Consider the following 143,207-nt stretch of genomic DNA (forward strand, 5'->3'; position numbering starts at 1 on the left):
CAATAGGCACCTCATGAAAGCATGCAATGTAAGAAAGATTTTTTAATAATTTTTGAAAAATAAAGGTTTCATCATAACTGTTTAGGGTACAGTTTCGCATCTAAACATAACTTAAGAAAAAGTATCTGATCCATAGGATAAAATACATTTGTCTGACATAAGACTATGATCTCTGTTGGTATTTGCTCTTCATGCTGTATCACTGCATGCTCCTTACCTCTCTCCTCGTGCTGTATCACTGCATGCTCCTTACCTCTCTCCTCGTGCTGTATCACTGCATGCTCCTTACCTCTCTCCTCGTGCTGTATCACTGCATGCTCCTTACCTCTCTCCTCGTGCTGTATCACTGCATGCTCCTTACCTCTCTCCTTGTGCTGTATCACTGCATGTTCCTTACCTCTCTCCTTGTGCTGTATCACTGCATGCTCCTTACCTCTCTCCTCGTGCTGTATCACTGCATGTTCCTTACCTCTCTCCTTGTGCTGTATCACTGCATGCTCCTTACCTCTCTCCTCGTGCTGTATCACTGCATGCTCCTTACCTCTCTCCTGGTGCTCTACATTCGCAGCGAATCGGCCTCAGTAACGCATGGATTCACAATAAAAGATAAGGAACATGCTATTATTTATGTACTTGGAATATTTTCCATGCCCCGGGAAGCCACATCTCCTTCTCCTCATCCTCGTCTTCTACACATGAGGCCTAATAACACTTGGGGGGGGGGGGGGGGGGGGGGAGGTAGCTTTCATGGAGTGACCCCTCTCGAAAAAACAACACAGGGAAGGGAATAAGGAAAGGAATAAAAGAATATGGGTGAGAAGCAGGTGAAAAAAGCATTTTACAGGATTTTTCCAATAGTTCTTTTATTCCGAAACAGGAAAACAGTTCACACTGTCAAACAAGCCAAGGTTGGTCAGCAACTCTCTCTTTAACAAAATGCGACAATTCCTGCCAGTTGCAGTTGGTCTAATCGATTGATCTGAATCACTTTGAGCAACGTGAAGGAGAAGCATGGGCTCCAGGTAGGTGGCAGATCAATCGGCCAGCTGTTCTCTTTCTGACCATGGCTGTAGGTTGTAGTCTAAAATAGCCGGTGCTTCACGCCGTCCCTGAGGAAAAGGTTAATCTTATATTTTTTCATATGTTCTTTTAACGTTCTCTTCACAATTACTCCTTTATTTTACACGGTTTACTTATGCTGTTAGGCTACTTTGTGCCAGTTTGCTTGGCAGTGACACAACCCTGCCAGTCCAGTGTTATAAGAAAGCTGAGCAATGTGAAGTGTCAAAGGAGAATAGTTTATTACAGCTGGGGTGGGGGGCAACTTTGTCTATCCTAAAAACTGTCGGTAAAAATGCAAATAACAGACACGTTGCTATAATCTACACGCCCATGTGAAAAAGAAAGTACACCCTCTTTCAATTCTAAGGTTTTCCGTATCAGGACATAATTTTAAAAAAATCATCTGGTCCTTAGCTGGTCTTAAAATTAGGTAAATTCAACTTCAGATGAACAACAACACATGACAATTTACACTGTGTGACTATTTATATACCAAAACTAAGCCAAAATGCAGAAGCAGTATGTGAAAAACTAAGAAAAATTACTGCTTCCATGGGAATTAAGAGTGTAAGTAGCAGCCAGGTGCTGCTAATCAAATGCACTTGATTAACTGATCATCAGCAAGTGGGACCATCTCTATAAAAGCAGAAGTTTTGGCAGTTTGCTGGAGCATTCAGTTGTGCGTTAACGCAATGCCAAGGAGGAAAGACATCAGCAATGATCTTAGAGAAGCAATTGTTGCTGCCCATGAGTCTGGGAAGGGTTATAAGGACATTTCCAAAAAAATGGAAGTCCGTTGTTCTACCTTGAGAAAGATTATTCACAAGTCGAAAACATTCAAGACAGTTGCCAATCTTCGTAGAAGTGGAAGTCCCAGCAAATTCACCCCAAAGTGAAACCGTGCAGTTATCAACAGAAATCACAAAAAAAAACTCAAATGCTACATCTCAGACTTTACAGCTACAGCGTATCGGCACAAACACCTCATACCAACTGTCAAGTATGGTGGTGGAAGGGTGATGATTTGGGCGTGTTTTGCAGCCACAGGGCCTGGGCACCTTGTAGTCATTGAGTCGACCATGAACTGCTCTGTATACCAAAGTCTTGTAGAGTCAAATGTGAGGCCATCTGTCTGACAGTTAAAGCTTGCCTGAAATTGAGTCATGCAGCAGGACAATGATCCCAAGCACATCAGCAAATCTACAACAGAATGGTTGAAAAAGGAAAGAATCGAGGTGTTGCGATGGCCAAGTCAAAGTTCAGACTTCAACCTTATTGAAATTCTGTGGCAGAACTTTGAGAGCCGTGCCTAAATGAATGTCCGCAAGCCTCAATGCAATGAGGCCAGATTTTAAAATTCCTCCACAATGAACTGAAAGTCGTATAGAAAAAGATAACTTGAATTTATCGCTGCTAAAGCTGGTTCTACAAGCTATTGGATCATGGGGTTTAACACATGGATTCTCCATTTTGGCTTCATTTTTGTTAAATTATATGGCGGAATCTGCTGTGTGTTGTACACCTTTTAGATTTAAATACTTTTGGGACCTGGTAAGGAACAGATGATTTTTTTTTTTTCATCCTGATGCATAAAACCAAAGTACTTTCTTTTTCTTTATCATGTTATGAAATGAAATGTAACTTCGGGAAGGTTTATCTTCATGGCATCTCCAAGTTTTCAAGACATTTTTCATTCAAGAGGAGAACTGAGTGTAAGTTTCAGACTAGCATCAGCCATCCCCATAGACCCAATGCTCCTCGGCCTGAGAATGTATGTCATTCATATTATCCTGTACGTTGTTTCTCTGCCTGGGATTATGTAATGTCCCTGGTTTGTTTGTTGTCTTGGGTCGACGTTCAAGTTTCATTTTTGCAGTCACTGTATATTACCTTAACTCATTCAAGCCTCATTCAAGGACGGCTCACCCCACCCCACCCCACCGTTATGACCACATAAGATTAAATTCAACAGAAAAATTACTCAAAAAAATGGAAATATACTTTTTATATTTACACTGCCATAACTCTAAGATTCAAGAATATGACTCACGCCATTGATCATCAATCAGCCCTAAAACACCAAACCATTTCTAATACTTTGCTTTATTCAGCTACAAGTACCTCTGATTCAACTAAATTTTGCATTGAGAGAAGCCCTTAATTTGCTGAATCAGTGGTGCTGGCTCATGAATAGAGGAAATATGTGGACCTGGCTGGGAGTCCCATAAGTCTGGCTGAAATCCTGGGTTTAGTCAAAAAAAGCCCAGATGGCAATCAGGAGTCGGTATCCTTGGTTTCTTTCATTATAAATTTACTTCCCCCAATTACCGTTTGTCTCTGCTTAGTCTGCAGAAGTTGCGTGCGATATCTGTGTTCCCAAAGAAATTTACAAGTATCCAAGTAGGCAGTGTTATACTAGTGTGACCAGATAACCATCCTAGTCGGGGAGGACACTTGGAGCTAGGACAGGATTTGTAAATACCATTTCATTTAAAGGGACCCAGATTTCACATAAGCACTGAGCTCATGCTGCGCTGGTCCGTCTCCTATAACCATGCATTGTTGCTAAAGTATATGTGAAACAACTAGAGTCTTTCAATCAAGGAAACAAACCAGTAAAAGCACAAGAGCTGAACTATTTAACCAAGCACAGGTGTCATGTCCTGTCCTGTCCAGTATGTATACCTGGCCCTCCTGTTTCCACCCTGGGTAAGACCTCTGATTTGATTGTCTGCATAATGTATGCATAATGCAATATTTTAAAATAATTTATTGTCAGGATCAGTCCCTGCCCTGTCCTTTGTTATTTCCCTGTTTTGCCAGCAGGTGTCGCTGCTCACCCCGATCCTATTGTTTTAGTGCTTAGTGATTGTTAATAATCTTCACCTGTCCCTTGTAACTCTCAGTCCTAGTGTTTGATTAATTAGTAAAGGCCTACACCTGTCCCTCATCTAGCCCTCCTTAACCGGCATGTATATGTGCCACCCTTGCCTTTTTGTCCTGGTAGTCTTTATATTTACTGTGTGCCTTGGTTGTGATTTGTTCGTTGACTCTGTGTGCTTTTGCCTTCCTTGTGTGCCTTGGTTAGTCCCAGTGTTGTTTCCTGCCTCTGTTTAGATCCCCTGTGGTCCTTTTGTTTCCTGTCCTGCTTTTGAAGTGGACTTATAATAAAACTCCCTGGACCACAGCGTCAGCATTGGTTGTGTTTTTTTGATTACGCTCCAATGTAACAAAGTCCAACTGCCACATTTTTTGTGTAATGTTACTGTGTGGCTCAGTGGGCTAAGCCTGTGTGCCTGTAATTAGCAGGTTACTGGTTCAAACCCAGCCTCAGCTTGTCTGCGGATCCTTGAGCAAAGCACTTAACCCCCAGCTCTCTGGGCGCTGCCGTGGGTGGCTGCCCTTCGCAGACAGCTTACTCAACAACAAAGAGCACAGTGAGGGAGGCGTAAAGACAGTTTCCCATGGGGATCAATAAGTTATTGATCATTATTATATAATTTCATAATAGGCTATGTATACACACACACACACACGTACAGTACCAATCAGAAGTACCCATAGAAAGATTTATTTTGACTATTCTCTACATTTAGAATAATTATAGACATCAGAACTCTAAAATGACATATGGAATTATGCACTGACCAAAAAAGCTAATTTCACTTTGTCTCAGATGGTGCTGCCCGAAAGTAAAATCAGCCAGCTAAGTCTGCCTGCTCACAAGTTAGCTCCTTAGGTTCCCACCTGTGATCAGCCAGCTAAGTCTGCCTGCTCACAAGTTAGCTCCTTAGGTTCCCACCTGTGATCAGCCAGCTAAGTCTGCCTGCTCACAAGTTAGCTCCTTAGGTTCCCACCTGTGATCAGCCAGCTAAGTCTGCCTGCTCACAAGTTAGCTCCTTAGGTTCCCACCTGTGATCAGCCAGCTAAGTCTGCCTGCTCACAAGTTAGCTCCTTAGGTTCCTACCTGTGATCAGCCAGCTAAGTCTGCCTGCTCACAAGTTAGCTCCTTAGGTTCCTACCTGTGATCAACCAGCTAAGTCTGTGTCTGCTCACAAGTTAGCTCCTTAGGTTCCCACCTGTGATCAGCCAGCTAAGTCTGCCTGCTCACAAGTTAGCTCCCAAGGCTGCCACCTGTGATCAGCCAGCTAAGTCTGCCTGCTCACAAGTTAGCTCCTTAGGTTCCCACCTGTGTTATCTAGAGGCGCGGCCAGCTCAGCCTACACAGGAATTTTACTCGTATACACTCCAAAAAACTTTTTTTTCAAAGTCAAGATTACATTTGACATTTGGGTCCTACAATTTCACATTTCCTGTTATTACTCAAGAATATGAATGCTGAAATAAAGTAAAAAAAAAACAAACAAACAATTGTGTACCTTAATGTATTACAGTGACAATAGCAATTACGGCTATTTATGTAACTCCCCAGGGCAACTTGAGTAGCTGAACGACTGATTAATTTCAATTATGTAAAAAATTGAAAAAGGAGTCACATTTCCATTCCCACGAATGCACCACCACCAGCCGCTCTTCCTCCAGCATGTAGTGAAGTATGGGACCATTGTTCTAGCGAAGAAATGCACAAGTTCCCAGAACAGATCTCAATACGCCGCTCTCCTTCACAAATAGCCTCTTGTGGAGCAACGTAATTATTCTTAGCGCGAGGATGAGCATCAGAGCACTGCAAGCTTCGCAAACGTAGATGAGCTCAGAATCTGATTGATGGCATCACAATGGTACTTCCAGTGGCACGAATATGCTGTCAGTCAGAGGCATCGCCAGATAGCAATAATAGCTGCACTAAATAAAATATGTGCCTGAAGTTCCGCAACTCATGTCTTTTTCACTTATTAAATTATTTACATACTGTTCCTCTTCCCTCATGCTTCAATGTATATGTGAGCAAACGAGAGGCAGACCCTGTAGTGCAGGAGACAGGTAGTTAACTTCTGTAACCAGGGACAACCAAAGCCAAGTCCCCAAGCCAAAATCGTAGTCGGTTCGGATGCAGGAAGTTGAAAGCCGGAAGGGTCAGTCCCACGAGCAGGTACAGGACAAGACGACAAGAGGGGAGGATGAGCAGAGGAGACCGGACAGGTTCGCAGGAGAAGGCAGGCAGGCAGGGAAGGTGGGAGCGAGCAGGCAGGCAGAACAAGCAGGCAGGATGAAGGAGGTAGGGATAGCGGGGAAGACAAAGAAACGCTCAGTATGGCACATATCTATGGCAACGATACTTTGCAGCGTCAGTTGTTAGTAAGTCCTTAAGTTAGTGAGTCAGTTGTAAGAAGCGGAGGCGGTCAGCTGTCCCTGTGGTTGGTATGTCCTGCCCTTGTGGGCGTTACAGTTTATATGTATACAAAATTCACAACACAGTGACCACAATATATGTTATATCAGGGCCATATGCCCAAACACATTTGAGATTAAAGAAGGTCGTAGTCATGGAATCAACATTACTGAGCAAGGCCGTAAATAGATATCGGGTGGGACATTGTGAGCACTTCTGAATATTGGTCGGGGGCATGTCCCCCCAAATATATATTATAATTCCCGCCTTGGGTTAGAGCTTGAACTGGGATTTCACGCTGCATTTCAAGTACAAATTGGCAAAGACACTGCCCGGTCAATAACAAATTCACCATCTGAATTTTTCTTGGACCGCCTTTAGCTTAGATTATGCCACACACATTTGTCATGGCATTGTTTCCACGGGCTTATACAACATCTCACCCTTTATTTTCATCCGGATTTGCATTCATTTCTCACCGAGATCCTGTATTAACAAGTGAGTTGAACCACTGCATAGAGCCTCCTTCAGCACATCCCAAAGACCTTCAGTGGGGTTAAGGTCACGACTCTATGGTGACCAAGTCATGTGTGAAAATGGTTCCTCATGCTCTTTGACAATTCGAACCCAATGAATCTTGGCATCCTTGTTCTGGGTTATGCCCATGCCAACAGGGAAGAAAGAATCCATTGCTGATGGATGGAGGTGTAACCCGGCCAGTCAGTAGATTCAGGTACTCTGCTGATTTTACTTTATTGCTGTATAATGTTGCTGAGCTGTAATAATGATCCAGTCATTGGCTCTTAAGTATTTGCTGATTATAAATTCAAACAGTGACCTTTTTTTTTGGCTGGGCAGTGTACATCGTAGCAGTTCATAACCTGGTTCTAAAATTGCTTAAATTAAGCACAAAGGCTTTTGCTTCAGATCTGAGAAGTAGCATTGCTGTTTTACCTTTGAACAAGAGGCTCAATCAGATTTTCCCCAGTAACAAATATACAGCTCTATAAATGGGCAAAGACTACAGCATGTTGGACATGGCTATTAGCCAAACAACAGGACAGCAACGGGCAGAAGTCGTTCATTTCTTCTGATGATACTCATTTGTGTGTTTTGTTGAAATCCCAAGACTCTGGACAGGATAAAGCATTGGAAATTGGATGAGTGGATGGATGCTTCGTTGAACTTGGTCAGTTTATGACATGTACACATCTGGAGCTCAGCCAGATCTAAGAAATGCTAATTTGAAGTTTAGTTATAGGACAGAAAAGTCAGAGGGTATGGCTGCTACGATGTACAGCTCTGATGCTCTCCAAATATGTCAAATAACATTGATTTTATAAGTAGCAGAAGGGAGAAAAATCAAGGAAATTATAAAAAAAAAAAATCCAGAATGCATTAAAATGCTTGGTTACAGCTTGTTTACTGAGCACTAGAAGCAACAGTGTTTATTTTTTGTCTCTGTGAATAAAAACCTTTTCTATTATAATATGGAGAATTTATTTTGTCATCTATTTGGATAGTGCTGTGTGGTAAGGGGAATAGCAAACTTGACAATGGCATTCAGAACAACACAAGATTTGGTGAGAATATCACAGACTTCAGCCAGCAGATAGCAGGCGGAAAATGTGGTTGGGACAGCCAATGACAGTGTCAGCCTCTTGGAACCAGTCACCTACCGGTACCAGCTCCTCTAAGCCACAGTTATATACTCCAAAATAAATAACACCAGGCCACCTTGCTGGGTCAGTAAATTGAAGGCCACCAGATCTTGTTCGACCTCTCCTCACACACCGCCCTGTGCTTCCCCTCTCAGTTCCTGCTACAGAATAATTACCTTTTCTTGGCACTGTGTACTATTTGCCAGAAGCAATGTCAGATAAAAACAAAATCTTATACTTTTCATAGATCCTATTGAAGGAATGAATACAGTGTGGGACATAGAAAAGGAGAAGAAAGAATAAAAATAACATTAAAAAAATCCTACTATATCAATATAACCGTGGGAAAAAACATTTGTAAGTGGCTCTATGACAACCTACTGCCCAATACAGCCCTTGTTAAGAGTTTTCAGTGAGTAAAGCAGAACTGTAAAGCCTGATATATATGGATTCTTTCAGAACCACAGAGACCTACTTGAATTTCTTCTCTGCCACGTAAAGCGGCAGTGAAATTGCTCCAAGATTAAACTGGCCGAAGCCTGTTTTTAATGCGCATATATTCCGCCTGGTACTTGCCCCATGCGTCAGGGTTGATTGTTCACCTCGATCGTGAAGATTTCAAAGCTGTCTATTCAGAAAAACTGCAGTAAAGCTTCAGGAGTTCTTTAGTAATTAAGTTCAGCATTATAGGAGAGACCGTTTTGCATATTGACATTAAGACACGTGCTCTTCAATCATGGATAAACCAAAAATAGTGCTATCAACATCCCCAAATTTCAATTCTATATAAAAACTGCAAATTATACCAAAATCCTGCTATCACAGTACATCACACTAAGAGCATTTGACTGGTTTTTGTTTCAAAACAAATTTGGGTTCCACTTATCACAGCTCTTCCCTTCGACTGCTGGAACCCTGGATGAGAGCTTCTCTCTTCCTGCTCCTTCTGCCCGGTTTCTCTGCCTTTCCCTATCTTCTGCTCTAGCACTTACCCTGGGGGGGGGGGGGGGGAGGAGGTTTGAGTGTTGCTGTGGTCATTGTGTATTCAGGAGACCATCTATACACTCAAGAACATGATCAGATCAACTGAATTTTCATGTTTCTTTGGTCGCTTCTCTCTCCCCTCTGCGCTCCAACCAAATCCTAAACCAACTTCTTCCCTCATTATTCATCTCACATTTTCCCTTTTTCATCTGTTGCAGTTCCACCTGTTCTGTCCACCACTTCAAAATCCCCCAGCACACAACTGCTGCTAATCTGTACATGACCACAATCCCAATGACTCCTTTCCCATCTCTCCTCTCCTCCATACTGATTGGAGATATTTTCAGTCGCAAGCCATAGTTGTTTTCTTGAATATTCGCATTGGTATGAAGGCATTATAGAGCATTTGGAGACACATGCTCTCCCTGTATTTTGATTGGGTTTAGGGTGGAGTGGTGAATCAAATTAATACCAGAACACATTTAATAAGATTTAATAAGATTTATCCATTTCCATTTTCTTTACATATGCTAACATCAGGAGTTGTAAAAATAGGTTTGGCTTGAAAATGCATAGTTCATTTTTGGAAATGGGGGCGGCATGGTGGTGCAGTGGTTAGCACTGTTTCCTCACACCTCTGGGACCGGGGTTCGAGTCTCCGCCTGGGTCACATGTGTGTGGAGTTTGCATGTTCTCCCCATGTCGTCATGAGGTTTCCTCCGGGTACTCCGGTTTCCCCCCACGGTCCAAAAACATGCTGAGGCCAATTAGAGTCTCTAAATTGCCCATAGGTGTGCATGTGTGAGTAAATGGTGTGTGAGTGTGCCCTGCGATGGGCTGGCCCCCCCATCCTGGGTTGTTCCCTGCCTCGTGCCCATTGCTTCCGGGATAGGCTCCGGACCCCCCGCGACCCAATAGGATAAGCGGTTTGGAAAATGGATGGATGGATGGATTTTTGGAAATGAAATCTTCCCCCAAGCCCCTAGTGTTAATCACCCAGTGCAACACTGGACCAGACTGGTGCCAGTCCATGGAACCCTTGGGTTAAGCAAATTGGTGTGAATTATGTCAGTGTGCATGTATGCGCCCTGTGTTCACCAAGCATCCTGTTCAGGGTTTGCCGCAGCTGTGTATCCTGTGCTGACTGGGACAGGCTGCAAACTACCCAAAACCATGCACAAACATTTAAAAGATGGATGGATGGAAGTTAACAAGTATGACGGCTGTCCCTTTATATTTATTCCCTCTGAGGAGATAATAACAATCTGCAGTGTTTCAATCAGACGCTGGCAATGCGCTCAGTCTTATGTGGAAACTTAGCCTCCGGAGTCAAGGCTCTTTGAACTCAGTCACATATACCTGAATCACAAGCCCCAGTGTTTTATTATTCAGAGAACGGGCTGCTGTCTCCTGGCCAAAATGGAACAGCTAAAACTCACGGAGTGAAGGACATTCCAAAAAATTAAACTAACATAAATAAAACATAAAACTAACATAAATACATAAATTGATTATTTCAGTTCGGGAAAAACAGGATGAGTAACTGTGGGCAGACAGGAAGGCTAAGGCAGTTCTGCCAGGCTCTGACCCTGCCCTATGTGTCTTGTTCCCTTTTGGCCAGCAGGTGCTGCTGGTCATCCTGCTTTCCCCCCCTTTCTGTCTGCCATTCAGCCCCTAGTATGTTTCTGGGCTCCCTCCACTGGTGTGTAGAGTGATGGGCTCAGAGGCTAAACCTCTCAAGTCACTTCCAGAAAAGCACGCGAAGCTCTGTTTTTAAAATATCTCATTTATTTTCTTTATAAAATAAGACGGTGATTAATACTTTGTTCTCAAATTCAATACTAAAACTTGACTAATTAAAACATCAGGCTTAATGTTACAAAAAGACGTACAAAAACAACATTTCAGCACCTTTTTTTTTTTAGATGGACATGCAAATCACTTTTTATAACAACAGACACAGCAGATGTACAAAGACGCAGAAACACATTTTCCTACCCAGTAATTGCCGAATACATGCATGCAGGTGGTAATCACCCTAATATGGCTTATGCACTGCAGTTACACTCCTGTGCTCCTATGTGAGGAGAGTGCTGGGTCAGGCGTTCCATCAGCACTGATGCTAATACTAACGCTCTCATCAGCCAGAACAAGTCATCACCCCAAGGCCTGAATGGAGTGTGCTTCCCCCTATCGGTGTACCGAAAAACAGGAATCAGAAATGCTCTGCACAAACTGACCAGTAGGTCTTCAAAGAGGATTCATTAGCAAGGGCAGGTAGGAGCACTTTGACAAGACAAAACAACAACTTAACGAACCTCGAATGTAAAACTGCTTCACGGCAAGACAGACATCCGCCAATACATGACTCTTGTTTGGGATCCTGCATTGCTGGCTGAGTCTGATACACGTGAACACACACACACACACACACACACACGCACACACACACACACACACACGCGCGCGCACGCATGTGTGCAACTAAACCAGTGAGTACAAAGGCATTGGTTTTGTTACACTTTCAGATGATTAGCTATTTGGTCTCTAGCCAAAATCAACCTTTGGCACCTTATTTGGGGTTTCTGACAAACTCATTAAGAGCTGAGGGGCTTAAAAGGATTAATGGTCTTTTTAAAAATTGTTTAAAAAAAGATTATTGCACAGAAGTCCACTCCTTGTTTTCCTTATAGTACAAAGACCTACTGTACAACACACACCGAAAGACAGATTTATGCTGTACTGTCAGTTCAGTAAATAAAATAAATAACTTTAATCAAATCACTGACTGGGCTGTTGAAATATTCTATAAAAATTACTGGTGATTACTGAACTAGGTTTTGAAAGAGTGCATGTCGAGGAGAAAAATATATATGACTGATGGGAAAGTAAGTGACACAAAATAAATAACTGCTTCAATGAAGGGCACCCCACTATTTTAAACAAACATTTTTCAAATAGTCCACAATGATTTCCTGACATTCTTGACAGATGATTGGAGGACAGAGCACAGATCATCTTCCCTTCCTGGGGGACACAGCTCCTGCAAATCATAAAACAAGTCAGTTTCCGAGATATTGTCCAATCCACCAAGTCTCCAGACCCTTATACCTTCCTGTCAATTATCTCTCCTCCTTCTTGGTAACCCATTATCCAAGCTCTCTCCTTCTCCCCATATATGCATCTCATTCTCTTCCCTCTCATTTTCCATCCCAGCTCTACTTAGTTTCCCATTATAACCAGCTACGTTTCTATTCCCTGCTGTACCAGGGCTTCTCTGCTTTCCATATATACCCACTGACTTAGATAAGCTAATGGTCAATTACGTCAGTGTAGGAACAGGCCAATGGAGACAGTGTGGTTCTATAAGCTCGTTGAGGAGCTGGTTACGTACTACAGCAGTAACCAATTCAGGTGCACACAAAAGAGCTTTTAAAGGTGCAGTGGTTTGGAAACGATGGGCTCAGACCCACATCACCAATACTGCCAAAGTGAAAAAAGGTTACGGTGTGGGCCTCTGTCTATGTGTAGCTAGTCGAAAAGGGCACAGTTTTGAATATTTTCCCTAACCTGACTTTCAAAGGTCACACCAACATCCAGGTTCATACCAATATAACAAACATTCCAGAATGTAACTTAATCCACCAAAACATAATTTTTTTTTCCTACATGAATGTCTTGTTCATACGCTGCTGCCAAATGCTGGAGGGAAGCTTCTCTTGGCAGCTGCACTGAAATCCCTCTGCAGGTATGTGTCCGGGCGCATGTGGCCTACCTTTGCTCCCCCCAAGGCACTGCAGCTCGCAGTCCTCCGGAGCCAAGAAGTGGTTCTCGTTACCCCCGCAGCCACTATAGACGAAGGGCCGGCAGGTTCCTGCCTGGGTGTTGAAGTACCACCTCAGCGTGTAGTTGGAGCAGCTGCCTTCATCCAAGGGCAGCGAGCATGGCTGTGCTAAGGCTGAGAACACAAAAAAGCAAAATGTGAGACTGTGCTGATGGCTCTGCTACAGCCTGGCTAGTATTAGCCCCAAGGATCATGCAACTCATCCTACAACTAGGGGCCCTGATGGCATGAGTGGCCAAGCAGGCGCGATTCAAATAAAGCCATGAATGAAATCATGCAGAGGGAGCCGTGCTTAGACCAGGAGTGAATCTCAATATGCCTACTTGACCTTACTTTTGTTCTCATGTCATTATGACATTGCCGAGGACCAGTTCTAATACTAACACGAGGATGGTAAAAATCCCTAGATATTGGTCTTGCTCCACCCCAAATGTCAAGGATACATCGGTTGCATCCTCGCTGAACGAGACAACTCCCATGATTCATTGCTCCCCAAGTTTGCTCTTGGGAGGCAAGTTCACAAGACCGATCTTGCCAAGACCACAAGTACAGTCTATGTGTTCTTGGTATTGAGATTCACCCCAGAACTCTGGCAAGACATCGCTTTGTGTGGCTGTGGATAAGGCCTCAAACCAGTTATACCCTCATAGCTGTGCAGAGCAAAGGAGACCAACAATGGAGAGAGACGGGAGGTAGATCCAGGAGGATGGAGATTCCCCTGTGTCCCCCGTCATGTATTTAAACCCAAATATTCAGCAGCATAGCCAATTCTGCCCAGTCTCTTTGGTCATGGCTGATCGCCCAACTCTCTCCCTAATATCCGACCGCCCACCTCACATGTCCAGAACTGCCTCTCACTTCATCCCAGGATTAATGTATGCTCAGGAAGCTGCTCTACACGCTGTCCAGCATTACCACTCCCGCTGAAGGCCATGCTAAGAAGCGATGGATGTGAAACCACAGAACTTGTTGAGTTCAGTCAGCCATAACATCTTTAATCTTCTCCAGAAAGGATCCAATATGTATTTTGTTCCTTCCGCCCACATCAAAAACATGAACTATGGCCCTGATATACCACCAGCTTTGCTCTGACTTTTTCTTACCAATGAATTATCACAGCATCTGAGAATTCTGAAATCCTATCGCTTTTCAGTGGAAAAATCCAGTGATTCTGGTGACCCTACAAAGTAGCCAAGATCTTTGCATGATGTGTCAAAGGCAACTGTTATCTTCACATCTGATGTGGCATGGCCAATTGGAAAGGCGTCGCGATATGTCAAGTCCAACACAAAATGCGACCGCACTCAGACGAACTTCATGAGCATTTGCTTTTCATCCACTGATGTGGCTCTTTCAGACTGCTTTATGATCTTTTTACAATGTCAAAAATCGTAAGTACGATAAACAAAAACTCAAAACCAATAAGACTATTTTTAAGATGCATGCAGATATACATAAAGCAGCAAGGATGTAAACCAGGGGGTCCAAAGAGAAAGGAAACAGGAAGTGATGGCGTGCAAAAGGGAAACCAAACAACAGCCACCAAATAGTAAATTAGCAGGATGAATCACAGTTATTCTGGATTCTGCTATAAAAGGTAAACATGTACTGCATATGGGGTAGCTTTGTGGGTCTGGTTAGGACTGGGTACCGGGGATCAGAAGGTTGATGGTTTAAGTTTGTTGGCAGTGATGCCTCTGTGGGACCCTTGACCCCATTTGCTCCCGGGGAGCTGTGTGCTGGCAAACCCTGTGCACCGACGCCTAAACTTGCTCTCACTTTTCTGTGTCTCATGAAGAGCATGAGACACAATTTGCCCATGGGGATGAAAAAAGTATCACTATTCTATTCTAATACACAATGGCATTCAGTTGGAAAAAAAGAGACAAAGCAATTGCTGTTCTATATTTGAAAATATTGAGGGATTCAGACCACATAAATAATGCCTTAAAATAAAGAGCAGGTTAAAATAAAAGCAGCACTGTCACTTTCACTGAAATGTAAAATGATGGCAACACACATAAATCTACAATGGATAGAACTGACACAAACAGCCCACAGCAAATGCAACAGAAAGTGATTACATGTGTGTACTGTATATATACAGTATTCTATGTACTTTGGTCTAAAATCAGAAGTTATTTCACAAGGAGAAGACCTTGGGCAACTGACAGGGTCAGCTAACTTGCACTTCAAAGGGTTGGAGCTTTATGATGTTCAGATGTCAGTCAGGATAAGAGCAGCTGTAGGATGATCTGCATGGTGACTGGGGGGGGCGGGGGGAGATTTACCCAGCAGGACCGGCACTGTGATCCTTCCAGGCCAGCCACAGCTGCCGGTGCTGACCTAATTAACACCACCGCTACTAAAAAGTACAGAACTCATGGCAGAGGCGGGAAATCTCGACACCCTGGTTTGCCCAGTTAGCCATGCAACCCGCGGTAACTGCCAGCCGTGTAACAATTGATTGGAACCGCACATGCTGTGTTTCCTTAACCAAAGCGACCAGTATTGATACAGTACAGCGGAGAAACACTGGTGCTCACCGGCTCCAGCATCTCTGCTCACATGCACAGCCCCCTCACCCCCATCTTGAGAACAAAGGACACACGCACAGGAGCCCCCCCCCTCCAAGCACCGCGAGGCCATTACCTGCCCCGGGGCTCTCTCTCTTGCGTCGGGAAGCTTCCAGAGGTTCAGCAGTGTTGGCTTCGTCTGCATTGAAAGGATAGCACTCTACACTCAGGACCCAGGTCAGTCCACGGAGAGCGGCTGGGCCATTAAGGGCTGCACCCCCCTGTCCCTGTGCCCGTCCCCCCCACCCCCAGAGCCGAGCAGAACAGGATCAGTTATGTACCGTTTGCCAGTATAGATGTTGGGGTGAGATCAGCATCTTCCTCCTGAAGATCACTGTAGCTCTCAATGGAGTAGATGTGCTCATAGTCGGGGTCATTGGTGTTCAGTACCACACGTAGCTGCCGTCCTGCAACGGGGAGGGAGACGGGGGGACACCATACAGGTCACAGCACCCAGCCACCTCCATGCCGATCATCTTACTAGCAGGCCGTAAAGCAGGCCGAGGGTGACTCGCGGCAGGCAGCATGACATGGTTGTTGGGTCAGCATGACATGGTTGTTGGGTCAGCCCCTTCTGTAGCAGGCATTTTGGAACCACCTCGCAGTCACATGCACCTTAAGTTACATATCCTGAGGTATCGTCCGTTTATGTAATATTCTGCCTATTTTATCACTCTTGGTTATCTTCATTCGAATGTTCTAAAAGGGCAATGTGATGCTGTTTTGGACCTGGACTTTCCAAACAGTTGAAGCTTCCCGAAAACAAGCCATCATCTTTGGGGCTCATCTACCAGAGGGCTGTATGCAAGCTCAGAACTTGATACTGAGAGACTGAACCCTCAATAATCAGGTATCAAGATATACAGAAGATACCTACAACATATGAGCTGTGGGGTTGTGCCAGGTCAGATTTTTGGGAAAGGTTGTGTTACCACTGTTTCTCATTTGTGGTGTTTTTAACAGTAGGCTTGAATATCCATGCTTAGAACTCCTCACCAAAACAGCAATTTTTAAGTATTTCATTGTCCTGGGGGGTATTCCACAAAGCAGGATTTTTTTGCTTAGCCGGATAACTTGTCAGATTTAAGGTAGTCTGGGCTAAATGAAAGTGAATGAAGATAACGAAAATATAGCCCAGATTAACTTAATCCAAGAAGTTATCTGGCTAAGCGAGAAAGCGGCATACCCCCCAGATCTTCCGATTCCTGGCTGTCCTTATAATTGGGAATTCCCTACGGAAACTCCATGCTACACATTCCAAGGGGTGGGTGCTAGTTGCAGAATTTCCCAAACTTTTCCACCCATGCGCAAACAGGGATTTCCAGAAGGTCAGACTGTATCAAGCAACAATGTGTTTCCTTGCACACAGCTAGCCAGGTCAGCCTGACAGCAATACAGGGCACAGAGGAAGAGAGGCTCGAGGACAGATGGACAGACTCACCCTCCTCATCCTGCTGAGACAACTGCCGCTCAGGGATGGGCCTTACCCTTACAGACTCGACCGACGTGTGGGACAGAGAGTCTGGGACAAGACCTAGGACAGAGTGGAAGTATGGAACCAGTACCAAGGACCAAGGACGAAGACTGGAGAAAATGTCATATAAGTAGAGAAATACACGCATAACACACCAGAGATGTCAATATACACACAAGACGACCATTGATTGACTCAGAGAAATGCATTCATGCAGGAAGACTGTTCTGCATAAGACACTGACTCTTGAAGCAGCCAGAAGACAGACTGGACAAGGAGATCAAACCACATGCTAGAATCTGTAAGACCCTAAAGTATCCATTCTCTCTTCCCCTCAGAAGGACAGTGGAAAACAGGAATAAAGTTATCTTTTAGGGCTACCATGCCTTAATGATTCAAGCTCTCAAAGTATCACTGAAAATAGAAAATTTCAATTTTGAACATCAAAAGTGTCTTCTTTGCTAAGGAATACTTGACAGGCTAAGCGCTATTCCGAACGTTATTTAAATTTAGAGCTGACCATGTTTGCGCAGACTCTTGATTTGCACATTTTTAAATAAAGTCTGGCGTTTAGCGTCAGCATCTCTTGGAAACCTGGGGAAAGTGACACTTGACATCATGATATCTCATCGGTAGCAAAACTCACAGACTTTTTGTATTTAATAAGCATTTTAGTGGGTAAGTCTGAACTCATACTCAGGGTATTGACACAGATTTACTGTTCCACACTGCCAGGCCTACAATTAAGGTCCCCCCACCCACCTCTCACGCCCCCCAGGGAGCAATACTTACCTCCGCAGGCTGAAAGACAGGCGGGGAAGAGAAAGCAATATCAGTGACATTGATATTTGACATCGTGTCAAAAGATGGAGCCAATCGGAAACTATATCCAAGACACATGTGTGAAGGCAGGAGCAAGTAATTACCATTTCCTGTTACTGAAAAGTTCAGCATCTCCAAGACGACATTTAAACTAGGGCAAATCTGCAGTGCTTGCCATAGGATTTCATAAGTACTTCACACATATGAGAAACATGACTTCACATGCATTATGGAAATATGTTGCAGATTATGGTAAAACATTCATAAAATTACATTTATTGAAATGATGGCAAAAAATACATTTACACTTAATATCCTAAATACCTGGTTGTATCCAGGAATTAACAGCTGAATTTGTATTTGACAGAAATGAAAATACTAGATTTTAGTGACGCTTGGAGAAAAGCTGTACAGAAGTAACTGACTGTATGCAATTTTTTGCTTTCTTAATTATCTCCATCCGGAAAGAGAGTCTGGTTGAACATGATTAAAAAAGGTTTCATTTTTCTACGACTCACCGCAATGCCGGGCCATCTCTGAGCGGACATATGCACGGATCTCATCTTCCTGGAGGATGAGTGATGCAGACAGAGAGAGAGGGAGGGAGAGAGACAGAAATCAGAACGACAGTCTCTGCTCAGAGAGGCACATGGTGTAACCCAGCACGCTCTACTTGAAACATCGCTTGGTTTGCCAGAGCTTTGGGTAGCACTGACCGTCATGCCTGGCTTGCCTGGGTCTCCCTTGGCGCCATCCAGACCGATATCCCCCTAAAATACAGGACGGACACTTCACCTGTCATTGACAGCACACTTGGGACTCCTTTGAACAGGACATCAGGCCTGTAATCCTGTAAGCTACTATCACAACCATTCTTGAATACAAAAAAAACCATGAATAATAAAGCAAACTGTATTCCCACCTGAACACGAATCTTCCCTTATTTACCCGCCTAATAAATACTTGCTAAAACAGCTTTAGGACCTGTACTCTATGCATCCCATCAGTAAGGTTTTGTTTTTTCTACCCGAGGTAGGCACACGGACCCCAAATATATGATAACGCCGCAAAAGTCAGTTGACACTGTTCCACAGGGACAACTAAGAGAATGAGGGGAGCAGAGGTACGGTGGAGCTCACCGGTTCGCCCCTTTCTCCGGGGATTCCTGGGATGCCTCGGGGTCCCAACATGGCCGGGCCAATTGGCCCACGTTCACCCTTCGAGGACACAATAATTCATCAACATCTGTACAGTGCACTGCTGCAGCACAGCAGGGTTAAAACAACGCAGTATGATCACAATGAAAATACAACAATGCAACAGCCAAGCGGGCCGTACCTTTTGACCCTGCAGTCCTTCCGGGCCTTTGGCACCAGCTGGGCCCTGGGGTCCTGTTAAGCCTGAGGCTCCATCTGCACCCACAGGGCCAGGGGGCCCAGGTATCCCTGGGGGGCCCTGCTCAACAAGCCAGAAGGGGAAAACAGCACTCAGCTTCCTGCCTCTCTGCTGGGCAGGAGTTAGTATGGGCGCTGCGGACAGGCTGACACTCACCCGCTCTCCCTTCTCACCCTGCATTCCTTTGGGTCCCTGCAGTCCATCAAAGCCTCTGTCTCCCTGAAATAAACAGTCAGCTCTGTCACAAGACAGCCCAAAGGCAGAAGGCAGGCCTGCACGGATGCATGGAGGCATGTACAAAGAGGCACACATGGCCTATATTTACTTTATTTCCTTCTATTCTTACAGTATTTACTCATGCACCAGTTCCCCCTTTTCATTCATATGCTTCTAGTTTTTCTTTACATACATTCACGTTTAAAATACTGTGACCCTCTGCACCCCCTTCCCATCTCCAGTGTTACCTTGGGGCCAATCAGCCCTTCCTTTCCAGGTGTGCCTGGGGGCCCAGCGGACCCCACCTCTCCCTGTTACAAACACAAAGCTTAACTCAGACCGCAGAACACCATGTGTCCCATTGTCCATTCTTTAATGACGGCAGATAATATTGACCAGTCATCCTTAAAAACTCAAAACATATTGATGACAGGGGCAGCACGGGTTTGCGTGACACCACTCATTTTAAGATACAGGATTTTAAGCAGCATGAATTAGAGGTCAAATATGAGATGGGCTTCAGTCTGGATATTTGGAAGATGCCTGTCAGCACTTGTATGGCTCCCACCTGCTCCCCTTTCCGTCCCGAAAGGCCAGGTCGCCCATGGATACCGGGGTCCCCCTGAGCACACAAAGTCACAAAATTTCACTAGAAACATCCATGAAGCATAGATGTGGTGCGAATCACACACCGGAGTGAGTTATTGGATAGATATTTTTCCACATGATCGTAAAGAGCCAGAATGTCTCTTTGCTTGTGATTAAGCTGTAATCACCAAGTAGAAGATTGCAAGTTCGATCTGTAATCTGACCCAACCATTAAGGATCATTCAGGCCAGAAAACTCATCTCCGTCCCACCTTCTCGCCTTTGGGTCCGTCGGCTCCGCAGGCTCCCTTCGGCCCCCTGTCTCCCTGCCAAACCGAGGGAGCAGCATGGAATTAATCACGGTGTCAGGCGGCAGAGCAGAGGCGATAAGCGCTTCAATAGCAGCTTTCGCTCTGTGATAAACCTGCTTTTCCGCACAGTCGAGCGTTTAAGCTCTCAAACCTTTAGCCCTCGTAGGCCGGAGAGGCCAACGTCCCCCTTCTCCCCTCGCAGCCCTAGCAGTCCGTCTTTGCCCGGTAAACCCTAAGGAGAGATGATAAGTCAGACAGTACAGTCGCCAAACACCCTCCAGCCATCGCAGAATAAAGCGTTGCTTCTCAGCATTCTGGGGGCCCATCGACAATGTCCTCTGCCAATTCGGACCCTTCCAGTGGATTGGTGGGTAGATACTCACAGACTCTCCAGGAAGTCCAGGCTGCCCAGCTTCTCCCTGAACACCAGACAGAACATCAGAACAGCCCCCAGACTCATAAAAGCAATGGCTTCACACTTTTGCCTTTACTTCATGCTGTGTTTGTCCAGTTGGGCTTCCCAAAGTAATACATTTTACTATAATTATTAAACTATTTCTTTTCAGACTGATTTGACAAATGTGGATGTCTATGATATAGACCAAAACAGAGGTTAAATGACCTATTATCAGTTAATTCTTCAGGTATGATAAGCTGCATCGGTCGTAAAGCACTCTCTCACCAATAAGCAGACAAAGTCAGACAAAGACTGCCCACCTTCTGCCCCCCAGGGCCACGTGCCCCCGGGAAGCCCGGGGAGCCCCTCTCTCCCGGCTCGCCTCTCAGGCCCTGGCAGACGCAAACAAACAGTTTAATGACTGACTGCTGTGGAGTGAAACAGTTTGAGTTTCCTGATGATGCCAAGGCTAGAATGATATTATATTTATTCAGAACGCATGAATTCTGCTCAGAAACCTCACATGTGGACCTCACACATACCATAACGTAAATACTTGGAATAACAATGGCCACTGTAGGTATTTAAGAATAAGGTAACTCACCTGCTCCCCTGGTGACCCTTCCTGCCCCTTTAAGCCCTTTTCGCCTTGTGTTCCCTTGGGCCCCCGTTCCCCCTGAAACAGTGAATCATGGTGACCCTTATGAAACTGTGGATGTTTCGTGGGAAGTGCTTATAAAGTTTAAACAGTCCTACACTGTTTCCAAGCAATACGGCAAAGCGTTCAATCCATAGACACCCCAGGAACGTATAAAGAAGACAGGTCTGCATCACGTGGGCCCTGAGGAGCGGCCACTCACTGTCTCTCCTTTGTTTCCTTTCTCTCCTGGCGGGCCGCCGGCCAATAAAGTCTCACCCTATGCAGCAGAAGCCAAAGTGGGATGAACTGCCCATTCAGATACACCAAATACACCACACCAAGACATACACTGCACCTGTATAAGTCTGGGAAACACCCACCTTCTCGCCTTTGTCTCCATGTGAACCACTTTCTCCCTGAGATAAAAGCAGAAATAAATAGACAGGGATACCTAGGTTACTGATCAGGATACATTCTTAGAATTCAGAGAGCTAAACTGAAACATTTTAACATTGAATAAATAAGGATAAGTGGAAACACAAGCAGAAACAGAAGAATATCAGACACTTAATCAATGATATTATTAAATCTGAAGCGATATATGCATTCATAATTTGACATTTTGAATGAATAGCTGGGTTGGTTCATCTAACATCTTCAGCTTTTTGGGAAATGTAACTATCAAGGATCAATTCTCATTTTGTTTTTCGCTCATGAAGTAGCTCTTGGTCGTAGGATATTATTTCCATAACACCCTGCCTATCTCCGCTCATTATATTAGTGATTCAGCTCCGTCATTTGCATGGTTGCTGTGATACTTTTTCCTAGGCTATATGGGTGAAAAGGCAAGAAATTGTCTCTTTTTTTAAATGTAGCCACCGTTGTACTTAATAGCTGAATGCATGTATTTCATAGGACGTGCATCAAAGCACTAAGGAAAGCGCGAAGCTTCCAGGGTTATTGTGTGAAGCTGAAGACTTTAGGGATTTACTGGAGTTGCCCCATTCTGGCAAGTGACAGTTTTAATGAGTGTTATTGAAAGTGCAGTATAACGAAAGAGCTTTGAACGGGACAGTGTTAAGCTAGGCCCTACGGTAATTATATTTAACTATGGGGTGCCACATTGGGTAGCACTCTCGCCTGAAGCCTCCATGCTTACGGGTTCGAATCCAGCCATCTGCTCTCTGCACATGAAGTACGGGCATTGTCCTTGTGCCATGCCGGGATCCTCAGGTACTTCAGCGTCTTCCCACGGTCCAAGGACACACAGGTAGATGAACTGGCACCTTAATATTGTCCACTGTGTACTCGTGGGTGGGATTGTGTGTGTGTTTGTGAGCCCTGTGATATGTCGGCATCCCATTCGTGATGTACCCCTGTCTTGTGCCATCTGGGATGGGCTCCAGGCCACACCTGTGATCGTGTCCCGGTAAACGACTTGTAGATGTACCGATTTTTAATGATATAATTTTAATATCATTTCACGTGGAGAGGTGGCACCAAAGAAAAGGCGGAATTGCAGGGCCGAAAGGCTTTTCTCACCTTGTCGCCTCTCTCCCCCCTGCTTCCTGCAGGCCCCTAAAGAAAAGTTTGCATTTTCACTAGTGAGCACCACAAAGTAAGAGCAGGAGAAACCCTCTCAAACCAAGATGTCATTCAAGGCAATCGCGCTGAGATCACACAAAGACCGGCTTCTCTTCAAGTGACACCTTTCAGCTCTACTTCAGTGTCGGGGGGTAAGAGTTTGTCAGGCAGATAGTCATGTGACTGACAGAGGCTTGAATTCATGCATATATACAGTGAAGGGAGTAGTTACTATTGGGCCTCTTTCACCATCCAGTCCGGCACGACCTTCCTCGCCCTGGAACACAAATACAAAGTGCTTAATACTCACAGTATTCCCTCAAAAACGGCAGTGTAACATAATCCCACCCCGTGTGACAGAAAAACCCCACTATAATCACAAATAGCTTGCCACACAAACAACACTGCAATGGGGCCACAAGCAAAAAAAACACAAACAACGCTGTAATGTAATGAGGAATGTTGGAGGGGCATGGACACCCTGTCAGGGGCCCTTTGATACGTAAAAATCGATGGGGGGCCCAAGGTGACATTCTGTCAGGGTAAGCGGAGCAGCTCTCTACAACAACACCACTGTGACTACAAGCAGTGATGGCTGATGATATAATGTACTTGCGCAGGTATGGATGTTATACACAAAATGACTGATGGATGGACAATTTGTGTCATCTCACCCTCGGGCCTGGGTCTCCCCTCTCTCCCCTTGGCCCAGGCAGACCCACTCCCGTCTCCCCCTGTAAGGAAAAAACACAACAAATGGGGGAAACACATCGTCAGTGTCTGACTCTCCAATTAGAACATAATCTCTGTGACTCACACTGTAAAACTCCTTTAACTCTACCCAGGTTTCAGATTTAGATTACTCTTATACACCGCCTTATACACCACCTTATACGCTGCCTTATACATTGTCTTATATGCTTCCTTATACATCGCCTTATACATCGCCTTTTACATTGTCTTATATGCTTCGTTATACACCGCCTTATACACTGTCTTATACACTGCCTTATATATTGTCTTATATGCTTCCTTATACATCACCTTATACATTGTCTTATATGCTTCCTTATACACCGCCTTATATGGCATCTTAAACGCTGCCTTATATGCCATCTTATACACCGCCTTATAAGCCGTCTTATACACTGCCTTATATGCCGTCTTAAATGCCACATTATACGCCATCTTATACAGTCTTATACACTGCCTAATACATTGTCTTATATGCTTCCTTATACGCCGCCTTATACAGTACACTACCTTATATGATGCCTTATACACTCCCTTACACACTACGTTATACACTGCCTTATACACTGTCTTATACACTACCTTACAGTACATGATGCCTTATACACTGTCTTATACACTCCTTTATACACTGTCTTATACCCTACCTTATACACTCGCTTATACACTGTTTTATACACTCGCTTATACACTCCCTTATGCACTACCTTATACACTCCCTTATACACTGTCTTATACACTGTCTTATACACTACCTTACAGTACATGATGCCTTATACACTGTCTTATACACTCCCTTATACACTCGCTTATACACTGTCTTATACACTCCCTTATGCACTGCCTTATACACTGTCTTATACCCTACCTTATACACTCGCTTATACACTGTCTTATACACTCCCTTATGCACTACCTTATACACTGCCTTATACACTCCCTTATGCACTCCCTTATACACTGTCTTATACACTCCCTTATACACTCGCTTATACACTCCCTTATGCACTGCCTTATACACTGCCTTATACACTGCCTTATACACTCCCTTATACACTGCCATTCCGCTGCCTTTCTTCCGTCAGACTGGCATGGTCCTGGAGGTGGGCGTCATATGTGTCATCAAAGCTGCATGAGGGGCCTGGAGAGAGCGTGTCTTACCTTGTCCCCTTTGTGCCCCGGAGTCCCAGGAACACCCTGTGAGTGACAGACAGACACAGCCTTTAAATTCCTAACAAGCACAACTAAAGAGAATCTACTGATGCGCAGGCTTCTCCTGTCCTGGGCCTCTGCTGGTCCTGCCCAGATCACGAACCTGAGTCAGCTGCTTATCTATATTCATGCGGGTAACTTGGCACCAGGTGTTCAATATTTCACTGTTTTGGAAAAAAGGCAGTAATCCACTGCAGTGGCGATGCATACCGACGGGCCAGCAGGTCCAGAGGCTCCTGGAGCCCCAGGGTGTCCGTCCTTTCCGGGGAATCCCTGAGGCCCCTGAGCAGCACGTAGACAGAGGGGTGGCATGAATAAATCACTCGATCAGACACACACACACACACACACACACACACACACACACACACACACACACACACACACACACATAGAATACAGAAGCAATACGCTCTGTGTAATCAGATTGATTGTACCCTGAGCACTTTGTCTTTTTGTGTTAGATGGCTGAATCTTACTGAAAACATCCTAAAAATGCCTAAGAGCTTTAGCCGGGGGACTTTCTTACCTTCACGCCGGGGGGCCCAGGAGGACCAGGCTGCCCATTCTCGCCCCTTTGCCCAGCAAGGCCAGGACTTCCTGAAGGACCCATTGGCCCAGGAGGACCTGGAAGACCTGGCGATCCGGGATCTCCCTAAAAAAGGTTTACATGTAAAAAAAAAAGCAGGAACGTCACGATGAAATGTGAGTATGACACACAGGAAGAGCCGCAGCATGTGAGGGTTCAGGATCACTCCTCTGTGTGTGTGCGGGAGCCCTGAGATGGATGGCCCCCCCAGCTCGGACGCCCCTGTGTCCTGCCTGCATTTCCGACCAGAATCCCAGTCACCCTGCACTGGTTATGCGCTGTTTAGAAACGGATGGGCGCAGCGACCAGCTAATGATACAGTTTCTTCTGTACAAGTACTTTCAGTATTTGTAGATTATAACAAGCACCATTATATCCCCGTTATCAGCGCCAGAAGCCAAGAAACTAAAAAAAAAGGATAAAACAATGCAAACCGGTGACAACATTATGAGCTTGTTTTCACGTTTTGTTTCCTCTGGCATTTTCTTACAGCTTCAAAAGCACACTGCAACACTCTTCCCTCTGCAGCAGGCTATTTCAGGTCACTTTTAAAGGGATAAAACTTTAATTTACTTTTTAATTTACTTGTGCAAAATGACTAACATAAACCTTTTTTCCCCCGCGCCAGTAAATCTCTCCGTTGCCATGGGAACCGAGGCTGTCATATCTGCAAGGTCCTTGAAGCGCTGCAGACGGCAGGCAGCGTCACCAAACGGTCACAGCTGTCGTCGGCCCAGGCTTGCGTGGGTACTGTGCCTCCCTGCCTGTACCGAGAGGCGCTGGTGCGCTACCCTGCACTGATGACGCTGAGCGTCAACGGGCAGTACCCCCCTTGTATGGCTGTGCGTGTGTGTGTGTGATGCGCTGGACTCACCTTCAGTCCCAGGGGCCCTAGCTGACCTTTGGGGCCCGGAAGCCCGATTCCGTGCTCCCCCTGTAACAATAAGAGGTGAGTTTTTAAGAAAAGAGGTCATTGCCACTGCCTTATAACATCCCAGAACAAAGACAGCTCAATACATCCTGAGGCTTAAATAGCAGCTAATTTTTCACCTGCCAGTAATCTGCCTGCACTGGAAGATCAGTTTAACAGCACAGAGCAATTTATGAAACGTTCTTTCAGGCCATCTCTGAAAAAAAGGACTCAACATAGTTCTATATCCCTAAATTGGACATCAGTTGCAAGAATGTGGTACAGAAAAAGGAGGGAGACAGGCACAGTGCACATTGGACAGAGAGAGAGTAAACTGTACCAAGATTCAAGCTGATCCAGAAGGTGAAGGGATAGAAGTCCAGTTTAATTGGTGGAGGAAAGGAGAGAGAGAGAAGACAAGATGAGAGAAGCTCAAACGAATACCGCACGGCCGAAAGCGAAGAGGGAAGGCAAGGGAAGGGAGGGCGCGAGGGAAGGGAGGGCGTGAGGGAAGGGAGGGCGTGAGGGGAATCTGGGCCTCATACTTTGTCTCCTTTGTGCCCAGGCTGACCTTTTTGTCCCTGTGAGACACATAAACAGAAAAAAGAAAGAGAATAACCAATCAGAAGGATAGCTAAGACACTTTCAGCAGGGGCTCCACCCCTAAAAATGCTGCCTGTTTTCTGTGGATGCTGCTATTACAGAACCTTCAACAGCTAAAGATAAACGACAGTGACGACTGACGCGGCCCGCGATGAGACTTGATGCGAGGTATGTACGCTGACTTGCAGAGCGCCATAAGCTGAGATACTAATCAGATTACAAGTGCGTGATATTCCACAATCAGTAAATCACTCACATCCTCTCCAGGTTCCCCAGGATCTCCTGGGACTCCCTGTAACACAGAGAAGCACATCACATTGCAGCACTTCACGGTCAGTCTTATGGCACATCTCCAGTGTGCATTTTGTGTACTCACTCTTTCCCCCTTGACACCAGGCAAACCCCTGTCTCCTTTAGGACCCTACAAGACAATGCATAAATATTTTGCAAGACTATTTTGTGGTCACCATTGAAGTGCTTATTTTTATACAGCTGGCCCTGTACCGACTCGCAGGAAAACACTCCAAAATCGTCAGCAGTGAATCAGGAAGTCAGTCATAACCCTTTGATCCCGTGACCCCCGTCTGACTCTTCTGACTCACCAGTAATCCAGGTAAGCCCCTTTCACCAGATTTTCCCGGTAGCGATTCACCAGGATCTCCCTACGCCAAGGAACAGAAAGAAGATTTGCTTCACTGCAAGAAGCAGCTGCTTATCTAGTTTATCCAGCTGCTTGTGGCAGAAATGAGAAATGAGGACTTTCCACGTTAACGCTGACCATGCAAGGCTGGAGCTTCTGAACCAGATCGCTCATGTTTTTGTTTTGATTTTGTCCTTAAATGAGTAGACCTGCTTCATCCGACCAGCATACAAGCCTTACAACAGCTGCCACACTCTAAAGTCACATACAACAGATGGGTAAAATTACACAATAAGGACTCATATCGCCACAGTAATGCAGGTAAAAAAGCTCTCCAGGAAAATGTGTACTCTATAATGAAACATTTCCTGCAGCAGATTGTTTAATGACGGCTCCCGTTTATGCCCTGTGTTCTTCTCCATCCCCCGACGTGCGATTTACTTTCAGACTCCAACACAAACACTCCACCATGAAGTCCTCTTAAGGAGCTGGCTCATTAGCATCGATCGCATTTCATTTGCACTGTTTCGCCACTTGCTTCGCCACACTGGGGGAAATGATCCTTAACTCACCGGCTCTCCTTTCTCACCAGGTGGTCCAACAACAGCCTGCAGGAAGGAGACACAGAGGATACAGGGAAATCACTCCCTTCATTCAGACAGATCCTCCTCTAAAGGGCATAGTACATTCCGGATAAAGTTCTGCTGAAAAACATCTAATGATTCATGGCATCCATACTCTTTTCTGAGGACTTATATTTTTAATTACGCATTTCTTATAATGCTTCCTTTGCAGCTCCATGGTCCATAAGCATTTCGCTGCTACAGAGCCATCGTTCTTGGTGTGGTCATCCGTCTCTATGCATGCTATTTTATATTTCCTCATAAATGCCATACACTCTGGCTTCCTGCTACACTCGCATATTTCATTCCCTCCCCGCATGAAGTGGAAGACATGGAGATGTTCATGGTCAAATATTATCTGAATAGGAGGCCGGCCTGCCAGTTAATATGGGCATAAATTATTCGAGATCCATTCATATGACTGAGAGGACGTATGTCATTCTGCAACTGCCTATTTGAGAGCAGCTGTGCCGCGAGTGTCAAGTGTTGACTGGGGAACAGAATAATAGATCCAATCATTAGTGGAGTGAACAGTAGCTGTAGCATCGCTGATGGTAAGAGAAGTGGAAAAAGTGGCTAAATGAACACAGGCCACTGAGAGACTTCAGCTCAGCGATGCAATTCGCACTGCGGCCACCTGAGCACAGGCTCCCCCTGCTGTTCACACATGGTTTTGGTAAGTAGGCAGACAGAGGTATGGGATGAAAAGAGCCTGGAGAGATATCTGGAGGTGCAGACACTAGACCTAGGGAGGGGGTCCCACTTGGTAAGTTTAGCGTGATTGTCGATGGCCAGCTAGGGGGATACCCCTCGGTAAGTTACACGTGATCATTCATGATCGAAAAGTGGGAGGGGGGAACTTTCGATCATTTGGGCAAAAGGGGCAGGTGTTCAGGCACCTTCAGCCTCCCCCACACACATGACTAGATGACATCACTAATTTACAACAATCCCTGGGGGGTGACTGTCACCATCTGAATGGTCCATCCATCCACCTGCGTTTGGTAACGCAGGTGACTGAGCTGTAGGAATGCTAGTGTACCATATCAGAAAAAAACAGTATTTTAAGTCGTACTTTTTCTATTATCTTTTGCATACAATTTTTACAGTCATATTGATCAATCAAAATTTTTTTAAAAACTGAGCAAAATTACAGTTTCAATATATATCACAATACATGACAAGACTAGCAAAGATGATGACTTAAAGCGATACCTAACAGTGTTAGACTAACACACTTTGAAGAAAAATTAATGCCCCAGCTAATCCCTTTACACAAGTCATTGCACTTAGAATCTAATTTGGATATCTGCTTTTATGTCGGACGCATCTGGCAAAATGCATTTAATCAAAGTGAAAAGGGAAAAGAATCAAAAATGAAGTTCTGAAAGGGGCTGTAATACACTGATAAAATGCACGTCCCTATGGCCAAGGGCTTTACTTTCTGCTGTAGTGTGAGGAATAAGATGAGAAATATATTAAACTGCTGAAAAAGGTGTGTGGAACGTAGGAAGTGTCCCAGGGCTGGGCTGTGTGCCGTGGGTGAGTGACAGTTATACTCTCCTGCACTGTGAGCTACTGTCACAGTCAGTAACTCCCCCCCCGCCCCCCCCCCCCCTCCCTGACTGGCCACCGGTCCACTGCATCAGGTCTCCACGCAAGATGGAATGTTCCTTTTAAAAACGAGCGACACTGACTGACAGTCACTGTTATGGTCAGAGCACTGGGTGAATGACATGAACTGTCACCAGTCAGAGGTGTCCAGTAGACTATGGACTTTTTGTGTTTCAGTGGTGGCCTACGAGGAGTTTCCAGTAGGTGGCAGCACTGACTTTCATAGAGCAGAGGTCAACAAAGAAAAGGCACAAGAAAAATAGTCGTATTTGTGGTTATACACGCTTTCCCGCATATATACATATAACTTATTACTGAACGAGCACACAGACTAATTCCAGTGCACAAATTTGTGGAAGGAAATCAACCAAACACTGGGCGAAGAAGAGAATTCATTCAGACCAAAAAGACAACATCTGCCCTCTGCTGGTCTGGTGGAATATAACTGCTGTTCACCAACAGTGACCATCTGCATACACAGTCAACACGAGCCTGGACCGTCATGGAGCGCAGTAAAGTGAAGTATGAACTAGGCTTCATTCAAAGGAGACCAGAACAGGGCAAAGCTGCAGGATGCAGATCCAAGGGAAACTGAATCTGAGCGAATCACTTTTGACAGCACACAGATCAGAAGTGAATGCTGGAATACACCACAAATAACTTCAGAATACTCTGCTAACCTAACTTACCGGTCCTGGGGGGCCACGGTCTCCTTGCTCACCCTTCAAACCTGGGGGTCCTCCAGGACCAACAATACCCTAACATACAGACAGATACAAAGAACAATTAAACATTAATATGGCCAGTTACACTCCCCATGCTATGTGAAGAAAATAATCGCTAGATCTAAAATTTAAGGAAACAACAGAAGCCTCCATGAGCTGTAATGCACATCCAGGACGTTATATAGATACTCGCATACAAATCTAACACTGGAAGAATCACCTCGTTATTGGACTTCCACCCCCCGTGTTTATATGCGGATTTCTCCCTCCATCTTTCCCTCCTTCTTAGTGTGTACTCAGCCACATCATGCTCACCTGTTTTCCAGGCAGTCCTGGGGTTCCCTCCTTTCCCGGTACTCCATCTCTTCCCGGGACGCCCGGTTTGCCAGCTTCACCCTGCCAAGAGCATAAAAGCAGTGCTTACCTGACACATGAGCATACTGACTGTGAAGGACGGACCAGAGCCGGACTATAGAGAATTGCAGTGCAACACCCATATTTCCCCTGAACAAACAACGCGTGACTCAGCCGAGACGGAGGCCGCTGAACATCACTCACCACTTGTCCAGGCAGTCCTGGTGAGCCTTGTAATCCCTGAAGCAGAAACAGCGTGAATGTGAGAACGTCACCAGTGCTTCATGTATATTTGGAGGTTTGCTGAGTGATGGGGTGCCAAGGTGTTTGCTTACCGTGGCCCCCGGGGACCCAGAAGGTCCAGGCAGTCCCATGTTGCCCTGAGGACCAGGAGGCCCCTGCAACAGGAAAGACAATGGGGAGCACAGTCATAAATGCCCTGAACTCAGATAAACATAAAAGCAAAGTGTGGACGTCAGGACCGGCTTAGCTGCCACTGCAAACCCTAAAATCTCACCTGGATCCCGACTCCAGGCTCTCCCTGATTACCCTGCAGTTGACAAAGACGAGCACGGTGAGAATAAGACAATGCACTCTCATCTTGTTTTTCTGTACATGAAACGGGAAGCTAACCTTAATTCCTGGTTGACCAGATACACCAATGTTCCCAGAAGGACCCTGTGAAAACACAAAGTATATTGTTACATTGACATACCAGTTGGTTACGCTGAGCATCTCTGATACTGTAAGACATGCGTATGAGAGTTCATGCGCGTGATTATGTCACTGCAATGTGCTTGCATGCAGTCTGGCTGTGTGGGATTCTGTAATTTCATTGTGCAGAACTCACGGGAGGTCCTTGGATTCCAGGTTCCCCAGGATTTCCCTGCAAAACATGACCCCAGTTCAGCTTTTGACTCATTAACTTGCATATAAAAGAGAGACACAGACAATGACATACACAATCTAGCTGTGAAGAAAGTAATGGACGCATACAGACAGTCACACACACACACACACGATGAAAGCACCAAATCACGGTCTGCAGGTTATTACCACAGTAAGCTAAGAATGCAAGACTGAGCCAGAGCAGCCCCAATTAAGAGATCAACCAAGCATGTGAGCGTGAGAGTCTACATTCCACAAGACACTCATGTACAAACTCCGAACATGTCCGAGGACTCCACAAACACTGGCAGTTTCTCAAGAAGTTTCACTGACATCTTAAATCCACCCTCCTTTAGCATGTTTATTTGTGAGGATCTCTCCGCTGACCCCAGGGGCAGCTGGGTAGTCTTAAGTAAGAAATTATGATTCTCTCCAACTCAACTTTACAACACTGCCTCCTTCTGAACCTTAATTCTGCAGTCATTGAGCTACAGTTTTTTTGTCCTTAGTCATCAGGCTGCCTGCATATCACATCCAATGATTCCTCAGTTAGCAGTAATGTGACGACTGAGGATGGTTTGGACCTAGATTTTCCTTACAACGCTATATATATAATTATATATAATACATAATGCATATATGATTAAATTCAGCCTCTGGGAATATGGTGAAAAATTGAAGATGCTGTAAATAGTTTATGAGCCGGCCTCTCGGCTAGCCGTTTCCCTGACAGTCTGAAATGTTTGCTGCTTGCTGGGCGTGACACCTACCGGCCTTCCCAGTGCTCCAGGGAACCCGGGCGAGCCCTGGAAAAAATGAGCGGGGAGCATGGAGATGCGGGGGCAGGGGGGTTCATGGAGGGATTGAAAGACATAAGATGGAGAAGGGAGATTCGAAGAGGTTCGAAGGTAGGGGAAAGAAAAAATATTTGTAAAGGTTTGGAACAATAATAATTATTCTTTGTAGGTCAACGTTTCTCAAACCCGGTCCCCGGGATGACCAGACAGTCCATGTTTTTGCTCCTACTGGGAGCTGGGACTGTCCAGGGATCATCAAGCACTGGGTTGAGAAACACCGCTCCAGTTAATTGCTAAGGCCAAAGAGAAGCCCGAACACTCAGCAGGTCTTTCAGTAAGAGCCGGTAAGCAGACTGTCCTACTCAGCCGCCCGACAATGAGGCTGCAACACTGGGCTACTCACTGTTCGGCCTTGAAGACCAACCTGTCCCTGCAGGCCCGGCCCAGGGAAGATGAAAGGCATGGCCTTCAACTCACAGTCTTTCAAAGCCCCCCCTCCCCCTTTTCATATTTTAACTTCTCTGAAAGGCCTGGCTGTCGCATCTTGGCCACCAAGTTCATCTTATTCCCACTGCAGAGTGATTCCTAAACACTCTCTCTTCACATGGGGAAAGCTGATCTTTAATATGCTAACATACCTGTTAGACTGAATAAACTTTAAAGATGAGCAGTGGAAGAAAAAGTATTCACGATCATGCACTACCTTTTCGTAGTCTACAAAATATTATATTTTAAATGATCATGATTAATATACAATCTTATCCATATTAATAAAAATGTGTATTAACATCACAAATATGTATGTCAAGAAAAGCATTCTGATTAAATAATCTTCTTGGCACTACAGTAAAATCCCGTTATAGTGGACTCACTTATAACGGAATATCGTCTATAACGGACGAGGTCCGCTGGTCCCGGCCGTGCGCCTTTAAGAACATGCAGAAAAAGCATCGGATATAGCGGTCTCGCATATAGCGGAATTTCGCTTATAACGGACAAACAATTTGGTCCCCAGGGCCGCTTTTAGCTGTAGTTTTGTTCAGCTATAACAGACATGTAGGCTCTACCTACAAGGCGTGTGGCGTGCCGGTGATATCCAGCGCAGATGCGTAGCCGGGATTATTAATAGTCACGCATCTGGTCAGGTGAAGTTGGATAACTACATGCACAATATAATAATCTATACCTATATAAGTGTGTCTGCTGGGGTGTGGCATGAGTAAATGGGCTCCTGTAGTTGTGTTCTGGCCATACAGAACTCTGGATATAACAGATTGTTTTGCCAGGTCCCTTGAAATCCTCTATAACTAGATTTTCATGTACATATTTTTGCAATTCAAGTAATTTACTGTAAGTCGGACCCACACAACCCCCCCCTCCCCTCCTCACCGGTTTTCCATCCACTCCTGGTTTTCCAGGCTCTCCAGGCGGTCCCTAAAAACACAGGGAATGCCAACATCAATCACAGCCAAACTCACACAGCGGTGACTAAGAAGTGGTATTACGTTGTACACCGCTGGTCTGCCCATCTGCTCTCACCGCGGGTTTTTCATCTCCATTCAGCAGTCACGTCACATTCACAAAAAGTGTAATGCATCCAAGGTGACTTACAGGACTAGATGAATTACATTTCAGGGTCAGAAGTATGTGGGAAACTGGATTAATCTCCAACAAATACCACCAACAGAATGGGTGGCTGTACAAGAGAGGTTAGTAACTTTCCGTTCGGCACCATCGTAAGACGCTATCTTTCCAACAAGTCAGTTCACCACATTTTAAAGCTTCCCTGGTCAACTGAAACTGAAGTGATATAGAAATGGAACCATCTGAGAGCAAGTTCAGTGGCAAAGAGGCAGCCGCACAAGCTAACAGACAGGGACCGGATAGCCCAGCATCAATACCCATCCTGAATAGCAGTAAATCCCACCAGCTATGTTCCAACACGTAACAGAAGCCTTTCCTGGAAGAGTATTTACTATTATAGCAACAATGCGCTGACCAACTTCATATTAATACCCTTAGTTTCAGCATGATATGAGCTGGTGTCCACATAGGATACGTGACCAGTGCTGAGTGAGGGGGGGGGAAGCCCACACCCTGAATGGTCATACCCCCACCTGCACAGGCCACATCTCTAATGCCACTAGACATTGTCTATTAATCAAATTCAAGGACTTACCAAGAATCCATCATGTCCCTTTTCGCCTCGGTCACCCCTGTCCCCCGTTTCCCCACGAAGCCCTGGGACACCCTAAAGTAAGAAAATAGCATCATGCACACATCTGTAGCAGCATCTAAAGAAAGGCCAGCAAGTTTCTGGGCGCACAGACAACGTGAAGCCACATGCGATTTTCCCAACGCTGGCGGTTAGGGAGCACGGTTGGAAATCCAACCATCTTCGTAATCTATTCATGGTTTGTGGAGGACCTGAGAGCATGGACCATCCCAGAGAGCATAGGGTGTGTGACACCCTGCAGGGGACGCATGTCCATTACAGGGAACGCGATTCGATCATTTAGAGACATCAAGTCACTTAAACTGCCCTTTGAACAGTATGAGGAGACTGGAATCCTCAAAGGAAAACAACGCAGACTCCTCATACAAAGAGCCGGGATTCAAACCCACAACACACTGTGAGGATACAGCGCTAACCTCTTAGCCATGTTACAGGCCACGAGAAAAAATATGGAAAAACAATTATAAGAAACAAGAAATATGGAGAGATCCGTACCTGGTCCCCTTTAGGGCCGGCCACACCTCTGTCGCCTGGTTCACCTTTCAGCCCTTTGGGTGCCAGTGTGTTCATGTGCTCCTTCAGGAATTGTGATACATCCACCGGTTCACCCTGAGAAATAGGACACACACTGTTATAGATCAAGCAGAGCAAACACATTAACAGGGAAGACAGACACCCAGCAGCGAAAGGGAGAGCCATCCTCCATCCGTGCTCATGGAGGAGAATGTCCTAGTGAAGCAGCGGAGCTATTCAGGCTGCACTACCAGTCTGAAGACGCAATCAAGGCACTGGGCGTTTGGGGATCAGGGCTAAGGTCGGCAGGCCAGCCATATAAATGCTTGTCGAGCTGTATGTGAAATTCAGGAATAATCCACTGCAAAAAAGCATGTAGATTTGGGGGATCAGGTGATGTCAGGAGACCTGCTCTTCATTCATCTGTCATTCATAAAGGTTAGACAGCAGTCATCTCTTTCCTCACCAAATGACTTCACTCGCTCGCACTTTCACTACCCTTTTTTGCACAAAGGCCAAAACCACGATGAAGTTCTCAGTCCTATCTTCCCATCAGGTCTCTTTGCCTTTGTGACAGAAGAGAATCTGCACTGGGACTGCGAGATTGTAAAGGTTACCTTGGGTCCCTGAGGACCAGTCATCCCCGGCACCCCTGGCTTGCCCTGGAAAAGGAACAAAGGAACAGAAGTTAAAAATGAAAAATGAATGAATGTGTACTATTCTGGGATAGGACTAATAATCCTTAGTGGTTAATGATCCATTTGCCTATTCATCTTCCATATCTCTATCATATATCTATTCCACACAGATGCAGTGTTTTTTTTAGTCACACATGTTGTGTTGGTGGGGTAAACTGGATTTTATTTTTAAGTTTTTTTTTTTTCACGGAGAAGTCAGTTTAAAACGCTACATATGAAGTACAGATCTCAAAATCTAAGAGTGTTATTAAGTACGGCTAGCAGCTGCTAAGATGGGATGTCAACAGGGCAATATGTGCCTTAAAGTCTCCAGTGGCTCTCCGCATGAATGCAGTGCCCTCCAGAATTACTGGCATCCATCCATCCATCCATTTCCACACCCACTTGATGGTTACCCTTAGAAAATAAAGGCAAAATGTCCTGCGAAAAAAGTCTTAACTGCTAATCCTCTTTCGTTCAAAATATTAACAAAATAGAATGGTTAATTACAAGATACCAGCTGAGAATCTTTCCTATAATGCTTTATGAGGACACTTGGCAAGAGTTCTGAGCCCTTTCCTTCATAGAGAATCACTCTAGATCCTTCATATTTCGAGCTCCACACTTGTGGAGCCATCAGCTGGTCCCACGGTTTAGGGGACTGGAATGGGTGCCAATAATTCTGGAGGACACTGCATATGAAAAAATGAATGTAACCAGGTCAGTGATGGGGCACATTATTTTTTTAATGATCAGTATTCCTGCACTAAATGCTCTAATAACATTTGTATGTTCATATAACATGTAATAACATATAAAAATCCCGAAATATAGGAGGAAAATAGAATGGAGAGGGAAATGTGGAACATGAAGGTGTTTAATATTAAGATTTTCACATAAATGTGAATGTGCCACAGAAATTAAGAACAGACTAATGAAAGTCGGCTGGAAACAAACTGAGTGATAATCATTTGTCTATATAAGACAGAATGATGGTGGTACTCACAACATCGCCCTTGGTCCCCCTTTCTCCGGACTCTCCCTGAATGTAGCATGTGATGTCATTGTTACATGATAGCTACTCATAACAATAATAATTACAATAACAATAATAATTACAATAATAATAATTACAATAATAATTACAATAATAATTACAATAATAATTACAATAATAATAATAATAATAGATCTGCAGACGCCCTTTTCCTTCCCACCTTTTCCCCCGGCCTCCCAGACTCGCCCAACTCGCCCGCCCGTCCTGGAACTCCAGGAATACCGGGCTTCCCTGGCTCCCCTGCTTGTCCAGGGGGCCCCTGGGGGCCACGCTCTCCGATAGCCCGGCCTGGGGATCCTGGGGGTCCCTCTAGCCCCCGTTCACCCTGCTCTCCCTTCATGCCTCGCTCACCGGGCACGCCACGGAGCCCCTGGTAAAAGAGTCATGTGACACAGCCATTCAGGCACAGGGTGGGCCCGAACACACATAGCATCCTTCAGGTGGCTATTGGGCCGCTTACGTCCATCCCAGGAGAACCACTCTGGCCAGGATCACCCTTTGCTCCCTTCTCTCCTCTCTCTGGGGAACTAAACGTTATGGCAGTTTGTTTATCCGTTATAGACTTCAGGTCCTCAATCTGCACAGAAATAACGACGTGCTTGAGGCTGCTGCTGTCCGAAAAAAATCACCAACAATCTGCCATCTGACCACAAGGAAAACTTGGTGAAAACAACGTACCCTGATTTTATATTGCAGGAGAGCTTCTCTGACATCCTAAAAGCAAAGAATAAAGCGTTTTTCAGGAGGAAAACGGAAAACAAAGAGCTGGAAATGTTCTGATATAGAATATTGTTCTCGTTACTCTGTCAAGTAAATTAGAGGCGCCACTCTTACCGCTGGCATTCCAGGTTTGCCTGGCATTCCGTCCTCGCCCGGGTCTCCCTGTCAGGCACATGGAAAAGAGACGGCCGCTTTACTCCATATGTGAACAGCAAAGAACACGGCGAGCCCAACAACCTCGTCCCCGGGTCTCTCTGCTGGTGTGAATCTGGCAGAGAGCTGCCCGAATATGCTCTCACCCCAGTCGGGCAGCAGACTTACATGATCGCCCTTTGGTCCTATTGGCCCGTTATCTCCCTAGGAAAGCAGCGAGAGGTCAAATTTAAACAAAAGGGGAAAATTGTGGGTCTTTACACAAGACACAGGCAAACTTATATAAACCGACAGGCTGGACAGACTCACTCTGGATCCTACCGCTCCTGGGATTCCAGGCACTCCCTATATAAGGGAAACACAAAAAGACTGAGACAGAAGAATTCCACTACAAACAAGCCAGAGCCTGAATTTTGGGGTGTAAATACTCACTGGGGTCCCCGGTGGGCCTTGGGGTCCGGGAATAGGCACCTCTGTCCCTTTCACATACACCACCTAGGAGAGAATATGGAAGACGGAGGGATGTCCGCAGAAAAAAAGTCGAACGTTACACTGCAACCGCAGGACACACATAGACACACGCATGTTTGTATTCATGTCTTTTTTTGAGACTCTCCATTCATTGCTATGGGATAAATCCTGATCCCAATGACAATCCTAACCCCTACCCAGCCCGAACATTAAGCATAATTAATCAAGCAAAATACAAGACTTGGCATTTTTAGTTTTTTCATTGCAGTCACAGATTTTTATAAAATTCAGTTTCCCCTTGGGGGGGACGAAAAATGGTCCCCACAATGTCAAAATACAAGGCTTTTATAACTTTGTGGGGACATTTGGTCCCCACGGTGTAATACATACATCAGTTACACACAGAGTGGGAAACAGACATGCAGGCTCACCTGACCCGGAGGGCCAGGATTTCCGGGGGGCCCTAGAACTCCAGGAACACCAGGAGAACCCACTGCCCCACCTTCCCCACGATCTCCCTTCTGTCCATCCCGCCCCTGGAGCAGACAAGCACCAATCAGACCATGGATTAAGATTCCATGTTTGGTCGCTCAGATATGGCGGTTCTAACATGCTATAATATAACACTGTATGTATGCAACATATGGCCGTCCATCTTCCCACCACTTACACAACAACGTGTTGTTGGTTCATGCATATATAATTCTACAAATTAAATGAAGAATTTTCCAGAATGTGCTAATGAGGATGCCCTTTAAACTTAAACAGCAGCTTAATGTAGTGGAGGGGGGAAAGCATCTGAAAGACACTCACATCTCTCCCCGGCGGACCACCATCTCCCCTTTCTCCCTGCAGCAAGACACGCGGTTAATTTTTATCACTTTGGGATGACATGGCTCTAATACATGGGGCTGGGTGGAGACGTAGTTTTCGCAGCCATCTGACCTTCTTGCCGTCCTCCCCTGGTGTGCCGTCCTCACCCTGCGGAGAAACAGGGACACGAGGCGTGTCATGCAGGACCAGAGCTCTGGAATACCGCCGTCGCGGAGTGTAACATGGAACTATGGGGTTTCTTTTTGAATGCTAAAGGTCTGTAGTCTAGTCAGCAGACCTACCATCCTCCCTGGCGTGCCCGGCTTTCCATCGTCTCCGGGTTTTCCCTGCAGAAAAGACGAGTCAGGGGGAAACTGAACTCACTAGAAGCGAAATGAAGCACATTAGAGGCGTAGGACGTGTAGCGCATGCAGTAGCCGAGGGGCCATTGAGTGCAGGTGTATGTGCATGAGTGTGAGTCTCACGGAGGTGCCGGGGGTCCCCGAGGGGCCAGCTGGTCCTGGGGGGCCTTGCTCTCCTCTCAAGCCTGGCAGTCCCTGGAAAGCGGAGAGGAAAGTTAGAAAGGAATGCTCAGACGAGTTATACAGGTCACATCTGCAAATGCTGCATGGGCTACAATATGAAATCATGCAGAAAGGAAACTTCTTATGCCCTATTATTGAATGTGATATGAGTAATACAGGTAAAGAAGTATAGATGATTCAGAGCTGATTTTAAAGTACACTTACATCTCTCCCTGGATCCCCTTGCTTTCCTGGATCCCCCTGAAGCATAAAGCCATTAGAATAACTATGGTATTAGGTCAAAAACACAATTTGGCATAAACCACGTACATGCTGCCGCCTGGGTCTAGAACCTAGAACCGTTCTTCAGCAAAAGCTCTATTCTAATCCCCTCTGTTCTCCTGCAACTCTTGGTACTCCTGCAGACTCATCCGGGTTTAACCATGAAGCATGGCTTCACCAGCTCAAGGACTCGACAAGGCTGTTTGATCCCATGCGGACAGAAGAGCAGGTGGCACTGACCCGTTGGCCTGGAGGCCCAGATGGGCCCGGCTTTCCGTCCAGTCCATTGCGTCCATCCAGCCCGGAGGCACCTCGCTCACCCTTCACAGGTAGACAGTAACAGAAGGAGGCGATCAGCTATTATAACAGCAGGGCTGCCAGCTCATAAAAAGTACATGTGTTCCTTCTCTTCTTAGGTTTCTACACATTAGCCTTTTTATAATGAAAGATGCTTTATTTACCCTCGTGGGGAAATTCTCTTTACACCTCTCGCAACCTGCTTTCGGTAGGTGCGAGCAAGCTGGCTGCAAAAGGCAGCCACCTAGAGAGCTGGGGGTTAAGGGCCTTACTCAAGGACCCATAGATGTATTGAGGCCAGACTTAAACAAGTGACCTTCTGATAACAGGCACAGAAGCTTAGCCCACTGAGTCACACGCTGCCCTCAGGTCATGTTATAACCAGAACACTTAAGAGCTGCAGACAGTAGGTTCAGTTACAAGCAGATTCTGGCTCTAATAATTATTCTGCCCCCTCCTTGTAAATATCTCCTCCACTGAGGAGGGCTGGGTAAAGTAGCATAGGGTACTATGCAGTCTAGATGACACCACAGCCAGATCAAAAATCAGGATTGTATTATGATCCATTAGCTAGCTTTTGAAATTTGTGTTGGGTTCTAAGCTTCACTAAGAGACAATCCCCTTGACTCTATGCCATGTGATATAATGCATTCGGTCAAACTCCAGGAGGTGATGTACAGGATCCCCCTGCCACCACGCTGAATGGCCTCCTACTGCATGTAATCCCACTGGGAATCAGGATTGGGAAGCAGGACCCCCTGGAATGGTGGACAGCGAAACCGGCCCCTTCACAGCTCAGGAGCCCTCAGGAGTAGATACCTGTTCTTAGCATCTGCTACGTTAATGATTATGGTCATAGGTTGTGTCTTCCATGTTTAGGAGTTTCTCTATTTATCTACAAATTAATATTTCATGACGTTAAACGGCAGAGCAAGTTACCATGGCGATTTAACTGGTGCTTTACAGTCTCCGCAGTCAACAACATCCAGTTAGTCTTAATGGACTAATTACCTTGTTTGGACTTGCTTAATTGCTTGGTTTGCTTCACTGGTTGAGTCATTCTGCTGATATTATTCAGTATTTTTTATTTTTAATGTTTTAAGTTTTCCACTTTTTAACAGTCATTTCAAAGGCATTGGGTCAAACAGTATTTCTTATTTTAGAAAGTCCTGTCCCATGTTGTTAATCTCTACTGCCACATTATAATGCGCCGCTCTGCAGTTTCCGAAGTTAGTGTCCATCAGTGAGCTGAGGAGCACGAGCCACATCTGACCTTCTCCCCTGGGGATCCTCTTTCTCCCGAATCGCCCTGAACAGAACGAGACAGAACAGGAAACACATCAGCTACATACATACAAAGAGAGCCAGGGTGACAGCCAGATAGGATTAAGACTGTTCACTCACTCTGGGTCCTGGGGGGCCCCTCGGTCCCTCAGCACCCTAAAGACACGGAGAAGAGAATGACAGCACATCCCCAGCATCACTAGCCAGGTGCCTCCAGAGCAGCTGATCTCACAGAAGCATCTTAATTACTGTGGTCTCCAGCACCAGTATTATCCAGGGTTCGAATACATTTTTCAATATAAAATATTCATCCATTTATCCATGCATCCATGTTTAAATCACTTTGTTCGCCGTTTCGTAATGGTACGGCCCTAGTAACAAGCAAAGGTGCACATCAGTGTATACGACTCACTAATTACACTTAATGAAGCATAACTCAATGAGGACACACATATACTGAGGGCCTTCCCAGAGAAACAAGCTGACTCACCGGCAGCCCACTGGGCCCCGGAGGTCCCGTCTCCCCCCTCTGGCCTTTGCTTGCACCCTGCCGGGACAAAGAATGACATCATCTTTCATCAGAGACAAAAGCACCATTAGCTTGTTTCATCCTGAATGCTTTGTAATCGGGCAGCCCCTCCCCCGTCTCTCCGAGGGGACCTCGCCCTATATGTCACATCCTTACTTAGCAAAATAACACACGGAAAGAATATACTGACTGGAGTTTATGTAATTCTGCACGAGTTTCAAAGCTCGTTAAGGCAGGTGCCATGCGTCCTCCTGCACCTCCGCACATTGACAGGCCTTAGCCTTGACCAGGCTAATAATGCTTCAGAGATCCCAAGGCAGGTGTTTTGAAGACCTGCAGTGTTGGATGTTTTGATAAGGCTGTCGGACTGGGTTATGAGAACTCTACCAGATGATGTGTGAGACCCGGCAGGGGAAGTGAGGTTAGTGTACAGAGAGATGTGCGTGCCTGCGGATGTCCACCAGCGGTGTCTGAAAATGTAGCTGTCAGAGATGTGATACAGGCCAATGTAAAGGGACAGAACATGCAGACTGCACTGTAAAATACAGATCACACTGTATAATGGATCAAAGATGCAGACTGACTGTAGGACTGAGATACAGACCACATGGTATAAATGGATCAAAGATGCAGACTGCACTGTAGGACACAGATACCAACCACATGGTATAAATGGATCAGGGGTACAGATCACACTGTATAATGGATCAAAGATGTAGACTGCACTGAAGGACAGATATAGACCACATGATATAAATGGATCAAGGATACAGACCACGGCATACAAATGAACCAGAAATGGTAGCATTTAGTCCTTACCTCTTGCGTTTTTGAAGGCACCAAATCCTCTACCTGAGCCAATAAAGGAGGGGAAACAGATCAGTGAGAAACAGGCTTGACACAGGGGAGGGAAATGAGCTCATACACTGTAGGGCTAAGCAAGGAGGCAAGAGAGAATCGCCAGCTTCACAGAGATGGGGATAAAACAGGACAGCAGTACCTAGAAACAGACAGATTTTGGATATAAAGCAACATATTGCGGAAGCTTCCCAGTACAGTTTTACTTGCTTAATCGAAGCCTCTACTTCCCTCTTGCCATAGATTTCTCTTACATATGCTACATTGCTCATGGTTTCAGGGTTGGGCTTTTCAAAAACGTAGCACCTGTTTACATGGATTGTAATTATTCTCTTTAAGTCATTATTAGAGTGAAATAGAAGCTCACCACTTTCCCTGGGGGTCCAGGGGCACCTGGAGGTCCCTGAAGAGAAAGGCATCCTTTTAGCATTTTATCTAGTGCTGCCAATGCCCATGACCAGGCAGTGATGGGCTGATTGACGACATTACATCATCACTTTATAAATTCTGTGGAAAACTACAGATCAATCTGCGGGCCGCATTTTGTAATGAAGTTAAGAAACATACAGTACATCCAGAAGCTTCTCGTTCTGTTAAATTACAAAGTTCCAGAAGGGATACGGAGGGGAAAAAAGTGTAGTTGGGGAGAAATATTGTCTCCATTTAAAGTACAAAAGGTAATTAATGTACTATTAAGTATAAAGCTAAATGACACAGACATGTCCAGTAAAATGTGCATTAAGTATTAAACTGTGTGGAACAATGTACACCATGTAAGTTTAATATTATGTATTTTTATATGTATTTATTAATAACTGCACTGTGTTCATTCACTGCTAGTGACTGTAAACAAGACAGCTTCACACATGCAACTTGAACACAGACATAAACACTGAAATATTAATTAAATTTATATTAAATTAGTATTCCTCGCTTTTGTTATATTGTAGTCAGAAAACTATTGTAGTGAATATAAAGCTAACTTTACCCTGGTGTTTGAACTGAACCCACTTTCCATATTGATCTGCATGTCCTTTATACTCATTTTTTCCGCTGTAATATCTTTTAACAAAGCCACCAATACTCAGTTTTCTAGATTTGCTTATGAGCAAATTTTAATTGATATTTCAATGTTTCCGTGTGCACTTCATGGTGGCCAAGATTGACACATTGATACGGATATCTTGATCGTTAACAAATATCGACCAATGTTGATATGTTAACCGATATTGGTAGGCATATGGATTGCATGCACGTATTTCAACTGCATATAGGTAAAGAATATGGACTGTGTGCAGGTATTTTGGATGTGTGTAGGTGGATTGTATACTGTATAGGTATGTGAACTGTGTGCAGGTATTTGGATTGTATGCAGGGTGTTTGGATTCTATGTACTGTAGGTACATGAACTGTGTGAAGGTATTTGGACTGTATGCAGGTATTTACTATTCACTTTTCACAGCATGGCCAAAAGGGATAGGGGCTGCATACTTCATGGTTGGGGAGGCTGTGGAGCATGAGCTACAGTACATGTGGTGTGTGCGGAAGGTAGTTCTGGGCCCTCTCACCTGACTGCCCCTGTCTCCCTTTGGGCCTGCAGGTCCGGGGCTGCCCTGTGGATGCACAGAAGCACACACATGAAGACAGACAAGGGGAGATGAGTACGAGGATATATACAAAATACAAACAGCAAGACAGATGAAAGAAAACTGTATACATAGACGAACAAAGTGACACAGTGCTTTTGACTGGATGTGTATGTTTAAGTATTGCTTAATTTTTCTCCCACGGTCAGAAGCACGTGCTTAGTTGTGGATGTTTGTAACTTCTGAACATTTTAATACATATCTGAGCTATCAAACTAGTGACCACTATTTCTGCAACAATGCATCTGTGATTGTTAATATGAAAACAATGCTGATAACAATAATAAATGTTTTATTGTAATTCACACATGCAGTGTATATAACAATGAAATCTGCGAATGTCATCTCACATTACGGCCATGTTCCCCGGGGTCTCCTAGGTCGCCCTTTTCACCCGCACGTCCTGGCTGGCCTGCCAGACCCTGCAAGAAGAACAACCAAATCACAATCCAATACACTGAATCCAGAGTTAGTAATGGCCTGAGCTGGGGATGCACATTTTGTGACACCCATATGCTATATGGAATGTGCTTCAGCTTCAGCAACCTGAGTCCTGAGTCTCCCATATAAGCCTTGCCCTCTGTCAAACTGACTCTATGAGTACCTGTACTGAGTGTCGAATGTGGGTCCCTCTGTCAGGCTTCAGAGTAAGTACCTGTGCTGAGTGTCGAATGTGGGTCCCTCTGTCAGGCTTCAGAGTAAGTACCTGTACTGAGTGTCGAATGTGGGTCCCTCTGTCAGGCTTCAGAGTAAGTACCTGTACTGAGTGTCGAATGTGGGTCCCTCTGTCAGGCTTCAGAGTGAGTACCTGTGCTGAGTGCCGAGTGAGGGTCCCTCTGTCAGGTTTCAGAGTGAGTACCTGTGCTGAGTGTCGAATGTGGGTCCCTCTGTCAGGTTTCAGAGTGAGTACCTGTGCTGAGTGTCGAATGTGAGTCCCTCTGTCAGGCTTCAGAGTGAGTACCTGTGCTGAGTGCCGAGTGAGGGTCCCTCTGTCAGGTTTCAGAGTGAGTACCTGTGCTGAGTGTCGAATGTGGGTCCCTCTGTCAGGTTTCAGAGTGAGTACCTGTACTGAGTGTCGAATGTGGGTCCCTCTGTCAGGCTTCAGAGTGAGTACCTGTGCTGAGTGCCGAGTGAGGGTCCCTCTGTCAGGTTTCAGAGTGAGTACCTGTGCTGAGTGTCGAATGTGGGTCCCTCTGTCAGGTTTCAGAGTGAGTATCTGTGCTGAGTGTCGAATGTGGGTCCCTCTGTCAGGCTTCAGAGTGAGTACCTGTGCTGAGTGTCGAATGTGGGTCCCTCTGTCAGGTTTCAGAGTGAGTACCTGTGCTGAGTGTCGAATGTGGGTCCCTCTGTCAGGCTTCAGAGTGAGTACCTGTACTGAGTGTTGAATGTGGGTCCCTCTGTCAGGCTTCAGAGTGAGTACCTGTGCTGAGTGTCGAATGTGGGTCCCTCTGTCAGGTTTCAGAGTGAGTACCTGTACTGAGTGTTGAATGTGGGTCCCTCTGTCAGGCTTCAAAGTGAGTACCTGTGCTGAGTGTCAAATGTGGGTCCCTCTGTCAGGTTTCAGAGTGAGTACCTGTGCTGAGTGTCGAATGTGGGTCCCTCTGTCAGGTTTCAGAGTGAGTACCTGTGCTGAGTGTCGAATGTGGGTCCCTCTGTCCACCCAAACTCACCCTTAGTCCTCTCTCGCCTTGTTTTCCATGTAGCCCAGGTTCTCCCTGCAATCCAAATGTGTGTTAATGCTTGACACGTCTGCACAGCCCGCAAATTCATTACAGGTATGTGTCTATGACAACAACAGCTCATTCTGCCAGACACTGGTGACAGTCTGTAATTATATCATCTGCTTCTAAAGGCACTGAACTCATCCTGGCAAGGAGGAGAGAGAACACTTACCGGCGAGCCTTCATCACCCTTCTCTCCTCTTTCTCCCTGCAGCAGGAAATACGTGGATTATTCTAGAGGGTAATTGGAACACTGGACAATGTTATCTCCAGTGACACGGGGCAGCAGTGAGAGAGTCTGGGGATGAAGGGAAGTCAGGACCGGGGAAGCTCCAGCTGCAGTGACAGCAGTGTCCGGGACTGCAAAGCCCGCAGTGTGCGGTCAGGGCTGACTGGCGACAGATCGTTACTATGGCGACAGCGAGGTCAAGCTCCAGCGGGCAAAACGGACCTCCTTTCCCTTCGGTCCAACCGGTCCGGCAGATCCTGGCCTCCCTGGCTCTCCGCTCTCCCCTTGGTCGCCCCGGTCACCCTGCAGGCCCCAAATACGGCACAAATACGGTTGATCGGCACCACTGACATTCACGCAAACACAACAAACAGGCATGATGCACCAACCCCCCGAAGAGAGGAGGGTGCAAGGATGACACTAAACTGCAGATGTTTATGCATCCCTGCCAGCTGCCATGGGGCACCACAATGCCCCAAGGTCGGCATCAAAAATCATATCTGGAAAAAACATTCAATTTAATATCATTTATATCGGATTGAAAAGATAATCAGTGGTGTCACCCATCCCAAGTCTGGCTGAAGGGTCGTTTTTATATGGGCTCTGTGTTTTGATGAGAGGGTGTGACTTACACCTGGTTTAAACCGAATATCTGCACTTAAAGCTACAGTACTTGGAGTTAGTTACCATGGCAGAATACCCCATTTAAAACTGAGCGAAGATTTGTAGTATGTAAAACTCAGAAGTAAATCTCAAGAAACCTCTCTAAGTCCATAAAGTTAATTCATAGTACGCCCCGCTGATCTCTTATGCAGCAAATAAAACTCATGGCAAAAAAGATTTTCCTTGGTCTTTACTATATATATATGCACAATCCTAGACTGAGCCATAACAGTAATTTCACCTGAAGCGTGGCAGGTTACAGTACTGGACGCATAGCTTCTCAGCAATTTCTCCAGTCACAGAGTTCCTTTTACCATCCAAAATGTTTACAGACACATTATCCAAATGACATCTAAGTTAAGTCCAACTGATTATATACTGTAAAGTTACCGTTTTGAATAAACACACATAGACTCTCAAAAAAACCACATAAGTGAAGGTGTCAGTAAGTCAAATGAGAAAATCATGTTACCTTGCTACCTGTCTTTCCAGGTAAACCAGCATTCCCCTGGAAAATAAACATGTTTAACACAGTATACAGAGAACCCAGAATAAAATAATATTATTATGTATTATAAATCAGTCCTTCAGCTAATGTCATTTTGAAAGGACTTAGAAAGACAAAAAGGCAAGACAAAATTAAACACATAACAGTAAAAAGAGATTTATCCAAAATCCAAATTAAAATAATTATAATGAAAAACCATTAATATCAATCATAGTGCTGACTCTCAGCCTGTGCAATTAGACTGTGTCAACGATATTTCCCCCCATCATCCTCAGTCTCCCATCAACTGTGCCGACACCCAGCGGTCGCTAAATTTAATTCTTAAAGACACATTATCCTGCCTTACAACAGAGCAGCTGCATGTAACTCACTCTCTCTCCTTGTTCCCCTTTCTGTGCTGGAGGACCCGGGGCCCCAAATCCAGGCTGCCCCTGATGGAGGACGTTCATGACAGAGATTAGGAGGAACCAAAAAGTGCATTATACTAACACAAAGAAAACAGTAATCAGACAAAAATGGCAAGCGGCATATACAATACAGGACAGCTATGTACAATCTACATACAGAATTTATACAGTGCATGGAGAGGCTAAAACTATCTGTATCGCCATTAATTTTACTTATTCAGGAAAGTGTTTTATTACTATCCTACATGAATAGTACTATGCTAATAGTATGCTATGTGTATTTTACTATCCTATTATCATCTATGTATACATTACTAACCCATTACTACCCTATTACTGTCCTATTACTGTCCTTCATAATCATCACTATCCTACTACTATATATTTGTACATTATTGTCTTATTACTATCCTACATATACAACCCCAATTCCAAAGTTGGGAAGTTGTGCAAATTGTACATAAAAACAGAATGCAAAAACATGATTTGGAAATGTCATAGACCCACATTTCATTCACAACAGACTATAGAAAACATATCAAATGTTTAAACTTAGACATTTTGCTATTTCATGTCAAACACTGGCTCATTTTGAATTTTGTGACAGCAACACGTCTCAAAAAAAGTTCGGACAGCGTTTATAAGAGGCTCGGAAAGTTAGTGGCACAAAAAGGTGACAGATGGAGGAACGATTTGCAACCAATTAGGTCAACTGGCGACAGGTCAGTAAAATGACTGGGTATAAAAAGAGCATCTTAGAGTTGTAGTGTCTCTCTGAAGTAAAGATGGCCATGGTGCTATGGTGACAAATAATGGAGCAATTTCAGAAAAAAACGTTCCTCGGTGTATAATTGTAAAGATGTTGAATATATCATCATCTACAGTACATAATATAATCAAAAGATTCTGAGAATCTGAGAGGGACAAGGCTGAAACACCATACTAATAACCAAACCAACCCTTAGGCAGCACTGCATCACAAACAGGCATGAACCAGAGGAAATCACTAAATGGGCTCAGGGATATTTCCAGAAAACACTGTCAGTGAACGCAATTTGCAGTGCCATCCGTAGATGCCAGTTAAAACTCTCTCATTCAAAGAAGAAGCCATATTTGAACATGATCCAGACGCACCAACGCTTTCTCTGGGACAAAGTTAATTTAAAATGGACTGGAGCTAAGTGTAAAATTGTTCTGTGGTCAGACGAATCTGAATTTGAAATTCTTTTTGGAAACCAGGGACACCGTGTCATCCGGACTAAAGGAGAAGGACCACCCAGTGTGTTAACAGTGCGCAGTTCAAAAGCCAGCACCTCTGTTGGTATGGGGGTGCATTAGTATATATAGCACGGGCAGCTTGCATATCTGGAAAGGTACCATCAATGCTGAAAGATATATCCAGGTTCTAGTGCGAGATATGCTCCCATCCAGGCGACATGTCTTTCAGGGAAGACCTTGCATTTTCCAACATGATAATGCCAAACCACACACTGCATTAATTACAACATCATGGCTTTGTAGAAGGGTCTGAGTACTGAACTGGCCTGCCAGCAATCCAGATCTTTCACCCACTGAGAAGATATGGCACATCATAAAACGTAAAATACGAGACAGAAGATCTAGGACAGTTCAGCAACTAGAATCCTGTATCAGACAAGAATGGGACAACATTCCTCTTCCAAAACTCGAGCAACTGATCTCCTTGGTTCCCAAATTACAGTCTGTTGTTAAAAGAGAGGAGATGCCACACAGTGGTAAACATGGCTTTGTCCCAACTGGCGTGTTGCTGCAACGACATTGAAAATTACCTTATTTTTTCCTTAAAATGATGCATTTTCTCAGTTTAAACATTTGATATATTTTCTATGTTCTGTTAGGAATAAAAACAATAAAAGTGTTTTTATTTACAATTTGCACAACGTCCCAATAATTTTGGAATTGGGGTTGTACTTTACCATCCAACTATCCTATGCTTTCATTACCATCCTACTACTGTCCTACATGTACACTACTATACTATACAGACATTACTGTCCTATTACTACAGTACCTGGGCGAGTTCACGGCATTGTACCACATATTGACGATGTTCCCTTACAGCCCTGGATACCAACTCACTTTTTCCCCTTTGTCCCCGCTGTCACCCTTTGACGCTTTGGGTCCCTCTGGGCCTGGTAACCCCCGGTCACCCTGAGATGGGAGAAGGGAAGGTCAGATGTTTAGATGGCTTAAGAACTATCCTGTACCTCCAAATGCAGCTCCACGCTGCCCCATAACAATTGGGCATTTCAAACAGGATCTGTGTTGATGCACATAGACTTGTCTCTTCCTTATGCTGGATACTAGGTAGTAATACAGCCTGTAAAGGAAGCTGCCACACAAAGACTCCATAATCTTCTTGTTCACTCCTCCTCCCATGTGCTGCTGAATCACATCTGACAAATCCTCTGAGGGCTCAAGCCCCCAGCTCCTCAGCGCCAGGGACATTAACCCGGGCCTCACTGCCGTACATCCTGCTGGCTGACAGGCCACGGCCGGGCTAGCAGATCACGTACCCGATCACCTTTGCTGCCTGGAGATCCTGGAAGCTGGGAGGACAGAAACATTTGCTCAGCTTATTGGCCGATGCCTCCAGCAGCACTGAAGCGTGTAAATGTTCATCGATTAACTTGGCAAGCGCTGTCAGGATGAGATACTCACGCCTTTTCCGGGCTCCCCCTGTGCGCCCTCACTTCCCTGGCAGAAAAACAGAATGAGAGGCACAAGAATACGGGTCAAACAAAGCAGATTAACAGGCTTTACCGCTATTCATTTGCCCAGCTGTCCAGCGCATTCAGGAAAACTTAACTAACACCGTTGTGCATGAATCTCCATTCAGTTGGATGCTTATTAAAAATAATCTGTAAAGCACCTTGCTAAAAGGTGACATAACCTCTCTTTTATTGGATTTATGCAGTCAGGAGCACCTCAACCAGGTCTGTAAAACAGAGCAATATCAAGTCTTACAGGCTTAAAGATCAAGATCCCAAATCATGGATGTGCAGCGTAGTACACGCCATACTTGTGGCTAGCCTGAGACCTGCCCAATCACCACAGGGAGACCAGCGCCCCCTATTGGGCTCTTGGGCCCTCCCGTTGGCATCCCGTTGGCATTCCTTTTCACGCTGTGGCATTAATGTACCAGCTGAACTCCGGCACTCAAACCACAGACACTTGCAGTTTCCAACAGGAGGAGTGATGCTCGTCTCTCTCACCTTCTCCCCCGGTAACCCGTTGGTTCCCGGCAAGCCCTGGATGTGAAGAGAAGCAGAACGCCGGTCACCCTGAGAGGCTGAGAGGAGGAACCCGGCCGGGTGCAGCCATCTTCGAACCCTGCATTAGCCTGACTGTGGGTTCCCAACCAAACATGTTTAAAAGCAAGGGACCACTGCTGTTTAGCTAACCGAATGTCAATATTTTATTATTCAATGAAAAAAAAAATCCAAAATTCACTCGTTGTTTTTGAGACAAAATTCACTCAGTGTTTTTGCAGAAAAGCTAGGCTTCTTCATATGTTTGTTACAACTCAGCCAGTCGTCATGTAGTCCAGCAAAGAACATTCATAAAATTAAACCCAAATACATAAGTCCACCGAAATCATCTTGAAAACGTATTCTGTTGACTGAGTGAATTCTGAAAATTTGTCTTTAAAAAATATATGACACTTTATTTTCCTCATATAGTAGATTTACTAGTATAAAGACATCTTAAAGACACGTTTCCTACTCTTTATGCAGTCATTTTCTCTTGCTTCTGGGTTAACTGCTCCTGGGACATTAAATCTCTGCGCTGTGTGTGAGTGATGAGCTGCTCAGTCACTTAAAAAATGACTTTAATATAGGTTTCAAAAGAGCAAGACTTGACAGTGAACTGCCATAAAGCATTGTTCCTCAGTTTCTCTATATATGTGTCAGAGCAGAAATGTCGATTTATATTCCCCTGATAGTGAATCTTGCTCACCCTGAGACCTGGAGCTCCGGCTGCACCTGGTTTGCCTGTCTCCCCCTAAAAAATAACCAGACAGACAGGCAGACAGACAGACAGGGAGGCAGGCAGGCAGACAGACAGGTGGACAGGCAGGCAGGCAGACAGACAGGCAGGCAGGCAGACAGACAGACAGGAAGACACAGACAGACAAACAGGCAAGCAGACAGACAGGCAGACAGATAGACAGGCAGACAGACAAGCAGATAGACCAAAAGGCAGACATACAGACAGGCAGGCAGGTAGATATGCAGGCAGACATGCAGGCAGACAGACAGACAGACAGACAGGGAGGCAGGCAGGCAGACAGACAGACAGGCAGGCAGGCAGGCAGACAGGAAGACACAGACAAATAAGCAGACAGACAAACAGGCAGAAACAGACAGACAAACAGGCAAGCAGATAGACAGGCAGACAGATAGACAGGCAGACAGACAAGCAGATAGACCGAAAGGTAGACATACAGACAGGCAGGCAGGTAGATATGAAGGCAGACATGCAGGCAGACAGACAGGCCGACAAACAGTTACACAGGTAGGCAGACAGGCAGCCAGGCACACAGACAGGCAGCCAAACAGACAGACAGGTAGATAGTCAGAAAGGCAGACAGACACACATACAGAAACACACAATGCACAATTTGAAAGTAGTAACTGCACCTTTAACACATATGGCCTTTTTGGGACAGCGTTACAGTTTTTTGTTCGTCTCTAGGCCATTAAAGTAGCCTATTGATGATCCACTTATAGATCAAGGTCTTACTGTAAACGGTCAGGCAGGCACATGTTGATATTTCACAGCTGAGGACCATGTGCTCTGAATAACATCTCAGCCAGTGAAGCAGAGTGTTTCACACTCAGCATTTAAGAGCAGTTCCTACCTTCTCCCCTACGGGGCCAGACGGTCCTCTTTCACCCTGCAAAAGTGTCGCCATTAGCAGAGGTATGCTATGCTATTCACCGACAGTGTCTACTCTGCAGTGGTCGACATGTAGCAGACACTTCAGTCTAAAGCAACATATTAGTGAGGGTCTGAGAGCAGAGTCAGGTTTGAAGTAACTGGGGTTCAGGGTGTTGCTCAAGGGCCTAATGACATCACTCTGCCACTAACGGGATTGTAACCAGTGAACTTCCCATCACAGGCCCACACACATCCCCACAAAGGCCCACCTAGACACCTCCCACTCCAAAGAATTGTACTTCTCATTCAAACACGTGTATATTACCGGAGCAACTAATCAATATAATGTCTGACACAAAGCAGAGGAGTCCAGATGAGCAGCATACTCACCCTGGTGCCCTGTGGCCCAGGCTCACCTGCCTGTCCCCTGTCACCCTGAACAGAGAGAGGGAGCAGTATGTCAGAGTCAGGGCCGTGTCTCATCTGCTCAGTCGTTTATTGTTGCATGTACAGAATCTGCATCACATGATGCTTACCTTGCTCCCTATCTCCCCTGGTGGCCCCCGGGGCCCCTGAAACAGATACAGCACCATCACTACAACCAAACACATTATTGGCATATCGTCAAACTGACCAATCACAGCCCCGATAAAGGCCTTCAGAAACCTCCCACAGCTTCTACGCAGCGTATCTTTGTGCTAATAACCAGTTAAAACATCTTACCCGGTCTCCTGGCTCTCCAGCCTTCCCTGGAGGTCCCGGAAGGCTCTCACCAACCTCCCCCTAAAAGACACACATTGCTGTCATGGACCAGATGCATGCACTCGCATCTGACTCACACACAAACCCAGACACCGAGATTTAATCCTTGGAGCTTTGACATACCCGATCTCCTTTAGGTCCCGAGGATCCTTGTAAACCCCGAGATCCCTGGGGCCCCTGTGCTCCTGGAGGACCCTGGGCACAAACAAAGAAAGCTGAACAACCATCCTGCCCACTGATATCCACAAAGAACATTCCTATAGAAATACACGTCAGCCAGTATGGCAGGCAGAGACTCGTCCCACAGAGGGCACCACTCTGAATCTGACGAGGGTCAGTGGCTGAAGGAGTCTATACTGGATGTGCCCTCAGTGACGGGACCTGGGACTCACGTGCGACCCTTTCTCTCCTTTCTCTGCCACACCGCTGCCCAGCCCCGGGGATCCCTGAGGGAGATAAAGAGGAAGTCAAGGAGCACAGAGAGCTGCATGGCAGCTGCTGAGCACCCCCTACAGTTCAGTACCAGAAGAGAGCATGACATATGGCACATACCTTCTCGCCTGCGCTGCCCTTCTCGCCTGCGCTGCCCTTCTCTCCCTGAAGAGGGCAGAATTCATATTTAATAAAATCAGACTTATATGGTGCCCACACGGCATGGTGGTGCAGTGGTTAGCACTGTCACCTCACACCTCTGGGACCCGGGTTCGAGTCTCCGCCTGGGTCACATGTGTGTGGAGTTTGCATGTTCTCCCCATGTCGTCGTGGGGTTTCCTCCAAGTACTCCGGTTTCCCCCCACAGTCAAAAACATGCTGAGGCTAATTGGACTTGCTAAATTGCCTGTAGGTGTGTGAGTGAATGGTGTGTGAGTGTGTCCTGCAATGGGCTGGCCCCCCATCCTGGGTTGTTCCCTGCCTCGTGCCCATTGCTTCCAGGATAGGCTCCGGACCCCCCGCGACCCAGTAGGATAAGCGGTTTGGAAAATGGATGGATGGATGGATGGTGCCCACAGTGCCCCCTGCTGATGAAACTGCTTTCCTGCCCTGTGACATTCCACCCCCCTCCCATATTCGGAATACCACAGCGCACTCCCCAGGCCAGCCAAACCTCCACCCACCTATAGGGGGCATTCCTGTTCTGAACAAGCCACTACTGACCCTTACCAGGACACATACACATCATAAACACTTCATTGCTAATTTTATCTGTTACCGCCAATCTCCCACACCCAGCTGAAGATGGTCTGAACAGCAGGGCTGCCTTTCCCCCAGACGGTTTTAGGGGCCAAGCAGACAGATTACAGGGCAGATGAGAAAAAAATGAGGAGCAGGATGACGGGGAAGCTGACAGAGACAGGGAGGTCAAACAGCTACTGAATCATCTGTCTATATTAGTACATGACCCCCTGTTCTCCCACAGTGAGAGAAGATCAACACATCACTGCACACTCCCAAGCAGCAACACATTCACATAGATCCAGAGGGAGCAGATCAGCACCAACACAGCTAGAGAGAGTCACACAGATCCAGAGGGAGCAGATCAGCACCAACACAGCTAGAGAGAGTCACATAGATCCAGAGGGAGCAGATCAGCATTAACACAGCTAGAGAGATTCACATAGATCCAGAGGGAGCAGATCAGCACCAACACAGCTAGAGAGAGTCACACAGATCCAGAGGGAGCAGATCAGCATTAACACAGCTAGAGAGATTCATATAGATCCAGAGGGAGCAGATCAGCACCAACACAGCTAGAGAGAGTCACATAGATCCAGATGGAGCAGAGCAGCACCAACAGAAGCAGCATCGAGTTCAGTAGCTTAGTTGGTTCCTATCACAGCATCTCACCTTGATGGAGAGCCCAGGGGAACCGGGCCTCCCTGGAAGACCATCCTGTCCTGGAAGCCCCGGGGACCCTGTACTGCCTTTGCTCCCATCGATTCCTGGACGTCCGGACAGCCCCTTTAGGACAGCACCACATCACGCGGGGCCATGGGATAACCTGTGCAGTGATATCACGCTTGTCGGAGATAGGCGGCCTCTCACCTGTATCCCAGGAAGGCCTGGTTCTCCTTTCCGGCCCGGTAGGCCACCTCCGACGGCACCTCCGGGGTCACCCTGAAACAGCAGCGGCCCGGCGTCACACTCTACAGAACCACAGTGGTGCACCGCACACGGGCATCACGCCATCACTCACCCGCTCGCCTTTCTCCCCCTTCGGGCCGAGTATCCCTGCCGAGCCCGGCTCGCCCTGTCACATGGAGATGGCAGTGACACAGTGACACAGGCACGTGGTCAGCACCTTGGGTGCACAGTCACGCTACGCTAAACAGTCACGCTACGCTAACTCCATGCCGTGGAGCCCACAGACACTGGGCAGCCCAGTACTGCCAATACACAGGCAAAACCCAGAATTCAGTGGAGCTCTGCTCAGAAACGGCATGAGGAATAACCAGGAAGCACTATCGGAAAGCGATGACAGCGGCTACTTACGGGATCGCCCCGGATACCAGGCACACCCGGCACTCCCTGTCAAACGCAGAGCAGACCGCTGTAGGTGTGGCAAACTCTCAGATTCAAGAACATCAGAGAAGGGGGGCCAGCAGGCCACAGACTCACTTGAACACCGGGGGGACCCAGACTCCCAGGCCGGCCGGGCAGACCGGGGCTGCCATCCAACCCCGGAAACCCCTGGGGAGGGAGAGACACAAGAGGTGACTCAGAGTCACAAAACTGACCACGTTCCCCAAGCATGCAGCCCCGCACTAGTGACGCTCTTGGAGCACCACACTTACCCTCTCGCCCTTCTCTCCAGGAATCGCCTCGCTGCGACCTGGCAATCCAGGGCGGCCCTCAGGCCCGGGGGACCCATTCCTCCCCGGGAGTCCATCACGACCCTGGGGGGGAGGGGGCATGGGAGAAGTGAGATTTTGGTCATGGAGAAGAAATCCAGGCTGAGAAAACTGATCCAAGACAACGAGGCTTGTGAATCAGAGAGCTGATGGCTCATTTCAGGTCCAGAAAGTAAAAATCCAGACCAAGATTTTGCATCAACCAGCCTTCTGAGTATAAAGAGTCACAGTTCCAGAGTTGGCTGAAACAAAATCTTGGTCTGGATTTTTACTTCCTGGACCTGAACTTTCCACCTCTGTCTGAATGAATACTCACCGGCTCCCCCTTGCGGCCATCGCCACCATCCCTGCCTCTCTCCCCCTGGCAAGATCAAGAAAAGCAAGCTAACAGCACATTCGACAGATGGCAGCTGCATCTAATCGGCCTGCATCCACCGTGGAAATGTGTCTACTAGTACAAAGCACGCTCACCTTCTCCCCCCGCTCGCCTTTCTCGCCCTAAGTTGAGGGGAGTCAAGGAGGTGAGAGGCAGCAAAGTGACAGCCGGGTAGTTAGAGACAAGAACCACAAAATGGGTAAGAACATCTCAGAGGAACAGCAGGCAGCATCCACATGGCAAAGGAGACATTAAGCACCGTAAATGATGGGATGGGAGAAAGGAAGGCTCTGCTGCCAGCACTCACCCGAGGACACTGCAGGGTGCAGCGGTCCGGAACCTGCGAAACACACACACACATGAAGGCCCTGGGTGCCGGAACCACGCTGTGACGGGCCCGCTGCTCCCCATCCCCGGACTGCCAGCCTCACCTGCCTGCCCCCTTGGTCCTGGGTAAACCCACACAGCAGGTCGGCCAGGTCCGTGTGCAGGTGGAGCAACTGACCGGCGTCCTGTGCGTACAGGACATCCCGGGCACTGCCGTCAGTCGCCACCTGCCTCAAGTCCTCCATGGCATTGGGACCCACGGCCACCCGCAGCACTGTCACCCCTGGGGGGGCAAGACAAACGGGGGGGTGGAGCTCAGCTGGATAACAACTGGGGAAATACACCAGGAAAAGGGCATACTGGGTCCTGCTTCATCATTGGGGGTTTAAATCCAGCCTCCATTTTGTGTGAGTGTGGAATCTGTGCTGTTCCCCGTGGAGGGCTAATGGTTGGGGATGCACACTTGTGATTGAAAGGTTGCTGGTTCGAATCCCTAACTAGCAAGATACCACTACGGTACCATAAACAAGACAGCCCCACATATGCTGCTCCCTGGGTGCTAAATAACAGCTGCGTCACACAGAGTTTGGAATATGAAGACAGCTGTCAAATGTGACCCATTATGTGTTGCTACACTGTTAGCAGTTGCGAAGAGCACTCAGATCCGGACTGCTAGTGGGAGTGATACCATCATGTGAGATATGGCTGCGGGTTTGAGGAACAGAGCTGGGCCTCGTTCGCTTGTTACCGACGGACCTGCGGCACGCGCTGCATTCAGGGGGCCGACGATGTCATCGGAGGATTTGCCGTCCGCGATGAGAACCAGAACGGCAGGAAAGTCGGGCCTGCGGCCAGAGGCGGAGGAGAGGAGGTAATCTCTGGCAAAGTTCACTGCCAGACCTGCAGAGGGAGACAGAGACCATCAAGTGAAACGTCTGGGCCGGCAGCCGGAAGGGTGCATCGCCATGGAAGGTGCAGGCCAGGGTCGACCGTACCGATGGCGTTTCCCGGCTCCTCGTTGAACAGCGTGGATGAGATCTCCCGCAGCAAGGTCTCGTTACTGTTATGGTGGCTGAGGAGGAAGCCCACCTTGGGGCGGGAACTGTACCTCACCAGCCCCACCTAGAGGGTACAAGGGGAACTCCGCCAGTCAGACACAATCTCCTTGCAGGAACGACGCAGCACCCTCTGCTCTGACATCAGTGTTGGGGTGCGGGTGGAGAGATTCACCTGGGAGCCGTGAGGCCCGATGGAGGGCAGCGATCTCACCACTCCGCGCATCAGGGACAACACTGGTGGCGCGAGGCTAGCCCGGGTGCGAGAGGCGGGAACCAGGAACACTATGTCCAGGTGGCCGTCCACGCAGACTAACAGAGTGAAACATAGGGATAATGAGAGAAAACAGAGGAAGAACAAAACAAGCTAATGAGCAGAAAGATGGACAAAAAAGGTGTCCGGTTGGATCTACCAGGCAAATCTATGCTTCCTTACGTTGTGATTATAAAAAGAGAAGAGAGGAGAGAAGATAAATTGGCAGGTGGAGGAGAGAGAGCAGAAAAGGTACAGAAGAAGAGGCATTCCTCACATGTGTGGTCCTCGACGGAGTCCTCAGGACCTAAATCGCTCCCAAACACGGGCTGGATGGCGAAGCGGTACTGGTGGCCCAGACGTAGCCCGGTGACCCGGTACGATGTGGATGAGCCCGGGAGTCGGACTGACTGCCGGTCCCCTAGATCTGGGGAGGGAGAGGGGTAGGCAGACCAACACAGAGTAGAAATTGGTTTTGTAAGTTAGATAAGACTCTGTATGAGTGGAACAGACAGGAAAGACGGAAACAGCGACTGCAGGACCCCGGGCACTGGGGCTGTCTTCCGGAGGGGGGGGGGGGTACCTGACTCACCTCGATCCTCTGTCCAGTGCAGGATATACTCCGTGGCACCAGCCACCAGTACCCAGTTCAGCCGGACAGAGTCCTGGGTGACGTCGGTCACTCGCAGCAGCGTCTGGGGGCGCTGGGGGGTGACGGTTTCCGTGGCGGCTGTTTGTGACACATAAAAAGGGAATAAGTACCAATCAGCAGAGATCTGCAAGTGGAAACAAGCAGCATCAGGGTGAGTACGACAGGGAGACCAGCTGGCGGGCTGGGGGGCACCTGTGTGGGCCGTCACCACGGAAGGCCGACCCTCCCGGCCCTGGACGATGGCAGCCAGCCGCACGTTGTACTGCCTTCCCGCCTGCAGCTGTAGGATGTATGACGTCGTCTCCCCCCCAACCAGGAGGCTGGACTCCTCCTCGTCTGCAGGAGCAGAAATAACATGCATCTGATTGATCAATTCTAGTCCAAATCAGGAAATGGAACTGGAGTTGGAATTTAAGTCTCCCTGAAATTCGAATTCAATTCCCCGTAGCTCTTCTCCCTATCCCAACTCCAGTTCCATTTCCTGATTTGGACTGGAATTGGTCAATGCATTCCACAATGGCCCCAACCCGGTGTATGGATGCACTGAGAAATGCATTGAAAAAGCATCACTAACTTTCCATATGGGTTAAAGTGTCATGTTGTGATTAGAGTTTTCCCCATATAATTGAATGGAGAGTCCCCACCAGGTACAAGCCTGTGTGTTTATGTGTGTGTGTGTGTGTGTGTGTGTGCGTGTGTGTGTGTGTGTGTGTGTGCGTGTGTGTGTGTGTGTGTGTGTGTGTGTGCGCGTGTGTGCACTCACCTTGTGAGGACCTCCAGTAGATGCGATACCCCGAGGCAGCAGCCAGCGATCTCCAAGACAATCGTAGCGTCCCTGGGCTGGACGGCAGCACCTGGAACCCTGTGACCCTGTAATCAGGCTCTGCCGCTGTGTGGGGAACACAGTCACAGAGTAAGAGAGAGAGAGTGAGAAGAGAAGAGAAGAGAAGAGAAGAGAAGAGAAGAGAAGAGAAGAGAAGAGAAGAGAAGAGAGAAATCTCATCAAAACACATGTAACCTTGTGGCAAAACACGAATCTCCTAGTTCCTTACACTGATACTGTACTTCAATTCTACAGTACTCTTATACTGTACTCCAGTTATCACAATTAATACTCTGATACTGCATTTTCTACTCTGATACTGTACTGCAATACCACACTGTATACTCTGACACTATATTCCAATATCACAATATATACTCTGACTGGTACTTTTTTAATTGCTGGGTACTTTTTACTCTAAAACTATACTTCAATACCACACTCCGTACTTTGATACTGCACTCTGAATGTTGAGACTATACTCGCCAATCTAATACAGTACCCTGTAATGTGAATTCTAATTCTGTAACCTGGTTCTGTACTCTATGCTTGTACTCAATTGACCGATGGGCAGATGGTTGTCTACATATACTGAGAGGGGAACTCACGGGTGGTCACCCGGATGCTGACCGGTGAGCCCTCTCGATTCTGGACCAGTGCCACCACCTGCACTTCGTACTGTGCTCCTCGGTCCAGTTTATCCAGATCCACCTCTGTGACATGACCCCCCACCATATGACTCTGCACTGCACCTCCTGGGGGAGGACAGATGACACAAAACAACGACATCCAGTCAAAACGGTCCATTCGAACCACACAGTCTGGATAGGCACCAAGTTTACAGGAAGATACCTGAATGCAGTCATGAGCTACTGTACTTTACCATCAAATGGACCATAGCCGGCCACTTACCGTCAGTGCGTCTCCAAATCACCCTGTATGCAGTCGCACCTTGGACGCCAACCCATGACACTCTCACAACCTCCCCATGGGGCTCCTGCACCCGTAAATTAGTCACTGTTCCCACTAAAACCTTGGCCGAGTCTGAAAGAAATAAGACAGACCAACAGCAAGTGAGCCTGCTGTCAGTAGGTCCGGGCAGGCGTGAGCTTGGGCAGCACTGCTGGGACCGTACCGGTTTTCACATTCAAAGTTGAGCTGGCCAACTCCCTGGAGCCAACCAGGGCAGACACAGACACTCGGTAAGCAGTGTTTTCTTGGAGCCCTTCAATCGTGAAGGAAGTGACATCATTTCCCACCACGTGTGAGGACTCCGTGCCTGTCCACATGGCAGGTGAAAGACCAAAAAGACAGAAGAATGAGAAGAGCATGGATTAGCTACAGCTGCTCACAAAAATCAAGAAAACTGCACGTCGTCTTTAAAACACCAAACAAACAGTCACCATCTACTCTTGAGCATCAACAGAGACTGCCGGTACTGTAAGCGGCATGCGTACCATCATCACGGAACCAAGTGATCTTGTAACCAGTGGCCCTGGACACCGGGTTCCAGGCCAGAAGGATCCTGTTAGCATAGCTGGCCAGCTCTCGTAGCCCTGTGATGGTGCCGGAGACAGGGTTGGTCTTGGTTGAGACTGAAGCAGCTACCCCTGTCCGCTGCCCGGAGATGGGGACGACGCTCACAGCCAACTCCTCATCCGGCTGCAGCCCCTCCACAGTGAAGGTGCTGGAGTCGGGTCCCAACACCCTTGACTGCTCTAGCGCTGGTTCAATTATTCACAAAGCAGGTGGGTCACATAATGTTACCTTGGATCTGGAAACTCAAACCTCTCTTGGGGAACTCTTAAGCCTAACAACGTACCATTGCCTGGTTTCCATGTTACCCTGTATCCTGTTGCTCCAGCAACCCCCGTCCAGGCAATCCTGATTCTTCGGCTATTGACGTTAGTCACCCGCAGGTTGGTCACTTGTCCCAAGACTTGCTCTGCCCACAAAGAAAAGTTAGCATTCGAAATAATGAAGAAAGATAGGGCAGTGTCCATCCGCCCATCCATCCATCCATCCATCCATCCATGACTGTTCATCTGGCATAGTCACAGTGAACATAGAGCTCATCCCAGGATACACCAAACAAAAGCAAGAGACACCCTGCGTGTCATACCTGCAGCACTTAAAACATACCAATTCATCAGCAAAAGCCCAGTTCTACCAAAGACTTTCATTAACTTTACAGCTAATGACTAGTGGAATTCTGGCTGTTCTGTCCCTCCTTCCATGTCTAACCCTAACCCTCCATTCTAAGCCTATTGTGGGCTAGTTTGAACACAACTGTCCCAAGTGTACTAGTGCATCGGCACAGAGATCAAACAGGCACACACACAAATACACACACAAAGCAAACCACCTTGAAATACCCAAGACTACCCCAGCCTGGCAGCTGCCTTTAGGGACGCATGCTGTAATACAGAGATAGACTCGCACCTGCTTTTATGGTGAAGGACACTGGCTCCCCCTCAGTGTCACCAACCACCGCTGTCACCTGGACGTCGTAAGACACGCCATCAAGCACATTGTGCAGATCAAGGGTGGTCTGGTTGCCAGGTACGTCTCGGGATTCCTCAGTTCCAGCTGTGTCGGCAGAGACTAGCTGTCATTTAAGTGATTTTAACAACTGGCAACCAACAGATAACAGAATCATCAGCTTGAGCTCCCAGCGCCTGTCAGGGCTCTGTGTAGATTCATGTGCAGCTTGTGCCAGCTACTGACCGCATGGCTTGGGTCAGAGATTAGAACATAAAGGCAAAATAACTTATTCGTCTTATCCATCAAATTGTTCTTACGATTATACAGAAATGCCAAGTGAATGTGTGCTTAAGGAAGCTATAAGGTTATGAGTGGACAAATTATGGTCTGGATGTTTGGATAGCTGTCTAAGGTCCTTCCTGAGGATCTCACTTTTAGTGTTATGAATCACAATACGATACTGGGTGGCCCCAGTGACTCCTGTCCAGCCCAGTCGGACGGTGCTGCCCCGAGTCTCAATCACACGCAGGTTGGACACGCGGCCCACAGATGGATCACCTGCAAACACAGACTGGATTACAGAAGCAACATACACATAGGCAGTCATTGGCCACTGAATGATACTTCCTGTATAAACTCCGCCCTCTCCATGGGGATTACCTGAACCATTAAGGCAGTCCTTCACAACTGACTCCACAAATTTCCAACGCACCTTTAGGGAAAGTGGACACAGGTGTAGCTTCCTCACGACCCTCGTACAGCGTGTAGAGAGTGATCAGGTACTCAGTACGCGGCTGCAGTCCCGTCAGGTCATGGCTGGTGGTGCCCCTGGGGAAAGACCGGCTCTGTACTCTGCCCCCTGTTGATAGCAAAGAAAACAGCAGGGAATGAACCACAAGAATAGGCCAAAAAGGAAAAGCATGAGGGTAAGAGTCTCACCATCCGTTTCTCTCCATTCCAGGCGGTATCCTTGGGCAGAGCGAATAAGTTTCCAGGTCAGGAGGATAGAACTTGGCCCAGTGGCGGTGGCTCTCAGAACCTGCTGTTCTGGTGTCTCTGGAAGAAATTAAACACGTCATTTAAAGTTCAGCGCATGATTTGCCTTATAGTTTTAAACCGTACCGTGTTAAACAGCTCTCTGCCTCGCTGGTTAGGAATCTGCGCACACGTCCAGAAGGTTGCAGGTTCAAATCCCGTAGCCATAGTAATCATTTCACTGCTGGGCCCTTAATCAAAGCCTTTAATCCCAATTGTTCCAGGGCCGCTGCATAAATGGCTAACCTTTGCCTCTTCTCAAGCTTCTCCCTAACCTGTACATGTGTGCGTGTCTCATTGTAGAGCAAGACGGAACATGTGAAGACTAAAATTTCATTGTACTTGCTACCTGCTCAATTTCAATAAAGAATTCTATCCTATTAAGAAAGAGAATATAGGTTTCCATCCACACATAAACCTCTTAAGCCAACCATTCAGACAGCTTCCTGACCAGAAATTCACTCTGCAGACACAGACAGCCTACATCTGTCGGTTTTTGCTGGATTAGATCCAGCACCTGGGGTGCCTGTCAGACTTATGCTAAGCCCCCAGGGCTGGTTTTGGGCTGCAGGAAGCTGGAGGAGGTTCACATTTTGTCTTGAGTTGGACCAATTGTCCAGTTGAATGACAATTTAAATTCCAAGTAAGAACATTGCGGCTTGTTTCTGCTTCATATGGTGAGTCATTTTGAGAGTGATTTCCTGCAGCTGTGTCTGCGCTCTGCTCCAGAAATCAAAGAGAGGAGAACATGCACCATGCGGCGCCCAGGCTCTCCGCAGGATTCCCAACTCGTCCCGTCTGATCCGAGACGGGAGCGGCCATCATAGACACACAGCTGTGTGCTTCTGGTGAAAAGACATTTCATTCACAAGCGATAAAGAGAATGTTATTGCCATTAAATTCATACTGCAATCATTTCTCAAACATTACCAAAACACATGTATATGACGAGAAACATTTACTTAATTTTTTTCCCCGAGTCATTGATTTTATGGGTTTGACATTTTTTCGAGGGTAAATGTTTCAAGCGTAAACTCAACTGGAACTACACCAAGGGTCCAGCATCCCTTGAGGTCTGCAGAACATAGTGTGAGGAAAGAACCCGAGTGTTGAAACATCCATAGACAAATCAGGAGCCAACATTAGCTACTCGCACCTCTTAGGCTAAATCTGTCCTCATAAAAAGTAAAGGAAACCGAACAGGATCTCCTCACTCCCCCTCAGTCTTAAACCCTCCCTGCCTTCCTCTCTACTCCCTTTGCCAAGATACGAAGAACTTGGCTGAGAAATATTTTCAAAAGCATTCCCCGCAGTGGCTATATTTAACCACTTCAGAAGATCCTGCGACAAAGTGTTTCACTCAGAAGAAAATACATGTCAGATGAGAGAAAACAGCCTTGCAGTAATTAAAACAAAACAAAATATACTGCCACCACTTCCCCTTCCAAAAACACGTCTTAGCTTCTAAACCCCTATTCTCGCCCAAATTGTGCCAATATGCCAGACACACATTGTGCAGTTTCATATAACATATGTTCCTTTATTTCTGTACTATTTTTGTGCTGATGCTGGTATAGCTTTGCGTGACCGTGCCTGTTCATATTCGTGTGTGACAGGGTGTGTCTGCACTTCACACGTATTTGTGTGCATGAGTGTGTCTGTATATGCGTCAGCACTCGTGCACGCACTCGCATCAGACCCGGAAATTCTGAACTTAGTGAACCGATTCACGCTATCAACAATATCACCAGATACATACTTAGGTATATTCATATGACCATTCATTGCTTCGTTTTTTCTAATTATTGCGTTATTTATTAATACAGTGGCGCATATTACCATTTTTTATACTTTCTATTTGCACTGTTTTTCATTTGCACTTCGTCATTGCTGTCGCAAACTTGCATGCAGGTTTTTCCACTCATCTGCGTAAGTGATGTGGAAAATACACCCTTATGCAAATTAACTGTTGTTAATTTGGGTTAGAGCTGAGTGGATGGACAGAGGAGGCACTGTGCCCACGGACTGGCAGGCCTGCTTGGGTGGGGTTACAGCTGAGTCGATGGACAGAGGAGGCACTGTGCCTACAGACTGGCAGGCCTGCTCAGGTGGGGTTACAGCTGAGTCGATGGACAGAGGAGGCACTGTGCCTACAGACTGGCAGCCCTGCTCAGGTGGGGTTACAGCTGAGTGGATGGACAGAGGAGGAACTGTGCCTACAGACTGGCAGGCCTGCTCGGGTGGGGTTACAGCTGAGTCGATGGACAGAGGAGGCACTGTGCCTACAGACTGGCAGGCCTGCTCAGGTGGGGTTAGAGCTGAGTGGTTAGACAGAGGAGGCACTGTTCCCACTGACTGGCAGGCCTGCTCGGGTGGGGTTACAGCTGAGTCGATGGACAGAGGAGGCACTGTGCCCACTGACTGGCAGGCCTGCTCAGGTGGGGTTAGAGCTGGGTGGATAGACAGAGGAGGCACTGTGCCCACAGACTGGCAGGTCTACTTGGGTGGGGTTAGTGCTGGGTGGATAGACAGAGGAGGCACTGTGCCCACAGACTGGCAGACCTGCTTGGGTGGGGTTAGAGCTGAGTGGATGGACAGAGGAGGCACTGTGCCCACTGACTGGCAGGCCTGCTCGGGTGGGGTTAGAGCTGAGTGGATGGACAGAGGAGGCACTGTGCCCACTGACTGGCAGGCCTGCTCAGGTGGGGTTAGAGCTGAGTGGATGGACAGAGGAGGCACTGTGCCCACAGACTGGCAGGCCTGCTCAGGTGGGGTTAGAGCTGGGTGGATGGACAGAGGAGGCACTGTGCCCACAGACTGGCAGGCCTGCTCAGGTGGGGTTAGAGCTGGGTGGATGGACAGAGGAGGCACTGTGCCCACGGACTGGCAGGCCTGCTCAGGTGGGGTTAGAGCTGAGTGGATGGACAGAGGAGGCACTGTGCCTACAGACTGGCAGGCCTGCTCGGTGGGGTTACAGCTGAGTGGTATGACTGTGCTTCAGCCATCTATGTATGTTTCAATTGAATGTTCTGGGGGTCGGGCGGCTCCCCATGTTCCTCTGGGTTCTCTGGTTTCCCCCCACAATCCAAAAACACGCTAAGCTTAATTGCAGTTGCTAAATTCCCCACATGCGTGAATGATGTCTGTGCCCTGTGATGGATTGGCAGCCCATCGCTGTGTTATTCTCGTACAATTTTTATCAATCCACTAGATCCTAAATCGAAATGCAAGGCGATCAGTATGAATTCGTGTGACTGTGCTGTCCATCTTAACTGTGCATAGTCTGTCTGCATACCGAGACGACAACTTGTTTAAATTAATTTGCACAAGGGTGTAAAGTGATGTGGCAAATAAAGAGATGTGATTTGATTTGACATTGGGCTGTGTGTGTCGCGTGTTCCTCCGAGCCCCTGTCCGCAGAGAGCCCAGCATACCTATCTTGAAGCGGGTTGTGGCTGCCGGACCCTCGGTGCCCTCGTACAGAGGGAGGATGGTGACGATGTACTCGGTGTCGGGCTGCAGGCCAGACAGGGTGTGGGACTCACTGTCCCCCGGCACCTCCAGGCTCTCCACTTTGTGACCTGAACCCCGAGGGAGGAGGGAAATGAGGAGGGAGAAAACAGCAGGAGGAGGAGGTGCTCCATCGGACAGCGAGGGTTTGGCCCCTTTTCCAGACTTCCCATCCCCCTCTAGCACCATCTGCAGGCTGTGGTAGAGATAGCGCTCACCCGTGAACGGCCCCCAGACCAGGCGGTAGGCCCTGGCTCCGCCCACTCCTCTCCATTCGACCTGGACGCTCTGTTCCGACACGGTCTTCACTGTGAGGTGTTGCACAGCTTCCAGGCGCACTGGGGAAGGACACACAGACAAGACAGCCCAGTCAGCGGCCTGCAAACCATCACCGGGCATCGGAAAGTCGTCACGGGAGGCACTGGGCAGCAGAGAAGTGCTGCTGACCCTGAAACAGTGGGATGTCACTTCCTTTACATTGAAACATTTCTTTAGTAAATAGATGAAAGGTTAAAGGTTCATGGTTCATTTCTATTCATTTGTACACACGTTTAAGTGGGGGTGAATGACAGCCCTCCTGACTTTCTTGTTGAAGAAATGGCAGTGAAGTACATCACTGACCATCAATCTGAAGCTGAGAACCAGTCACACACCAGCTGGGTATTTTCTCTCCCCTCTGCGCTGTTTGACTTCTCTGGGTTCAACAATGACCAGATCCGGCAGCGGTAAGCGGTACGGAGGGCCAGTACTCACGGGTCCGAGAGGTGAGGGTGGCAGGGGCACCAGAATTGCGGGGGAAGAGCGGGTACAAGTTGAGGACGTACTCCGTGTCAGGCTGCAGGCCCTCCAGGGTCACCGAGGTGGAGTCTGCGGACAGGGACTGCTCCACCAAGCGGGACGCCTGCAGCCCTGCAGATAGGGCGACGAGTGCGGAGGCTGGGATTTAGGATGACATCAGGCAGATAGGAGGCGCTGAAGAGGTGGGAATGAGGAAGCACACGCAAAGGCGATATGGAGAGGAGGAGGCGCAGTGCAGAGTGCGTGCTGGACTCCTGCCTGCAGGTTTAGTGTCTGAGCACATGAATGGTGTTGTAATGATTATTTCCCACGATGTGATGTGTCCACAGTCAAAAGACAGATAACTGAAGATGAGGAAGTGTTGGAACCCACCTGGAATCAGAACACGTACACAGACACACTCACACACTCTCACACACACACACGCACACTGCCACCATTACAGCAATTAAAGCTGATTAAAGTTCTGCCTGCCTCGCTCCTCGCCCTCTGTCTCCCTGTTTTTGTCTCTGCCAGCTTTTCATTTCCTGCCTTGTGAGTTTTCCCTGCTTGTTTCTGTCACTCCTGTCACTGCATTCTCACTTCAGGTAGTTCCATTAAACACGAGTCACTTTATTTGCAATGGAGAAAACTCCATGTCAGGAAGTCTGTGTCTGACTGTATATCTATGTGTACCTGGCAGCTCCTGTATGTGTGTGTGTCAGACTCCACCTTAGCCCCGGGCAGCAGGAAAAAAAAACAAGGCAGGTGGGACTGGGGGGGGGGGGGGGGGGCGTGGTGTTAGCGAGGTCTGGGGGGGGGGCATGGCATTAGTAGGGGCTGGGGGGGCATGTTAGCCAGGAGTGTCTCTGAAAGACTGAAGGAGTTACCTTAACGACACACAGACTACATTTGCACCTTTTTTACTGAGACAGAGACAAAGAAACTGATATTTGCCTGGAAATGTCTCATCTCAGCTGGGCGGCAGGGAAATCACAGGCAGCTTCATTTTAGTGGTTTTATTTGAGAAGTTATATCTATGACAATTAATCTGAAACAGCCCAAGGCTGGAGCACCCAGGGTTGGATGCCAAAGCATTGCCGGGCATATGACTAAACACACACCAACACACACACACACACACACACACACACACACACACACACGCACACATGCACACTCACAGAATGAGCAATTGAGGGAAATCTGCAGAATACAGGGAGACCATGCAAACTGCACACACCAGTGAGATCCAAAGCCCCCAGTTCCCGAGGCGTGAGGCATCAGCATCACCAGCTGAGGCACACGGAGCCCCTTCCCACAATGCCCCACTCTCTACGCTGGTGCCTTCTCCCTCTTCCCACTTTTTCCTCCATCTGCCTCCCTGCCCCAGCATGCTCTCCGGCTGCCCACCCTGCCAGCAGTCATTATTTAATAGCTGCTTTACAGTTCGCTGGCACTCTGTCAGACTCAGGCCTCCCAGTCGGAACGGGCTGTCCGCCATCTAGCCCTTTACAATCCTAACTGTGTGAAGTTGAAAGTTTAAAAATAGTGCTGTACAATCAACCTCTTGGCAAAAAATGGATTAACCGTTTTTTCAGCTACTTAATTTTTGTGCAATGAACTTTAATGCCCAACTAGCACATGCGTGTCCAGGCCACTTGTGTAATGGGGGGGGGGGCTTCTTACCCTCAAAAACACAACTAACGAGCAAGTATCAGGAAACACTCCCCCACATATAGCATCTTTTCGCCCATCACGACCTGAGGTAATATTACTGTTACATCATAGCATTATATCATTGTTCCCGCAATGTATTACAGAGACAGCAGCATGGTTCAATTTCAGAGCAGCTGGAGTGGACTGCCTTGCTCACCTATGGGCCCGTAGGTGATTCTGTAGCCCTGGACGCGGGAGGAGGGGGCATCCCAGGCGACAGACAGGGAGAAGAATCCTGCCTGGACCTCACGCAGGTTCGACACACTGGGAAGAGGCTCTGGGAAGTGGGGAGACAAGGGGAGTGTGAGAGTGACAGGCCAGTATTAGAGGTGCAATGATTAAACAATTTAGTCGATTACACCTAAAGACGTTTCCAACGATTTCACTGTTGCAGAAAAATATCCATCGTTGCTGGACTTGTAGTCTGTTCCCGTCACCTCAATAGTTAGGTGTAAGGCGATCAAAATAGCTGCCTTAAGTCTAGTGTTTTGATGTTCCGATAAAATCAAAGATGTTTAATATTATCGTAAGTTTTAAGTCACGGCTTATGTAAATAGTGACATGGACATTGTCTACAAGATGTCCAACCCCTCCTGGAGTCTCCCGCATATCGATAGTGGTTATAGTGATGTCATGTATACACTATAGGCTGATACAAAGCGCAGGTGGTGAGTGTATGTGTGTAAGTGTTTCGGTGGTGTGGACTGATTCAGCATGTATATGCTGTAATTTTGCCCTAAACAGCCTCTCATGTTGACTTTCCTCGATTTCACTACAGAAAGTGACTGCAGGACGTAGCTGCCACAGAGTGCAGACAGACAACAGAAAGCACAAAGTACAGAATCCTTACCGTTAAAATTTTAATTTCGATGGATTGTTTGGTTTACTTGATTTAGGCTAAACTGATGTGGTTTTGGTATATTTAATTGCTGCTACATTGCTTATCCTTGGTGTGAAATTTTAACGGGACGAATGGATATTGGATTTTTTTATTTCTCTTTTGTATTAGCAGCCCTAGATCAGTGTTATATTTGTCAAATAAAGCAGCTACATGATAAAAACATTTCAAAATGTCCACTAACGACCAGTGCCCAGTTCTCAGGAACCCCCACATACTGCACATTTTTGCTCCCTCCCAGCTCTTGTACCAGGTATTTGGTGTTCTTGATTGGCTGGAAGCTGGGTGGAATAGAAATGTGGACTGTCTGGGGGGGGGGGGGGGGGCAAGTACTGGGCTGAGAAAAAAACTGCACTAATAGACTTTTTGTTCTCAGTTAGTTACATGTTTAGGAACAAAAGAACGATTTAAATCTGAAACCTATTTGGCAAATGGGACTAAAAACAAAAGCCAATTGAAATCCACTTAATTACTGGAAAGATCCACATTTTAATATACTAAATAAAACAAATATTTCAAATTGCAATAATTTTAACCTCTGAACCATCTGGCAATAACATCCATCCATCCATTTTCCAAACCGCTTATCCTACTGGGTCGTGGGGGGTCCGGAGCCTATCCTGGAAGCAATGGGCATGGGGCAGGGAACAACCCAGGATGGGGGGCCAGCCCATCGCAGGGCACACTCACACACCATTCACTCACACATGCACACCTACGGGCAATTTAGCAACTCCAATTAGCCTCAGCATGTCTTTGGACTGTGGGGGGAAACGGGAGTACAACAGTGCTAACCACTGCACCACCATGCCGCCCCCATCTGGCAAATCTTTAAAATGAAATGTACCAAGTAACAAAGATTCTTCCCCTTTGCCCTCCATCAACGTCCCCGTGAGACGGTAACTGAGTGTTTTCATTGTAGCTGTGAATTCTGGGATTCTGTATAATGGCACGACGAAAAGCTCTCGGGTTGTTTAAACCAGGAAGGAACATTATAAGTTTCAATAAAAAATATTTACTCGTATTATTCGCTTTCCCACTGCGGTTTCAAAATTAATGTATGCAATAACCCAATCAAAGAAATATTAACACATTACGACTTAAAAAGTGCCACTAACACATTCACTTTGGCAGCCCTAACCACAATGAATCAAAATAACTACCCCCCCCCCCACCCCCCCTAGTGTCTTCTTTATAATCCTCATCTTCACCCCCCTTCCTGGCACCACTCACTGGTTGTAGCCTTGGCAGAGACTGACTCTCCAATATTGTTGGGGTACTGGGCAATCACCATCACCAGGTAGTCGCTGCCTGACTTCAGGTTGCGTGCGATGTAACTCCTATGCTCCGCCCCCACCGTTTCCTGTGAGTCATGGTGCACTTGTATTAAACTGTAGATTTCAATGTTTATAAATATAGCAAACTGATAAATATATTTTTCTGCTATTTAAAACACCAATAACATCCTACGGTGTAATTAACATGTCATTTTTATTGGTTAAAAAAGACGGGGCTCACCTGCTGCCGCTCAGCAGTGATTGGGTTCCCTAATCCAGAGAGGGGCGTGTACTGCACAATGTAACCACTCACAGGGCCCCCTGCTGGAGTCCAGCGGACTCTCAGCGAATCAGAGGTCTCATCTGAGAAACGCAGGTTAGAGGGACCGGAGAACACTTTGGATAAAGATGGAAGGAAAGAGACAGAGAGATGGGAGAAGGTATGAGAGCGGCAGCCTTATTTTACAGAATTCATCACATCTGTGAGTGCAACGAGAGGTACCATCGCTGGTGTAGACTCCTCCCGAGCTTTCACAGACGCGAGGAGTCACCAGGGGCAGCAACGTGCCCAGAATCCTGAAATCCCCCACGAAGAAGGAGAAGTTACTCTCGGGCTTGGAGGCCACCACGTTCAGCTCGGCCTGGTCTGCGTGTTTTATACCTGAGAGGAAAAGGACGCGGGAATGCTCGTCATGGAGACGCACAAACAGACTCCTGTAAGTGTGCACATGATACGAGACGCTGCCTGAAAGCCCTGTGAGACAGGGGCTGGATTTAACATTCTGTTGGTCGGACTCCTATTGGCGCTATACTCTTCTATTAGCCAAATGGCCTTCTACGTTCCCGGAATGTTCTTAATGTTCTACTTCTGCTCATTGGATTGTCTTATTATGTTCTTCTTTTGTTTGGAGGATGTTGTGTAGTTCCTTCTCCTATGCTGCTTACCTTTGTACCTGGACATTCACTAGAAGATCAGCTCAGCTGCACTAATGCCTAGTCGACTGCTCGACAACATGTATGCTTGTAATGTCCTACGTGCCTCACTTGTACGTCGCTTCGGATCAGGGTTCGGGCCAAGGAGTTGGAATTGAAATCTCCCTGAAATCTGAATTCAGCTCCAATTCTGTTCCCCGTAGTTTTTTTTTTCCAATCCCAACTCCAGTTCCATTTCCTGATTTGGATAGGAATTTATCAGTGCATTCCGTAATGGTCCCCACCCAGTTTTGGACAAAAGCACCAGCTAAATAAAAATAAATGTAAACGTCCAATGGCTGTGGACAAATCCCGCCCCGATGGTGTCAGAGGGGAAACTGGGGCAGGAACTCACCCACGGCGAACATCTTGACCCCCAGGGTACGAAGCTTCTGCGCTGGCTCCCTCACGTTGTCCTGGGACTTACCATCAGTGATCAAGATGGTGATCTAAAAAAATGGGGAATGGGGGTTGAGCCCTCAGGTGGCCCCTTGCCAAAGCCCCAGCCCCTGAGGTGGCCCCCGGAGCGGCCCCTGACACCCACCCCCCACCTTAGGGATGTTGCGCATGGTGGGAGGACTGAAGAAGTTGTCAGCAACGAACTTGAGGCCGGAACCAGTGCGGGTATTGCCACCCTTGTAGTTGAGGCTCTCCACGGCGTTGATCAGCTCGGAGCCGTTAGTGTAGGTGTCAAAGGTGAACTCCACTCTGGGGGGGGGTCGCATGGCGCACAGTGACACAAAGAGTCAATTAACGTTACAGGACAAGAGCATCCTATTCTATTAATTTTTATATGTTGCCTTTCCTGGCAGGCCCAAACCACTCAACACAAAATCAATCAATACTGTTTCCTAAAGTGTCTACATCCGGAAAAGGACCAGGGACAGACATAGAGACATGCTAACATGTATACATAACACTCAGACATGCACAGAGATGCACGCACACTAACATAAGGGTCCTGACCTAGACGTGTCACTGTACTGCACGGTGCCGAATCGGACGGCACTGGGCCCCACGGCGTCGGCGAAGGCCCTCACGATGCCCGCCATGAAACTCCTGATCTGCGCAAAGTTGGACCGACCGATGCTGGAAGACCCATCCACCAGGAACACGATGTCAGCCGCGAGGACGTTCTTACAGCGCCCTGGGGACGGGGGGCGGGGGAGGCGGAGACAGGGAAAAGAGAGAGAGGTACAGGCAGATATCGCAAAACGAAGTAACAGGAAGCGCAAAGAAGAAATGAAACTAGAAGCACATAGAGGCACAGTTTGTTTATTAATGACAATGGTTTGGGTGAATCCAGTGATAATTTCAATCGACAAAAAACCTACTGCAGTCTCGTGTGAGACAAAACCACCAGTGTGAATAAGAACATTCTTCACACACACTGCCTAAAGGCACAGGGCCTTCCCACAAACTACCCGCCACCAGGGGTACCTTGAGCAGAAGCCTGGGGAAGGAACGACGACAATGCGGCCAACAGGACCAGCCAGCTCCTCATCTTCACGCCCGGACAGCACAGAGGGACACAGCAGAAATGCCGTTTGGCACCCAGAGTTCTCACAAGCCGCAGAGCCGCATCCAATTATGTGCCTTCCTGAAAACACACGGCGGTCCGATTTAACGTCTGCCTGATGCACAGAGTGCACAAGGAGGAACGTAAAGAAAGCGTTACACACTGAACGGACAACCAAACAGACAGATACACCGATAACCGTCCAAATCTCTTATCTGCCTCCATAACCTGGACTAAAAGTTATACTAGAGAGCAAAGTGTGGCAGAACTAACAGCATCTAACTTTCAGCTGACATTAAGGAGGCAAAGCTAACAAGGAGGAGAAGATGGAGTTTAAAGTGGCATCACAGTGAGTTTTGAAAACAACCCACGGTTCACAGTTCACAACTTCATCTTCATGTTGACAACTTCGCTGTTGACAATACTGTTTATCCTGGTCAGGTGTAAGATAGAACCAGACCTCACCGTGAACAGCAAAGTTACACACAGTAAAAACAATATACTCCATCCATCCATCCACAACGGGTCACAGTAAACCTGGCACCATCCCCTGGAGGGACAGCACATGGCTTGGAACACCAGGGACATGATGCCAGTCCATCACAGAGCACACACATGCACACACACACACACACACACAGACACACACACACACACGCACACACACACACACACACATGCACTTGCACACACACACACATGCACACACACACACACAAACACACACATGCACACACACATGCACACACACACACACACACACACACAAACACACACACACACACACACACACACACACAAACACACACTATGGCATTTTTAAGATACAAAGTCGCCTAACTTCCACATGAAAGCACCACAAAATGTAACTGACTCCACACAATCTTCTTCTAACATCTAATCTAACATCTAATCTAACTTCTCTACCAGTTACACATACTCTGATTATTTAAGACATCCCACCTCTCCCAGTTACCTGACACCTGCGAGCAAGGATGGAATGTCCTGGAAACCTTTTATTTCACTGCAACTCTGCCCTCCCAGACGAGGATCAGACAGGGATCCTCGCCATTCTCTAGCCATGGTCGAAAAATCTTACTGCCAACCCCCAATACTGCCACCTACCCCAGTCAGCTAGCACTAGGCTTGGGCAGGGAAGCACTGGACTGCCACAACTTAGCCAGTAGCCCCCACCCAGGCTGCATCTGAAACGGGGGAAGTGCAAAGATCTGCCAAAATGATTATTAGGGACAAATGTGCATATCTTTCTGTGTCGGGACTGGTTAAAAAAATATGGTGTTAAAACTGACTCAGTAAGAGAAGTGAGGATGTAAGGGGTGGTGCAGTGGTTAGTATTGTCGCTTCACACCTCTGCGATTAGAGTTCAAGGCTTTGTTTGAGCTCCATGTGTGCAGAGTTTGCATGTTCTCCATGTGTAAAACCGCACGAGCCTTGTCGCGACCATCAATTTTAGGAAAGTTGGTGAAAAAAAACTCAGTTTTTAAGCCGCATTGCATCACTGAGGTGAAGAAAGTAAAGTTGATGGGAGGTTTTATTTCTCAAAACACAGTGTTTCTACACAGCTGCGACTCAAACAAAGTGCATGAGCACGAGGCCCCCAGCTGCTGACTGACAGGAACAATGTTGGGTGTCTCAGTGCAATCAGGGCTGCATAGAAACACTCGGTATTACACAGAATGGACAGCTAGCAGGCTGTGAGGAGAAGGTTGCTGAATTTAACAAATGTGTTTCGCATTGATATCGGAAACCCGGCCTTTAATGTAGTGCAGGAAAGGGGCACTAATTATTCCTCCTAGCACTAGGCTTCTAAAAAATGAGACGATCCACTTCAAGATGTCTAATTCCAGCTGTGACCTGATTAAACAGTGCAAATAAACAGGTGCTGACTCAGAAGGGGGACTCCCACACAGGGAAGCACACCTGGACCAGATCATAATGGACACATTTCCTCATGTCTGGACGGATGAGCAATTACCCGGCAGGGATGAGAACCAGGAGTGTGGTACAGACTGTTCCGGCAGGAAGCCTTGTGTGGGTGGCATCCCCAATCCCCGATTGGGAAGGGGGGGGGGAGTATACTCCCTGGAGGAGGGGATCCCAATATTCAAGAACCAGTTTATGTCGTACAAAAATAGTCATGGACGGACCAGTGAGCTGCCAGGCGATTGCTTGGCAACTTCATAACTTTTAACTGCTTCCATTTTTTTGTTCATAAGAGAACAGGATGTGCAAACAAGAGAAAAGAAAATTGAAAATATACAGTTTATTCTTGGAAATTAACCAACCGATCTGCAAAAACCCAGAAAATGGACCGGTACTGGTCTGCGGACCGGCTATTTGGAGCTCATGCTCCGGCGGTTTACAGGCTCAGAGTGGATCAAATTCCTGTAGGGAAAAAGGTTTATAAAAATAATTATAAAAGTGTTCATCAGAAAACAAAATACCTGGGATCAATACCAGCATCACCCATCCATCCATCTTCTAACCACAGAACAAGGGGTGGCAGCTTATCCAAGGAAACATGGACATTTTTACGGTACCAAATTGTCTCAGCCACATCTTTCTGAACTGCGAGGGGTCAGGAGAGGGTCCTTGAGGATATGGAGTAGAGGCAGAATTTGAACCCAAACCATTGCGATAGAAAGCAACACTGTACTGAGTCACCATACTGCTCTATGAATGATAGACAAATGCAATAGTCTGGTTTAGGCCCTAGTACTTGAAAGATTAAGAGCAATCTATCATACATCTATGGTAATCCTCAAACAGTTTGTCATGTACTTTATCCCGCATATGTCATTAATATATGCCTGAAGGGTTTTTAAGGAACCATTACACTTGTCAAAGTTCCTTAATCAAGCATTTTAACCTTAAGGTATGACTCTGTCATAAGCAGTCAAAAAAATGAACTGTAATCAACTCCAACTCCTAAGACAGGGGAACTGAACCATTTTTAATGACAGGCTGGATTTTTTCGGTGTGAGAAATGAGAAGCTACTTCACCAAAAGGTGGATTTTTCTGACCCTTTTTTCAAATCACTACAAGGGGGTGCTAATAATTGTGGGGGGGGGGGGGGCTATGTACCTACATATTCCCAATCAGCAACAAAAGACACACCGAGCCAAGAAAGGAGAAACCCTCTGCCTTCCTGAAGCATCTGATCCACAGCCTGAGACACCGACTGCCAAGGGAGCAAAGGAGAGCGGGCAGAAGATGTGAGCACGGCAGCACGGGCGTGACCTATCTCCCTGATCACGAGCATGGAGGAAGGGTGCAGAGGAAGGGGCCAAAGAGAATTAAACAAATCAGATGCACATTCTTTCCCTAAATAATACCAGAGACGCACCATCACTGCACAGCACAAAAAAGGAAAGCACCGCTACTGGGCCCGATCCAGCCCCGAAGCACCCTGCTGTCACATGGGGGTGGACTGGGAGTGCAAGGAAAGGCACATCCTTAAAGAGAGCGGGGGCGAATGCAGGGGACAGATGGGGCACAGAGTTCGGGGGCTGGAGGGAAGGGAGCAGCGGAGGAACACAGCAAAGTTGCAGCCATGTCACGCAACGGGAAAGTCCCCGCAGTCGACGTCAGGACCAGAACAGAGAGGCAGAGCAGGCATGCCGCCCTGAATTATGGGCTGGCGATGGGCCACCCAGTGCACTGAGAGCTCCCTTCTACCTCGCCACCCATTTTTTGTGGGACCAGAGCAGCCAGTAAGGTGCGAAGTAATCGCTTGGCTACGTCTGCCGCAAGTTCAGCGGGATCTGCCCTGAAGAGGTCACCTGACACGTTAATGTGGCGCTAATTAATCCCTGCTCATGCCCCCCCCCCGCCTCGGCGATGACAAGCCCCCTGGAGACCGAGACACAAAGAGAGGGGCAGCACCCAGACACTCCTCGCCAGTCTAAACCTTCCCCTACAATCAGTATTTACTTCTTTTTAATTTATAACCTTTGAACTTGAACACAGACCCTGCTTCTTCCTAAGACCCCCAACCCCATCTTTGACTGTAGAAATGATTACATGAAGGAGAGTCACACAGACAATCCATAGTTTTGTTCTCTAGAGTCATTAACAGCAGGATGTTCTCCCTGCCAAAGTAAGAATTTCGTCTGTTTCCATGACGATGCTACCGCATGTGACACCCTCCCTCGTGATGCAGAATGGGCCCACAGCCGGACACCAGGAGAAAAGTTCAGAGAAGCACCTAGTTAAGCTTTGAGGGTTAGGTGGAGTGAGTCATTTAACTAACTAAGGCATTTTTAATCCCTTAAACTTTATTCGTCGCTATACTGCCATGACATTCAATACCAAGTACAGATGGTGTGCATAAAACACAACAGGCCATGTTTGAAAACCCACATCCCAAGAATACAAAACAAAAAAAAGAACTTTCAAGTAAATGTCAAGTAGTACAACCAAACAATCTATTAAATGGAAAAGCTTTGGCTCTCTGCAGCAGAGGTCTCCCGTATGCAGCGGACACGAGGCTATATCTGCTTGCCGGCATTTCCTGCCCACCTTCCCTGACAGCTGAGTTCTGCGTGGATGCTGAAGATATAACAGATGGCAGTAATGAGCTGGCACTCCTCGTTAGGGCTGATTACGGGAGTTGCAGGATGACGGCACGGGACGAGCACGGCAGGAGCGTAATGCTGTACAGGAAATGCAGCTGGTATCTGTCAGAGGAGTGAGGGAGTGATTACGCACATTCCTCAATCATCTAAATACATACAGGAGGAGGATAAATCAGGATACATTTCCCATATGCCTGTCTATTTCCTTGTAATGTTCTTTGTTTAATCAAGAAAGGCTTTTCGATCATTCCAATCTCTTTCGTGGACATAACACCCTTTCCAGGGCAGCAATGTCTATTTTAAGGTATGGTGACCAAACCTCCACACAATATTCTAGGGGGGGTCTTACCAAGGAATCGTATAATCGTAGCATCACCTCCCTTGACTTAAACTCCACACACCTAGAGATGTAACCCAACATCCTGTTGACCTTTTTTATTGCTTCCCCACACTGGCGAGAGTGGGACATGGAAGCATCAACATACACACCGAGGTCCTTCTCATAATCAGCTACCTTTATTTCAGTGGAACCCATAAAACATCTGTACTTTATATTTCTGCTCCCTGCATGGATTATCTTATATTTATGTATGTTTAATTTCATCTGCCAGGAATCAGCCCAGTCGCTAATTAAATCCAGATCCCACTGTAGCCTCTCTGCTGCTAGATCAGTATCTGCTACACCACCCACCTTGATGTCGTCTGCAGATTTAACCAGTTTACTGTATGTATTGGTGTCAATATAATTAATGTAAATTAGGAACAATAGTGGTCCTAAAATTGAACCCTGCGGTACCCCACTACGAACACAGGCCCACTATGACATTGTGCCTCTAACAACTACTCGCTGCTTCCTGTCTGTTAAGCAGTTTTCAATCCAAGCAGGTCCTAAAATCCCTGCAGCTTTCAGCTTAAGCAAGAGGCGAATGCTGGTATTACATGGTGTTAAATCAGGGCGAATAGTTTTGTTAATTTGAAAAAAAGAATTGAAACAGTTCCAATTAATTTTTTCTAATTAACAAAACTATTCGCCCTGATTTAGCACCATAGCATTTTACCGTTTCAGTACCGTTTTACCATCTAACCCTGCTCCACACGCATAGAGCTGGACCAGAGAGTCAAACCCAACTCCCAGAACTGTGAAGCAAAAGCGCTAACCACTGCACCACCATGCCAACCCCAGTCACAACTTTTATACTGTTACCAGCTCTGCCAGGACTAAGATGGTTCTACATCTTTTTCATATCAGCGGTGGAGAAGGTAAGCACATCTGCAAAGTACAGTACCCAGGGCATACCCTGACTGGTTTGAACTTTTCCCTTTAATGTGACACTACACCAGTCTGGTGGGTCATAAGCAGGGTTGAGATTCAGATTTAGACTGTAATGGCAATTATGCACTAATGCATAAATTAAACGCCGCTGCAGACTCTGCCCCCTAGTGGTTGCTTGTACACCTTACACCTGTGACAGCTTGATATTGCACTTACTGCACACTCATTCTCAATTCCAGAATTTCCCCCAGGGACCGATAAAGTCAATCCTCTAGAACTCCTTAATATCTGCACTACCCGAAATCTAATAATGTGACTTAGTAAAGAAATTGCTAAAGGAGACCAAGGGAATTGTAAATATGTGTATCTGGTTATCAAGATCACCATTCCTATTTAATGGCTTATTATTTCCTGCTCGACCCTTCTGATAGGTCCTACTTAAGAATCCCCACTTTTGTTTTTTGATAGTTAGAGGCAGGTAAAACGGTATCGTGTCTATTTCCATTCTCCTGAGAGTGGGCTAATCCGGGCGGCAGCTGCAGTGCAGGGATCCAGAAGCGGTTCAGCGCTGCGTGAGGAGCAGGCATGCCTCTCGCGCGCGACGTGGAGGAGCTATCCCGTCCCAACTTGCCCATGTCAGGGAGCTGCAGGTTGCCCCCCCTCCCCCTGACATCTCAACCCCCCCTCCCACCACACATTCCGGGCCAGCTAATCACCAGCCAATGGGAAAATGTGCCGCGTGGAGCAGGACACCCTCCTCCAGAGATACTTAACAAATCCCTTTACCATCCCATGGGACTTGACTTTTAACCAACAAAGTCTGCTAATAGCTTTCCTGGCAGACCTGGGCTGGTCCAGGGAATCCACTGAGCCTTAGTCACCTTGCGTGTTGCTTCCTGAGTTTGGGAGCCCAGGTAAGTGAAGGTAACACCCTGTCTGGGCGCAGCCACGTAGCTGCTACTGCCACTGTTGGCAGCTTCTAATGATGGCACAGTTAATACTGATCTAGTCCTGCAGAATTTCTACGCCTTCGAAAGCTTGGCATTAGAAATTCACTCTGAGAAGGAGAGTTTTTTCTTCCAAAGCAGTTTTCATAGTGCAGTCACTCAAATTTACATATTAACACCATTCTTTGTAAAAGCTACTTCTGTGTGTTCAGTTTTATTCTTAATAATAACATTGGAGAGCCTAGGTTGCCCTTTCATTGCAGTATCTTTTGATGTTTTATTTATATATGTTTTTATAGATTGGCGGTTTAACTGTGGTGGCAAGCAGTGGACTCCGACTTAACAGCACCTAATAATAAAAGGAGCATTCCACGCTGGATGGATAAGCAGTGTTTTCACCCAGGGGGGAACTCTGACCAATCAGGCATCTCTGCTTACCGGATGACCCCCAGAACCACGACACGTCCGAACGCATGCACTGCTGCAGACATGCCTCACACCTAAAACGAGGTAAAGGACATTGTGGCCGTATGTGATTATCGAAGTCAAGTCGCACTTTAATACTCAGCATTTCACAAAATATTTTTATATTTTTATTTGGGATTTTTTAAAGTAGCTTTCTTATGATACTGTATTCCACCTCACTGTACACTGCACTCATGTACAGATAACAATACATCTATCTAACCTATACTGGACAAATGTAATATAATGGAACAAGTTAGTAGTTCAACTACTTTCTCTTCCTTCAAATCTGAATTAAAGACATTTCTTTTCCTTAAACATTTCTCTTCTGTCTCTTCCTCCTGTACTGATTACTGATTTTTTTGTGTGTAAAGCGACCTTTGGATTGTGAAAGGCGCTATGTAAATGGAACGTTTATTATTATTATCATTATTATTATTGTTATTATTATTATTAATTCAGCAATAAACAGTATCATATTACATACATAGTACTGGAAGTAAGAACAGCACAACAAACTGGGGGATGAAACATTCGCTGCGAAAAAAAAAAAACAAAAAACTCTCTGTTCTCTCCCAGTAAGGTCACATTTCCACAACAATATCAGAGAGACGCCAAGTAAACCTTTCAGCAGGGGAAGCGTGACCCAGGGTGACCCTCAGTCCGTCTGGGGGGCACACATCACCTATCCTGGCCCTTCCTGACCTCACGCATGTACCCCCCGAAGGCATCTCCCACTCAGAAAATAAATGCCTTCCCAGGAGGTGGATTACTATAATTACTGCACTGTAAAAACTGGGCCCTCTAAATGGGGAGAAAATCCCCCCTCTGCCACACAGAAACACACACACCCACAAAGTCACTGCACAGGTAGCATTCCTAGCTCTGAAATCAAAGCACGGCCGCCTCCTCCCTCCGCTAAATGTGCGTGATGAGACGTCTCTCTGATAGACTCCAGCTGCATTCCCGCCCTGCGCTCTCATCCTAACTCAATTTGCACACTTCGTGCCCCAGGCTGTCACAAACATAGCGGATATAACGAGAGAAATGCCACAGGCTAATAAATATCATTAAACATCCAATCTGTCTATTTTTCAACAGCCACTCATCCAGTTTGCATCGTCGCGATCTTTTTCACAGGACCTGTAACTTCATTAAGCATTACTTAACTACCCTGTGGGGAGTCCCCCACACAGCTGTATTACACAGCGATTCATTAAGCAGGACTGAAATATCGCGGTATGTTTTTATGACCTTGGGACAACAAAGAAAAATCTGCATTAAAAGGACATAATCTGATTATTGTTTTGAAAAAAAAGTATGAATATATAAAAAGATTAGTCTCAATGAAGTAGGCTAATTCTTCAAGTTTTAGCTAATTTAAATTATATTTATATCTATTTATATTTCACAAATGCCTAACTGACATTTACCTTAAAGGCAAATAAGATTTCTCATCATTTAAGGGAGGTTTTGTGGGTTGATACCTATACTTTCATCATTTAGCCTCAACTATCTCTCTGCATAAGATAACTTGAAAATGTATCGCAGATTTTAAAAAAATCACATCACACTATGACCATGTTGACCATGAATGGTAGTTATATGTTTGGTATAAGCCCAGAAGAAGTTGGACTGGATCCTATTTTACGCTAAATTCCCTTGAAATTAATAGGGATGTTTCGCTATCACAGGTTAGTAGACTTAAAGTCATCGCAAAAGCACATGTTCTAACGTTCCTTATGCTGTACTGTCCGCTTGCAGTCATCTGCTCGAGTAAAATGCGATACAGCGAGTGCATACATGTTATGTTCAGTGCATCTTCATAAAGTGACAATCAAATGCACTTATTCCATCTAAGAATACATAAATAGTAAGCGAGTGTATTGCATTTAAACCTAATAAATCATTAGCGAGCGCACTTGGCACCAAGCATCGTTTTTACGGAGCTCCCCTGCAGCCAAACGCGGACCCTCCAGAGTTCATCGTGGGCTACATCCGCGCCCCTTGCCCGGCACACAGCGCACCGCTGCCTCCAAAGCACCTGGGTCACCCATCTGCCTACTCACCTCTGCGCTTCTCCTCTCATACTCCACCGGATTTCTCTCTTCTCTGCGTTTGTCTTATGGGGAACCTGGCAAAAAAAGACAAAAAAAAAAACTTGTGCGTCTTCCCCCCCGTCAGTTTCTGCAGCTTCCTCCGTGCAATTTTGATCTTGGCCAAGAGTCGCTATCGCGATAATAACTCTCGGCTCATTTCTGAATCAGGGCTGCTGCTTCTATTCACGCTGCTCTAGGCAGCTCCGTATATTGGGATTAACCTCTGCGAGTGCAGCCCAGACTTGTTATATGCCTCAAGGGGAGACTTTGTTTGGTCTCCCTCCCTTTTCAGTCTCTTTGCAGCAGCCGGTTCTATTGCCCGCCTTTCTCAGGAGAAAGCAGCCAATAGTTATATTTGTGTTACACACCAGACCGAAGCTAATTTCTTTTTAATTATTATTATTTAGATTTACCCATCATCCCTCTGCTGCGCCCTACGCAAATTGAGTCTAATGCATGTTTTGGTGATCGTCCTGCAAAAAGAACATGTTGAAAGAGTAAATCAGAAGAGTACCTGTTGATATGTTCACATAAAGAAGAATAGTCTACTGACAGTCATTGAGTCGTAATGGGACGCACACTGACCTCCTGTAAAAAAAAAAAAAACCTCTTTGAAAACGTACCTGTGCAATTCAGCTGGCAAGACATGTTTTTATAATTGGGGACCCACTCCCTACCCCACACACCCCCCCAGGGGGAAAAATTTATTGTGGGGACCCCCCACCCACCTCACCTAAAAATCTGACCCCCACAATATTTCTACAACTTTCTCTACCACCGTCTACATACAGTGTCCCCTCCTTGGGTGTGATTATCAGACGCTCACCCGTGTTCAGTAAATAAGCTCTGGGACACACGCTGGTCTCCACACCTGCCTCTCCACATGCTCGTGGAATTCATGCCTGAAGGCCACACTGGCATGAGTAAAACACGCAGCACTCATCATACCTCGCCGTCCCAGCAGGCTCTCGGGGGCAGTCAAACTGCTTTTACGGCTTCCCTGGGAGTGGCTCTGCACACGCCACTCGGCATGGGGGCATGTTACCATGGGTCACCTTTTATACCACGGTCTAACAAATCAGTCAGTTCTGTCACCATGTGTTAGAACATCCACCCATTTCCACCCTGCAGAAATACTGAAATATCATTTCAGCTCCTATTATGTGATATCCGCACTGGAATTCACATAGATATCAGCACTGGAATTCACATAGATATCAGCACTGGAATTCACATAGATATCCGCACTGGAATTCACATAGATATCAGCACTGGAATTCACATAGATGTCAGCACCGGAATTCTTCGGTGTTGTCACATAGATACCTAAAGAATGACTTTGACACAGAGTCCTCCTAGAAATAGACTTTTCATTCTTAAATGATTGTCACATCAGTTGGGGTCTTCAGACATTTTGAAATATAAATTTGCACTGCTTGACATTTTAATTTGCTCAGTGGTCCTTTAGAATCTGTATAAATGTATGTAGACTCGGGCATGTGGCCATTCATTTGCTGGCTTCCTGAACGGCTACACCGAAGCACCTGAATACAGCACTATAAAGTTGTTCAGTGAAAATCAAACACATACCTGAAAGCTGGACGCATTAGGAACTCGTGACCTACGACCCTTTAAGGAAGATGATGGGACTTATAGAAACGATGGGGACATGGAGAGTGATGGGTGTGAGAGGAGATAAAGAAGAGACAGAATGGCGGTAGGAAAATAGAGCTGAATGGCATGGCGACTATAAGCTAAGCTAAAAATTCTCACAAGCACTGATCTCATTTTAAGTTTCGCTTGCTGATATTTAGCATAAAGTTTTTCCCACGTTGTCTTCCTTGACTGCTTATGGGAAACTGCCTGACAGCGAGGCGGAAGGAACTCTTTGCTCTTTGAAGCTGCAAACCAAATGCAAACCATGTCGCGTTTATAAACAGGAACATTGTTGTGGATAGTCCTCGCTCGTCTAACTGTCGTTTTTGTTCATAGTTTGGGTCCAGAGGAAGGGGAGTCTGTCATCTGCCCCCTCTTTAGGCAGTGAAGCTCTCTGGAGATTAGTCTGCTGCTCTCTCTTACAAAGGTGTGATGATGTCACATGGCCGATGCCAGTTCTATAAAGATCAGCAACCCGGAACAGACCCTATTGGTAGATCGTCTTGGCATATACAGCTCTGGAAAAAATGAAGAGACCACAGCAATATTTTCAGTTTCACTCATTTCTCAATTTATGGGTGTGCACTTGTGCAAAATATAAATTTTTTCGCAAACTGCAGTCTGGTTCTCTGTTTTTCATTAATGAAGGGTTTCATCCTTGCTTTATGGGACTTCAGTCCTGGTTCTAGGAGCCTGATACACACTGTCCTAGCAGTGCACTTCACCCCACTAAATGTTTCCCATTCTTTTTGAGGGTCATCCTTCAATTCATAAGGTACTGTTGGATAAGTTAATAATCATCTCTGGCATTGGAACGTCGCTTTTGCCCTTTACCTGGCTGGTTTCAGTTCATTCCGAGTGTCTTCTGCTTAACCTTAGTCTTGTGTACTGCTGTCTTAGAAACTTTGAGCCTGGAAGCAGCCTACCTCACAGTGTAGCTTTCTGGCAGCAGAACCGGGATTAAACCAGGATTTAAAGATGTAGATTTAAAAAAAATATATAGAGTGGTCTCTTCATTTTTTTCCAGAGCTGTGTGCATGTACACTGGACTCTGGAGGGAAAGTGCAGTGTGAAAGAGCTTCTAAGCCACCAATCCATACCCAAGTCACTGCAATGTAACACACTCATTCCTAAAGTGATTTAACAGATACCATCTGCAGGCACATTTATGCTTCAGCAAAGCAGTGTAGGGACGCTGCATACTTGGACACTCCCAATAGTTTTTGGGTGTTTCCCTGTCAGTGAACAGAAATAAACGATGATACTTTGATTGACGATGATGCTGCGTCATTGACATGCTTCACTTCTGGGTCCTTCACTTCTGAGCAGCAGACCCACAGGCGATCAATCCCATGTCATGTGATTTCACGCTCTCTTCTCCAAAACTGCTGAGGAAACTGATCCAGCAACAGAGAGAAGAGGGGTTTCTCTAACTATTGCTAGTTTCTAATGTTCCAAACAGCAAAATTCAATGTGTATTAGAGGGGAATTTGACAGTATTACGCAATGTAAAACACACAGCATTTGGGTAAAAGTAAACATTAATTTTAGTGTATTACATATACATTGTTTTAAATAGAGAAATATATGACATATACTCAGTGATGCATCTGTAGTTTCCAGGATAGGCTCCAGACCACACAACCTCACATAGGTCGTGTTTATGTATGTGTGTGTGTCTGTGTGTGTGTAGGGGGGAGGTCATATGCAAATTACATTGTGGGGACCAAATGTCCTCACATTGTGATAAAAACTGTTATTGGATAATTTTTTTCAGTCCCTACAAAGGCATACTTAATTTTATAAAAATTATGACTGTACTCAAAAAACTAAAATTGCCAAAAGTCTTTTGTTTGGTTACTTATGGTTAAGGTTAGGGCTGGGTTGGAATTAAGGAATAGAAATGATGGAGAGTCCCCACAAAGATATGAATACAAACATGTGTGTGTGTGTGTGTGTGTGTGTGTGTGTATTTATGCATGCGTTAGCAATTAAATTTTCTTTTGCAATGCACAGTGACCAGCCATATCATTAAAACCACTGACAGGAAATGTGAATCACTTTCATTATCTCTTTACAATGGCACCTGTCAAGGGTGCCATTATATATTAGGCAGCTGAGCAGTCAGTTGTGTGCTGTGTTGTATGCCGGACAAATGGGCAAGCGTAAGAATCTGAGTGTCTTTGACAAAGACCGAACTGGGATGGTAGCAACTGGGTCAGAGCATCACCAAAACAGCAGGTCTTCCCAGCATGCAGTGGTCAGTACCTATGAAAAGTGGCCCACAGAGAGATAACCAGTGAACAGATGACGAGGTCATGGGCACCCAAGGCTCACTGACGTGCGTGGGGAGTGAAGACTAACCAGTCTGGTCTGATTCCACAGGAGAGCTATTGTAACACTAATTGCTGAAAGCACTTAGAAAGTGGAGAGTAGGCTGCGTATGCGTTATTTACCTGGGGAAGAGATGGGATTATGACGCACCATGGGAAGAAGGCAAGCTGGCAGAGGCAGTGTGATGCTCTGGGCAATGATCCGCTGGGTCCTGGCCTTCACATGGATGTTACTTTGACACGTACCACCTACCTAAACATTGTTGTAGACCAAGTGCACCCTTTATGACCACGGTATTCCACGATGGTAGTGACCTCTTTCAGCCGGATTATGTGCCCAACCATACAGCAGAAATTTTTCTGGAATGGTTTGAGATACTTGAAAAAGGGTAGAAGGTGTTGAATTTGCCTTCAAATTCTCCAGATTTCAGTCTGATTGAGCTTCTGTGGGATGTGCTGGACAAACAAGAACAATCCATGGAGGCCCCACCTCACAGACTTTAAGGATCTGCTGCTAACACCTTGGTGTCAGATACCACAGGAGACCTTCAGAGGTCTTGTGGAGTCCATGCCTCCACGGGTCAGAGCTGGTTTGGCGGCACGAGGGGGACCTACACGATATTAGGCAGGTGATTTTAATATTATGCCTGATTGGTGTATAAAAGTAAAATAAAACTGTATAAATGTAATGTGTAAGAATGTATAAAGCAATAGTTGCTAATATGAAGAGACCATGCTTTTACAAACAATTCTGCTGCCGGTTGCAGTGCAGATGTTCAGAGTGAGATGAGTTGGCAGGATATTATTTGCCACCAATGGAGAAATCTGGTGCTTTGACATTCATCACCACTGAGAACAAATCTGGGGAGAACATTTTTTTTACGCTTCTGGTCCATACAAGACAAGGTATGTGCTGAGGTCCAGAGGCTGTAGGCTGGCTGGAGCTGGGAATGTCGTGGGCTGGGCTGTAGTTTATAGCAATTGTCTCCTAGTCTTTGCATAAGGCTTTTGTTAATCACCATGGTTACCGACGGAAGCAGGTCAAACAGTTGGCATGACATAAAGGATTTTTTTAAAAGCAGGGAGTGTAAAACTCTGGATAGACAGTTTCTTCTCAGCCTTTTAAACTCAAAGGTTCTCTCCGAGTGAGTGAGTTCTTACTAAGTCTGCTTGTGATCTTTTTCTAATCCTGTACACTTCCTCCTGTCCCTTACTCATACTCATAATAGATTATGAACCTCTTTCCATGCTTGCGGTGGGAATTAAATGTTTGAGATGCCATCCTGGCACAGAATGATGTCCAACATGTCCATCAGTCACATAACATGAAGCTGGGAAAGAAATTTCCATATTTATTTTGGGAGAACGAGATCTCCTTTTTAGGGTTAATGGGCTTTGAATCAATATGACACAATGAGAAAATGTGAGAAATGGCCTGGAATGAGAAAGAGCTGCAAACATGCAAATATGAGTAAGTACTTTGCTGCTACAGGTCTCAAACTGCCATTAGGATACCATTCCAACATATGAAGTGAGTGGAGGACACATCAAGTTATAACCATTTCTGACGAGGGAAAATTACCGTAATTTATGCTGATAATTTCAGTCCCTTAATAACCATTTTTTGAGGGTGAGGTTTCTGGTGCATGGTGTCCCCCAAAATGTTAAATAAGGATTCTGAACAATTCATCTCTTTGTATAGTGTGTGTGTAGAGCGGGCATTTCTTTGGGAGGGGAATAATTGCAATACAGAATGTTTTAAATCAGTTGTCCTAGTATTTGAAGTGCAGTGTGAAATGGACAGCAGTGTTGGGGCTGAAGGAAGCACCAGTAGCCTATAAATACTCATCTGTACTCATCTGTACTCATCTGAGCCTCCTGCTCTACAGAACAGGTGTCTAGTTTACGGTCTGGTCTACTCCTGTGATGTGCATGAATAGATGTCTGATGGACAGAACAAGGAGTCAGATAGAAAAAAAAAATAATGGCAAGAATCAGCACCCATCATGATCTGATCTGGTCTATATTCCCACAACCAGAAAATATTCACAACATACATTAGGAAATACAGTGATGGAGCTTCGGAATAGTGTTTAGTTACAGAATGTAATGGAAACATTCCAGTGGATGATTTTATGTGTTTGGAGACTGTACTGCTGTTATGGACAGTAGGGGGAAATTTATTGAAATTCCTAATAAGATCAGTACCAACATGTACAGTATGTAAGCGCACATGAGGTCGTGCTTGTCATTTGAGTGGTATCACTACAGGCAACCTGCTGACTCTCTTGCTCTGTCTTTCTCGCTCTCATACACACACACACACGCACACATGCACGACACACACACAAACAAGTTTGTAATTATATCTTCGTGGGGACTCTCTATTCATTTCTATGGGAAAAACTCTAATCCCAACATGATAACCTTAACCCAGCCCTACTTTAACCATAAGTAACCAAACAAAATACGAGACTTTTGGTATTTTAGTTTTTTGATTGCATTCACAGATCTTTGTGGGGACCTGAAAAATGGTACACAGTTTTGTAAGTAAATTAATAATACAAAGCACATTTATCAAAATTACACTTTACCATTTCAACCATTCTTTTTCAGCATCATTTTCCTGTTTATTTTACGCAGGGAGCCGGCACACATTATGGGTCTGAGATGTCCGTCTGCCTGCCTTGTTGAATAAAAATCTTTGTCTGGTTTTTTACTTTCTGCACCTGAACTTTCCACCTCTTTCTATGAACTGGATCTGACAATAATGAAGGACAAGAGCGTCCATCCTCCCACCACCATGGTTGGGGGCTGGATTCCTGCCCCTTGCTGTGTGTGTAGAGTTTGTGTGATGGTCCCTTGTATGCTGAGATTCCCTCTGGGTACTCCCGGTCTGGCAGCTCAAAAATGTGAGTTTAGATGCACTGGTTTCTCTAAATTGCCCATAGTGAATGTACGCCAGGACTGGCAGCCTGTTTAGGATGCTGGCCTACCTCCCTCAGACTCAGATAAGTAGTTTTTGAAGATGGATGGATAGAAATCGCTTTCCATCTAAAACGTGGTAGCTACCCTTAGACAAATGGCAGTTTTCTTGCACGTTTGGGCATATCTGTATCTAAACTCATACAGTACAGACATAATCAAATGTGTATGTATGACTGTTCAGACTTTAATTGAGCTCATGAGTCATTGCCAGTCTGCAGGATAAATCTACATTCATGATTCACCTTTTCGTTTAATCTTCTTCCCTCCTGCACCCAGCTACTTTTATATGGTCAAATTAGAGATATACAAGTGAATATAAACTCTAATTATTGTATGAGGACCCAGTAATTGAGCAGGTCAGACGAGCTTGCAGTAACCATTACACAGCTGCACTCTGTACCTTACAGCGATCACCAGCACTTAGATATAAAAGTACCATAGACCATTTCTGAGACTGAGTACAGAGATTGTACCCTGAATGATGTGCGGAAATGCTCCGAAAAGAGTTTTGATTTTTGGGTGTGGGACATTTCAAGGTCAACCGCATGTTCTGTGTGTATTATCTGTGTACTTTGTTGGTGTCTAGCATGATCTCTGTGAGCGTATTTTGTCATGCATGAGTGTGTCTGCTTTGTGGTGCATTCTCTCACTCTTTCATGGGACAGGGAGTCAGTGCATTGGAGTGCTTAAGTTTGCACACTTGAGGTTTTGTTGGGGGTGTTCCTGTACAAAACAAAACAATGCATCACATTTTAGTGACCATTTTGGTATTGTTTTACCATTTCACCTTCACACAACATGTGCTAGTGGCGAGTTGTCATATCACGTGGCTGCTCAGTGGTCAACAGCGACCTGGTGCCCAGCCGTCACACAAAGACCCCACGAGGCTCCCAGCTCCTCTCATTCTGCCACACATAAGCAGCCATCTGGGCTATCAGCCACTGGCTATACTCATTTGCTCCATTCCATATGTGGAATTCAGCTTTTAATTAACGCAACATGAGTGAAATCATCCTATAAAAGGAACATTAGTCAGGGTGTGACTCAGAGAAAGCGAGCAGTGACTCGGGCTAAGGCTCAAGGAAAGAAATCGTAGGCGCTGGGGCCAATGGCAGGAAAGAGCTGATGCCCCTTCGACTTTGACGCATGGGATCAGGATTAGTAAGGCACACTGGTGATAAATGGATTGCATTTATATAGCGCTTTTCTACTCCTACGAGTACTCAAAGCACTTTACATTTTATGCCACACATTCACCCATTCATACACACATTCACACACTGGTGGCAGAGGCTGCCATGCAAGGCGCCAACCTGCTCACTGGGAGCAATTTGGGGTTCAGTGTCTTGCTCAAGGACACTTTGGCGGGGTCAGGAGGAACCAGGGCTCAAACCTGCAACCCTCCAGATGCTGAACGATAGTACTGCCTACTGCACCACCATCAGAAGAAGAGGTTTGATTACCAACTAAGTCTTTATTTACACAGAATCCTAATATTTCAGCTGCAGTTTTTGTCTGTGAGAAAATAAGACATAGACATGTTTTAGACATAGTTGATGAACCTTTCTTGCTTGAAGGATTGGGACAAACATACTAGCAGAGTTGCCAACTTTGGTCAGCTGGCTGGCGTGAGATTTTCAATTCCTGACAAGTCTGCACACACATGCACACGCATTTACATGTATGTAAGAGATTTATTACCTTGTAAACAGTCTGTAGGGTTTGCAAACTGCCCCAATGCTTTTGATGTAGCTAATTTTAGATTTATAATGGAATAATATAGATTTGCAGTAAGATTTCTTATGTAAACGTGAGAGTCTGAAAGCGTACATGTCATGCCAGATGCGTGAGAGTTGGCAGCCCTGTGCTAGGATGTGTGCTGTAAGACTGGGTTGTGGAATTTCTGTGTTGAGGTGATGTCAGGTGATGGGCCCATACAATTACATGGGCTTAATCGCCAATAACATAAACGTCTTTTTTTGTTTCTACCTCAGACAGCACGCCAGGTCTTGCTGAGCCCTCTGCAAACCCAGTGTTTATGTTTCCTTGCCCCTGCCCTCTTTATTAAAGCTTGAATGTCTTTTACGTTTGTCTCTCTCCCTCGGTTTGTTAAACCCAAAATCCTAAAGCCCTTGACATCCTCATGTCATCTGGAGCTCAAGCAAAGCATATCTTGCAAGTGCTATAAAAACTAGATGCTATTATTAAAAGAGATTGATTTGAACTGTGTAGTATTCTTTGACTTCATGGCCCATATGTGCATTATCACATAGCTGTGATAACCTAAAAGTCCAGGGACAACCAAGGATAACAAAGTAGATGACATAGCTGCTAGCCCCTTCACCCGCCCCCCCATCTAATCCTTGCTCCTCCCAAACCCCCATCCGCTACAATTTCTAGCCCCCCTTATACGCTCTCCCAGCTACTCCAAAAAAATCACTGTTGAAAACCCAACTTTGTGCAGCTTGTCTCAATGTAATCAGGTTCACCAGATCTGCGTCAGTTAGCTGTCCTTTCATGTGCCAATACTTTTAGAGTTTCCTGTGTTCACAAGACCAAGCATCTACTGTCACCGCCCTTTCGTTCCTTTGCTGCCATCTAGTGCCTCATAAGGTCACGTGTCTTCTGCATTTACCAGTTCTGCCACTAAGCAGCATTACTTCCATTTTTGTGTGATTTATCTCAATATTTGACCAGTTCCAGATCTCTACCCGTACAATCTGTCTGCGATGTTTGAAAAAGTTCATTCAATTTTAGTGCAACTACTGGATTTTTCTCAGAATTCAATCAGGTCCAGATCTTCACCCACACCATGCATCTGCAAAGCTTTAAAAAGTTCCATAAAATACTTTTTGAGTTATCGTGCTTATGGCGTCTGAGGCTGTCCTTCTCTTTGCTATCAATATGCATCTTTATCATACAATAATCTATCAACAAACAACAAATTAACAAATGACACACAGAGAAGCTGTTTAACAAAGAAAGCAGAAAAACACACTGGATGAGTCTACATAAACTATCTGCCCTTTGTTGGCCTTTAAATTTGTTTCTAATGAAAAGTTTTCCAACTTACATAATGTGACATTTAGGTTTTCAGATCAATTTTGCTGGTCACACTGATACACTTTGCTGGCACTAATCAGCACTGGACGAAGTTTTTTCCAAGGTGTTATTTGGACAAGTGGTGGGTGGGCAACACAAGACCTGTGAATAAAGAAAACAAGAAAGAAGGGTAGAGACTGCCAGAGACCCGAGAAGAATAGGAAACTGTCATCATCATCCTCAGCCATCTCTTTAGCAAATTCCAAATCTTGATTATTTCGTCAGACACCCCCAGCACTGTTAGAATATCTTACACATGACTGCCATCTTCTGGAAGCCTTTGCTCTTGTCTCTCTTTGTTAAAATACCTGCGGGTAATTTCCCAACTGATCTGCATAGAGCAGATGGGGGAAGGTGGGGGGGAGGGCTCAAGCCAAGCTCTCAGCAGCATCACCTTCCATTTAGCTTACATTTTAAGTTCAGCGTAAGCTTAATGTGAAAGAATTATTTCATCCAGGAAGGATCTCATTCAAAATGACTGATAACCTTACAGTGCTGTTTATAAACCTGGACTATCCCTGAAGGTACAACTTTTTCAGAGCCTGAAGCCTTAAGCCTGGCGGCACATTCTCACTGCAATTCCTGCTTATAATACTCACAGTTCACACACACGCACGTGTACACACACACACACACAGGCATGTAATCATATCTTTTTGGGGACCGCTCATTCATTTCTATGGGAAAAATGCTAATGCTAACTATGACAACCTTAAACCCTACCCAGCCCTAACCATAACCATAAGTAACCAAACAAAATAGAAGAGTTTTTGCATTTTTAGTTTCTTCGTTGCAGTCACGGATTTTTATAAAAGAGTTTTTTCCAGTTTCCTGGTCCCCATAAAGTAAAAAAAATGGGTATTCATCACGCTGTGGGGACATTTGGTCCCCACAATGTAAGGTATACCTGGACCACACACACACACACACACACACACACACACACACACACACACACACACACACACACACACACACACACACACACACACACACGGACAGCTCTGTTGCTTTTAATCAATAAGCATTTCATACATACTTTGTCAAATGAATCTTGTTGGTGGACGTTTAGATTTTTAACAAAAAACACCTTAAAACATCATTCCAGATCAGTGCCACTAACAAGGCCTATTTACTCGCTCTATTGGGCCCCAAATGACAGTAATTCTTCTAGAGTCCATTCAATACAAGAACCAGTCTTTACATTACTGGGATAGCTGGATGACTTACTACAATCGCACCATTAAATATATACCGTTGGATGTGACAGAGAGTGTGTAACATTATCACAACATTTGCATCAATATTTAGGGATGAACAAACCGATGATTATTGAATGAACTGAAACAAGTGGATAGATCACACTGGCCATCGAATAACACAAAGGAATCAATAGACTCAGTTCTTTGCTTTTTAAGTTTAATTTGTCTTTCTTTTTTTATTGCCAGACTGAGGCATATTTACAGTGCTGAAACAAATCATACCACAAACACTGCCATCCTCTGTGAAGTGTTGTTACACACTGCCAACATTAACTCTGCTAAGACAAGGCAGCTTCAAAGCACTGAACTATCCAATACATCACACCAGGGATCCCCACTCCGGTCTTGGAGGGCCAGAATCCAACACAATTTGCCAATTTCCCAGCTCAAAGGTACCTAACAAACCTGGTAATTAGCTGATTAAGATGTGTTTGAGCACGGAAATCCGCTAACAGTGTTGGATTCCGGCCCTCCAGGACAGGCACTGGGGAATCCTGATCAACATCATCATTCACGTCTGCTACCTTAAACAGCAGGAAGTTACACTCTTGGGTCAGAACCATTTATCCATTAAAAAGGATTCACACAAAACCCACTACATCACTGTCCCTCTGATACAGTACAACTAATGGGTAGAGATGTGAGGGAGGGGATTTATCACGCTGTACACAGCTGAGTGCTGAAGGAGGAGCGACCTCAACTTAAAAGGAGTAACCTTTCACAGAGACATCATGGACTGGGAAGGAGACCGGAGGGACACGTCCACCTGAGGCCTTTGGGATTCTCTGCAGGGATCAGAAGCGCAGCCAGTACATGCTGCTGCGCATCCTGTTGTAGTCAGGAAGCTGTTCGATCGGCCCTGGGAGAAGAGAGAACGAGCATGTTGTGAACTGTGTGCAAACACACTACAGGCACTGGCTCAGCAACAACTATACGGCTACAAACATTAAAACGCTTCTTGTCGCATCTGCAAATTCCTTCCTCGTTCACAGAAAGGCCAACAGCGGTGACTCACCAACAGCAGCAACCGCGGGACATTTGTCATAGATGTATTTGGAACAGGTGTCCCGGACCGTCTTGGCGGTCACCGTCTGCGGGAAGAGGGCGAGATGAGAAGAGCCGCAGGGGCTGAGGGAAGCGCAAGCCACAGCAGAGACTGGACTACTCACGCTGATCCGGGCGTCCCACTCAGACAGGGGGATGCGGCGGCCGTGGTCCAGGACGTGCCTGCCTATGTCCTCGCAGGTTGGCGTTGTTCCTTCAGGAGCAGAGAAGAGAGTCAGCATCATGGGCACGTGGAGAGTCAGGACTGCAGCTCTATGAGCAGGCAGAGGGCTCTCAGAGTACAGCTTGAAAACCCTCTTCATGTACTCTGTTCTTTATTACATAAGCTACAGGTTGTTGTATTAAAAGACACCAACTTCAGTCGAAGAGAGAATGACTACAGACATACTGATACACACACACGCAAACACACAGATTAGATATCTATATCTTTGTGGGGACTCTCCATACCTTTCTATGAGCATAACCATAATCCCACATATGACAACCTTAACCCCTACCCAGCCCTAACCTTAACCATAAGTAACCAAACAAGATTTTTGGCTATTTTAGTTTTTTTATTGCAATCGCTGATTTTTATAAAACTGAGTTTCCTTTCAGATCTCCTTATGTCTCCCCTTACCTCCAATCTAAGCCCAGTCAGACCTCCTTATGTCTCCCATTATCTCCAATTTAAGCCCAGTCAGACCTCCTTATGTCTCCCCTAACCTCCAATCTAAGCCCAGTCAGACCTCCTCTCCTGTCTCCCATTATCTCCAATCTAAGCCCAGTCAGACCTCCTTATGTCTCCCCTAACCTCCAATTCAAGCCCAGTCAGGCCTCCTTACGTCTCCCCTTGAACCCTAGCCAAACCCAGAAGACCTTGTCAGGTCCTCCTTATGTCCTTATGGTGACCCACCATCCAGCTGTCCCACCAGGCTGGCCTTCAGTGCATTCTTGGCTCTCTCCACATCGCTCTCGGTCACCGTCGTGCACAGGTTCATCCTGAGGGTCAAACAGGGCCGTGTCAGCTGACGCGTCGGTAGGCTGCCGTCATACGGCACGAGCGAGACGCCACCCACCAGGCGTTCTGCACGGTGAACATCATGTCATCGATGTGGTGTTTGTCGGCGACGAAGTAGACGCCCAGGAGCCCCGTGTCGCTATAGGTGGTGTGGAAGGCCTGGTAGCTGTGGCACAGCTTCTCCACCGCGGCTGTGCGGGCCAGACCGCTGCTCAGGTTCTGCAGGGCAGCCACACGGGGGAGCCACATACCGACCAGCGTGTATCAGGCGTTGGCAGATAGTGAACCGCTCAATTAAACCGGCCTCCTAAGGCACAGTCCTTTAATGGACTTTAACTCGATCATTAACCCAAAAACTCATATGTTGGTGACTTTGTTTGAAAAAACAGGCTGAAAACCATCACAGTTTCTTAACCTTCCGTCTATACTATGCTACTGTCGTCTGTGGCAGCTTCCCCACTTCCGGAGCTCTTACCTACCCAGAGGACGCAGGTAGTGCTACACAGCTGAATGTTTCATACCATGTCAGCATTTCTAACTTTCTCATGGCAAGAACCAGGTTCAGCCAATAACTATTCATACAGAGAGGCGAATCTGATAAAACTGGATGTGCACGTATATTAAACAGATAAAATAATGGATATGTCAATGAGTAAATACATATCAAGGTATCTATCCGAACTGATAAGATGAACAAAAAAAAATGCTTAAAAATCCAAACACACATCAAGCTTAATATTAAAAGCCATGCATCAAATGTATTGGTGATAAAAATTCTAAAGCCGTTCCTGGTGACATTATTTAAAAACTCGTTACATTGGAGAATCAGAATAGAGGATTCCTAGTCACCAAGGGCAAGAAGAGATGAATAAACTGAGTTTACTTAGTCCTATTTTCATATTTACTCAGGGTCATTTCAGCCAGGTTTTGTTGGTTCCCATTGAACACAGGGCTCACCTTCCCTCCCCCAGAAGTGACGTCATAGCTGCCGATTAGGGCGTTGGCCACAAGCAGGGGGATGATGTCAGCACTGTTGGTGCCGGCGCCCTCCACGGCGATGGCGACGTGCGCCAGGGGCATGGCATCGTCTCGCATGCGGATCTGCAGGGAGAAACGTGGAGGGGGGGGGGCGTAACTCAAGCATTCAGTAGTAAAGCCCATTACATATTTAACAGCCGGTTGCTGGGTTTCCACATGATGAATGTGGCAGACATGCTAACTGGGAGGCTGCTTTGGAGCTGGGCCCCATGAGAGGTGCGCTCCCACTTACCTCGCTGCCCGTGAAGCGGCAGCGAGCCCGAACCGGCACGCCGTCACCTTCAGAGTCCAGCGACATGCCGCCCAGGTGCTGCCTGGCCAGGCTGACCAGCTCGTCATGACGAACACCTGCAGAGGAGCGCGAGGGGAGTGAGGAACCTATAGAAATCCAGGCCCAGGCTCCAACCCCCCCACTCACTGCGACTCACCTCCAGCGGCAGCCAGAACCATGCGGGGGGGGCGGTAGTGGCTACTGATGAAGTCCACCAAGTTCTGACGGGTCAGAGTCCTTTGACGGGACACGGCGGAAAAATCAAGGAGAGAGAGACTCACATTCAAGTACCAAAAGTGCTGAGCTGTTGGGCTGGGTGAGAACATTCTGGACTGAAGGAACAAGAAACACTGGGTGTCACTGTGTAGCCTTAAGGCTGATTTCTACTTCGGCATGGAATCTATGCCAGACTGATGGCGAGGAGTGAGTGAGTGAGTGAGTGAGTGAGTGAGTGAGTGAGTGAGTGAGCGAGCGAGTGAGTGAGCGAGCGAGTGAGAGCACCTGGCGTTGTGCGAGGGCCCCAGCACGCTCTGGCCCAGCGGGGTGCCCTGGAAGGCGGTGGCATGCAGCATGTCCAGGCAGACGTCCTGCAGGCTGTTCTCCACCTCCTCCAGCTCCCGCAGCACTGCGGCCCGCTGCCGCTCCAGGTCCGCCTCGCTCAGGGCGCTGCTCTGCACCACCTCCGCCAGGAGCTCCACCGCTGGGGGTGACGACGTGACAGCAGCAGAAGAAACAACGAATCAGCCGTTTTTAAGCTTTCCCTAGACATACGACCCTTGATACTTAAGAAGGTTACATAGTTCAGACGATGTCCGGACAAAATGAAATCGAACACATCAGTGGGAACAATCTGTCACATACTTAAAATGATGGCGTTTTGCTGCCTTGAGTTCCATGGAGTTTCCATGGCAGAAGGAAAAATGATTGGTTCAAAGAGATAACCAATAAGATTTTGTATGGGAGGTGGGTCCAAGCAACTAAAGAAGGCTGGACCAACCAATCAGATATCTTGGTCTTCCATCATTTTTCCTTCTGCCCTCAGAACATTTATGCAAGCATCCATGAGCTTGCCTTGACCCCTTGTTTAGTTTAGCCAAATGTGGGCAGTGGGTGGGATCAGAACTAACGAAAAAAGTTTGTCTCAGGACCCTGCAGAGCAGGTCCTCACCTTTGGGAAGGTCCTTGGCCAGAGCCTTCATGTAGAAGGCAGTGCGCTCTCGAGACGTGTAAGCGCTCAGGTGAGCGCCCATCGACTCCACCTCCTGCTCAAGGACCGACTGGGAGTGCTTCTTCGTGCCCTGGGGAGGGGCAATGAAACAGAGGGGAGAGATGAAGGGGAAGGGCTCAAACAGCATGGGGAAGATTCTGTGACTGAGAAACACCCGGCTTGACGGGGGGCAGAACTACAGGCACCTTAAAGGCCATGTGCTCCAGGAAGAAGCCCGCGCCATTGGTCGTCTCCGTTTCATAGCGGCTCCCACAGCTGATCCACAGACCCACCTGAGGGGGACAGGAGCACACCGGGAGGTGATCCTCTGGTGGGTCTCAATACCAAGAATGCAAAGATTATACTTATGTTCTTGGCATGAGCGGTTTTGTTAACTTGCTGCCCGAGAACGAACTTGGAACGCAATGAACCATGGGATGGATCTCGTTGGTGAAATTTTCAATGTGATAAATGAATGCAAAGCAGTATATAGTAAGGAACTGTAGGGGATGAACAGATAGGACATCTTGGCTCAGTGGGACATTGAAGCCCAGCATACAGAGTGTTCAGAAAGTATCATTAGCAAATCTCAAACAACATGCATAAGCAGACCTCCGAAGGCCTCAAAAGTAGAATAGAAGCCACATTTGCACAAATAAAAAGGCCTGACCCCAGTAGATGATGGTTAAAAGAAAAATTCAGGTTCTAAGCTACTGCTCCCCTGTAGAAATAGACAGATTCTGTGGAGCGTTAAGCTGCAGACTCACAGTGCAGGTTGCCTGACCGGTCTCCTCAGAGGCAACACGTAAGCCATTCTCCAGAGTGGTGACCCGGGTCTCAGGAACTGCCAGGAGACTCTGTGCATACGGCAGACCCGCCTTGCCGCGCCGGAGGGACAGCACGGTGGGCTGCAGACAAAATACACAGACATGCCAATAACATTTTTGAAAACATCACCAGACACATCAATGTGTGTGTGCTTGTACACACATACACGACCAGTCAGAAGTATTTGCACACCACAGGTTTTATACTGCTATTCCATTTATTCCTGAAATTGCAGTCTTTTTTCCTGTTAAGCATTGGAATGTTGAGTGAACAACTATAAATGAAAATATAAGTCAAATAAAAGTTTCCTTTATAACATGGAAAGAGCTTGTAACAGTGCATCTCTGACATCCTATTAACTGGTTGTGTGGTGATGGTACAGTCAAATTCTAGGCCGTCCTTTAACTTTAAATGCACCAATTAACTGTTTCATCCCATGAGATAGAGCAGTATTTAACGTTCCTCGTAGAAACAGTGCCTCAGATTTTCTCTTTTATTATTATATTAATATCATTACTAATATTATTATTTTAATATTACCATGCAGCAAGAGGGTGCATTGGAGGTGCTATGGTTTTTACCCCAGAGCCCCTAAGAACACCAAGTGACTTTTATAACGACATTCCATTACCACAGCTCACATGGGGCAAGACATTCTTTTCTTATAATTCCAATTATTCATATGACCTCATAAATAACATCATAATAGCACCACTACACATGAAAGCTTTCATAAATGCTCATTTGAAGTAATTTCTTATAAGTTTCCACTTTTGACTTAAATTAGTATGTAAAGTTCTCTGCATTACTAACAGTAATATTAAAACTGTCAAACGCTTACAAAGACATACCACTAAAAACTGACAAATGATAAAAACCCATTTATTACATTTTCAAAAAAGGTAAATGTTGTAAAACTAAAAAGGCAGCAAAGACTGTCTCATAATTAAACATGTTACTATGGACAGAAAAAAATTCAGCCTCCCAACGGTAGGTTTGGATGCTGCGACTGTGATCAGAAGGTCGCGGGTTCTAATCCCAGAGTCAGCAGGGCGACTTCACTGCTCGGTCCCTGAGCATGGCCCTTAACCCCCATTTGCTACAGGTACTGTTTGGACCTGCTTTCTCAGAAAAAAAAGCCGTGGCTTTGGATAAAAGCCACTGTAGAGGTTAAATGGTATTAAATCAAGTTAGCGGTCCTACCGATGTAGGGAGTTGCAAGGAATAACTATATTCAACCATCCAAATGTCAAAATTAAAAAATTCTTGCCCAACTAAATTCTATTCAGAGCCATCTTAAATGAAAAAGGCATGGGAAAGAAGTTTAATGATATGTTCAATATATTCGGAGCATCACAAAAACAATGTCAAAGTGCACATTTTCTATACATTACAGTTCAACTGCATAGTGAGATCCACGTTTATTATAATCAGAGATAATCGATCCTTTTTAGGCTTAGGTTTAACTTGAACGGAAGTTATCCTGCACCGGCACCGTCTGTATTGTTACTAACCCAGCTAAGTGACCTTGTTTTTACATTGAGCTGACACCACGTACATTGTGTCTTGCAAACGTAACTGATACTGTTTAACACAGCGATACAATTAATAACGTGGCGGCCTTAACTTTCATAGAAACAACTACAGTTCAAATTAAATTCTAACTCTGACCTCCAATACAAGGGCCGATTAGATAACAAGGGCATCCGTTTTGGCATTAGGGAAAACGCTACTTTTGGGATGCAGTTTCATGCCAGGCGTATGCAGAATGGGAGAAATACAAGTCCTTATAACAATAAAAAATATATATATAGTGAAATCTTACGCTGCGAGCCTTAACAAGAGCTCTCCCCACTGCGCTTCCGAACCGACACACGGACGCCGCCATCTTGCCGTCGCGTTCTGGTCTGCCCGAGAGCGCGCACGTCAGAGACGACGCAGTTCACGTGAAGGCAGCGCGTTCACGGTCCATGGAATAACCGGCGATGTAGCTGTTGTCAGTGCCAGGCGGTAGTCAAGCAGGGTCGGTAGAAACCGCTGGCACCAACCCAGTAAGTAACTTTATATATTAGATATATGTAATATACGTGTTCGAATTGATGGGTATCTGGGGGTTCCCGGGACCCCGAGCAGCTGTGAAACTATGACGCTGTCCTGTGACACGGTATGTCAAGAGGCCCCTATCCAGGAGAAAGCAGATGGGGCCAACAGTCCATGGTGTGGTCGGAGACAGTGATGGTGAGCGCAAGTTTCTTATCTCTCGGAACTTGGAAATTCCGAGCTGAGTGACATCACGTCCGACAACCTCCTGTTCGAACTACCACAACTCGGAACAATCATAGTTGTCTCCATGACCACGCTGCTGTGTGTTGTCGCTTTATATTTTAGCAGTTTTGAACTAAGATTATTATTTCAGAGAGACAAACAAACAAGAAACACGAACTAGTGAAACAACATTAAAAGCTTTATAAAATATTTTAGTACATTCATAGCGATATTCTTTTTTCGAGAGGCAAACAAATTACAAACAAACCAAAAACTAACAAATCTGGTAAAAATCTGATATTGCATGCTGGGATACTGTTTACGGTCACGATATGGTATTCTCTAAATCGAACACGTGCAATTACATTTATAATTATTAATAATTATAAATAATAATTAAAAATTTAAAGATTTGTAAAATAGAATTATTGTTTGAGTGTGTAAGCCGCCGTGTTGAAATTACGTCACAGCGGCAACTCGGACAACATCAACGTCATAAAAGAGGCGTGTTTCCGACGGGAAGTAACGTTTCGTGACGTTTTCATCCGAGTTCCGACTTGGAGAGAAATAATTGAAGGCACCATAAGACAGAGGTGGCCAATCTTATCTGTAAAGGTCCAGTGTGTTTGCGGGTTTTAGGGATACTCTTTAGGTCAGCTGTTCACACCCAGGTGTGAGGACTCTTCAGCTAATCAGTCCTCTAATTAGTAATCTAATTAAGGAGTTGCAGCAAAAACCTGCACACACACTGGCCCTTTGCAGATAAGATTGGCCACCCCTGGAGTAAAAGCTCCAGTGGGGGTATTCCGTGAGTTTTGCAGGCAAGGGCTCGGTATTTGGAGGTGATGGTGGAGGCCACCATCATTCCTGACCTGCTTGCCAGCATCCTGACCCATCAGAACATCCTGATGATGGACACCTCTGAGGTAGTTATCAGCAGGGAGGCCTCCCAGCAGAGTCTGGACCTGAGACCCGCATCAGGACATCATCGGGTTGTGGATCAAGCACCTTAACTCAAGCAGGGAGGCAGGGCTTGACCACTGCCCACCTAGGGACAACCCTCCTCATGAAGACCTCTGACTCAATTCTGTGTAACAATACTGTGTAAAATATGTATCTTGAATAATACAAATAAAAGAAATAATGCACCTTTTCTTTTATCACATTACCTTTAATTGCGTCAATTTTGATACCCCATGGCAAAATATTGTCATGATCCAACTCCCATCATGTCCATGTTTGACCAGCAGATGTCTTAACCATCCATAACTGTCTTCAATCTGGTAATCATGTTCAGTGTATATAAGTGCCTTCCTAGAGTGTCTTCCCCAGTTTGGTCATAGCTGTTGTCACAGATGTCTAGTGTGGTATCAAATAAAGCCCGTTTTAGTTGCATTTGGGTTGCCTCTCCCTTCACACGTGACAAACATCATGCAAAGGTTTAAACTGAGTTTAATTATTATTCTGACTATACAGACTTCAAAGTCTTGATGGGATCGCAACATGCTTGTAAAGCTGAGGTGTATGATTAATGGCAATTTTAATCAAAGCACAGCATGCTACTCTAACAGCACCTAGGGCACCTTTCCCTTCGTTTTTGCCCCCAGTCTTTCAATGCCTGGTTTAGGTTGTTATACTTGGTAGATTTTAATTGGACTTACGGCTGCCACCTTCCTTACACCTGGCTGTGATCTGTTTCAGAGGCAGCACCTGATGCATCTGGGGTCTGGTGTGTGAGATTGGCAGCTCACGGGCTGTGGTATGAGCAGCACTCAACAAATCCATCTGCGGGCTGACCCCTAGTGGTGGGATTGGGGTGTACAAGGTGGGGAGTCTATGGGGAGCCCTCAGTGGAGCTGTGAGGGTGGGCAGCCACAGGCGGCCAGTGTGGGACAAGCGGCTGCGGTAGGTATGCCTCATTGTGTCCAGAGAGCGATATGCCCGGCCTAGCTGCCTTTGCGGGACGTCTGTGCTGGAGAATGTCACGCATCTTGGCTTTTTGAACTCTGTGCTGGGGCTGGAATGTCCAGTGATTTTGGGGGTGGCCCTGACAAGAGAGAAGTATAGCCGGCGCCCAAGCACTGAACCTCCCCGGCCCCTCATGAGGCTCTGTGCAGGCACTGACCCTGTCCGTTCCCTGTGGTTCTCCTTGCCAGGAAAGGAGCGCTTTGACACCGCAATGGCGTTGCTGTAGGATGCAGTCTGGGGTGGCTCTGCTGGTTTCTCTGCGGTTTTCCCCGGTCTGCCGGCCGCTTCTCCACCTTTCACAGCCATGTTTTGGCCTGGGTGCTTGGCACGAGTCTGGGGGATGGACAAGGGCTCATGGAGGACGGGGCTTCCTCGAGGGGGTGCGCGAGATCTTTTTAGAGAAGCTCCCTCCACAAGCAGGTTTACCCCCACATACTGTGGGACTTCAACAGCTGGCTGGGAAGGAAAGGCAGAGAGGTATCAGTGGCTGAGACTCAAGAGTGCCACCTTGCAATCTTGAGTGTTTGCTGGTGCCCCACCTGCTTGTATATGAGCTCGAACCCGCCCGTGTCGGCGTTGCAGTCGAGACGGTGGTCCAACACCACCCGCAGCGTGTCCTCCTGCACAGCAGCACACAGGCGAGCCGTCACAGCCGTGGAGGGAGCCATGGTTGGGCTGGCGTTAATCTCGATGAGCCAAGGCCTCAGGTCTCGCCCCAGCATGAAGTCAGCGCCGTAAAGTTCAAAGCTGCCCTGCCGGGACTCCACCAGGTCCTGTGCCGTCTGCAGGGCATGCACCACTGCCTGCCGCATGCCCGGGACCACAGTGTCCTCCCACTGGGCCCCTCGGCCCTGTCGACCCAGGAAAGACCGGAACTGCTCGCAGGACCACATGCTGTCCTCGGGCACCTCCGGGTGGCGATGCTGAGATGGTGGGAAGTGTTTCTGGATGGAGTTGTTACACAGGTGAACTGAGCTGTGATGGGACACAGAAAAAGAAACAGCAGAGGTTTTTCACTTGACATCAGTCCATGCTGCTTTCGGCATCGTTTTTCTGTTACAATCCGCCTACATTTGCAAAGCTATCTGTCAGTTTAATTGCCTTAAAAAAGTCTGTTTTTTTAAATAAGTATTCTGCACTTCAGGTCACTGAGGTGACTGAATTTTTAAAGGAAATCTTCTCAGACCATCCATCCATCTGTTCTGTGTATGGAGTTCTCGCCACATTCTGAGGGTTCATACCAGGTCACCCGGTTATCGGGACAAGAGGACAAAAAACAGTGCAAATAAATGACAAGGCAGCAGGTAAAAAGACAATGCAGACTAAATACAGTGCATTATATGAATTTTAGTCACTCCAAGGCCCCTGACAAGGGTGAGTGGCAATCCTTAAATGGCTGACAGCATGTGACTGCATGTGTGCGAGAGGGTGCCCTGTGATGGACTGGTACCCTGTCCTGGGGGTACCCCTGCCTCATGCCCTATGCTGCCCAACCACATGCTAGTGGCTTGCTCACCTGTCCAGTGTTTCCACGGAGTACGGCTGGGTGGAAAAGCGCAGGTAGCACTCATTATAGAACCACACAGTCAGGGGATTCCAGTCGGTCACCAGGAACCACTGTCGCAGGTCGAACTTGGTGCCATGAATCAGAAGGGGGCGCTCAAGGTATTTCTGTACCACCCACTTGCTGTCCTTGATCAAAGCAGGATCACTGTCTACCAGCTTCAAGATATCGTCCAGATATTTAAAACACAGTATGCCTGTGGGAGGGAAGGAGCCCCACGGTCTGTTATAATCTGCAGCCTCGCTGTGACTTCATTGCATTGCATGATTTTATCATTTTCCTTTGATTGTGCAGAGATTATTAGGCAGCCACTCACTTGTACGGAATCTCTACACAACCATACCTTAAAACTAAATATGAAACCTGTCCTAAAGTACTTGTCCAGTTTGAGTATCACAGAGACTCTGCCGTGTGTTTTTGAATAACTACACATGGTTTTATCTTTTTAAAAGTGCTTGTATTGTGCTCTCTGCACCGATGCCTGTGCTCTTAGTCTTAGAAAACACACCCCTGCCTCGTGACTTGGCCCCGGGCTTAACGATCCAGATGTTGTGGATTCCGTCTGTTTCCAGCTGCGGACAGACCTTCCGCAGCCTCTGCAGCATTGCCCGACAGCGGTCTATGTGCCGAGCGCTGTCCTCCATCGTCACGCCGTTGCTGCGGAAAGGAGGGACAGCGAGAGTTGAGGCGGGTGCACAGAGCCTGGGTGAACACATTGAAACATGCGAAGGTGATGGGACAGGATGGGCCAAAGGCATAAATCCTGGGGGGTACATGGGGGGTCAGGACCCCCTTTCATGGGGGACGTTCCCCTCAATATATCATTTTAAACCTAACTATGTAATTTTAACTAATATAATTACAGATACTCTACTTAAAAAACAAGTTACTTTCCAAATGGCCGTTCGTAACTTAAAATGTTCGTAAGTCGTTCTTCAACATCATTTTATGGGTATATGCGAGTACAAAGAAGTGGGATGCTGGGAGTACGCACGCTACGCTGCAGTGTTGTGGGAGTAACAGCCAGAAGTTGTACTAGGCGGAATTGGCACGCTGAACAAAATTTGATGTTGCGGACAGGAAGCCCAACGAACACAATTTGGATCCACAGTCCTCTTCGTTTGTATGTCTGAAAGTTCGTATGTAGAGGAGCATCTGTGCATATACTGAAAGCACTTGTGCAAATTATAAATGCAAAGCAATACATTTTTATATTTCAAAAGATTTCATCCCCCCTCTGCCTCTGGTTTGGTCCATTGCCTGCTATCCCCCGAACCCACATACCTTAGTCCAGCAAATAACCTACAACCTATGTGTGTGTTATGCCAGCCAGCCAAAATGGCGAAAAGGAAAATGGACATGAGATCATTTTTCTATGCAGCAAAACACCAAAAAGTAATTCATTGAAATATTTCTTCTGCTTTTAGAATTGTACTTATTTCGAGCTTTATGGTCTGATAAAGCTACTTAAACAGATTCCAGTGTCACATATGGAATGAATTTATAATGTACTTAAAACATTTGAACATGCTAACCTTAAGTTATTTACCACTCAGTTATCTAGTATATATAGGGGTAATTAGGGCTTCCTCTAATTCACCAGTACTTTTAGTGGCACCTTTTGACTCGCCCTCACGAACTACTTCTGAGAAATTTTTCCGTCACCATCATCATATTCTGCTGTTGGGAAGACAGGCAATGAAGAATACAACCACTGAATTTATAAAATGTTAAAATGAATAGTACACTCACTGTATAATGAGGTAATAGTTGTAAATAAACTCCGCCCACTGCTGCTCTGTGAGAGAAGGCGTTTCTCTGGCAATATCAATGTCACGATGATCCAGGCTGTCCAGAAAGTCCTGGCACACCTTTAAGGCGGTGTCAATCATTCTAGGCCCAGCCATTGTCAAGGCTCTGTGCTTATTCGACTTCTTTTGATCTGAGGGTGAAGATGCAATAAGAGGTTATGTGATTTCTTGTCTCAGTGAATTAACTTACGGTTAACGGAATATACATTGTGGGTGTGATGCTCATAAGAAGTTTTACTTGCGCAAAAATGTTGGCAGAACAAAAAATGTTTGATTCAGAGAGATAACCAGTCAGCTTGTAAAAGGTGTGTCCAAGCAATTAGAGGCAGGACTAACCAACCTGTCTCGTCTCCTCTAGGGTCTAGGACCCACTTCCTCTACAGTCAGATTGGTTATCTCTCTGAACCAATCTTTTTTTTTTGTTCTGCCCTCAGAACACTTTTGTGCAAACATGCATAATGCTGCATGTAGTGTGCAGCTGTGAGTTGAGGGCTGTTTCCGTCATACACTGTGATTGGCTGGGATCAGGCACCGCCCCTGTGGGCACCACTCCCCCTCTCTGCTCCCCTGGGCCTCTCTCCACAACAACCTGCAAAAGGCTGGTGCACGCTGTTCTGCAGAAATCCTCTGCAGGGGAATATGCAGCAATGTAATCGGGGGGGGACCTGACAAAGGGCAGATGTTACACAATTGTCTTTGATGGTGAGGCATTCTGACTCAGAGTGAAATGACAGAGAGGAAAGGGGGACTAGAGAAAAGGCAGCTTTACACAAAGGTCTGACCGATAAAGGTCTGTTTCTCGTCCTCTGCCCCAAGCCTGTAGCAGCGTGGGAAGAAGGTGTCGGGGTCAGCCTCGTCAAACCAGTGAAGGTTCCTCAGGTTCACACATAAACCAACCTGTGGGGGGGTGGGGGGGCGCAGGGGGTTATAGCCCATTACTGCCTCCATTGCCTTGTCACCACAAAACAAAGCCGTCAAAAGAAGCTGGAATAATAGAGCGAGCCTTTTCTGCCCACCTTGGTAGTGAAGCTGCCCGCCTTTGCATAGTGATTGGTCATCTGCTCCTTCCGCAGTGAATGACAGTCGATCTCATCTCTCCTAGTCGTCCAGTAGAAATAGGTTGTTTCATTACGAACCAGACGAGACTTCGTGAGAGAAGAGGACGATTAAAAGGAGTACACAAGAAAAAGAATAGACTAAAAATAACTCATTACATCACATCTCTGCTTAATCAAGGTCACATTTCTGCTGCCGTTCTTATCGTTGTTCCGCAGAGAATATACTCTTTTACACTTAGAATTATTATTGTTACTAATATCTGCATTATTTCAGAGAATAGAGTTTGCAATTAAATTCATTTGCGCAATTTGATTTTAGCCATGGTCCAATTAAGAAGCAAAGAAACAAGGAGCTACTTAGAGCAGATTAAAGGTTTTAACTTTAAAAACTTATACTGAGTCACTTGGGGTGTTTTCCAGCTGGAGGAAAGGCTTACCATGAGGTCAAACAGGTCATCAGAGTTGCTGGGTTTCTCCAGCACCTCAGGTCTGTCTGGGGCCGAGCGGCAGCAGGGAGGCAGGTCAAATTGTGCAGACATTTGTTGATGAGCCAGCTAGGACACTATATAAAGCACTTTTCCACTGCCAGCAAGAACCAAGCCATAGCTGACCTGTAGCATGACCTGGCGCTTTTACACTGCAAAGTACGCAAGCTGTACCTGTGCTGACCTGGCCTGTCTGCTAGCCCAAAGCGTGACCAAACGGAGCTGATTGGCCGAAATGCACAGAGATTCCTGTGTTCTGTACATGGATTTTCTGAAGGAAAAGGCATATATTCTATGTTTTGTTTATTTTTAGTAGTGTCGCACATCGCGATGCATTCCCGAAAACTCGGAATCTCAAAATTTCCAACTTAAAAGCTACTTTAAAAAGTACTATAGAATAGCTGAACAATGGATTTGTAATGCAAATTTACTAATGTGAATGCTAGCATTTGATGCTTGCATAACACAGCAACCTTCACCAATGTGCTAGAAAATTTGGAAATTGCCACATAGTAAATCATGATGTACACGATGTGACTCTGGTTTTACATCACTGTCACTCTCCAATCCCGGCAACGCCTTTATCGAGCCAACCCTTCTAGAGTAGAAAACTGAAGCGAGCAAGAACGTTGCTGCAAGCAGTCTCTCTTGGCGGTATGGCCTGGTTCCTGTATGCCAGTCGAAAAGCATTTATTTTGCACGTGTATCAGTTTATAAGAGAATGAACTGTAAACGTAATTTTATAAACCTTACCATCACCATCGCTATCATCCCTATTGTCCTGATCTTCTTCATTCCTGTGGCGACATCTCACCAGGGGGCTTGGGTGCGGGATGTGGCGTTCCACCCAGCCCCGCGCCCGCAGGCTGCCACGCACCACAGGGTACGCCCCTTGCACCGAGAACACCTTCCGCAACTGAAAGAAAGGGGAGACTCTGAAAAGTTGACGGAGGTCATCTCCTCTGGGAAACGGGTAAGCTAGGCTTTGTGGAGATGCTGAGGTTCAGCTGAAGTTCACACCTTCACAGCCTTGTCTACGAGGGCTTTGGCTGTGCGCAGTCGCTCTGGGTTGATGATGGGCAGGGTTGGCAAATTACGCTTCACCCTTCCGTCAGCAGGTGGCGCTGTATCACGTGCAGATTAACATACATGAACTCAAAAAAAAGAATTTATACATCCATCTTCTACAACTGCTTGTCCTATCCATGCTCATAGGGGATCTGGGAGCCTATCCCAAAGACAACAGGTACAAGGCAGGGAAAACCTAGTAGGGGGCAGCAGCCCAGTTAGGGTATATGCACACAGCATTCACTGACACATACAGGCAATTTGGTAACTCCAATTAATCTCAGCATGTTTTTGGACTGTAGGGGGGAAACCTCAGGATGACACAGGAAGAACATGCATATGTGGAACCCTGACAGACACTCAAACCCCGGTCCCAAAGGTGTGAGGCAACAGTGCTAACCACACACACACCAGTTATATTCAGTACAATGTAAGATAATCAAATGGTTAAACTTGAAGCGTTTCACACATAGAAGTCAGAAATAACAACAAAAGATCCACAGAAGTTATCCTTGACAGGAAGTGATTTTCCCATTTTTTATTCCACTGTATCATGTGCATGGATGATTTGAGAATCTTTTATATGCAGCATGAACAGAAAATAGGACCTAGGTTTTACTGCTAATTTTAGCCAGACTGATTTTTATTTGAACTTGTACTAGAGGTCTATGGAGAGTAAAACTTTAATGAGAATGGTTGGTGTTTCTCTGATCCTAGTAATAGCTGCAAAGTGTATGCCTAATTGTTTTCTTTTAATGGATGTGTTAACAATCTGCGATATTCACACAAAACTTCTGATAATGTGACCCACAGGTTTGGAAAGAAAACATCAAAATGCTCAATATATTAACTATGAATAATATAACTCTTTAGTTATCTGGTGTAGATTGCTAATACAGCAATTACCCGTTGAAACAGGAAGCCATTTCTAAGCCTTACCACAGACACTGGCAGGTAGGCTTGCCCCTACCCTGCAGACCGGAGCCTCCATGTTTAACCAGCCGTCAGTGTCGCAGGGTCACTGCTCTCATCCCTGCCCTACACCTTTCTCTACAGCCTCTGATGTCTCCCTCAAATCCTGTTGCCCCCTGGCACTTGCTCCTGTATGTCTGTCTGCCAGCCTTTAAGGAGCTGGCCTGTCAGTCTGTGCAGTGGGTATCTCTGACACCTGTAAAGGATAGGGTTAAACATTTATAAAGATACATTATATACCCCGTATAACCATACAAAATAGTTTGAGTTGTATTCTCTGGTTTTAGTTCGCTGTTGGGGAGCAATAAATAAACCTTGTCCCCTTGCCGAACTTGTCATTATCTGTAAACTCACATCGTATCCGCAAGACACGTTGCGTTATACTCAGACACAATAGCACAGCGCAATGTAAACCAACCAGTATACCCACAAATCTAAGCGCTATCATGGAAACAACAGTCATTCTAGAAACACGGGTGTCACATACCGTTACTTGCAAAGATTACACAACTACACAATCCTGGTACATTCGGAGCGAATCCCACATCGCAGACCCAGACTGATACGCCGACCGTCATAGCATCAGCACCACGCAGAGCCATCGCAAAGACACAATAACTGACTAACGTCATTTAAACGATTTCAATCGCATTCGTACAGAATCGAATCTATAAACAAGCTGCAGAAAAGCTTATATAAGCCAGATATTAAAAGAGGTACTCTGCACCAAGAAACAATGCGAAGTGGGAATTTACCATGTAGGTTGCTGATGGCTGAGGAACCCGGACACTATAGAAACCAGCAAATAGACATTTTATCCGTCAAGATTAAAAAACGAGGGTCTTTACCATCTTAACAATTATCTCCTCTTGTAATTTAAATCTACCCTACATTATCATTGCAATGGGGCGCGCTGTGGCCCGACGCCGATCCGCGGCTCCCTTCTGCCCTCCGCGCTCCTGAGCAGCCTCCAGCGTCCTTTCCATTGCCACATTGTTTACCCCAGTTTCCATAGCAACTCCGAACCGCCTTCAAGTGGTTTCGCGTAAAAGTCAATTAACCCAGGCTGCAAATAAGTTAATTAACATATCCTGTAAATAATATGTACGTGTAAATTTTCGCATACATTCCAAACCTACTGTGTGCAATTTTTTTTTCAATAAGAATTAAAGAACTTGCATATTGCACTAAGCATGCATCTATTAATTTCAGATATTATTCAAAGGCCTACAGATGTTTTAGATACATTTTTGCAGCTGTTAGTAGTTTAAGAATTGTTATTTATTTATTTTTCATTCTCAGGAATCTTATTTGTTCTTCAGGTCAATAAAATCACTAAACAGTTTGATTACCGGCGAAATCCAGAGGCTCAAGTTGCGTAACATAAGTAATTACATTTCTGACAAAACAATGAAATTAAGTCTGTATTGTGCACATATTTATCTTAAGAAGGTCCGGTTTTCTTTCGGTATCTGACGGTTCCTACTGCTCCATTAGCGCAATCCACGTCTTTGCGTTATTAGGTGGTGTGTTTTTGAGGAAAAGAAAACAGAACTTTAAATATCGTTAAATATTTTTTTTCTGAAATTTGATTGCTCGCCCAGTAAGCATGTATTGGCTATGAGCGCTTCGTGTTCGAACGACAATGTTCCCTGCGACTCCATGACAATGTGCTATCAATAGTTCGCTAGATGGCGCACAAGATTCAAGATTTTTATTTGTCACGCGCAAGAATGTACGGGTACACTGGCAGCGAAATAAAATTGCCGATACTCCAGACTGTGCAATAACAACAACGTAGAACTGTAACAAAAGTGCTGGACATCCATGCATATGGAAAATGCATAAAAATAAGATTATTAAGCTATAACTTATATTAATTGGTAGTTTTAATGATCCTAAAGGCCTGGGAGTTGAGGTTTTGTAATCTAAATCAGAAGCAGAACACTTCTATTGCCCTGAAAAAAATTTGTTTGCGGGACTGCACCTGACAAAACCACACAACAAGACAAAATACACAGTACACAGTGACACATACAACAGTTCTCTGTAATATATATGTATATTAATCAATTTTGTTTCATTATAGTTTTTTCTTTGTGTTCTTATACATGTTATCTTAGAAGTGCGGTGATGGAGTAACTGGGGGTTCGCATGCGTTTGTTTATTGTTTGGCACTTGAGCTCCATGGTGACTTTGTTTTATTGATACATGGTTTTACTGGCTGTTGATACTGGCGAGTTCTGATACAGATGTGAACGGCGAGAAATCCAGATTTTACGAAGGGGGTCATGCCCCGTTTCTCTTACCACCAGTTTGAAGGATAGTGTGACTCATTCCTTGTATCGGGACAGGAAAGGCAGCCAGCACACACCCCCTACTCAAAGGGTCTGATGTGCAAATAAGCTGACGGCGTCAGGAGCGTGCGTGCATGTGTCACTTTCAGAGGTGTGTGTTCCTTCAGTTCTCACGCTCTCACTAAAGGGGCATTAGCATGAAAACGGACACAGGCGCTTACCTGAACTGATTTAGGGAAATTCAGCTTTACTGAATTTTATCCTAATTGTAAGTTTGTGTAGCAATACAGTCAATGTAATGGTAACATTCGCAAACCATTTTTAAAATGAGGGTGTTTAATTTTTTCGTGACAGCACAGGAGCTCCAATATTCAAGATCTTTTTATGAGTACCAAAAAATATATATAGAATATATAATAAAAAGTAAAGATAAACTACAACATTTATGTAATACTTAATTTTCTTATAACATAACACACACACACACACACACACACACACACACACATATATATATATATATATATATATATATATATATATATATATATATATATATACACACACACACACACACATTTATAAAGTATATATATATATATATATATATATATATATATATATATAGAATATATAAAATATCAAAGAATTATATAGATGTATGTACATCATAGAAAATATGTACTGGATCTTTCCTGCTTGTTGGGGTACATTTCAGAAATCATCCAAAAGTCTACAATATAACTTTATTTTATATGGGATTTATTATCTGTGTGTGCAGCATAATGTATATCTTCATATCTTCACAAATGACAATAATTTCTATATGTCATTATTAACACACTTTTCAAATCTACCAGTCAAATTCTGCTTAGGGAAACCCACAGCTGTGCAAATAAAGATCACTCACCGACTCCCCCTTTTGGCGGAAAATAGTTCCTGCCAGAGTTGCAGTCAGACAGGTGTGGGTATGTTTTATTAACCCCAGGAAGCCCAGTTTTCCTGCTTCCCAGTTGTGTTGTTCTGTAAAAGCAGTAATAAGAGCACAGCAGCACAAAGGCCACTGGCAGCTGGAGACCTGACAGCGCTTTCCTCCCACACACCCCCATGATGCTCTGCTCTCGCACAGCCTGTGGCCCACAGCAGACATGGAGAAGCAGGGAAGGCATGGGGGGGCTGGTGGAGGCAAGGCAGTACTACCAACAACCAGCAGGAGAGCATGAGACAAGTCTAGAAGGCCCAATCCATGAGACTCCAATGAACATGGAGGTGGTGAGTGGCTCGGCTCGGCAGGCTAAGTCTCTGTGCCCAGGATCGCCTGTTCTAACCCTGACCTCGGCAGAACAGCCACATGTCTGTGGGTATTTACCCCCCTGCTCCAGGGGCAACACACATTGACTGATCCTGCACTGTCACCCCCAAGCTACGGAGGGCAAGATGGGGCAGGCGAAGATACAAATTCCAATGTATTGTACAAATGGCCAACAAAGAATTTGCATGCCCAATGGCTGGGATAAGGGTATTTCGGTTGAAGATAGTATGATTATACTTCCATTGTTTTTGATTTTGGCTCATATGTAGGGAGCATATGCTTCCAATAGACTAAATGATCATTCAGGTGGTCTATTGAAAAGTCAAGCAGCAATGTTTTCATTTGGTTCATTTCCTGCGGATGCTGTTGCTTTACTGCAGTACTGCTCAGGTTTGAACCCTAACATGAGCTGCTGTAATAGAGGCCCATGGCTTTTACATTCTCCACATGCTAACATTTTGTTTTGACTGCAGACTGATGATTCCAAAACGGTTTTTGGATTTTAAACGCCCTCCAGAGTAATGTGTGATCATGTCATTCTTCTGCAGGTTTTTACAAAATAGCACTGCTCCTTACAGGATGGGTAAGACTGAACTGACCAGCTTTCTTTGAATAATTTGGTTCCCAATTATGTACATATATGATTATAATTATCATAAATATTCATTGTTGATTGTGTTCATTTTGTGGTTTGCATATTTTTACACATGCAGTTATCTGAATTTGAAGCAACAGTAGAACTTACAATATTACAAATAAAATCTCTGCATACATACAAATTCTATTAGATATATTTCAATTAAACATCTATCCATCCACTTTCTATACCTGCTTAACCTATGCAGGGTAACTTTGAGTTCTCATTCTCTCTAATTTCAACTTCAAAACACTGGAAACCAAGCAATTGAAAGACAATCACAGATGCAGTCAAGAGAGTCACCTCAGTAGATTCTACATGCGCCTCATTGATTACCCAAGTATAAATGTCATATCAAGAATGTCTGAATAAGGAATAGCCCTTTACCATACTCTTACATCACTACTGCATTATATCCACTCCACTCATGTACCTTAAGTAACTTACTCATGTAATATCTGTATCCTTAGCCATAATTGTATTTGCTGGCTTATCATGTTATAACATGAGGGACTCCCTCCTGGAAAAGCACGTTTCTAAAATGAGCTTTTTCTTTTCAGCTGTCCAGTCAGTACAGCAGATGAGGGAATCTGCACCACCAGTAAGATCAGTATAGCAGCTGTGTGCCGGGGGGGGGGGGGGGGGGGGGTCAGGTCTTATTTTATTCTAGCTGCTGGTTATTGTCCATTGACAATAAGGCCCATGTCTTCCAATGTTTTTCGTAACTCTCTCTCTCTCTTTCTTCCCCCAAGTTTGCTCCATCATGAGCTGGCCTGCCCTACAGCAAGACATGATTTAGGATGCACAGGAGAATGAGGTAAAACAAGGGATGCAGCAATGGAGTCCTTCTGTTGTTTGTGCGAGTGCAAAGAACCTTTCATCTGGGTCCTCCTCCTCAGGGACAGGACACCATTGTCTCTGCAGCAGCAAACTCTTAGCTGCATTATGATGTCATCGTTTGTGTTTCCAAGAACAGCACGTCTGTTGGGATAAATTGAGATGCTCAGACTCTGGGGGAGAAAAACAGACACACAAAGAAACACAGACACACACACACCGACACACACACACAGGCAGGCAGACAGACACACCTGTGAAAATTTTTTGGCCCCTCTAAATTATTCTCTCCCATGCCTGCACTCTATTGACTCTGGGTAATGTCAATTTGCATGTTATTTGCATGGCAGTTGAGCCTGTTGTTAGGCTACCTGCAGATTTGCAAACTCATGCAAATCGTATAGGCTTGTATGGAGGGTTTATCCTTTTCATCCCAAGGAATTATGGCTTTTAGCTAAGTCGACTTCATTACCAAGGACTGTAGGATGACAATATAGTGAATGCAATAGGCAAGAAGGCAGTCTGGGTACATGTGAGATTGTATGCAGAAGGTAAAAATTGGCTGTGTTTGCACTCTCAGTATAAGGGTAAAATCTTGTACCTTTGCTTGTCACTGGGACTGTACCCTTAAGGGTCTGCCAATTGTTCCCTTAGCTGTAGGTAAATGTACCTTTTAAGGTACAGAAATGGACTCTGAGGAACATTTCTGTACCAGTTATGGTACATTAATACTGTTTGTAGGTCTGTGATGTTCCTCAGCATCCATTTCTATACCTTAAAAGTTACAATTAGAAGGGTACAGTCCCAGTGACAAGCAAAGGTACAAATTTTGACCCTGTTTTGTAGTGTATACTCGTACTAGTGGCATGATCTAATTAGGGCTTACGACAGCAAAGTGACAGAAGGCTCTGTGTGGAAGAAGCAGGCGAGTATAAGAAAAGCAGATTGGTGGCTACCACTGTGGCACATGTGTCTCCCCTGAAGCTCTCTCACCCGCCACAGAGCCCCCAGCTCCCCAGGCAGACAAGGTGAGCAGGAGACAATAAATACAGTTGCTGTGGCAACAGAAACGATGGACAGCTAAACATTCCTCGGAGATTTACAGCTAAACATTGGATGTCATAAATCAGTATTTTCAGGTCTACCCTGTTATTATCATGATCTAAATTTTGAAAGCATTAATTATCCTTGCAGAATGAAAGCAAAGGAAGTTCAAGAACAGCACAGTGTTAATTTGTTCTCTAGCCTGCAAATTTGTGTGCACCTGTTAACTGGTCACTGTTTCCAGTATGCAGATTTACTGCAACAAAAAATAGTAAAATTACAGTGGTTATTCTCTGTTTGTCATTCTTAAAGTTAACTAGAAAGGTCAAAATGATTTGGAGAACATTTGTATTATTTGGATTAAAGGGGCATCCAGTAAGCAATCATGTCTTGCTCTGCATACGCAACCCAAACTAGAGTCGAACACAAGGCAAAGCAAGGAGGAAGCCAGCCTGGTACCTGAGTGACTCTCTCTATCATTTTCAGCCTGGTGGGGGGGTGCGGTGCAGCATTCAGCTCTGCTCGGTTCACTGAGCTATGCAGAGCAATGGGAAGTCAATCAGCTTTTATTCACTGCAACAATGAAACCATCAGAGAGCACTTAGTAATGAGCATCACTCTCAGAATTATTTAAGCACTGCTCTATAAATGTTACTAAGTGTTAATGTATATGTGATGGAGTAACTCCTTAAATAAACACCATTTAAATGTGATAATCCTTAGCGTCCGTGGCTAAGCTATGTAACAAATTTATGAAGTAACGGTTTTGGGATGCTCTCAAATAAAAGAACTCCTGGAAATTGACAGAGACCTATAATATGGGAGAAGATGCATAGCAGAATAATCACTGGGAATACCTCGATGGATCTAGATGAAAGCCAAGCAAGATTCTGAGGAATAACGAGGTCTGACGGGGATCTAAGCTCTCGAGGCCCCTGAACAAACAGCAGGCGAATTTCACAGGTCCATCATCTCCTGTGGGTGTTAGTGTGTTTAATAAGGAGAACATTAAGCATTGTGACATTAGGTAACAAAAGACTTATCAGAAGAAACAGAACAGATGTACCTTATAAAGTAGCAAGTGAATGCGTGTGTGTGTGTGTGTGTGTGTGTGTATATATATATATATATATATATATATATATATATATATATATATATATATATAATATGAGAGAGAGAGAGCAAGAGCAGCTAATCTGGAGGAGTGGCAGACTCTGGAGATGGGGGGTCTTGAGGGGTGGGCAGGCAGGAGGGTAAAGGTCACGCCCAGCAGCTGCTGGCCTGCGTTTGCTTTTGGCACACTTGCTCACACAGGAGGACCCTTCTGTCTCCTTCTCTCCATGTGGGAGGGCTCTGTGACGCTCCAGGGAGAGCCAGGCCAGTTATCTTCAGCTGGCGGTAATAATTGGCTGCCGGCTGAGTGTTGCTGAGGCATGGTGCTGCTGTCCTGCCCTGGCCGGCGGTGTTCCATCCGGCTCTGCGCTCCGCCCCGCCGGCACAGCCATGCATCTCACCACAAGAATAAATCTTGTGAAACAAAAGAGTAAACAGGAAGCAAAATCATACCGCAGTAATGATACGTGGCGGCTCGCTTCTTAAGTCACGTCACTTATCAGAACAGAATATTTAGCAACATATTTAGTTCTGAACCTTACTGACGCACGGAGTAGGCGGGATTTCTATTAACGGTATCCATTGTGTCGTTGACTGCAGTAATGACCATCCGCCTATCATTACTGCTTGTTATGAGAAATCTTTGCTGACGCTTAAGGCCTGGCTAACACTAGGAAGCTGAATTACTTGTCATAGCAGTGCCTAAATCCTGTAGTGGCCATGATGAAGTAGAGATCCTCATCGCACAACCACGCAGAGTAGGTTCCAGGGAGAGAATAGCACGTAGGTTTCCTCATTCTATCTGTGGGTGAAGATGAAGAGTCAGCCCTGTGGAGGCATTTGTATGGGCTTTATGTGAAGAATGATGAACCCAGGACAGAACTAGCCTCCTTCCTGTAGCACACCGAGGACGGGCTGGGAGTTCCTCTGACATTATACTTGGGCAAGAAAATAATGAATAAAATTATCCTTATTTACTTAAATTATTGAGCTTAAATTGTGTTGGCCCCTGCCTCGTGCCCATTGATTCCATTTTAGGCTCCGGACCCCCCGCGACCCAGTAGGATAAGCGGTTTGGAAAATGGATGGATGGATGGAAATTGTGTTGGCTGTAAAATTTGGCATGTGTGAGTAAAGCTGTTGTGAGTAGTTTGTATGCTAGGGCACCATGTGTGTGATTAGACAGTGTGTAATTTGTTAGTGTGTAAATAATTTGCGAATGGCAGTACAGCTTGTAAGAGCACCGTGTGTTACTAATCTGCGTGGAAGAATATTGTGTTTGAGGGTGTTGTGTGGGTAAGGACTGTGTGTGTGAGATACCTGCCACCAGAGGCAGCCACCAGGGGATATTGGTTGAATGATTTTGTCCGGCTCTTTGGGGGGAGGGGAGGCATTCGGAGAGGGGCTGGGGACGGGGGGGGGAGGGGGGGGTACTTTTGGCTAGGACAGATTTAAAAAATCCCATAAAGAGAAGAACTAAAACAAAAAAAGCTCTGCCTGCAGTTTCAACTCAGACACTTGTGTTATTTAAGTACACAGTGAGTTACCCTATGTCAACAAAGCTCCTTAGAGCCTCGGTAGGTCGGGGCCATTTTGGACTGGCTGAACGCCAACTTAGCCAGTAAGACCCAAGGGAGGATGAGATGTGCACCAGTGCACAAACCTTCATCACTCATGCCCAACAGAACCTGTTGTGATTAGACAGTGGTGTTATATTTGCACAACGTTCCCAAACCATAAAACTGTCTGGTATCACCCCAGCACAGAATGTGTTAAATACTAAATGACGGGCTCATTTACTTTCAGATGTACTTAGCTGTGCGTTACAGAAGGCTTCTGGAAGCTGCCTGGGAGTAACAGTGCTTGAGAGTGTCATTGTTTTAATTATACCAGGTCACAGTCCAATTCTGTTACATTCAGGTCAGTGCACACAAGGTTCTAGACAGCTAAAGACTTTGGAGGAACCACTACCGACATTTACTGCATCTTTTTGAGTGCGCACACACAACTGGTCATCGCTCTGAAAGGTCACAAACTGCTTTTACATGTAAAAAGCTAATAGGGGCAGCGGAGACTGTAGGCCTGCCTTTCCCATAATTTTCCCTACCCCCTGCCCCCCCTGCCGGGCTCTCCTTCAATAGGCACTATGCATTTTACTCCCTCAAGGAGAGAGCAAGGCACCACGGAAATCCCCTTAATTTGCAACGGCATACATTCCAGCGACGGCAGCCAGGTTTACATCACGTCCAGCTTCTGTCAACAGGAAGGTGATGCCTAGTTCCCGTGGTGCAGGATTGGCTATGAGACAGTTGACCTAATATGTTAAAGTCTCAAAACATACATTCACTTTCCTTTGTTGTTTGGCCTGAAGATAAAAGAGTAAAACGGGCCCAGAATAAACACTGTGATCTCGATAAAGAAATCGCAAATAAAGATATAAATAAGTGAACGACCCCGTAAAACTGCGTCTCGCAGGGGTCAGTCGCCTCAGTTGCTGCATATGCACCTTTGTTGCTGATTTGCTTCCTCTTGTTTTTATTTAACAATGAAAGGTTGGTTGCAAACTGAACAACGGCATGGCTCACTGGAGACTGACTGCCACTAAATGAATGCTAATAAGCAAACTATCGTTTCACATGTTTTTTTCCACACAATAATGCATAGAATACATGCAAGATAAAGATGTAAAAAGTAGAAGTTATAACAAAAAGCATTTTTTCTCTGACGTTTCCAGTGAAATACCCCTCCGTAAATGTTGTGTTAGAAGTACGAAGATCTGTGGGAGTCTGTAGAGACCTCAGTTGCTAGCATCCATCTGTTCATCTTCTGGAATTAGATGAAGAGAGTTTTAGCAACATCAGGAGACAGTCCAGCTACCACCAGTGAGAGGACACAAGATGAACAACTTTCACAGCACACCTAGGCCTGTGTGTGCAAGCAGCGACCGCCGCTGTAATTAAGCTGTAAAATCTATCAGTGTAATGAAGTACAAAAGTGGGATATGGATAAAAATTAGAGAGGATGATACCTTTATGATGACAATCGCTAAGCTCTTCAGAAGGACAGCAGCAGGTAGAAAAGTGGTTAAGGACACTTTTAAAAGTGTTTTTTTTTTGTGTTAATCACCACTGTACTCCTGATGAAGAATAGAATAGAATGGTGATATGTTATTGACCTCTGGGGGGAGATTCCCTTCAGTGCTTGGCCCCCACCTTGCTCTCCATAAAGCTTGGGGGTTATGGCGATGGGGCAACCACCTTGCAGTGCCCAGAGAGCTGGGGGTTAAGGGCCACACTTAAGGGCCCACAGACATGGAGTTATTTTGCTGCAGTGGGGCTCAAACCAGCAACCTTTAGAGCATGAGCCACACAGCACCCCCATTTCAGGGTACTTACCTCAAACACTTACCTTGGAACTCTCAATTAAAATAATTAGGTGCATCACAGTGTAAAAACACTTAACTGAAGTGAAAGGGTGAGAAAACAAAACAATAAAAATAATTGTGACCGTGTCTATTACCCATGGTGATACTGTGGTTTATTCCGGCTGCAGAACAGAAAAGAGAGGCATTCTGCCTAATGCTAAACAGCGGGAATCCGCGGACAGCTGATATGAATAAAATGTAGGGAGGAACATATTAAGCGAGCCCCATGGTCACTGACACGAATCCTGCATGCGGCACGCGTGCCTTTAAGAAACCCTGTACTCCCTGTACTAGGTGCTGAGGGCCATGCAGAAAAGCAGGACTGGAATCACCGATAAAAGGCGTCCGGCATCCAAAGATAGCACGTAATCAGACACACCCACCTGAGCGCCCCCACGAGTAAGCTCTCTGGGGTCCAGAGTCTTGCTGCAGCTCCTGAGAATAACAGGCAGACACATGGAAGGAGCCACGTCGCATGCTTACCATGCTGTCTATCGCATGGTTAAGTAATGCAAGGACATGCGTCAGCCATGCAGATACTCTCAAGAAAGGCACCACCCACCTGTTAGTCGCAGACACAGAGCAGCTGACCAAAGATCAATAGGAACAGGGTCTGGGGTGGCACGGGTGCGAGCCAAGCCGAGCTAACACACATCACATTCCCTTATTTACAAATGCATTTTATTTATTCATATTTATCCTGTATGGCTTTGTTGTACACAGATAACATGGTACTGAAATGTTTAACTGTCAGGAAGCTGCAGTGATAAGACGAAAACCGACAGATAAACTGCCGATACACTGAACACCGTGTTCCACCAGCAAGGCCTGATCACATTTCTCTGGACAAACATTTCAAATAAATACAAACTATCTAGAGAGTCTGTAACTTACCCTTTAAATAATTGAAACATAAATACTGTAATTTCTTTAGCTGCAGCGATTTAACGTGTAAATGTCCTTTTAAAAAGAAAATATGATCATCTCTAGATGAACAGTTACGTGAAACACAAGGTATGAGTGTCAACTACCGCAATAATTTTTTCCTCGCCCTCACCTACCGATCCAGCTATTAAAATTTGCATACTGAATCTATCGATTATCTACTATTAATTTACTAAGAAACGGGGAAAGTGAGCATTAAATTGACATGTGAGAACTGAACATTGGTGTTCAAAAAAGATAAGTTCATTGGTGTAGACAAAAAAATGGCCAGAAAATATTCACAGTTGAACAAACGTTGATACAGACGTTTTTAAGGCCTCGTTAAAAAGTGGGAATCTAAGGTCTCTGTCCATGCTTCGCGTGGGAGACGTTTGAGCCATCCCTCGCTCCAGCGGGAAGGGAAGTGTGGAAACAAGGCCAATATCCGCGGAACTCCTCTTGATAAGCAGAGCAGCACTCTACCCTCTCCGGCTCCGCCTCCACCTCCCAGTTCTGCCATTCACTGGTCATGCCCCAAATTGGTCTTACGTGACGTTAACATGTCAGAGCTCACCCCAATGCTGCTTTTGACAGCTCACACGAATGAGGTCTCCATCAGTTAAAATACAATAATTACTATAAAATTACAATAGGAAGGACAATGACAGTAGTACTAATAAATGATGGCAACGCTGCCAGGTAGTTAAAAAGACCTTGGAGTGCATTATCAAGAAGCCCTTTGATGCTAGCAGTCCATCGTCTCAGTAACGGGGTCTGGTCCTGCTGTTGTAGTGCAATGGCTGTCGTGCTGCTCCCCCGACCTCCCCCTCCCACGCCTATCTTTCATTGCATGCGGTCCAGCTGCAGCTGCTGGGGGGTGTACTGAACGAAGGCGGTGGCCAGCGGGGCAGCCGAAACCAGGGGCTGCTGGACGGAGCCCGGAGCAGGAGCAGGGGGGGCTGGGCTCGGGACGTAGCCATAGCTGAGAAAGCCTGGGGAAGCGGCATAGGGGTACTGCTCAAATGCAGTTGAGGCATACTGAGCGTAGGGGGCGCTGTAGTCCATGTAGGGTGAATTGATGGAGGACATCTGTGAGGGAACTATGAGGCTGGGCTGTACGATGGCCTGCGGATAAAGGTACTGCTGAAGGAGTCTAGAGAAAGAGAGAGAGAAGAAGAGAAAGAGAGGGAAGAAGATGGGACATGAGCCAAAATGGGTATGCTAATGTATTTACACAGAGCAAATATGCATCTCAAAGCCACAGCGAATGCAGCTATTATGGAGAGGAAGCTAATCTATAAAGCACTGGAGCAGTACAAAAGAACTGAAGTACTATTCAAGCATATCATCTCTTGTGGGGTCAAGGCAGGGCATAATGTTTAGTCCTGGTTGAAATCTGGCTAGCTCTTTGTGCCACCGGCCTGTGAGAGTAGGGTGAAAATGTTTCATACATTAAATATTTCCCTGACATACATTTTACAAATTGCTAATGGCATGCAGCTAGATTTTTGACACATTGTAATAATACATTTTCACCAAAGTCACTACTAAGAAGAATGGACTCAGGCCAAAAGTAGTCAGAATTAAATACACATCCATCCATCCATCCATTTTCCAAACCGCTTATCCTACTGGGTCGCGGGTAAATACACATAAAAACAGAAAAATAATAGAACACAGATAATGCAACACAAATGATGATCCATCCATCCATCCATCCATTTTCCAACCCGCTTATCCTTCTGGGACGTGGGGTGTCCGGAGCCTATCCCGGAAGCTACGGGCATGAGGAGGGAAATAATCCAAGACGGGGGGCCAGCCCATCGCAGGGCACACTCACACACCATTCACACACACATTCACACCATAAATGATGTTTACAGTCGTAAAGTGCACTTCCTCAAACTAGACTTTGAGGTCCTTTTCCTGCCAGGTCAGCACAGTCAATCATGCACAGTCAGTGCAGTGTCCAACTCTCAAATACAGTAAGTATCATAAAGTGAACACTGAAGGCTTCAGCACATTTTTCAATAAAAGTCTTAGCAAATATTAACTGCAGGCTTCATGGTTCTCGCAGTGCCACCTCATACGGCAGAAAGATGGGCGATGAACAGAGCGTCTTTGCTCACAAACATGCTTAGAAACATGCACATTGTACATGGGGATTTGCGAGCACAAGCAGAAGCCTAAATAGTTCCGCCTCCCAGCTGTTTTGGGAAGGGCAGTGAAACGAGGAACACCAAATTTCTTCTTCTTGCCAGACAGATGACAACACAGCAGCAGATTAAAGGAACAGCGACATATTAAAATGTTATTCGGTACGTTGGACTTATAGATAAGTCATTAATTTAACAGAATGTTTACATGTTACTTCTCTGAAGTAACTTAGCTGAAAAGCTCCTGGCCTCCAATGATCCCTTTATAACAGCCCAATTGACAAACTACTGCCTGCCACTTTAAGACCTTGACATCACCATCGCCAGCTGTCACATGGTGCTTCAGTGGGCCTCCAGCACCATGAGCCAGTGACGTCACTGAATAAATTCTCACACACTCTAATGACAAGGGTGAGAAATATAGACCCGAATCCACCCCAGACCAAGTACCAAACAATAATCACATACCGCAAACTGGAGTCACGCTATTAATAGGGGGGAAATTGCCCTTGGGTGTAAAATTAATTTTCACCATCGTGTCAGAAGAACGCACATACTGACATGTGGAGGAAAGTCATTGCAGGTCAAACCCAGCCCCCACCCCCCCCGCTGTGCCTGAGAGAGCAGTAGCCCAAAACACACAGCCGCCCACCGAGCAGACGCTCATGGTTCCTGACGGGACCTCGCTGACGAGCAGGGGGAAGGCCTCCACCCAGGCTGCAGTGAGATCTCAGGGCTGTGAGACTAAATGCTGAGCCTATCAGGCAGCATGTAGGGGTGAGATCTGCACTGAGTGTAAAAAAAAAAGCCAAACCGTGGGGAAAAAAATATCCACTGCAGGCATAAAAAACTGCAAAAGCCATTTGCACAAGATAGCGGCTGCCAACTCGAGGGCCAAGGCTCGGCTGTCACTAGGTGCTTGAGAGATAGAAAGTGATGATATGGGCCCCGTTTCAAAATGAACACTGGGGGGGGTGTGACCAGGCCATGCTCACACCACCAACAGCCAGGCGCCCCCCTAATAGCAACCTTACTACAAAGACCACGGCCTCTCAAGCAAGCAGCACCTAAAAATGGTCACATTCAGAGAAACGACTCATAGCCCCATGTTCCACCAACAGGCGGAAAGAGATACTCTGTGTCGACAGAAGTGACAGGCAGCTGAGTCCCTAAGCTAGCAGGCGCAGCGGCAGCAAATGGGACACATCAAGGGGGACAGACTGAAGTCATAATGAGAACCGTGTTCCACTACGGATCCATCCAGATGTCTATCCAGTACAGGGTCACAGAGACGCGCACACACACGTGCGCAGATGTACACACACTCACCAAGGACAATTTAGAGGCACACAGTGCACAAACAGTGAAAGTGAACACATTAAGAGATGCAGTGGGGTGGTGTGCAGGTCAGCAGGTTAGGACGCTGCCATCGGATGGTCATCGGTTCAAACCCCAGGGTCAGCAGACTGATTTCACTGTTAGGCCCTTGGAGGAGACGCTTAACCCCGTAATCACTCCAAAGACTGTCTGACCTGCTTCCTCAAAAAAAAAAAAAAAAAAAGATTTGCAGCTTTAGATAAAAGTGCCTGCTAAATGACCCCCCTCCCCCCATTCTTTAAGCACCAATGGCAGCGCAGGGAGAATGAGAGAGCCAAGAGAGACTACACCTGCCCTGATGGACCTCCGAAGTGACACTCTGACATCATCAGGGGCATATTCTTGTTCATTGGTAGGAGGCCGGTACCACCTGGTGGAGTATGTCTGGCTCTAGCAGCAGAATCACACAATCAGGCTCATCCCAGACAAAGTCGATGAGCAGAGACTGGAGTGTTTGCATACAGCATTAACTGCGAGTCCCATTTTGCAAGATCTTCTCTAGAGGGAAACCTATTTTTAAATAGGGATGTGTAAAAACTTGTATTGTAGTGCTTCTGGCTCGCGTCACGAAACGGCAGCATTCTCATTCCTGCCTCTGCCGGCCTTGGCAGCAGCTTGCAGTCTGTACATCTGTGTCAGGGCATCAGGGGGGTCGGCTACCAAAGCCTCTCTGCGTCCCTCAGAGTACAGAATGGACCGGCTCTGTCAGCAAGGACCCTCAGTCACTGCACTAATGCAACAGCCACGTCTCCAAAACCCGAGACAGTCACTCAATCTTCTGCAATGAATGCGAACTTCTCCAACAGTGCGCCTGACCTGACTCTGGCCAGGGAGTCAGACTTTGAAAAGCGAAGCTGCCGCTACGGTTCTTAACTGGTAAGTGTCCCCAATGCCGCGGCCCCCCTCCCCAGCGACACTCTTCTGCTTGCCAAGCCGGTCGCTATCTTCACACTGCAGACCTGCGTCAGGCAGGGCGACAGGGGTGGGTCGCTGCTTGGAGGCGCAGTGCCGGTCCTGTTGCTGACGGGCAGGCCGGTGGCGGCCCGTCGGGTCAGAGGGACGACGTGGGGCTGAGCTACAATCCCCCTCAGCCCACTTCCACTCTACTTCTCTACCCCTGCACTGCAGCCATAGCAGAATGATGCAAATGATTTCCCCACTCAGGACTTCCAGTCCTCACAGGCATGCAGGCCACTCCCACGGCTCAGAGGTAAGCCGCTTTTGCGATATGGGAAGGACATTTTCACTCACTGCTCAGTATCATATTTGCCACACTTTCCTTTAATATAATTCTGCCATTAGCGAAGAAAGGCCTGCATTATCTGACAAGACACTGCACAAAGCATTTTGTTAATATGACACAGAGACAAAGGGATACTATGCAGATCCCATCCATACGGGCCTGTTTAACAAAACATAATATTCAGCCCATTCCTATCTAGTTTATCTAAAATAAAGAGTATTCAGACATCAATACCATGAAAATGTGCATGAAGCCATCGCACAGAATGACGAGTACAAAAGCTTGCCAGCAATACCAAAGAAGTTAAGCCAGGAGACCTGCATGAGGAAAGACCCATTGGATTCAAATGAGTCACCCTCCTCTAAACTGGGAGTGAATGCAAACATGTGGCCAAGGTTAAGCCTGAACTGAGGCATGTCTGCAAAGCCAGAGGTACGAGACACCATATCTAATCAGAGGAGAAAGGAATGCATAATTCTGAGTATAATGCACGAAACAATGAATAATTTTAATTCATGTAATTCACAATTACATCCCTCAAATGCAAGCATCTTGCTTCACAAACAGTACTCGATCAACAAATTATAGCTAAAGTACTTGCAGAAAATCTAGCTCTTGTGACTCAAACATTAAAAAAATCAAGAAAAAAGAACTATGGGAAAGAGGGGAAGTTGGCTGCCCCCCTCGAATGGGGACGAAACCCCCCAGATTTCTCCCAGCTGAATAAATAACTGCAGGTAGGGCAAGAAAAGCCCACCCCTGACGATGGACTCATTCCACCGGACAGTAGCGACCAATCAGATTCTCCCTAGCCCTGTGGGAGGGGACTTGCCATTTTTTAATCAATCGTTAACAGCGAAGAAAATGAAAATGTAATATAGCCGGCGGGCAGAAACAAGCCCTTCATCCCTCACTGGATCTGCAGACTGCACAGCCTAAAAATAGGAAATAATACGATGGCCCCCCAAGAGAATTGTCAGCAGTGTCTCAAACATAACTAATTTTAAAGGCTGCTTGAGTTCAGTACTTAATATACTTCTCCTCAAACCTGGCATCAAGCGTCAACAGAGTGACTGATTTCTGGGTCATTCAGAAGTTTGTAAGCATATTAAATTATGAAAATGGATCATTTGACTTCTGATTGCAAAGGACCCATCACAGGCAAGGTACAAACTTTGAGATCAAAAACTAAACAGCTGTGTTGGTATAAGAACACTGTCTGCAAATTAGGACTCAACTTTGGAAATCACCAGACATTAAGGGTCCACAAAATTATCGCCACTGGGGGTAAAACCTGCCAATAAAAATGAAAACGCTCATTGGCCTAAACATACAAATTCTCCACCTTTTCTACACTGAACGACTCTCATTGTACTGGAGGTCTTGTGTGGTCATGACCAATAACAATGAGGAAATGAATCTTAAAAGAAAAAGGGAGAAAAAAGACAATTGGCTACACCTATATCCCTACCACAAAAACAAGCACCACAAGAGTGGAAACCAAAACGCATCCACAACTTACCACTATCCGTAAGGGTTGGGTGGGGGTGTATTAACACAACCAACAGTGAAAACAAAATACACATTAAGCATCCAAAATAATATATTAATAATGTAACATAAAGGGGTTATATTGACCCACTGCAAATGGAAATATTGTACTATTGTACAAATTACTACACAACCAAAAGTGGTTTCTGTATGTGTGAACACAGATGCTTCTGTTGGGTGGGACAGACAATATACGGGTTGATAGCTTTCATTACGGTGGGTTTTTTAATGTGAATGTCATTTTAGGAGTTTAATCGTATTTGTGTTTCTGCCATTTGAATTTGAGAAAGTGACATAATCATTAGTCAGTAAAGCAGTTTAAAAGTACCGGTCCCAGTCAATTTTTTAACCATATAGAAATATATGAGCCGATACTATCAGTTATCAGAACTTTTAGCTCCTTTAAATCTGAATCAAATCAGAGATTTTGCATCAGTTAGTTCCTACAGCAGATCTATGGAAATGGGCAGAGGTTCCTGCCCACACCACTACATAAAGGCCATGATAAAGACCCACACCCAGCTAGAACTAGATCAATTTACGCAAGACCACTAGACTCCTGGATCTTAATCCAAGAAGCTCGGACCCCCTGCACATAACTAGCTGTTTGAGAATATGACTGAGAATAAACATTTCCAGCAGCTGCTCAACAGGGTGAGATAAAGGAAATTAAAACACTTTAGTATGTCTCATTTGTTATTTGAGAGAAAGGAGATGTTGAATACTTCAGAAAAAAGTTGTCTGGTACCATCCAGTGTCATGCCTCTGAACTTAGGAGTGGCATTTTAATACTCAACACTTGGCTATCATAAGATGACTGCTTCCAGACCGTATTCTGCTTACCAATAGCAGTAACTAGAAGAGACCAACACAGATTTAATCACAATTCTAATTAAGCCCCCCATGAAATCATCTGAGTGTATAGCCCTTACTCACCCATGCTGCCTCTGGATCAGCGTGGGGTGAATCTGTTGTACTCCAAAGGAGAGGCCTGCAGAAACAGAACAGGACTCAGAGGAGATGGACTACTAGAGGACTGACACAACAAATGTTACCCCGGGTGGAGCGATAGTACATAACAGGACATAGTGTACTGGAGAGAGAGAAAGAGAGAGAGAAAGAAAGAGAGAGAGAGAGAGAGAGAGAGAGAGAGAGAGAGAGAGACCAGGGTCCGAGGAGAGGTGACATATAGCACGCAGAAGTTTACTTAGGGACATACCAAAAATGGGTGCTCCATTTAACTAGGAATTCACAAAAAACACCCATGTTAAAGGCTGTTAATAAACTACCATTAAACTCACCATTAAACCTTTACAAATGTGTTTTGCATTTTGAATACAACCTTTCTTCATTTTAATACAGTACACCTCACCTAACAGACATCACAGTCTAGCCTAACCTACCTTAAACATCTTTACATCATTACAGTTGGGCAATATCATCAACACATAGCCTATTTTAAAATAAAGTGTTGAACATAACTTATTGAATAATGTACTGACAGTGAAAAACATTTGCCCATTGTAAAGTCAAAATATCGTAACACAGACCACTGTAAGCTGGGGAGCGTCTTTTTTCAAGATATGTACATTTATGGTATGTCAGCATGGTTAAGGCTTAAGAACTTGTAATAACTGTCCATAGATTCTATTTGTTCTCACTGTAACAGAGAATAAACCTGAGCTTGAGACAGTACACTACACATGAGTCAGTCAGTCTCTGAATCTCTGCTTAAACCACTACTTCACTCACCCACACAAGACTGGGGTACTGGGAAATAGAAAGATTGACACAGCAATGAGAGAACTGCTTGTGGGAATTTTACTTACAGAAAAATGTGCAGAAGGGACAATTATTGGTTCAAAGAGATAACCAATGAGATTGGTGGGCCCAAGACATCTCATTGGTTGGTCCTGCCTCCCCTAATTGCTTGGACCCACCTCCTCTACAATTTAATTGGTTATTGCTCTGAACCAATCATTTATCCTTCTGTCCTATGAACATTTTTGTGCAAGTAAAACTCCCATGAGCCAGAGAACCAAGGCAATTAGTGATATTGAACTAGCAGGGCCATATTACCTGTAGAAATGAGGCACTTTGGTTTATAGGCTTCCTTGGCCTCTTACTACACAGTTAAGTACTCATGAAGACACTGAACCGCTTGCCTCTTTTCTTACCCTGTACTGCTTTGCACCTCAGGGTGTTCTGATATTGCTCCCCAATTCTACCTTTTGCTTCTTGCAGACCAACTGATCAAAATACTTCAAGTATGCATTTCCACCCCATACTTTTCTCCATTTCCTAGTGGCCCATTGGTAATCGCACAGACTTTGTTAATGTATGTCTGCCTGTTGTCGTTACACCAGGCAGACAAAACTTCACCCAGAGCAAGTATCTCAGCTGGGCGTTTTATTTCAGTGCATTTTACGGAAAGTCTCATGGCCCTGGGCTGTTCAGACTAGGGAGTGACCGGCGGTTTCACAGAAGAGAAGTTCAGTTCCGCCATCACTACATGACACAGCACAGTCTTCATGCCACACACCCACTGCAACAGTGTGAAAGCTCTAAAAGCCTTCATAAGCACAGCAAGACCCAGGCACTAAAAACTCTGCTATATATAAACTGCCATTCTGCAATCTCTGTTGGGGATCTATACCCCATATTTACAATATTATATGTTGCACAGAGGGTAAAAAATTCTTTATGTTTCAGGCAGAAAAGATTTCACAGCAACACTACAAATGTATTTCACGCTGCCAGGGCCAGGGCAAATAAAAAAACAGAGATGCAAATGTAGGGCAATGGTAAATGCTTCATGAATCTGTCCCACATTGATCTGGCCAGTACTCAGAGAATGTGAAGAAAAGAGGGTCACCACAGCACACATTCTAACGTTCGTGCATCATTCACAGATACATTCACACTCAAATGCATGCGTGTGCCAATCTACTAATGTATATGTTTTATATTCCTATTCAGTTCATATTCATAGACTCGATTCAATGACGTCAATATATACGTTTAATACACACATATACACGTACAAGAAAAGTGGAAGATGGAATAAGTGTGAATGCGGTACATGGTCTCACCTCTTGCTTGCTCACCTGCCTGCAGACCGCGAGGTTTGGCGCCCAGATATGCCAGGTTGACATTAGCTTTCCTGCCGTCAATGATGGGGTTCGGGTCTTTGCAAGCCCTCTCTGCAGCCCCCCTATCTGTCATGGTCACCTGAGGCAAGAAGCAGCAGGCAGGCTACTTTAACACTGAGAGATGCGGACACTTTCAGGCACACGTGGCGTCTTCAATCCGTACTACAGAACATGAAACATGGCACGCGCCCAAACACTCCATCCAGATTTCAGAAGTGTTCAGACCTTTATATTCAACTGTAAACCCGAAAATGTTGAATGACAGCAAGCAGATTCATTAATGTTCTGGATCTTCTCTAAAAGTGCATTAACTGAGATTAGGCAACCAATGCACGCCGCTGCAGAGGAACAGAGAACAGAAATTCTGCACATCATCATTAAGGAATAGCAGTGTGTATATTTTTGGGGGTGTTTTGTGGTTTAATATACGCTCTTCGAACAAACAAAACAACCTTCCTAAGGGCAGTATGTGGCCCTGTTCTTCACAGCTGTTCAAGGAATGACCTGGATAACTGCATACCCTACAACTAATATATATATATATATACACACACACACACACACACACACACACACACACACACACACACACACATGAGCTGGAGGTGGTGAAGGTATAAAGCCAGGCAAACCTCCCCCTTTCTGACTGAAACCCCTTGTAAAGTTGGAGGAATAATGTCACTTCATAATAGTGCGTGAAGAACCACATCGGGCTGAGAAATGTGCACACAACAGTTACTACATTAATCATAGCAGCTGCAATGGGGGTAACTCGTAAATGAAACCAAGATTAGCGGTGCACAATTCAGGAAAAAAAAATCTGCCAAGGAATCTGTATTGTTATTATATATTATATAAATTATGTCATGCAGAGTCAGAAAATTAAGTGAATCTGAAAAGCAAATAAAATCTCATTGTCATTGTATTCTTCTAGGTGGTAACACCAGAACAGATTAGCAAAACTATTTAAAATTAAAAAAAATATATCGAAACAAAACCTGGAAAAACTGTTCTCCATTAAAATCCCTAAACCAAAATAAAGGGAAGCAATGAAGCTGTACGCAGGCTCAGAGGGTCACAAAGACAGACAAAAGAATAAAAAGTAAATATATATATATATATATATATATATATATATATATATATATATATATATATATATATAATTAAAAAGAAAAACCTTTTAAATGCGATTCACTTCCAGAGATAATGCAAGCAGTCCCAAATGCAGCTGAACAAACAAGACGTGCAATACAGGCCTATTCTACTGCAATATCATTAGTACGTAAACCGTCTATATCTGTAGGTTACCGAGATCGATTAATCCCAACCGTAAAACAGAATAACAGCAGGCCTAACAAACAGTTGATGTCTTAATAATTCTTGATAAGATCAATTCGATGTCTCTGTAGTTAAGCGAAGTCACAAACCGGAATCTGCCATTAGTTTTCCTAAACTGGAGTGAAACCCAATTCATCCTTCGCCCGAAGGATTCCTGGGAGCACAAGGAACTTATATCTGAAATCAAATATCCTGAACATTTGGGGAAGGAAAAAAACAGAGGGATAGAAGTTCATTGTACAACTGAAAAAAAAGTAAAAGCGAAACCTGTGTTACTGTTAATCCAGTTGGGCGTGTTCTGTAGCCGACCCTTTGCTACCAAGGAATCGAGAAACAGTGAAGGTTCGGGGAAGAATAACTTGTCATAGTTCTGACAGATGGTCTTATGCATCAGAATGAGGAAATCGAGAAATAATAACTGGCATGAAAAAATCTATTACGCCTACTACTGTTTTCATAAATAGGCTTAATATGTATATACATATTGACCGAGAAAAACATGCTATACATATAGTTTAAAATAAACTATAAACACATGCAGTAGACGTTTTTAGTGAACAACGTGTGTTTGTAAGCAGGCTACGCTTATGCAAGAAAACACAACTACTCGAAACACAATAATAAGCAAAAGTGAAGAAAGTATTAGTAGCACCCGAGTGCACTACAGTTCAGGTTCCTGAGTAAATCGAAATCGAGCTGTGCATATAGCTTACTCATATGAGTATCAAGGCTTTAAAACTGTTCCGAACTGTCACGAAATGAATTGAAAATGCATAATGCGACGTAATGAGGACAATTTTATTATCTTACAGGACAGGCTACTTACGAATCCATATCCTCTGGATTTACCGGTCTGTCTGTCCGTTATCACAACAGCTTCTTCGATGTCTCCGAATGCTTCAAAATATTTTCTTAGAGAGGCATCATTGGTGTGGTACGGCAAACCACCAACGAAAATCTTTGTAAAAGTAGTGTCTTTCGAAATTGTGGGATGCATGCCTTCCAGCGCTCCTTTAACAAACTGATGTAAAAGCATTGATTAGCTAAAATGGATGTTACAATAACAATCAGATAACAATGTTGACAAGCTGCATGAGCTCCTAGCGGACGCTGGCAACGTGGTCCGGCCAACAACGGTAGTCTGCCTACAAAACACTAAATAGACCTACTAAAATGCAAGTTTACATAACGGAAATCATTTAGAGAAAATTAATACTTGTACGTTTTCCCTTTAAATAAATGACCTCATGCAATGTTTAGGTTTCTGTCCTTTAGGGTAAAATAAAACTAAAACAAGCCGCCCTTCCTTAGCAGGTGGCTTTTGTCACTGTTTAAAACCGCCCGGAAAGGATTTTATACTGTACGCGCTTATACACACCTCTTTGATTTTTTTGTCCGAGGCCGCTGCTGATTGGCTGCTCACCTGGCGAAGTCCCCGCCCCTTGTCGTTTTTATTATGACGCAACCCAACCCACCCACCCTTGTCCAACACCCAAGTTGTTCGCTTTACACCTGCTTTTGTCTTCAACAATAAGTAAGGCACTATAGTACTCCGAATATTAATATTAAGCCGTGCATAATACATAATATAATAAATAAATAATAAATAGATTAAAATAACCAAAGTGCAATTTGACCATATTTAAAATGCTAAACTTCCCGTTAGAACCCGTATGAAATTCCCCTATATTAACGATTTTAAAGAAACGCCTCAATATTGCATTAGGTTGACGAAATTGTTAAACTGCCTAAATGAGGACATACTTTGACGACACAGTAACCTACTATTTATACACGTTATCGATATTAAAAGTAGAAGCAGGCAGCTAGGAGACAAAAACTAGAATTAATCTAGATATAACACCGCAAACACTATTAGCAGTTCATCTATGCTCAGTGTCCCGTTCTTTTGATGCCTTGACATTCAGGCCAGCTTGGATGACAGCGTTAGATTTAAGAAAAATGCCTCTATGTCGAAAATTTGCCATACACGTAGCACAAGTGTCTTGCTCAAATTAGCTTTGTGCTGGCTCCTGCCTAGCTGGATATCACTCTGAAAATTGAGGACACTTGCGAAATATCCAATTCTCATTGGCGGTACAGTCACAGTGTGGTAAATAGTCCAATAACCTCGGTAAGGGTACGTGAAACTGTCACGTTCAGTCTGTCTGCCCGATGTTATCACAAGGGACTTCTCACCTCTGTCTTCGCTCTTTTTACTTTGTCCTTTGTTCCTCCTTCATTGATACTTACTTGATAAGTACTTAATTCCTTTGCTCTTGTCCGCCTTAAAGACACATGAATAGCCGTCGCTTTGATCCTGCCACTTAGAGTTCGCCACTGATTTTTTTTTTCTCATAGATTTCACCGCCAGCAAAACTTATTAGTTATGTTTATTTATGTGTAGGTTTAACAGTGAAAGGACTCCCTCTAGCGCACATCTGCTTTGAACTATAGCTCGTTTTTCGGTACTACAGTACTCCGCTAATAAAACGGTCATCCTGGAGTAAATTTATATGTACGAGGCGCACTACAGCTGCACTTCATGTGAATGTATACAGGTCTATTGAATATTTATTATTAATTAATGTATTTTATACTTTTAGTTGTGCTGGATGTCTGAACGAGTACGTTGTGTTTAATTGTCTCTAGCATTGTACCACATTCTACTTCTTTTGTTGCAACATGCAACTTTTCCATCCATTTCTGTGCAGCTCATAGAGCCAAACTCCCGAAAAGCCACAGGGCATTGTAGCAACTCTGTGTTTCCAGCATCAATACTCACACACACACACACACACACACACACACACACACACACACACACACACACACACACACACACACACACGCAGAGAGAGAGAGAGATTTGTAATTATATTTTTGTTGGAAGTCTCCAATCATATCTATGGGGAAAACTCTGATCCCACATATGATGACCTTAACCCCTACCCAGCCCAAACCCTAGTCATAAGTAACCAAACAAAATACAAGACTTTGACATTTTTAGTTTTCTGATTGCATTCACAAATTATTGTAAAATTGAGTTTTCCCTTGTGGGAATTGGAAAATTGCAATACATATATAGGACCACACACACACACACAATTTCAATTACAAAAATAATAAATGTATGGTTCACTGCCACTTATAAGAAAGACTGTACTGGACATGTGAGTATTCTGCCCGAGGATTGTGAGCTTCTGATGACAACCGCAGGGGGCTGAGCCAATACGCTACACATCCATGGGTCGACAGAGACACAGGGTAAGGGCCGAGTCTCACCCTGGGCCAGCCACCTTTGTGATCATGGCAGGCAATCTCCCCTGCCAGCTAAGCATCTGTAGGAAACAGTGAAACACTCCTGTTGTTGCTAAATGAGAGGTGGCGGTTGCTGTCAGGTCTTTCGCTTGCTTCAGTTATCTTGGTTCCAAAAAAAAAAAAAAAGTGATTCGCCACAAACAATTATAGCTAAACCAAGTGAATGACCTGTATAAGAATAAAATATGGAGAGCTTTCTGTTTTATTTACTTTTTACTGTTGAGGGGGTGTATACACCTTGTGATATGGTTTCTCCATATCTGTTCCGTCTATGGCACTTGAAATTAAAGTTGTCCTTGGGCATGCAACCCATATAAACACTAAACTCAAGGAGTCCCCAATCAGAATGTCAGGACTCAATATCTATTTGCAATATGTAATGGTTTGGATTAATGCACCATAGATTGGTGACGTAACATTTCTGTAAAAGATACAACATCATGATGCAAGGGTTGGAGAATATCTTTGTTTTACGATGAAATTCAGTAGCATAGGCCTAGTGCCAGTACTCGGGTGTGTAGAGAGTGCGTTACCTATTCTCATTTCTAAATGTCCACATGATAAGCACACCTGTGAAGTGGCTAAGGAAGGGCCAGGCTTTCTGCTGAACCTCCTTCCTGCTCAAGCCTCCTCTCATTCTCACGCCTGTAACTCTAGCTCAGTGTTTCCCAATCCGGTCCTTGGGGACCCACAGCCAGTCCATGCTTTTGCTCCCTCCGAGCTCCCCTTCAGACAATCCACGTTTTTGCTAAAACATGGACTGTCTGTGGGTTCCTGAGGACTGGACTGGGAAATAGTGCTCTAGTGCTTTTGACATTCTGAAAAACAAAGCAACCTGAAAATAAACTAAGCTTTCAAGTTAAAGTCTGTGGTTATGTTTTCGCAACAGAACTATACAACTGGTAAAACACAGTAATCCCAGTTTTTAGAACACACAGGCACACCTTCATTGGATTACGGTGACTTCCTTCAGATCCAAAGTCGGGATTGGTTCCATTTAAAATGCAGATCTCAGGGAGTGGGGATACAGCACGACAACACAAATTTAGGGAATATACATCAGAGCTGAAATGATATTCCACTTACTCAAAATTTAAATTGAGTCCCAATGAAGAATATTGCCAGTATCATTTAGCTTACCTATTAGTTCCCTTGACAGAAAATCAAATTCAGCAAATAAAGAACGGAAATTTGCCTTGTTAAATTTGGTAGCAATCTATACCGAACATACATAACATTAGCTAGCTGTAAAGCTCCAGATGGCCTGTTAACACCAAGCTGAATCAATGGGTGCTAAATAAATGATGTAATTAACTAAAAATACATTTTACTTCTCTACTTGTGATGAAGTCATACGGAATTTACAGACAAAATACAGCAAAGAAACAATTTTCTAGGCAAAACATAGTATATTTCATGTTGCCGGACTATTAAATGTATCTTACTGATTCCATAAAATAAACAAACACTTAAATCTTTTCTAAGTATGTTTTAAGTATAAGAGGCTGTTTAGATATGAAAATGATTTAAATTCCAGTCTGTCAAGTTACGTCAGGCTAGGGAACACCTTAATTTTTGAGTGATTACATGGGCCTTTTGTCCAGGATTGTTACATAATCAGGTTTAGAACCCGGAACCTGCAAATAAGTATTGGGTTTAAGCAATATGTAACAGCAGTCATTAAATCCAAATTAAGGCTATACATGGCTCGTTAAGCTAACACGTTTACTGAATATAAATCAGGGAACAGACTACATGCTATCGTCTTATCTGTAAGCTATTTATTAGGATGCATAAAAAGGTGTATGTCTTTAAAATTTATATCTGCGTGTACGTCCCTTACAAGGGAACGGCATCCTGTCCAGGGTATACCCCAGCCTCCTACACTATCCTGCCTGGGACTGGATCCAACCAACCCCATCATCCTGCACTGGACAGACAGTTGGACGATGGATGGACAGACAGCCATATATATTATTACTAAACATATTAAGTTGTTCCCTATGTAATTAAACCCAACTAAAATATATATACGAATGGAGTATACCAAACAATAACACGAGAACAATACTTTATTATATAACATAAACACGTATGTTGTCATTTTACTGAAAATTCATAAATACATCATATTATTAAGATACATAAAAAAAAATTTGTGGCATACTATGTATGACGTTTACAAATCAGAAACATAACAATTCTAGGCAGCGATGGCAATAAAAAAAATGGCCACAAGGTGGCAGTTTGGCTTCATATCCAACCCCCGTAGCGCAGTTTATTCGGCAGGTAAACACGAGTTAAAAAGTTTGGAGCTATCGATGTCAAACACTGTATTTCCGCTTTCTGTTTCCATTTCTGCAACAACTCCATCTGCAATAAGTTTGTATGATGTAGTGCAGATAATACAACATTTTGTATTTCTGGGACCTGAATACATTACACAACCATCTTAATATAAATATTACCTTTCCCACGTTCCTTTATGTCTGTGTACAAAAACCATCACTGCAATTTTATAGCATGTCAAACATAATTTATACACCATTGTAAGACTTCCAGGTGGCCTCACGCCTTTGTGGAAACCATAAGCATAAAGGCTTTCTGCAGGTCACCTACGAGCCTGGCAATTTTAAGTTACGTGACCCAAAAATACATATAATTAAGTATCCCATTTTGGAGGAAACAAAAAGCAGGTTAGCTGAAACATTTCCTGGCAGAGCGTTCTTGATTATTACCTCCTTTTCCCAGGCAGGCTGGAGGCTGACATATGGCCGCTTCAGCAGGCTGCAGAGTTTGCTCTCATCCTTCTTTGAGAATGGAACCAGGGCATCCTTTGGCACTCTCAGCCTGAAAAGCACCATTTCACTAGACGTGCTTCTACTACAATGCGAGACACTGCCTATAATGTCTTAATGGAGTGTGCCAACATCTGACATTTTTACATCTGAAACACAGACACATACGTTTATATACCAGTCTAATGGGCACAAATTCTTACTGCAACATTTCTACAAAGTTCTACACATCAGTAGTTTACACTTGCGTTAATATAAATAATCTTGTGTTATTGCTACTATAAATTTTGTGGTTACGGGAAGATCACTTACAATCTGACAATATGACATGCAAAAAAAAAAGGTTTAAAGGCAAAGTCTGGGCAATGTAACATTAGTCTCAACTTTGCTTTCGAGGTTGAATAGAAGCAATCATAGTTTAACATTTAATTAAAACCAGAGCATAAACACTGGTGAACAAACCTCTCAATATCGGATGGTAGGAGACCCAGCCACATCACACTTGGAACAGTTAGACTCTGTGCCTCAAATGACATTGACTGTGCAGGGAAAAGGAGAAAAATGCTTTCCCACAACTTTTTTTCCCAAAAAATATATTTCACCAAAAATATGTTTATAGGTCACAGTTAATAATATGCTGAGCAAAAGAGAAAAACCCGTGTCTTACCACTGATCCATACTTGTAGATAGACATAATTTCAATGCCTATGAATAGCAGAGACATGCTGTAATCACCACCATACAAAGACAATTATTCTCAGCTTGTCATTTAAAGGAACAAAGTACAGCACATTAATTTTGTAACATAAAAGAAGTAGAAACCAGTGACTGTATCAATAAATTCAAAGAAGGCAGTGATCACGTCAACACCCCCAACTTAATGACCAAGCCATATTATCTCAACTTCTGTCAGCTGAATGGCACAGTCAATCAGCTACTTGCTCTTATTTCATGACCTCGTTAAGTGATCCATCACAGAGAACGGACTGAAAAGGCAAATACCGTGTGGGTCCGCATCCACCAGTGCTAAAATGGGAATGTGCAAAGTGTCCCACAACTTCCTAACCATCAGCCTGCTGTTGATGTCTGGCACACCCTTTCCCTTACAGAGATAAGAACCAGGGGTCAAATTTAACTCATTCAGTACACCATGTGGCAGAAGAACTATCCATTTCCATTCCTTGTATTTAATAACCCATATCCACTGCACAGAGTCGCAGTGATCTCAGGAAGAGTTCTGAAGGCAGGGTACATCATGTGCACACATACAGTCACATGGTACAAGAAACCCCAAACTAAGAGACACCAATTTACCCAAAATTATGGACTATGGACAGTGGGAGGAAACCCAGCTACCACAGAGAGAATATGCTACACATCAGCCCCAGATACAGAGTCGGGACAGGAGTCACACGCACAAATTTGTGGCTCTTTATCCATAATGCAACGCTACTCATATTTTAAAATTTTCTATTTCTAAAACAAACAGCATTTAAGAAAATAATTACACAAATCTACCCCAATATTGTTCTGCCATTTGACCACATAAATAACACATAGTATCAGACTTACTGTAATCATGATGCATGGAGATGTCTTTGAGCCAAATTCATCATCCATGAGTCTCTGAAAGGTTGCATCTTTTTCTACAATAAGAATGAACTTTGCAGAAGACACAATATCTAAAACTTGTTAAAGTTGACTTGTTACAAAAGCTGTTTTTTTAAAATATACTTTCAAAATCAAACCTTTATAGATGATCTTAGATTTAATCATACCAAAACAAACACTATTTTAAAATCCTTTTTATCATTAAACTGGAAAAGGATACTCTTTATTCCATAAACATTGGATGAAACTGAGACTGCCTACACAAAATAACGTACTACATATAAACAGATGCGACTATTCCGATTTAATTCCATTTTTTGCCATAATGCTTAACTGAATGTTTATATGTTTTCAACAATTAAAACCCATATGGTTTCATGACTAATTTTCAGTCATTCAGATGCCGTGCATAGTGAGGGGGAAAAGCGTGGTTTCAAGATACCACTGCACAAATTAAACACCAGAGCAGTGCTTGACAATTGTCATAAACCTTGCAACAATTATTATAACTACACACTGAAATAAATGCAGGGAGAAACTGAATTTCTTCTTTACGCACTGTGAGGCTGGATTTGCAGTTCACTTTGGTGCCATCTTCTTCCTGATAGCACAAGTCACCTGATATCAGACCCTTTGATGTGGCAAGCTGGCAGTGAATTCAAGAGGAAAGCAACTCAAGGAAAGGTAGAGGTTGAATTGTCCAAATATGTACAAGCATACAAACACTCAATGCTTTTTTCCAATATAGGAATGTGTTAGGTATCTCTTTCAACTATATGTTGAATAATATGATAAACATAGAGAAGTACACAGAGACTGGGTGCCACAACAAGCACATACCACATGTAAGCTCCTGCGTGGGATCTTGAGCATGCAGGAAATGTCATCGACAACAGAATCCACAGTCCTCTGAGATCCAAAAAGCTGTGTGTCATTATAATAGATGTCCCTGTGGAAACAAGCTTGAATACTGACCCTAATACAACATTATTTACACTTGGGCTAGTCAAATAAGTTTTATGTGGTCAGACTGAGGCTGTTACCTTTTTGTGGCATACGTGTTGCTCTGAACAAGTTTATAAACAGTCGATATGACCTTCAAAGTTGATGCTGAAAAAGATAAAAGCAGACCCACTGTATTTTACATATGTGTGCATGCATGCCCATTTGGTGTGGCCTTCCGGGTTGGTTTAAGCCCACTGAGAAGTACCTTCAGCAGAATAGGTTTGGGATGTTTACTAACTGGGTATAACTCTGAGTTATCTGTTACTTCTCACCAAATCTGCCGATTGACGAAGGACAGTCACTTCTGACAATGCTGACAGCCGTGTCACAACCCATGTGAAGGCCAATATTACTGTGAAACCTTAGAGAAAGAGTGGAGTTTAA

The 143,207-nt window shown here is 45.3% G+C and overlaps 6 protein-coding genes and 1 long non-coding RNA gene across 14 annotated transcripts in view; 1 reads left to right on the forward strand and 6 right to left on the reverse strand.

Annotated features, from left to right (window-relative positions):
- Positions 1–10,767: 10,767 nt before the first annotated feature.
- si:dkey-117n7.5 (uncharacterized protein LOC559444 homolog) lies at positions 10,768–17,039 on the reverse strand. Of its 2 annotated transcripts, XM_049018539.1 has the most exons (5): positions 16,859–17,039; positions 15,699–15,824; positions 15,494–15,556; positions 12,773–12,955; positions 10,768–12,040 (listed from the first exon to the last, which is right to left on the reverse strand). In XM_049018539.1, exons 1-5 carry the CDS (start codon positions 17,037–17,039, stop codon positions 12,012–12,014), a joined length of 582 nt encoding a protein of 193 aa, XP_048874496.1. In that variant the 3' UTR covers positions 10,768–12,011. The 2 variants fall into 2 exon arrangements, with proteins under 2 accessions (XP_048874496.1, XP_048874497.1); XM_049018540.1 differs by lacking the exon at positions 15,494–15,556.
- Positions 17,040–17,552: 513 nt separating this feature from the next.
- On the reverse strand, positions 17,553–84,006 carry col7a1 (collagen, type VII, alpha 1). The gene is made up of 116 exons (XM_049018478.1): positions 83,704–84,006; positions 74,272–74,431; positions 73,798–73,978; positions 73,383–73,539; positions 73,187–73,280; positions 72,362–72,520; positions 72,101–72,255; positions 71,816–71,945; positions 69,842–69,961; positions 67,942–68,097; positions 67,407–67,526; positions 67,113–67,259; positions 63,583–63,699; positions 63,356–63,502; positions 63,076–63,201; positions 62,602–62,748; positions 61,982–62,104; positions 61,617–61,883; positions 61,295–61,438; positions 61,072–61,203; positions 60,768–60,914; positions 60,100–60,225; positions 59,529–59,672; positions 59,277–59,414; positions 58,962–59,111; positions 58,607–58,743; positions 58,372–58,498; positions 58,133–58,276; positions 57,481–57,659; positions 57,357–57,389; positions 57,145–57,171; positions 56,990–57,034; positions 56,617–56,718; positions 56,441–56,512; positions 56,315–56,350; positions 56,019–56,072; positions 55,868–55,939; positions 55,670–55,783; positions 54,377–54,421; positions 54,217–54,270; positions 53,948–54,019; positions 53,786–53,845; positions 53,599–53,634; positions 53,453–53,497; positions 53,043–53,078; positions 52,139–52,183; positions 51,394–51,429; positions 50,840–50,875; positions 50,695–50,727; positions 50,258–50,329; positions 48,104–48,163; positions 47,697–47,732; positions 46,784–46,864; positions 46,505–46,540; positions 46,282–46,326; positions 44,962–45,033; positions 44,534–44,578; positions 43,333–43,368; positions 42,927–42,959; positions 42,069–42,125; positions 41,699–41,734; positions 41,568–41,603; positions 40,238–40,318; positions 39,941–39,976; positions 39,677–39,748; positions 39,494–39,538; positions 39,324–39,359; positions 39,192–39,227; positions 38,810–38,914; positions 38,340–38,402; positions 38,217–38,252; positions 38,076–38,111; positions 37,869–37,916; positions 37,713–37,748; positions 37,495–37,611; positions 37,195–37,404; positions 36,984–37,019; positions 35,918–35,962; positions 35,283–35,396; positions 34,731–34,802; positions 33,941–33,985; positions 32,525–32,560; positions 31,717–31,752; positions 31,500–31,544; positions 31,384–31,416; positions 31,202–31,264; positions 31,071–31,106; positions 30,828–30,908; positions 30,477–30,545; positions 28,123–28,158; positions 27,513–27,572; positions 27,287–27,331; positions 27,167–27,202; positions 26,853–26,888; positions 26,272–26,331; positions 25,338–25,463; positions 25,019–25,090; positions 24,758–24,793; positions 23,518–23,577; positions 23,076–23,120; positions 22,802–22,837; positions 21,640–21,675; positions 21,480–21,536; positions 21,224–21,295; positions 20,940–21,011; positions 20,606–20,641; positions 20,374–20,454; positions 20,184–20,237; positions 19,893–19,946; positions 19,573–19,635; positions 19,265–19,327; positions 19,052–19,168; positions 18,853–18,930; positions 18,430–18,483; positions 18,232–18,280; positions 17,553–17,692 (listed from the first exon to the last, which is right to left on the reverse strand). The coding sequence occupies exons 2-116, from the start codon at positions 74,333–74,335 to the stop codon at positions 17,607–17,609; spliced, it is 8,964 nt and encodes a 2,987-aa protein (XP_048874435.1). The 5' UTR covers positions 74,336–74,431; positions 83,704–84,006; the 3' UTR covers positions 17,553–17,606.
- Positions 45,620–46,251, forward strand: LOC125745562 (uncharacterized). The gene is made up of 3 exons (XR_007398701.1): positions 45,620–45,658; positions 45,761–45,811; positions 46,169–46,251. It is a non-coding gene; the product is annotated as an uncharacterized LOC125745562 (long non-coding RNA).
- Positions 84,007–95,214: 11,208 nt separating the features above from the next.
- Positions 95,215–102,469, reverse strand: LOC125745540 (cytochrome b-c1 complex subunit 1, mitochondrial-like). Its single transcript, XM_049018519.1, has 13 exons — positions 102,312–102,469; positions 100,426–100,566; positions 99,865–99,951; positions 99,620–99,749; positions 98,953–99,151; positions 98,609–98,688; positions 98,413–98,528; positions 98,100–98,243; positions 97,201–97,361; positions 97,038–97,123; positions 96,244–96,332; positions 96,090–96,165; positions 95,215–95,933 (listed from the first exon to the last, which is right to left on the reverse strand). Exons 1-13 carry the CDS (start codon positions 102,372–102,374, stop codon positions 95,869–95,871), a joined length of 1,437 nt encoding a protein of 478 aa, XP_048874476.1. The 5' UTR covers positions 102,375–102,469; the 3' UTR covers positions 95,215–95,868.
- Positions 102,470–102,972: 503 nt separating this feature from the next.
- ttll3 (tubulin tyrosine ligase-like family, member 3) lies at positions 102,973–130,554 on the reverse strand. 6 transcript variants are annotated; one of them, XM_049018495.1, is made up of 19 exons: positions 130,532–130,554; positions 124,308–124,421; positions 122,728–122,779; positions 120,721–122,381; positions 120,468–120,608; positions 119,608–119,722; positions 119,118–119,334; positions 116,798–116,904; positions 110,658–110,761; positions 110,391–110,553; positions 109,590–109,645; positions 109,111–109,239; positions 108,877–108,991; positions 108,602–108,721; positions 108,036–108,225; positions 106,792–106,940; positions 106,236–106,479; positions 105,259–105,694; positions 102,973–105,175 (listed from the first exon to the last, which is right to left on the reverse strand). In XM_049018495.1, the coding sequence occupies exons 7-19, from the start codon at positions 119,276–119,278 to the stop codon at positions 104,399–104,401; spliced, it is 2,751 nt and encodes a 916-aa protein (XP_048874452.1). In that variant the 5' UTR covers positions 119,279–119,334; positions 119,608–119,722; positions 120,468–120,608; positions 120,721–122,381; positions 122,728–122,779; positions 124,308–124,421; positions 130,532–130,554; the 3' UTR covers positions 102,973–104,398. The 6 variants fall into 6 exon arrangements, with proteins under 6 accessions (XP_048874452.1, XP_048874453.1, XP_048874455.1 ...); XM_049018496.1 differs by lacking the exons at positions 116,798–116,904; positions 119,118–119,334; positions 119,608–119,722; ... (3 more) ...; positions 124,308–124,421; positions 130,532–130,554 and adding exons at positions 111,645–111,873; positions 112,433–112,466; positions 112,569–112,801; XM_049018498.1 differs by lacking the exons at positions 119,118–119,334; positions 119,608–119,722; positions 120,468–120,608; ... (2 more) ...; positions 124,308–124,421; positions 130,532–130,554 and adding an exon at positions 111,645–111,873 and having other exon boundaries at positions 116,798–117,882.
- LOC125745548 (RNA-binding protein 38-like) lies at positions 123,009–135,424 on the reverse strand. Its single transcript, XM_049018531.1, has 4 exons — positions 134,915–135,424; positions 132,703–132,826; positions 130,532–130,586; positions 123,009–124,421 (listed from the first exon to the last, which is right to left on the reverse strand). The coding sequence occupies exons 1-4, from the start codon at positions 135,122–135,124 to the stop codon at positions 124,112–124,114; spliced, it is 699 nt and encodes a 232-aa protein (XP_048874488.1). The 5' UTR covers positions 135,125–135,424; the 3' UTR covers positions 123,009–124,111.
- A 4,135-nt stretch (positions 135,425–139,559) lies between these two features.
- Positions 139,560–143,207, reverse strand: part of spo11 (SPO11 initiator of meiotic double stranded breaks) — a 4,991-nt gene continuing 1,343 nt past the window's right edge. The window contains exons 4-14 of one of the 2 annotated variants that reach the window (XM_049018527.1): positions 143,096–143,184; positions 142,862–142,928; positions 142,659–142,767; positions 142,378–142,464; positions 142,039–142,075; positions 141,780–141,889; positions 141,210–141,309; positions 140,875–140,912; positions 140,670–140,746; positions 140,148–140,259; positions 139,560–139,782 (exon numbers count right to left, since the gene is read on the reverse strand). In XM_049018527.1, coding sequence (XP_048874484.1) covers positions 139,663–139,782; positions 140,148–140,259; positions 140,670–140,746; positions 140,875–140,912; positions 141,210–141,309; positions 141,780–141,889; positions 142,039–142,075; positions 142,378–142,464; positions 142,659–142,767; positions 142,862–142,928; positions 143,096–143,184 — 946 coding nt within the window. In that variant the 3' untranslated portion in view covers positions 139,560–139,662. Of the gene's footprint in view, positions 140,260–140,669; positions 140,747–140,874; positions 140,913–141,209; positions 141,310–141,779; positions 141,890–142,038; positions 142,076–142,377; positions 142,465–142,658; positions 142,768–142,861; positions 142,929–143,095; positions 143,185–143,207 lie in introns of both variants that reach the window. The other variant, XM_049018526.1, reaches the window with a different exon arrangement.

Source organism: Brienomyrus brachyistius, chromosome 6, assembly GCF_023856365.1.
Source record: "Brienomyrus brachyistius isolate T26 chromosome 6, BBRACH_0.4, whole genome shotgun sequence".
Classification (NCBI taxonomy): domain Eukaryota; kingdom Metazoa; phylum Chordata; class Actinopteri; order Osteoglossiformes; family Mormyridae; genus Brienomyrus; species Brienomyrus brachyistius.

Bases quoted from the DNA above. Each gene is read 5' to 3' on its own strand.
- si:dkey-117n7.5 (XM_049018539.1), bottom strand. From the start codon at position 17,039: ATGCGTGTATTTCTCTACTTATATGACATTTTCTCCAGTCTTCGTCCT. The intron at 15,825-16,858 runs GTGAGTCTGTCC...TCCCCGTTGCAG, and splicing joins GTCTCAGCAGGATGAGGAGG to GACGGCAGCTACGTGTGGTA. The intron at 15,557-15,698 runs GTACATAACTGA...CTTTCAATGCAG, and splicing joins AACATCTATACTGGCAAACG to ACGAAGCCAACACTGCTGAA.
- col7a1 (XM_049018478.1), bottom strand. From the start codon at position 74,335: ATGAGGAGCTGGCTGGTCCTGTTGGCCGCATTGTCGTCGTTCCTTCCC. The intron at 58,744-58,961 runs GTGAGGAATGCC...TCACTCTGTTAG, and splicing joins CTCCGTCGAGGACCACACAT to TCTGCGTGGACGGCCACCTG. The intron at 17,693-18,231 runs GTGAGTCGTAGA...CCTGTCTTTCAG, and splicing joins AGAGATGGCCCGGCATTGCG to CCTGCGGAGGTAAGTATTGC.
- LOC125745540 (XM_049018519.1), bottom strand. From the start codon at position 102,374: ATGGCGGCGTCCGTGTGTCGGTTCGGAAGCGCAGTGGGGAGAGCTCTT. The intron at 100,567-102,311 runs GTAAGATTTCAC...TTTTGTCTGCAG, and splicing joins CTCTTGTTAAGGCTCGCAGC to CCCACCGTGCTGTCCCTCCG. The intron at 96,166-96,243 runs GTGAGTAGTCCA...CTCTTCCCGCAG, and splicing joins AGTGGGACGCCCGGATCAGC to ACGGTGACCGCCAAGACGGT.
- ttll3 (XM_049018495.1), bottom strand. From the start codon at position 119,278: ATGGAACACCGCCGGCCAGGGCAGGACAGCAGCACCATGCCTCAGCAA. The intron at 106,941-108,035 runs GTGAGTGTACTA...TCCTTTCCGCAG, and splicing joins AACTATTACCTCATTATACA to CAACGGCGTGACGATGGAGG. The intron at 106,480-106,791 runs GTGTGTTTTCTA...TCCCTCCCACAG, and splicing joins GGCCAAGTCACGAGGCAGGG to GCATACTGTGTTTTAAATAT.
- LOC125745548 (XM_049018531.1), bottom strand. From the start codon at position 135,124: ATGCTTTTACATCAGTTTGTTAAAGGAGCGCTGGAAGGCATGCATCCC. The intron at 132,827-134,914 runs GTAAGTAGCCTG...TTCTTGCCTCAG, and splicing joins AATCCAGAGGATATGGATTC to GTGACCATGACAGATAGGGG. The intron at 130,587-132,702 runs GTGAGCAAGCAA...CTGTTTCTGCAG, and splicing joins ACCTCGCGGTCTGCAGGCAG to GCCTCTCCTTTGGAGTACAA.